Raw genomic sequence first — 136,545 nt, forward strand, 5'->3', positions numbered from 1 at the left:
CACCACCATCACCATCACCACCATCACCATCACCACCACCATCACCACCACCACCATCACCACCACCACCACCATTACCACCACCATCACCACCATCACCATCACCACCACCATCACCATCACCACCACCACCATCACCACCACCACCATCACCACCACCATCACCACCACCACCACCATCACCACCATCACCACCACCACCACCATCACCACCACCACCACATCACCACCACCACCACCACCATCACCATCACCACCACCATCACCATCACCATCACCACCATCACCATCACCATCACCACCACCACCACCACCACCATCACCATCACCACCATCATCATCACCATCACCACCATCACCACCACCATCACCACCACCACCACCATCACCACCACCACCACCATCACCATCACCACCATCACCACCATCACCACCACCACCACCATCACCATCACCACCACCACCATCACCATCACCACCATCATCATCACCATCACCACCATCACCACCACCACCACCACCATCACCACCACCACCACCACCACCATCACCACCATCACCACCACCACCACCACCACCATCACCACCACCACCATCACCACCATCACCACCACCACCATCACCACCATCACCATCACCACCACCACCACCATCACCACCACCACCATCACCACCATCACCATCACCATCACCACCACCATCACCACCATCACCACCACCACCACCACCACCATCACCACCACCACCATCACCACCATCACCACCACCACCATCACCACCATCACCATCACCACCACCATCACCATCACCACCACCACCACCATCACCACCACCACCACCATCACCATCACCACCATCAGCACCATCATCACCACCACCATCACCACCATCACCATCACCACCACCATCACCACCATCACCATCACCACCACCATCACCATCACCACCATCACCACCATCACCACCATCACCACCACCACCATCACCACCATCACCACCACCACCACCATCACCACACCACCACCACCACCACCACCACCACCACCATCACCACCACCACCACCACCACCACCATCACCACCACCACCACCATCACCATCACCACCACCATCACCATCACCATCATCATCACCAGCACCACCACCATCACGACCACCACCACCACCACCACCATCACCACCACACCACCACCACCACCACACCACCACCACCACCACCACCATCACCATCACCACCACCATTATCACCATCATCACCATCACCATCACTACCACCACCACTACCACCACCATCACCACTTTCACCACCACCATCGTCACCATCACCATCACCACCACCACCATCACTATCACCACCATCACCATCACTGTGATAATCACCAAAACCACCACCATCAGCATCACCACCACCATCACCACCACCATCAGCATCACCATCACTGTGATAATCACCATCACCACCATTACCATCACCATCATCACCATCATCATCGTCATCAATATGTCCGAGGTCAGATGGCTAGATTTGAATCCTGCCTGGGTTGGTGACTCTGGAAGTCATACTGTAAGTGCCCCAGCCTCACACAGGTCCCCATTCAGACTGCCTGGATGTCGGTGTGCAGCAGCCCCTGCCCCACTGCTAAGTCCCATCCCGTAGGTCCATCTCACACAGATACACTGAGGCAGTCTCTGGAGAACCTCTTTCCTCCTCCACAGAGCAGCTGCGTCTGGGCAAGGGGGGCCCAGGCCACCTCAAAACATATTGTATGCATAAGGGGATCAGCCCGGGCCTGGGTGGGGGGCAGGGTGAGTAGTAGGCCAGGGTCAGGAAGCAGGCCTTTCTCCTGGGTCGGTCCTCCCCCTGCCACCTCAGCAAGCCTGCCCTGAGTGAAGGCCCAAGCAGTCCCAGTCTTGGAGCCGGGACCCAGGGGTGAGGACAGAACTGTCAGTGACCATGGGCAGAGCTGGGGCCACTGCAGCCCTGCAGGGCAGGTCCCTGGCCTCTGACAGCAGGTCCCTCCCCAGGGTGGGAGAGCCCTGGCGAGGCCCCCTGGGAAGTGCCTAGGGAGGGTCAGGCCCCACTGGCTAGAGCTCAGGCACCAGCAGCAGCCTCAGACACGGTTGTGGGAGGCGGAGGGCCAGGCCGGCCCTCCCTTCCAGCCTTCCCTGTGACTTCATCTCGTTTTGTTATTTTATTGTCCTTTATTGGATCTGCTTCCCAGATCCCAGGGGAAGAGGATGGAGGGGGCTGCCCTGGGCGGCGGGACAGGTCCCAGTGCGTCCACCAGCACAGCTGGCCCAGCAGAAAGTCTGTGAGGTCAACACACCCGCCACGTCCTGTCCCCGCCCTTCCCTGGGGGCTGCCCACAGGCTCTGGGCCAGCATCATCGGAAAGGAAGGAGGCCTCCCTCCCAGCACCCTCAGGGCTCCCATGCTGGCCAGGGGCCAGGTGTTCCAGCCGACCCCATCCACAGGTCAGGTCTAGGGGAGAAGGTGGTGGGGCCACACCTCAGGCCAGGCCTGACCTCTGACCCCTGCAAGCTGACCCTCTCCCAGGGCAGAGCAGCACAGCAGAAGAGAAGGCACACAGGGGCCTGTGCCCACAGTGTCCCATCCCCAGACTCCTCCCGGGCCTCCGGTTCCCGTCAGGAGGTGGCCACTCTTCTCCATGACCCTGAGGGTAGAAGCAAGGCTTCACCAGGAAGGGGCCGGTGGGGCTTCATCAGGACACCTTAGCAAACTGTGCAAGGGCCACTCGGCGTCCACACTGGGAGCAGGGCAGACCACTTGTGTGTCCACCCTTTGCTGCTGCTCCCCAGGAACAGGTCTGGCTGTCCACCACCACCATCACCACCATCGGAGTCCCTCCCGGTGGCTTTGGTCTGGCTGTCCCTGTGGGCTCCCAGCGGGCTGTGCCCCCGAGGACAGGAGGAGGGGGTGAGGTGAAAACGAACACCCTCAGGAGCGGCACTGGCAGAGGGACACTGGCAGAGGGACACTGGCAGAGGCCACCAACGTCTTCCAAGCCTCCACGGCAGGTGTCCGCCTGCTGGCACCAGGGCGGGGCTCCGTTCTCAGCCTGAGATGAGAGAGGGCAGGGAGGCTGGACAGAGAAGCCGACTAAGGAGCAGGCCGGCAGGACCCGCAGGACGGGCGCTGGGACCAGGAAAAGCGGCTGAGGCTCCAGCATTCCTCAGGAACAGCCTCATGTGGCCTGGCTCTTCCTGCCCCCCAAGGAAGGTGCGGGGCACCCACGTCAGCAGCAGATGCGGGCCTGAGGAAGTGGGCCTGCCAGACCAGGCTGCAGGGCAGCGGTCCCGCAGCCCGAGGCTCCCTGGCCGCCGTGTGGGGAGGTCGAGTCTTTAGCCCTTTAGCAGAGCCGGAAGCGGAGGCTGCGGGAGGAAGTTGCTCCCCCAGGCAGGAATTAGGAGGCAGGGAGGCCCCAGCTGTGCGAGCCTAGAGGACGCCCATGGGAGGAGTCAGGACTTGGGGACCCCCACTGCCTCCCCAGAACACCCAGCGAGTAGGAAGGCACCCAGAGACGCTGGCTCGGCACCCCACCGCCCCCGGGGCCTGGCCCAGCTGGCGTCTGAGCACCGGGCCAGCCTGCAGCTGCCCAAACACCCCCGGGGGAAAGGCTTGTTATCCTGGAAAGCAGGGAGCCCGGTGACGCATCCAAATTCCTGCCCAGGTGATGGCCTGGGCTTGTCCTGCCCGCCTGCCGCCCGCCCGCCCCAGGCCCTGGGCTGGCCACCCTGCCGCTGCCTCCCACCAGCAGGACCAGAGGACTCTCCCCTGAGCGCCAGGCCTAGCCAGAGGGCACCTGGGCCCGCTGTGGGGTCAGAGGCCGCCCTGGGCCCTAGGCACAGTGCACTGAGCTTGAGGACCACGTGCCCCTGCCAGCACCTGTGCCAGCACCCTGCTGGGCCAGGCTGGGCAGCAGGGGAGGGAAAGCAGGGGCCGAGGGGACAGCCCAGCCACTGTCATGCCACCTGGCCGTGCCTGGGGGCCCAGGGGCCACACTGCAAGTCCATGAGCATACAGCCGAGCATGTCACCTTGCTCCAGCATCTCCACTGCTGGTGCCCTGAGCCAGCGCTTCCTGTGGTGGTGTGCCTACCCACATGGCAGCCTCAGTGACTATGTGACACCAAGGTCCCCCCCCCAAGAATTCCCCAGGCTTAGCCAGGAAGGGCCTGAGCTCAGCTTGGGTTGAGCCGAGGCCAGGCCCCTCCTGTGCCTCCACTGTCCCTGGGGCTTTGTGCGGCCCCTGCTGCCTGGCCACTGTGTCCCTCCAAGGAGCACTTCTCCAGGACTGGGACCCTCTAGATGTTCACTAGTGCTACCTGAGCGCCTCCTGGGTCCATCCCTGTATGGGCACAGACGCCCTGCAGCTGTAGGACAGACGGCATCTCTGGGGGCCTGGGGTGGGGTCTCATGGGGCAGGTTCCCCAGGATGTGGCCAGTCGGGTTGTCATAGCCAGGGGCAAGTGCTACTGGCCTCCAGCCAGTGGGGGCCAGGGCTGTCGCTCAACCCACAGGGTGCAGGCCGCCCGCTGCATTGCGGAGGTTGCGTGGGCCGAGGTGGTCAGCAGTGCCTGCTGGAAGGGTGTGGTCTGTGTATTACGCAGTCGTGCGGGTCAGGTGGTCACTCTGCCTCTGAGTTGCACCCAGCCCCGGGGGTTGAAGGGTCATGGCCACATGAAGGGCTGTGTGGGTGGGTGGTCAGGAAAGACCGCTCTGAGGAGGTAATGAGTAAGAGACCTGAGATGGCCCCATCGCTCCCCACAGGTCACCCCGCAGCTGTCAGAGACAGGAGGGCCCGAGCGCCCTAGACACAGCATGGCCCAGGCAGCGGAGCCTGATGCCAGGTCTGGGGAATTCCCGGAGCAGGCCGCCCACGGGCTGGGCTGCGTCCCTCCACCTGGATGGGCCAGGTGGGGGCTCCAAGCAGCCCGGGGAGGGGGAGACCCAGTCTGTGCCAGCCTCCTGGGGGACCCAGTAACCTGCCCAGCTCCTTCCAGAGCTCGATTTCATGGAGCTGGGGTTGGGACCTGGCTGAGGACCCAGGGTCAGTGCTGACTGGAGAGCGTGGGGCAGTGCCCTCCTGGATTGGGATGCAGGTCAGGGAATCCTCGGCCCTGTGAGGTGGCAGCAAGAGCTTTCCTGACCAGCGATGTCACCTGGCGGGGACAGGGCCATGTCACCCAGTGCAGCTGGCCTCTCTGATCCTCAACCTCTCGTCCCCGAAGCTGGGGTGGTTAAGAGCAGCTACTCCGAGGGGACTGACCATCACATCAGGAGATGCATGCAGAGGGCTCTGTTGCTCACCTGGGGGCTCCAGAGTCTGGTCACATCACACAGCAGGCCCAGATGGAGCTAGGAGCAGGGGCCAGCAGGTGACTAGGCATCCCAGCCCTGACCTCGCTGTGGGGGATACCTGATGCCCTGCAAGAAGGAGCCTGGGCTCCTAGTGGACCCCCTCACCCTCTGCAGCTGGCAGGAACATCCTAAGTCTCCCTGTGTTTACACTCCCTGGAAGTGTCTCCCCAGGAGAGCCACAGGACAAACACTTGGTTAATGTGGAAACTTGGGGCCAACAGAGGCCGGGAGCTGAGTCCCGCCCTTCACCTCGGGCAGGGCCCAGCTGAGCTCCAGGGGACCCCCTCACTCCCAGCTGCCGCAGCCTCGGAGCCTCGGGGCTGGCCAGAGGCAGGCCTTGTGGTCTGGAAGGCCCCACAAATCACTTGATCGTTTGGGGCCAAGGGGCAGCTCTGCCAGACAACAGTGCAGCTTGTCTCCAGATAGCTGACCACGACAGATATGGCCCTTAAGCAGAGACCAGGCCAGAAGGACCCCAGCTGGGGGCACAAGGCAGGTGACTCTCAGCCCCCGTCCATCACTGAGGTGGGAGGGGTCTGGGCCTGCCCGTGCCCCTGCCTCCTGTCTCCTGCTGCCCTGACTGGGGGCATCTGGCCATGCTCAAGGCCAGGGCAGGGGCACAGAACTGCATCTGCTGCCTGGCGGGTTGGCAGGGAGGCCAGTCTGGGGACATGCTGGTCTGAAGCACAGTAGCAGGCAGGGCCTGGGGGCCGGCTGCAGAGCGCCCAGGCAGCTGCAGCCCACCTTTCCCTCACCGCCAGAGCTCACCCGGGGAGCACACACCTCCCAGCCCTGGGGCCCGTGGCTCCCGGCTTCAGTGTCTTCCTCTGTAAAGAGGGAACGGGTTCCCTGCTGTCACCTGAGCCCACCTGCAAACTACAGGCAGGGACAGGGGCAGCACCCCAGCCTCCTCTGCTCAAGTCGGGGCTGAGGGCTCGGAAGCTCCTTGCTCAGGGCCACACGGGCAGCAGCTCAGCACAGCGCGTGAGGGACAGTGGGACACGTAACTCCTCATGGTGTCCCAGGGCCTGTGGCAGCGGTGCAGTTGGGGCCTGTCACTTTGGGGACCCAGCCCAACACTGCAGGGGCCACCCAGGACCCAGGACCCTGCCACTAAGCTTGGCAGCTCTGGGGCAGTAGGCAGAGGAACAGGGAAGGACAGAGACTGAGAGACAGACAGACAGGGGACAGAGAGCAGTCTGAGGGAGCCCCTGGAGAGTGAGTCAGGAGAGACAGCGTGGGGGGCCACCGGGGGACCCTGGCACTGAGCAGGGCTGCTGGGCCCAAGCAGAGGGTGACCCCCGTGGGGCGTCAGTGTGGCCTGGGAGCCACATGGCTGTGGCGCTGCTCTTGCAGGTGTGGGTAGGGGAGCTGCCCCTGTCCTCTTCCTTCCCTCCTAAAGTTGGGGAGGGGTTTAGGCCAGCTCTCAACCGTGACCATTGGCCCAGGAGGCCCGGTTTGTGGGACTTTGGAAGCCATCAGCTTACCAAGCCCTGGCCCTGCCCGCTGGGCCTTGCTGGGGGGTGACATTCCTCCTGGGCTCCAGGCCTCCTGGCCATATAAGGCTGCCTATGGGCACCTCTTGGAGAAGCAGAGCCCTCCCGCCACCCTGTGGGAACCAGATTTGGCCAGGCCCCCAGGATGGGGGAGGGGCCTGCTGGAGCCTGGGTCCTGGGGGGGAGGGCACAGGCCAGTGGGGGCCCCGGGGCTGGACACAGGGTCCCTGGGTGCCACTGGCCTCCCACTGTGCTGGGAGCCCCCCCCCCCCCAGGTCCTAATCTGGAGAAGGAAGGTGGGGAGGGGAGGGGGAGGACACAGGAGGGAGACCAAAGGTTAAATAGGATAAAACTGTCTGCGCTGCGCACGGGAGGGGGGTCGCTGTGTGTACTGGGGAGGGCTAACAGGGTGTTGCCCTTCCTGGGGGCCAGGAGGAACAGATCCCCCAACTAGCACCCTCTGGTTCCCTGACCTGGGCTGGGTCCCAGGAGTAGCCTCCTCCCTGGAAGGAACAGGCCCTTTCTCTCTTGGAGCTGGGGGGGTGCTGTCCCCAGGCCGCCTCCTTACTGGTGGGTGTGTCTCTCAGGCCAAAGGCTGGGGACAGGAGAGGAAGTGTCAGAATGGACCCATGGGGATCAGGGCCCCCTGGTGAGGGTCCTGCTGGAACCAGGCTTGCTCTGAAGCCCTCCCTAGCTGCAGGGCCCTCTGGTCAGGAGCAGGTGTGCCCAGCGGCCAGACCTCCATCCCAGCTCTCTGCCTGCTTGCTGCCAGACAGGTGGCTGATCTCCTCAGATCCCCAGGCTCCTCTGTTGTAAAAACTGAAACGGCAACTGAGCTGTGTGCAGTGTCTGGTGGAAGGTTCCAAAGAGCCACGGGGCCACTGAAGGGTCAGATGCCCTGTGAGCTGGACACACCCTGCAGGCAGAGGCAGAAGGATGGAGTGGAGTCTCTGAGAACCTGGCCCCAGGTCAAGTGGTGGGCAGGTCAAGTCCTCCATTCCTGATGACCCTCAGCCCAGAGCCCCAGCTCCCAGGGTCAGGCTGGCTCTCAGTGCAGGGGCCAGCTGAGAGCCGTGGCACACTGCTCAGGGCCAGAGAGGGCTACTGGAGGGCAGAAGCACTGATCTGCTGGGATGAAGACAACTGAGGAGACCTCCCAGCTCATCAGTCCTTCTCTTAGAGGCCACGCTGGACCATGCCCACAGCAGCCTCCTCCTGGCTTCTCTCCCCCAAAGACAGGGACAGAAGTCCCCACCGCTGGCTCCTGGAAGGGCATCAGGGCAGCCCTGAGGAAGGGGATGTGGCCTCTAACACCCCAAACTCCTGCTGCCCTGGAGCCAGAGAGGCGGAGAGTCCTTCTCTGCCCGGCTGGGGAGGTTTGCCTCTGGATCTGCAGTCTTCCTTTGCAGCTTGTGACACCTGGCCATGCTGTGGAGGGGTGTCCCCAGAGGTTAAGGGTGGAGTCACATGTCCTGTGCCCTGCCTGATACCCGACAGCTGTCCCAGGTGGGCCATGTGGGGCTGAGGCTCTTCCAGGCATGCCCTTAGAGGGTCAGCAGGGGCTCTAGTGAGGGGGCTGTCCCCAGAACAGAGTCACTTGGCTCAGGGGCCCCTGTCCTAGGGCTGGGAGATGATCTGCCAGACCTTTTCCCCTCCGGGTTGTCACTGATTTCTGCCTGCCCCCAGGTCCCTTGCCACCTGGGGCTGGTGGGGGCAAGGCCTGGCAGGACAGGGATGCGCTGCCTCCACACCTTTCCTGGCCCCTCTCCCTGCCCGCCTCAGACAGGGCGCTCACTCCTGTGGAGCTGGGACAGAAGGCACTGGGCACTGGCTGAGTGCGGGGAGGAAGGAGACCACACGGGGACTGACGGGGGAACAGGAGGGGCTGACCCACGTGCGCTCCTGACCACCCTGGTCCTTCTGGCTAGGTTCAAGGAGGAAGGTGGCAGGTGCCCATGAGTGGGGGGAAGGCAGGAGAGTCACGGGGGCCCCTTTGGTGATGATCAGGCAGCTGACCAGTCCGCAGGTGGGAGGCACGAGACCCACCCCTCCCCCTCTCTGCCTGGGCCTGTATGCTGCCCCTGGGACAGTGCCTCCACCTCCCCCAGCCCCTCCGAAGCCCTGGCACACCGGAGGGCCCAGTGTAGGGGCAGAGCATGCCACCCCACCAGCCCTCTTATCACACTGCCCTCAGCCCACTCATCTACCCCTGCCAGCCACCAGTTACTGGGCAGCTGTCTGCTGGGAAGCAGCAACTCAGGCTGACCCTCCAGGTGCCATTGGGGCAGGCTGACTCAGCGCATTCCCAGGCAGCCTGCGCTCCCTCTGGCCTGGCCAGTGCCCTGGGATGGCAGAGGCCTGGACTGGCCACTAGGAGGCTCAGGGGCCCTGAGCCCAACCTCTGCCTGTCCAAATCTCTGGCGATGACTGGGAAGAAGGCAAGTTCTCAGGAGCCTTGCCAGATCTTGGCCTGGGGAGTGGTCCTCAGCCTCTATTCCCCCAGGCTGTCAGAGCCCCAGCTGTCAAGAGGGGCCCTCAGGGCCAGAGAACACTGCCCAGTGTGTGTGTGATGGGGAGGACCCCTGGGCAGTACTCAGGGAGGGGCCAGCCAACCCCCCATCTGGGTACCAGCTACTGCCCCAGCTGTCCCTTGCTGGGGATCAGAAATCAGCTCCTGAGCCAGCCTGCCAGGACTCTGGATTCCTCCCGGTCTCCCGCCCACCCACCCTCCCTGCCCCTCCTCCACTCCCAGCTTTGGCAAGAGAATGGGCCTCAGCGCCCCACCCCCCAGGTGGGAGAACTAACAGGTTAGGGAGGAGCCAGTAGGGAAAGCGGAAGGCTCCCCGCAGCCTGTGTCCAAGCTGTGTCCACACAGCTCCTGGGGATTTGAGATTTGTAGGTGGCCAAGGGTGGCCAGGACACTGTGGATGGTGGTACAACCTTCTGATTGAGCTGCCAGCTCAGGATTCCCACCAGGACATGCTGGCCAGCACCCCACAAATTCAGCAGCGCCCCGAGATGGTCCAGGGAGCCTTCAGCCCAAGAGAGGCCAGGGCCAGCTGGCCTGGCTCAGAGACCGGGAGCTGCCAGCCCAGCAGCTGCATCCCCACCCCCACCCCCACCCCCTGAGGGCTTCCCTCAAGGCCAGTTTGGCCCAGGAACCCAAGGGGAGGAGACCCAGTAGCTGCAGCCACCCCAAAGCAGAAACCGGAACACAGCCCTGAGCTCTTTGCCTAGTGTCCTTCAGCTGCAGGCATGAGCAGGGGAGTGGCCCTGAGCATGGGTCCAGGGTCCCTCAGAGAACGGGAGTCCAGGGTGCCTGGAAGCACAGGTGCTCAGAGGCACCCAGCCACACTCAACAGAGAGCGGGGGTTAGCATCCCGGTCCACTTCCTCCCTCCCCACTCCCCTACTGGAGTATGGGACAGGCAGGGCCGCTGGCTTACTCTAGACTGGCTGCCCCAGGAAGCAAGGGGGTTTCCAACTGGACTCTCACTGTCCCCCTGCAGATGAGGATTCTTCCAGGGCACCCACCCTTGGCCCCTCACAGGTAGCAGAATGCACCTTCCCGGCACACACGCAGAATGGGGCGACACGGCAGGGCAAGGGAAGCACACAAGTTCTCAGGAGCCCCTCAGGTGCCTGAAGTTAGGGAAACAAAGTGGGGATGGAGAGGCAGGCCCCTGCGCGCTGGGGTTGGGGCACCCCAGGAGGGTCCCATCTGGGGTCCGGAACCACGGCCTCGGGGAGCAGGGAGGCGCTGCGGCACCAGATCCTAGGGCCTGGACCCCGGCCAGCAGGTGCCCCTTCCGGTAGGCCGGCAGGGCCGGGGTCTGAAGGGTTAAGGCCGCCCGGCGCCCCTCCCCCTGCCCCCTCTCCCCCTGCCCCCTCTCCCCCTGCCCTCTCCCGGGGGCACCGGGCTCGGGCTCCCGGGCGGGCCGGGGCGGGGCCTGACGTCTGCGGGCGGAGCGAGCCGGGCCGGCCACCGCGCTTCAGACCCGCCGGGCTCCCGCCGGGTGCGCTGTCCCTGGAGCACCGAGGCACTGTCCGGAGCCGGAAGATGGCTCCGCGGGACGCACGGCTCCGCACCCGGAGCGCACTGGGCGCAGGCGGCCCCCGGAGTCCCGCGCCACTGCTGCTGGCCGGATTGGTACTGCTGGGCGCGGCGCGGGCACGGGCCCCAGAGGACGGCGACTTCAGCCTGCACCCGCCCTACTTCAACCTGGCCGAGGGCGCCCGTATCTCCGCGTCCGCGACCTGCGGCGAGGAGGCCCCGGCGCGCGGCCCCCCGCGCCCCACCGAGGATCTCTACTGCAAGCTCGTGGGGGGCCCCGTGGCCGGCGGGGACCCCAACCAGACCATCCAAGTGAGCGCGGGGCGGGGGAGTAGGGGACACCGTCCCGAGGCTTTCGGGACCAGGGCGCACCGGGCTTGGATCCGGAACTCAGCCCGACTCCTTGGGGAGCGCCATGGGCGGGGAAGAGTCCAGGTATCGACTCTCCCGCCGACTCCCGGGCTTAGCATCTCGGGGGACCGAGAGAGACCCCAACCCGGCCACTCAGGCTCGGACGGGAAACCGCGTCCCTCCGGAAGGACCAATGAAGTGTCCCTGTGAACTTGGGGACTGCGGGGGACGTTCAGTTCGGTGGCGGTGAGCCGGGAGGGAGGGTGCTGGTGCCTAGTCCCTGGCAGCCCTAAGTCCGGGATCCCGGCGAGGGAGGGACTTGGCCTCGGCGCTGGCTGCCTGTGGGGAGGGGGCGGGCAGCTCCGCCTTCCCCCGGGACAGGCTGGAACCTGCTGGCCTCCGGATGGGGACGGGATGAAGGCGGGAGGGGCCAGGGGCCCTGCTCAAGTGTTGGGGCCCTCATTGCCATCATCCTAGGGTTGAAGCCTCCCCCCGCTGTGGGCAGAGGACCTGGGTGGGACATCACTGGGAGTGGAACACCTGTGGGCAGTGCTCAGAGCCTTGCTGCCCAGCAGGCGGTGGGCGAATCCCTGAAGAGCTCTGGAGGTTTCCCCAGGTGGTGAGCCTTTGGTGGGTTCAGTTTCTGGCCCTGGGGTTGGACCCCAGCCAGGACAGTAGGGTCGCACAGGTCTTCTGGATTTAGGTTGGAGCTGGGTCAGCCTAGGGGACAGGCAAAGTCTGCTCCAGGATCTCTTTGAGAGCACACCCTGAGTCAAATTCCAGGTGCAACCTTAGCCTCTTCCAGGGACCTTGGTCCACCCTTCTGGGAGGAGAGGCTGGGAAGGGGAGAGTAGCTGGGAGTGGATTAGATGAGGGGAAGAGGGCTGGAAAGTAGCTAGGCAAGTAGCCAGGCTGTCGGATGACCAGGGGTCCCACCCTTGGGGAGGAAGGCTCCGAGAGGTGGCCAGCCCCCTGTGCCCCTGGGCCCACATGCATTCTCTTCAAGCCCAGCACAGCTCTCGCCGTTGGAGGGTGGAGTCCACCCTTCAGGTGGGGAAACTGAGGCCTGGAAGGGTGTAGTCACCTGCCTGAAGCCCCAAAGCCAGACTGGGTCAGCTGCAGAGAGCCACAGTAAGCCTCCTGCCTGAGTTCCCATACTGCATCTGGTTGACATCAGGGGCAGGGTCTCAAGATAGAGAGCCTGCGGGTCCCTCCAGACCTGCCCCAGGGGCCTGGCCAAGCTCCCCAGGCCTCTCCTCTGCTCAGCTGGGAGTCTGCCACTGTACCAGGGAGGGCCCAGTCACTTCCAGATCCCAGACCACTGCCCTACTGCCAGCAGTGCTGCCTGGCTGGGGACCACTGCTTGTATGTGTCCCCCATGGCTGCTATCACCTCTGCCTAGTGCTTAGGCCTAGTCCTCTGGGGTCAAGGCCCCTCCCCCGCCTCTCCTTAGCTGTGTTTCCTCCAAGATTCAGTTCCTAGTTGGTGGGAGTAGTTGCCTGAGGCTGGGAGCCTGGCCTAGAGCCTGGAAGACAGGCGCACAGTGACCACTCGACAAACCTGGGTCTGGCTTTCTGTGATGGCATGGGCTGTGCCTCACCCATGCATGGCACGCAGAGGAGTCTGCAACACTGGGCCATTAGTGACCCTGCTCCAAGGTTACGTGGCTGACAGGACCACTATGACCTCGGATACCTTCTTTTCTGAGCTCAAAGGCCTCAGATTCCCTGCCTCTGATGGGTCAGTGATGGGGCCTTGCCCACAGCACCTGGCTGGGTGCTGTAAGCAGGTGGGCATAGGTGTGGAGGACAGGAAGCCACAGCTGCTCTTCCATCCTATGAGCAGAGCCTGCCCCAGTGTGGGGTGGCAGTCCCGTGGTGGCAGGGATGGTGGAGGAGATGGGACATACAGAGGCTTGGGGCATTTCACCTGAGAGCCTGGGTGCATCCTGCTGGGCCTCTGGACAAGGCAATGAGTGGGCAGCAGGGACTTCCACCTTCTCTCTCTCAGGTAGGCATCCCAGGAGTCCAGGCTGGCCTGGGGCCAGACTAAAGGTGACTCACTGGAAGGGGAAGTCCTTATCAGTGCCTTGCTGTTTCCGAGCTCTGTTCCCAGCAGGACCCTCTGCTGTGGCAGAGGGCTGAGGGAGCCTCTTTCCCAGCTCTGTCCACTGTGAGCCAACCCCACAAAGAGGCCATCAGGGAGGCCCTGGCTACCTGGAGCTCCTGCTGTGGACTGCTGCTGAGTGGCACCAGGGCCATCTCTCCCCGGCCCTCCAGACCACCTCTGCTGCTGGCAGGGCTGAGCATGTGCTTCCTGGGCTCCAGGACGACCCTAACCTTTGACCCTGGGCCCAGCCTCCCTGGGTCAGCCAGCTCGGCTGCATGGTGCTCCCAGGGAGGCCCTGGGCCCTTTGCTCAGCCCTGGCTCAGCAGGCCAGGGAGCCCTGGGCTCCAGTTTGGGGTCACCGTTTAAGCTTGGTGGTGTGGCTCATGCAGGCCCCCACTGCCCTAGCTCTTCCGTGTGGCTGCTCTGGGGGGTGGACTGGGCCGTGGCAAGGAGTGAGGTCCAGAACTCTGGGCCTCAAGGGAAGTAAGGCCTCCAGTGGGGACTAGCCAGAGAAGTCGCAGGGTGGAGTAAAGCAGTGAAGCCTGGCAGGGTGTGGGTCAGCACCTGGGTGGTCCGGAGTGCAGGCCCGTCTCCAGCAGGGTTAGTCTGCCCACCTCCCTCAGCCCCAGCCTGGAGCCTGGGAGGACAGCCACCCAGTTTCCCAGGCTGGGCCTCAGTCAGTGTGAGTCTCCAGGGCTGCCTTTGTGTGCCGAGGGACAGCAGGTCTGGTTTCCTTGTGGGGGTGGGTTCCACTGGCCTGCAGCCAGGGCCCTGCCCCTCCCCCACCAGAGACAGCAGGACAGGCTCCTAGTGGAGCTTCCTCCTCGTCCCCCAGCAGGTGGTTAGACCCTGACAGGAACAGTTGCCAGCCCTGAATGTGATCTGTTAATCCTTGTTCAGCCAGAGGCAGGTGCAGCGGCCTCCCCACTCTGCAGATGGGGACACTGAGGCTCCATGGTGTGGTCGCCATGACTTACTTGGACCTGTCCCAAGCTGGAGGCCCAGGCTTCACCTGCTGTGGCGTCCACACCTGCCCTCTGAGCCTGCCTCCCAGGCTGCCCCTGGCTGGAGGAGGACCCTAGTCCAGAGGGCTCTGTGTGAGAGTTGGGCAGGGGCGTGGGGGACAGGTTGGTGGAGCGAGCGCCTCTCTCCCACCCTCCTGGCCACCAGAGCCCTCCCCGACAGGTGGACTCTCTGTCTGTGGCTCTTCCCCCACTGACCCTGCCCAGGCCCTCTGGCCGGGTGCAGTGGGCAGGCCACCTGCTTGCAGCTCTCCCTGGAGGCCTTCTGTGGTGCTGCCTCCTCAGCCCCAGCCTCGCCTCCCCCCAGCCCTGCCCTGCCCCTGGTCTTCCTGTGACCATCTCCTGGGAACCGCAGCCTTGAACCGGAAAGGGGCCGCACTCCCTGGCCCTGGGGACAGGTCTGGAGGTTGGGGGTGGCGCTGCTGTGATGGGACCCCGGGACCCTCTCCTGGCCGTCTGACCCTCCTCTCCCTGTAGGGCCAGTACTGTGACATCTGCACAGCTGCCCAGAGCAACAAGGCACATCCTGTGAGCAATGCCATTGACGGCACTGAGCGCTGGTGGCAGAGCCCGCCGCTGTCCCGCGGCCTGGAGTACAACGAGGTCAACGTCACCCTGGACCTGGGCCAGGTAGGTCCCTCTGGGCCTGTGCAGCTCCCACGCTGCTCCTCTGCCACAGGCTTCCCCGGGCTACTGACAGTGAGGAAGTGGTCCCAGGCTGGTGGCCAGGCCCAGACAGGCCTACGGGGGAGGCCAGCACCTGTGAAGGCAGCAGCACACCTTTGTTTTCTCAGTGTCCCTGGACACAGGGAAGGAAGGGCCAGTGGGGGAGGTGTGTGGCAGGGGGCGGGCAGGGGCCTGGTCTCCTGGTGCTCTGGGCACCCTGGTGTTTACTCTGAGGAATTCCTGGCCGCCAGTGGGAGGGGCTGCAGGAATGCCAGAGGCCTGGCTGAGGTGGACATTCCTGGAATACCTGTACCCTGGCCTAGTGGCCTGAGGGTAGGTGGGAGCACACAGGCCTCTAGTTCCCATCCATCCTGGGCCCCAGGCCCCTGCAGGCAGGTGGGTGGGGCCTGGTGCTCCTTGGAGATGAGTCAGCCCCATAAGGGGGACAGGGCCTGGGACCTTGAGAGGCTCCCTGGCTGAGTCAGACGCACATTGTGTCCTCCCCTAGCCCTGGGGTCCTGGCCTGTGACATGGGCCAGCAGCACTGTTCTTCCCTGGGCGTAGGAGTGAGGAGGTGGTGCCACAGCCCGCCAGACCTACCCTGCATGCCCAGAGCCTGTGTCCTGGCCTGCTTTGCTGCCGTCCTGTGGTGTGACCCAGTGGGTCTTGCTCTTTTCCGAGTCTGTCCCCACCACAACCTAAGGGTGTTGGGAGGTGACGAAGTCTCCTGCATGCAGACTCCTGCAGGCCCCTGAAAGGACAAGCCCCAGGGCAGGTACCCGCTGCCCGCTTCTGGCAGCACACGGACCCAGCCCAGCAGGGCAAGTATGCTGGACTCCCAGTAGGTGGCTTGGGATTGCCAGAGGGACCTGGTTTTGCTGTTCTGTCCCTGCTGCCAAGGTGGGGAGGAGAATGGGGAGGGGCTGGCCTCAGGGTCCTGGCCATCAGTCATCTCACTGGTTTTCACTATCTGGTCTCCCTGTCACCTAGGGAGGCTTCGGCAGCCCCAGTAGGACCCTGGGGCACCCTAGTCTCTGGCACACGGTCGGGCAGTTCAGTGTGTGAAGTCTCACCTGATGGGGCCGAGGGGTCTTCCTTCCTCCCAGGGACCAGCCAGCCTGGGCTGGGGGAGGGGAGAGGGCCTGATCTCCATGGCAACCTGGGTGGACCAGGTGGGAGCACTGAGGGTGGGCTCTGAAGCCTGCTGGCCTCTCTTGTGTGAGTGGCACCTAGAGATCTGCCTTCAGAGTCCTCCTGGCAGGGAGAGGGTCCACTGCATGGGCATCTTCCTCTCTGGGCCTCGGTTTCGCCAAGTGTAGGGTGTAGGGAAGTGTTCAGGAAGAGGCCACTCCCTTCTCCCTCCCCCCTCCTCCCCCATCCAGCCATCTCCTGTCCACCCTTCTCTCTCTGGCTAGATGCGTCCACCAAAGCCTCTGTCTTGGCTGGCCCAGGGGCTACCAGTCTTAGTGGGGGCCTGGAGCCCTGCCTTGTCCCAGCCATTTCTGAGGTTGGGGGTGCTGTGGACCCAATTCCAGTTCTATTGCTGGGGGAAGTTCTTCCTGGGGTTCGGCACCATGGGGTTGGGCCCATCCTTGGAGATGCCGCTGGCCCTGGGCTGGGGCTGGGGCTGCGTCAGGAAGCTGGGCTCGGCCGCTGCCTTTGTTCTGGGATTGGAGCGGATGCCCTGGGAAGGGGCGGAGGCGGCTGGCACTGGCACAGGCCTACTTCCTGCACCTCACCGGCCTGGGAGGTGGGCTGGGCTGCCTGGACACTTCTGTCTCACACCCCTGTGGGCGGGGCCCAAGGGCTCTCACTTGGGGGAGTGGGGCAGTCCCTGTGGCCTCTGTCTGGGAACAGCCTGTGTCTCTGGACAGGACTTCTGGAGGGCCTGGGCCTGGTGACTCTTTGCAGGGGAGTAGCCCCAGGAAGAGACTCCCCAATGGTGCCTGGTGACTTAGGAGCAGTTTCCTGAGACGCAGCCTGACCTGCCTGGGGCTCAGTGGGGGTTCTTGTGCATCTCCTTGTTCTTCTGGAAGCTTCTAGGGCTGAGTGGTCAGATGCCTGGCCCAGATCCTCAGGTAGCCCTGAGTCCAGGCCATGGAAAGCTCCTGTCAGGGCTCGGGCCAAGAGGCAAAGGGTCCTGGCTTGAGTGTCCATCTCTGGGCTGTGCCACAGGGTCCCAGGTCCTTGTCCCCCACCCACACGCCAGCCCAGTAGGCCCAGTTCCTGCAGAGTGGGCAGAGGTGAGCTGGGCCGGCTCTGGCCTGTGCCCCTCCCTCTTCAGACGCCCCCCTGGGTGACCAGGCCAGCAGGGACTCTCCCCGGCAGCCCCTCCCTTTGCTCAGGTTGGGTCAGATAAGCAGTGGAAAGTACTTGGGCCCCTTCCTGGCAGGGTGGCCCTGGCTTTGACCCTGCTGCCTGCAGGTGGCTCAGGGGAAGTAGCAGGCTTGTCCCAGCCACAGCTGCAGAACAGGCTGGGGGCTAGGTGGCAGGTAGGGGTCAGCAGCAGAGGGGCTTGAGGGCTAGCCCTTGGGATGTGGGCGGGGCGGTTGGATGTGAGGCCAGGGTGCTGGTGGAGGGCTGGAAATGCCAGGGAGGCTTTGCCCCCAAGGTGGGACCTGCTGGCAGGAGGAGGAGGCAGGGTCGGGAGGGGTCAGCTGTGCCCCAACCAAACAGGGTCGCCGCAGGGCACAGCTCTGGCGAAGCTCCTGACCATGGCGTGAGAGTCCTCCCTAGGTACCTGGGGACGGAGGCACAGCACCAGTGTGGCGTGTTAAGGTCCCAGGCTGTTGTCGAGGGAGACCTTGGGCTTGGCAGTGGCTGGTCCCTGGACCCCTCCTCCCGGGCTGTCTTCCACAAGCCAGGGAGTGAGAACGCGGGGCTCGGTGGGGGCTGCCCTGGCTGTCGGGGTGTGCCCTTAGGCCCAGCCCGACCTCCCACCTTCAGGATGGTGGCTTGGGCTCCAGGTCCCAGTGCTGAAGGCCTGGTGGTTACAAGGTAGAGCCACTGGCATGTCCCTCAGCCGGGTGCTTGGCCACGTGGCCAGTGCCCTAAGACCATCAGTTGTCGGGAGGTGACAGGAAATGCAGCTGTGACTGGACTTCAGTTTCAGAGCGTGGCAGCATGGACAGTCGCGGCTGGGCTGACCCTGGCTCTTGCAGCTGGGTTCCTGTGGGGGTCCCTGGCTACCCTGAGGCAGCAGCCCCTCCCTCTGCCTCTTCCCTCAGGAGGGTTCCTGCCCCTTCCTGTCCCCTCCCTCTCCCTGTCACCCAAAGGAAGACCTGGCCCAAGGGGCTCTTGTGGCCTTTCTCCCCAGCCTGTGCCTCCTGCTGCTACCTCAGTGACCTTGGTAGCCCCAAGCAGCCATCCCCTGCAGCTGTCCCCATGTCACAATCCCAAACAGCCACCCCTGTCCAGCCACCCCGCCCAAGGGCGCCCTGCTGGATGCAGGCTCTGCAGACCCTGGAGGCTCCCAGGGCTTCCTGTTGTCTGCATTTTTAAACAAGCCCAGGGTGCCGGTGTCACCGCGGCGTCTCAGCACAGACTAAACTGTTTGGTTTCAGCTGCGGGGTCCCCTGGGGGTAGACTGCACTTCCTGTGGCCCTGGGCTGACCATCTGGCCTGACCTGGCTGGGCCACAGGAGGAGGGCAGGGACCTTCTCTGGCTGGTTGGTGGGTCACTGGTCCACCCCAGGTCCAGCTCTGTTGAGGTGCAGGGGCCACAGGGGCCATTTGCCTGGCTGGGATCCCCAGGTTTCCCTGTCCCTGCCAAGCCGTGTCACTTGACTTCTGTCCCTGTGACTAAATACCCAAAATGACCAAATGGAAAGGATGGAAAGTTTATGTGGGCTCATGGCTTGGCCCCGTGGCTTGGCCCATGGCTTGGGCCCGCGGCAGCACAGAGCTTCCCAGCAGGAGTACATGGTAGAGGAGGCTGTCACAGACGGTCACCCTAAGAGGTCCCCCACCTCCGGAGAGCCGGCTGGCAGCTGGGGTCTTCACCACCTGAGCCTTGGGCAACCTTCCAGATCCAAACTCCAGCAGGCCCTTGCAGCCCTGCCAGTTCCTCGACAGTCTGGCCACCTGCTTTGGACCCCCGTAGGGTGGGCTCCTGGCCTGCGCCTGCCCTCAGTGGGCTTTTCCTGCGTGGCGGTGGGCTGGCTGGGTGCACCCTGCTGTTTCGCTCCACTCTCTCTCGGGTGGGTTCAGCTGAAGCCTGTTCTGCGCTCCCTGCTCAGTTCAGGTGATGGCTGTGCTTCTTCGCCCAGTTGGGGACCTGAGTGGACCGCTGGCCTGCCTGCCTGGCCTGTCCACGTTCCTACCAGGTTTTCAGCAGTCTCTGCTGAGGGCGGGCAGCCATGGGGAGAGGAGGCACGGGCTGGAGGCTGGACCAGGCAGACTCCAAGGCCACCGCAGGTTCTGGAGCCGATGGGGTCCTGTGGGGGTCAGGGTGCCCTAGAGTTCAATCTGAGGGGAGTGGCCAGGGCGATGGGGACCCTAGAGGTCAGGGCTGGGGACCATGGAGGTCAGGGTGCCCTAGAGTTCAATCTGAGGGGAGTGGCCAGGGCGATGGGGACCCTGGAGGTCAGGGCTGGGGACCCTGGAGGTCAGGGTGCCCTAGAGTTCAATCTGAGGGGAGTGGCCAGGGCGATGGGGACCCTGGAGGTCAGGGTGCCCTAGAGTTCAATCTGAGGGGAGTGGCCAGGGCGTTAATTGGGAGAGGACAGGCTTCCTGCCTCCACCAGCCCTGCTTGGGACCGGACCTGGGAATCGGCATGGGGCCTTCTTCCTGTAGGCTGAGTCACCGGCTGCCTGCTGAGTCACACCGTGGGGGTGGACCAGGCCCCTCAGCTGGGATGTGTGCGTAGCCAGCACCTGTGCCCACCTTGGCCCCCAGCCCCCGGGGCCAGGCAAACTTAGACTGTGGAAGCAGATGGAGCCCCGTCCCCTTCCCCAGAGGTCCCAGCGTGACCTACCTGTTGGTGACATGTGGCTGAGCCCTGGAGACTACTGGCCCGCCCACCACCCCACATCCCCAGGGCCTGTGGAGAGACCCAGGCTGGCCACGCATCCCTGCCAGCTGGCTGCTGCTCACCCACCAGGGACGGGTGTCACCTCCCTCCGAGCACCTGAACCTTCACACCATCACGAAGATACCTCACCCTGATCCCTCCTCTCGGAACCTCTTCCCACTGCCCTGTGCCCAGAGAGGGGCAGTGCCTTCCCAAGGCCACACAGTCCTGGAGCCTTCCCTGGACTCCTGCCCCGGCTCTGACCCTGTGCTCTCACTGGCCTTGTCAGGTGGGGGTCACCAGGACAGAAGCCCTCCTCAGGGAGCCTGGACCCTCTGAGGTCAGGCTGGGGGTGGGGCAGGGGGCGTAGTGACAGGCTGCTGGCTGCTGCCCTGGAGATGTGCCTGCCCCAAAATAGCCAGATTTTTAAAAATAACCGGCAGCTTTTGTTTGGCTTTTGCTTTAAAAGACATTCTTTCCTTCTGCCCAGACTCTGTAGCAGCGGAAAGGTCAGCTGGCGCTGGCCGCTGAGTGGAGCAGGCTGGGAGCGGGGCTGCATCCAGGGAGGCCAGGGGTCTGTGCCCCTCCCAGGTCACAGCCAGGGTGCTGCCACGGCCCTGGGAGCAGGGACCAGGTTGGGGACAGACGGGCAACACTTAGGCACAGCCTTTCCTGCCTTCCGCCAGCCGGGAAGCAGGACAGCTGTCCGCGCCCTATCTGACAGCCGTGGGTGGGCGGACAGATGGCAGGCTGAGATCTTCAGTGCGTCCCAGCATGGGGGCAGAAGTTTCCGTGCCCCCCTTACCCTGCCCATCAGCGTCTTGGAGTCAATATTTGTGAAAGTGCTCTCAGCTTGGAAAAATGCAGGGCCAGCTGACCAGGACGGACGAGTGGCCCGCAAGGGTGCAGCCTGGGGCGCTGCTCAGGGAGAGGTGGGGGCGGACCGGCTCCCCTGGGGCTGTGACTGGGGCTGGGCTGTGGCTCCCTGGGAGCAGCCTCTGTCTGTTTCTGACACGCCCGCACGAGTGTCCACTCCTCCCCTCTCCCTGCAGACCCCTCCCTGCCCCCCCCAAAGTCTTCTCAGACACCAGGGAATGCATGTAGGGTGGGCCCCAGGGCACTGAGGCTGAGGTGTGCGTCTGGGCGCGGGGTCTCCCTTCCCCAGCTGGGCGGTCTGTCTCCTCTCAGGGAAGGGGAAGATGACCTCAGAGCTTGCAGGGGTGGACAGGCCTTGCCCCCACCCCCACCGGGAGGCTGCCCTTGGTTCCCACCTGCCACACTGGGCCTCGGGGCAAGGGCGGCACCCAGCACCACTCCTGGGGTCCTGGGGCCTTGCCCCACCTGAGCCATGCTGCCTGAGGGGTGACTGGTCCCCCACCCTGCCCTGTCCAGGGTCAACAGCAGCCCATCAGGTTACCCGCTGCAGTGAGAAGGGGGTGCCCGGGGGCACTGCCCCATACTGCTGGGTCTCCGTGGCGCTCAGACACCCCGAGCAGAGCGCGGCCTGGACAGTGGCCTTCCCTGTCTGCTCCAGTTCCCAGGCTGGCCCTGGAGGGAGAAGGTGGATAGGTCAGCTGCAGCCCTGGCGGGCTTCCCTGAGGCCCAGAGGTCTTGTGAGGGCTGGGCCAGCTGGGGCTGGGGCCTGGGGCCAGGACTTGCCAGGGTGCTGAGGAAGGCCCTACCAGGTGCTGGGTGTGTGCATGGACATTGGGACGCCCTGGGATGCTGTGCCCTGGCCAGGAAGACCAGCACCGAGGCTCTGGGCACCCTCCTCCCAACACTGGAAGAGCAGGGAGAGACGGGCTCCCTGGGCAGGGCCTGCGGGTGCGGGTGCCTCTGGAGAGGCAGCTCCCCTTGCGCTTGGCTGGGATCTACCCTGATGTGCCCAGGGCCACAGAGAAGCCATAACCCCCAGTTCCTGGCTGGGGAGGTCTCCCCTGTTCTGCTCAGCTCAGCTCTGGGGGTTCTTTTCCTATGTCCCTAAGGGGGCCCCCAAATGGTACAGTTGGGCCCCAACTTGCTCCATGGCCCCCTCTGCCCTGGGCCTCCATGGGCTGGTCAGAGAGTAGAGGGGTAGGTGCTGAGGGTGGTCAGGGTATAGCTGGGATGGTCAGGATACGGCTGGGGGTGGTCAGGTAGGGCTGGGACAGGGGCTCTGTCCGGAAGGCAGGCTGCTGTCAATGTGCCAGTCTCATTTGGGTGTTGGGGCACTGTCCAGCCGATATCCTGGCTAGATATCGGGCTTTGGGGGACCTTGGTATGCTTCTCTCTCTACCTTGGCCAGCCCCGCTGAAGGCAGGCTGCTCCCCCAGGGTGCCTTGTCCACAGCCCCCGAGCTCCTGGAAGACGGAAGGTGAGGGCTGGGGAGGGGGCTGCTGAGCCCTGGGCCACCCAGGATTAGGAGGGGAGCCCTTCAGAAGGGGCCGGTTCCCATCTGTTCACCCCTGTGGCCACGCAGGCCCTCCCACTGGGTCCCTCTACTCCCCCGGCAAGCCCACAGCCCCTGAGTGGTGAGGGGCTGTCGCCTGCGGTGGCGCCCAGCACCCACGCTGTCCCTCCTGCAGGTTTTCCACGTGGCCTACGTGCTCATCAAGTTCGCCAACTCCCCGCGGCCAGACCTCTGGGTGCTGGAGCGGTCCACGGACTTTGGCCACTCCTACCAGCCGTGGCAGTTCTTCGCCTGTGAGTGTCCCTGAGCTGTGGGGCCTGGGGGACCCTGGGGTGGGCCGCCATGCCATGCTGCCTCCGAGTCCGAGGGCTGTGGTGTCAACCCTGCCACCTGAGGCAGGTAGAGCGGCTGGGGCAGGGTGTCGGCGCCAGGAGGCTCCGGGGCACCTCGTGGCTCCTCTGGACTGGCCTTATGCTCAGGCAGCTCTCTGGTGACAAAGTGGCCCTGGCGGCTCTGGGCGTACTTCCTGCCAGCTTGGCTGCCTGTGTCAGGAGAACACTGGAGTCACTGGCTGTCCTGGCCATGTGCCACCCTGACCAGTCATGTTGGCAAGAACGCTGTGGTTGAACAGGCCTGGTCACATGTCCTCCAAACTCCTTGGCCTGTGAGCCGGGCAAGGGTAGTAGGGTACAGTCTTCAGAAAGGGGCTGGGTGGCATCCCAAGGGGCAGTGTTCTCCAGCGTGTTCCAGGGAGAGGGATGGGCACCCAGGAGTGGACTAGTGGGGCCTGTGGATGTCCAGCTTCACGGGCAGGGCCAGCGTTCCCTTATCAGCCAGAGTTCTCTCTTTAATAAATCCTGCTGGCTGGTGGAGCGTGGGCAGGTGCCCATCCGGGGAGAGCGCCCCACCTCAGAGAAGTAGGGGTGTGCCTCTGGGGCCAGGGTCTGCGGGTGTTTGGCGGCTCCTGCCCTCACTTCTGGCTCCTTAACCGCAGCCTCCAAGAGGGATTGCCTGGAGCGCTTTGGGCCTCGGACGCTGGAGCGCATTGCGCAGGACGACCATGTCATCTGTACCACAGAGTATTCGCGCATAGTGCCCCTGGAGAACGGCGAGGTGGGCTGCAGGGGCGGCCGCCCCAGGCCCCTTGGGCCTCACGTGTCGGCTGGTGGTGTCAGGGGCTTGTGGCCACCACGTGACTCTCAGCCCATGCTTGCTGCAGATTGTGGTGTCCCTGGTCAACGGGCGCCCGGGAGCCAGGAACTTCTCCTACTCCCCGCTGCTGCGGGATTTCACCAAAGCCACCAATATCCGGCTGCGCTTCCTGCGCACCAACACCCTGCTGGGCCACCTCATGGGCAAGGCGCTGCGGGACCCAACCGTCACCCGCCGGGTAAGCATGTGCCCTGGCCCCAGCACCAGGCTGGCCCTGCGGGAGGGGTGGGTGTGCTGGGGCCCTGCCCTGGGGACGGGGTGGCTGGCCCCACGCTCACAGGCCCTGTGCAGTACTACTACAGCATCAAGGATATCAGCATCGGAGGCCGCTGCGTCTGCCACGGCCACGCGGACGTCTGTGACGCCAAAGACCCCACAGACCCTTTCAGGTGAGGCCTGCTCCCTGCCGTCCTCATCAGCCCCTGCCCGCCTGGGGAGGAGCCTGGGTTCCATCGCCACCCCCGCTCCCCATCGGGTCTGCAGCCTGCTGCTCCGGGGGCCCTGGTGTCCCCTTCTGCACACAGAGGTGGAGGGGCCGAGCCGTGTGGGCCTCTCTGGTTGCTCTCCTGGGCAGGGGCAGGTTCTCCTCCTGGACTGGGGCTGCACACCTGTGTCCCCGGAGGTTCCTCCACTGACTTTGGGAGGGCCCACCCCACCCCAGCTCCGCCCCTCCCCCCCCAGCTCCCCAGGTCTTCCAGACACACTTTCTGCCACCCCCACTCCTGAAGTTCACCTCAACCAAGGGCGGGGGGCCAAGGCCCAGCGTGGGGAGTGGCCAGTGCCCCTGTGCCATCTGACGTGCCTTGCTGTCATGCCACTGAGGACAGCGGAGGCTCTGACCTCCTGCCTTGGAGGGTCCACTTCTTGGGAGCCCTTCAAGCTCTGACTGGCTTTGGCCCCCGCCCGGGCACAGGCGTGTTTCTGGGACACCCTCAGAGCCAGCCAGTTGGCAGGGCCCAGCGCCTGCATCTTCGCTAGCTGCCAGCAGATGGGTACCTGAGAGCAGATCCCTGGTGGCCCAAATGGCCAAGTGGAGCCTGGCACTGGGCTGGGGCAGCCGGGCCACGTCAGTTCCTTCCTTCCTGCCTTGGGTGCACTCGGGCAGCAGCTGTGTGTTGAGCTGCTGGCACCCAGAGGGCTGTCCTGGCACAGGCTCACCTGTGCTGGGAGGCAGCTCGTGTCGCACTGGCACAGCACTCCCCATGGGCGAGAGGGCCTGAGGGGAAGGCAGGGTGGCGTGGCCAGGCTGGGGCTAGGTAGGGCCATCGTGGAGCCTGGATGGGCACCCATGTCCCCACCCAACACGGGGCAGCCCAGCAGGGTACGGGCAGGCTCACCCTGACGTCTGCACGGCCTCCAAGTCCTTGGGCCGCTGCTTGTGCTCAGATGCAGGACCTCCCCATAGCCCTCACCTGGGTCCTGTTGCTCGGTCCACTCAGCCAGCCTGTGGGGAGGCAGGTGAAGCCCAGGCAGGAGGGACGTCCACCCCACACTGTGGCCATAGCTGAGCCCTTCTAGAGGTCTGCAGAAGGAGCACGGTCACCCCAGACCGAGGGCTCAGGCTGCTTTCCTGATGCTGTGGGCCCTGAGCACGCCCTGGGTATACTCTGGGAGCAGGTCCCTTCCAGTGCAGCTTCAGGGCTCCTGACAGCTGGGAGTGGAGGCTTCTGTGCAGCCAAACTGGCCTCTGAGGATAGAGGGCCTGGCGCCCCAGGAGCTGGGGCCTGCCCTCACCTGCTGGGACCCGGAGAGGCATTGCATGGTCCTGACTCACCTGCTCAGCCAGCCCTGAGCTCAGCCCAACGTGGGCCTGGGGGTGGTGCGGATTGGGCATCTGTCCCAGAACCCCCAGCCCTGGCACAACCCCCTCTCCACAGCCATCACTCAGCAGTGGCCCAAATAGCTCCCACCTCGTCCTCTCCTGCAGGGAACACAGCCCGTTACCCCAGCTGGCCTTGCCCCTCCCTCCACGCCTGCACCCTCCTCTGCCCCCTCCAGTCTTGGCCCTCACCTCACAGCCACCTGTGTCCCACCGTCTCGGGGCACATGTCCACCTGGCTGGAGCCCGTGTTTGGTTTCTGTTGGGGGCTCTGCTGGTCATGTGGCAGCCTGCACTTCTCACAGGCCGCTCGGCCCCCAGAGGGCAGCTCAGAGACCACTCCCTTCAGCTGCGCCTTATTCCTGCCCTCTGCTGCCCCGTTCTCTCTTCTCTGTGGTCCCAGCCTGCCCTCGGCCTCCTGGGACTCGCCCTTCCTCAGGTGCGTCCTAAGTGCTTCTACTGGGTGGCCGCCCGTCACTTGTCTGAAAATGGCCGTTTGTCCTCACTCTTGAAATGACAGTGTGGTGTGGAATTTGGGGTTGGTGAGTGGATCTCACACAGAGGAGGGACCCTGTCACCGTCTGGGCATCTCCCGATGTCACTCAAGTTGGGGTCTCCGGGTTGCTTTCTACCCTGAGATGTTTCTGTGGGCTCTGCTGCCCTCCGTCCTGCCAGTGACCTGAGTCAGGACCAGGCCTACTCTGTCAGCTGGGCCTCTGCGCCTGGAGGGTGCACCTTCGCCAATCAGCGGTCTCTGTCCACCGTCACAGCCTTGCTCTCTGACGGCTCTGCCTTCTGCCCCTTCTGGATCTCCACTGGAAACGGACAGGAGGGTCTCAGTTCCCTCCGCCTCAGCACTCTGAGTGCCGCCTCTGTCTCCCAGATGTCCTCGGTGCCCCCTCCACGACACCACGCCTCTGCTGAGCCGTCTCTGGCCTGCCTGGCCCCTTCATGGCATCTCGACTCTCTCCCTTTCTGGAAGTTCTGCCTCTTCCTCCTGCAGTGCTGGGTGGAACCCGAGGGCCTCGCAAGCATCTGCCCCAAGCCGCCCCTCACCCTGCCCTGCTTCCTTCTGCTTCTGATCCCTTTGCTCCTACCAGCTGCCACCCTGAGCAATGCTCTTGGGGTCTGGTCTGTTCTGGGTGCCACCGCAGCCTGTTGCCTTGGTGCTCTCAGTGTGTCTGGCAGGATGTCACCTGTATGCACGTCATTTGCCTGAATCAAGGAGAGCCCTCAGCGGCTCTGCAAGGGCTTTCACCAGACCCTGGGGTGCTGCCGCCTGGCACCGCTTACCACATGAGGGTCCCCTCTTGGTGCGGGGCTGCCTTGGATGGATGATTGACAACCAACACCCCAGCAGCAGGCTCCTGCCTCTGGGACCTTGGGGCTGCTTGTTGATTACTTGTGCTGATGGGCAGTTTATCTTAGTTCCTCCTCCATTGAGGATGTGGTCTTCCCAGACGTTTCTGGACTCCGAGGGGGAAGCAGTATTGACCCCTGATGCTCTGTGGACCCTGTGATGGATGGGACTAGAGCTAGATGGGTGATTTGAGGTTCTGGGTCTCAGATCTGCAAAGATGGGCTTCTGGGTCCTCCCCAGGAATGGTGCGGCCTCAGAGCAGAGTGGAGATGGGCTGAGGCCCCTGTACCTCTTGGCCGAGTGGCTGCAGGTGGGATCTGGGGCCAGCATGTGGCATGGACCTTCACTCCGAGCAGGAAATGGTTCCAATCTCAGTCTTCATCTCTGACCAGCTGTCCCCCTGCCCACCAGGACAGCAGGCAGGATTCCAGCCTTCCGACCTGGTGTTCACCCCCAGCTGCAAGAGGAAGCAGTTCTTGGCCTCTTCCCCCAGGGAGGTCCTTCCTGGACACATGGGGGTGTCTGGATAAGCTGCCTGCTAAGTGTGATCTAAGCCTGGACAGCAGACCTGTCCTTTCCCCTTGGAGCTGGCTCACGGAGCCCTGGGCTTGGGCTGGGCCAGGACTCTAGGCCCCGCCCACCTGCCAACATACCCCTTCCCAGTGTTCACCCTCCACAGAGGCCTCAGAGAGCTGCTGCCACTGGGAGGTGCCTGCCCTGTCTCCTCTCACCCTGTGCCCCTTCCCCGAGTTGGGTGACTGCAGAGCCACCAGGGCAGGTGGCATCTGGACGAGAGTTTGCAGGAGACCCTTGTCCACACAGCAAGCCACCAGTGGCCAGAGGAGAAACAAAGGCCACTCAGGGTAGAGGCTGAGAAGCTGCCACCATGTCTCCAGCCTTCTGCCCCTTGTCCCCGCAGGCTGCAGTGTGCATGCCGGCACAACACATGTGGGGGCTCCTGTGACCGCTGCTGCCCTGGCTTCAACCAGCAGCCATGGAGGCCGGCCACCTCTGACAGTGCCAACGAGTGCCAGTGTGAGTGTCCATGCACACGCGCTACCAACACTGTGATCCAAGGGACGTGTCCCTGGGACCTATCACCTTGGGGGCATGCTGACCACAGGTCCTCTCCTCTAGCCTGTAACTGCCACGGCCATGCCCATGACTGCTATTATGACCCTGAGGTGGACAGGCGCAATGCCAGCCAGAACCAGGACAACGCGTACCAGGGTGGGGGTGTCTGTATCGACTGCCAGGTAGGCCAGGGGAGAGGGCCGTGGGGGTCCCCGAGGTGGGGCGGGGCGGGGACAGGTGGGGCAGGGGGAGGGCCGTGGGGTTGCCCAAGGTGGGGCTGGGATGCCAGGTGGGCCAGGGGAGAGGGCTGTGGGGCTCCCCGAGGTGGGACGGGGACAGGTGGGCTGGGGGGAGGGCCGTGGGGCTGCCCGAGGTGGGGCTCCCTGAGGAGGGGTGTGGACAGGCCTGGACTCAGCAGCCCTGCACCCCCAGCACCACACCACCGGCATCAACTGTGAACGCTGCCTGCCCGGCTTTTACCGCTCCCCGGACCACCCTCTGGACTCGCCCCATGTCTGCCGCCGTGAGTGGGGTGTCTCAGGCCCTGGTTCTGCCCAGGAGGGGTCTCAGCTCTCTGTGTCCCTAGGCCCTCACCCCCGGAAGGCCTGTGCACAGCTCCCACCCCAGTGGCCAGGTTGGGGAGGGAGACTCCTGGAGTCTGGGCTGGACCTCACCCGCCCCTTGCCCTGCCCCTCCCAGGCTGCAACTGCGAGTCTGCCTTCACTGACGGGACCTGTGAGGACCTGACTGGCCGCTGCTACTGCCGGCCGAACTTCACAGGGGAGCAGTGTGATGCATGTGCCAAGGGCTTCACAGACTTCCCGCACTGCTACCGTGAGCTGGCCAGGGCCGTCCCACATGGCTGCCTGCAGGACCCTGGGGCGGGGTGGGGCCCCTGGGCTGCTGGGGCCAGAGGGTTCCTCCAGCCGGGGCTGACACCTGGTGCTTCTTCCCTCAGCCGTGCCCGCCTCCCCCAGTGACACAGGGGAGCAGGTGCTACCAGCTGGACAGATCGTGAGTAAGTGTCCCAAGGGCCTCAGGACCCCTCTTAGTGGGCAGGAAGGGGCCACGGGCCGGCACTCCCTCCACCTAGGCCCTGCAAGAAAGACGGGTTTTTATGTCTCCTCTCTTTTATTTCTTTCTGTGCAAATAACGTGAAATAATAATAATAATAATAAAACCTGCAGAAACTGGATAAGGTTGGAGGGACCCCCACTGACCTTGGCCTTGACCTTGTGCAGGGCGCTGGGTGTTTCCCACCCACAGACCCTGCTTTCCCAGTCTGTGCGGTGTGGACAGAGGGGCGCTTCCTCCACCAGTTCCGAGTTGTGGAAAGCGTGGGCTCTTGCCTTTCCTGTTTTTTTTTTTTTTTACATTTATTTCATTTTTATTTATTTGTTTATTTATGTTTGTATGGTGTTGGGGATCGAACCACTGAGCCCCAGCCCCAGCCCTCCTTTCCTGTTTTAATGCTGTGGATGAGCATCCGGGCGCCCAGAACTCAGCGCCATGTCTTGATGGGTCCGGTCCTGGGAGGGTGCTCTAGCTCACCAGGCTTATATGCTGTCCACTAGTGGCGCTGGCTGTGGGCACAGCTGCTGGCTGGAGCCCGCCGTGCCCCTGGCAGCCCTACTGCAAAAACACCTTCCCGAGCCCAGGGCTTCCTTCCTGCCTTGGTGTTGGTGAAGTCTAGGTTGATGGCGTGTCCTGGTCCAGTTTTTCTCTGGTGACAAGAGGTGGGGCCACGGTGTTTGATGGTGGGCGGGTCTGAGGTTTGCTCCTGTGGTGTCTCGGGGCTTTTTTTTTTTTTTTTTTGCTGTCCTGGGGACGGAGCCACGTCTTCAGCCCCTTAGGTGTCTTTATCTTGAGACAGGGTCAGTGGAATTGCCAGGCTTCCTGGATCTCGCCCCCTCCTGCCTCAGCCTCCCAGCAGCAGGGTCACAGGTGTGGCTGCACGCGTGCCCTGGGCTCCTGGCTGTCTCTGACTTGTCAGGTCCATGGCCGCCCCTGAGCCCTCGCCTTTCTCGGGGCCCTGGTTTTAATGGTTCGTTGGTACGGCTCCCCCTGCATGTTGCCGATCCTCCCGCCCCGTGTGTTTTTCTCCCAGATACCTGCCTCTTCTGAGTGTTGTGCTGAATCCCCACATTTTGGGTGCACCTGCCAATGTTGCTCTTGGTCTCTGGGTTGCTTGCTTTGGGATGCACCTGCTCCCCGAGTCCAGATACTCTCTCCTATCTTGGGGTTCTCGATAGCTTTCTTTTTTATATGGTGATGCTCAGAGTCTCATCAATAGCGTGAACCGGGGTCCACCAACTTTGAACGGCAGCGAGGTCTTGGACTTGGAGGGCCACCAGCCTCTGAAGGTTGCCCAGCTCTGCTTCTCTGGGTTGCTTCCAACCACAGATCTTTTGGGAACAAGTGGGCTGGGCTGCCTTCCAATGAAACTGTATTTACAAAAGCAGGCGAGGCCCCTGCACTGGGCTCTCCGGCCCCTGCTGGAACAGTCGAAAGCCCTCCTTGCGCCCAGGCCCGGGCGAGGCTCAGTAACTGCCGGTGGTGTCCAGCATCCCACTTCTCTTGTGTCCATTGTCCAGTGGATTACGTCAGGGTCTTTCCTGATGTGGACCCCAAGTGCATTTCTTGCCCACACCCACAATGAGACCTTCTGCTTTTGCCCATGTGCTGCCTTGTTCTGGTTTTGAGAACCACTTGGGAACACTCCACGCCTTTCAATGCTGCAAATCCATTTTCAAAACCACAGGAGTGGTCCATCCATTGAGAGGGGAGCTGGGCACAGCGGCACTGACCTGTCGCCCCAGCTCTGTGGAGGGGCGACAGGAAAGAGGGTCACCTGAGCCCGGGAGTTCAGGGCCAAGCTGGGCAACATGGTGAGACCCACATGTTAAAAAAAAATAGACAAACACGGAAAACTTGATAGAAATCACCCATAAAACTACCTAGTGCTGGCACCTGCTTCCCACTGAGATCTTAGAGCAGGTTTTAATTTTCCTGCAGTCGCTGTATGTATTAATTTAGTTTTCTACCTCGTCTCACATCTTTTGGTCACTTATAATTCCTTGGAAAACTGTTTATTTCATTTGGAATTTTAATTATGGTATAAAAGTTAGGCATAGCATTTTGTTGTGGTTTTAGAATTTCCTCTCAATCTTATTATTGTCTGTTCTTTCTTTGCCTTGTTGATCAGACCTAACCAAGGTCGCTTTCTAATAAAACTGGAAATAACTGACTTTTTTTTTTAAAGAGAGACAGAGAGAGAGAGAATTTTTAAAAAATATTTATTTTTAGTTCTCGGCGGACACAACATCTTTGTTGGTATGTGGTGCTGAGGATCGAACCCGGGCCGCACGTATGCCAGGCGAGCGCGCTACCGCTTGAGCCACATCCCCAGCCCAACTTAGACGTTTTTAATTAACTTTAAAATCCAGTTCCTTCTGTCTACTGTCTTTTGACTTGTTACTGTTTTGTATGTCTGTTTGCTTTGTGGCCCTGGGGGCTGGACCCAGGGTGCTCTACCACTGAGCCACATCTCCAGACCTCTGTGAATTTCGAGACAGAATCTCACTGAGTTGCCAGGCTGACCTCCAACTTGACCTCTTAAGCCTTCCAGGTAGCTGGGGTGACACAGGTGATGCATGGCCTCTGGTCCTGGCTTTGGTGGCTGTGCTGGCAGAGCCCCTGTCAGTGGGCTGGGACGCCCTGCCCCGCTGTCGAGCCATCCGGCCAGGACTGTTGGTAGAGCTGGGTGAGACCCTGGCTGAAGCTTGGTCTGCAGCCTTGGCTCGGTGGGTCTGCTGGGCCGTGTCCGTAAGCGCTGGCCATGACTCCTGGTGGTGAGATCTCCTGTCCCTTCTTGCTGTGGCTTCCTCCTGGTTTTCTGCATGATGGTCAGATCAGGCTCATGATGTCTTGGCACTGGAGAGTTCTCTGTGCCCACCTGGAATACGGCCCCCTCTGGGCTGTTCTGTGGACCTTGGTGGAGATGAGCCCCCGATGGGTGCTGGCTCCACGGGTTGGGCAGGCTGGCCAAGCTCACGTGAATCCACTGGCCCGACCCGGGTGGTCTCTTTGAGCTGGTTCGTTCTGATAGTGAACTCAGACTCTCTGTGGCTACGACTCCGCAGAACTCTCCTCACAGTCTCCGCTTATTTGCCACTTCATACCGCCCCTGGGAGCTTCTGCTTCTTTATCTCCTGGCTGCTGTGTGTGTTCTCATCACGTACCCACCCTCTCTGTCCCTGCCGGTCCCGTGGCCTTGCATCCTGCTGGGGCTGATGCTTGCCTTGATCCGGTCCTCACCTCCTCCGTGTCAGCGTCAGCCCATCCCCTTCCCACCTGGTCGGGTGTCCCACCTGCCCGAGTCCCTGGCTCTCTTGCTGTTCACCTAAGGAAGGGGACTCGCCTGGCACAGCGATGCCCTTAACAAAACGTGTTTTGGTTTTGGATTCTGTGATGCTGCTGTGTTGGGGCGCCCTGCTCCCCGCGGGTTTGCAGGTTCTCTATTCTGGTCCGACAAGTGGTCACCCTTAAGCCTTTATTTCTGTCAGCAACAAACACTAGATGGCATGCATACTGGACACGGTGGCCACGCCTGTCGTCCCAGCGACTAGGGAGGTGAGGCAGGAGGACCAAGTTCCAGGCCAGCCTCAGCAGCTTAGCTAGAGCCTCTCTTGAGGGGCTAGAAAGGGCCAGGGGTGCAGCTCAGTGGCAGAGTGCCCTGGCTCAGTCTCCGGTGGTGGAAGGAACAAGAAGCCCTGGTATCAAGGGCCACGGCTGCGTGGCTCAGAGCAGGGTGCTCTTGCCCTTCTCCCAGCTCCCAGAGTTGTTAACAACGAGGCCCCGCGTCCTCCGTGTGGGTCAGTTCTGTGTTCGCGGGCTCTGGGTCGAGGTGGCCCTGGGCTCTGTGCCGCGAGGCCAGCGTGGCGCCGTGAACTTGCCCTGATCCCCGCGCAGCTCCCCTGTTCAGGGTTCCCTCCTTGAGTTTCCGGTTCTGGTGGGGAGACTGGCCCTCTGGGGCCGCCTCTGAGCATCACGACTCCTCTAGACTGTGACTGCAGTGCCGCAGGGACCCAGGGCAACGCCTGCCGGAAGGACCCGCGGGTGGGACGCTGCGTGTGCAAGCCCAACTTCCAGGGAGCCCACTGTGAGCTCTGCGCCCCTGGGTTCTACGGCCCAGGCTGCCAGCGTGAGTCCCTGGGGGTCCCTCACTGAGCACTGAGCAGGGGTGGGTCATTTCCGGCTGCCCTTTCACGGCCACCCTTCCCTGCAGCCTGCCAGTGCTCCAGCCCTGGAGTGGCCGATGGCTTCTGCGACCCTGACTCAGGCCAGTGCAGGTGCCGTGTGGGTTTTGAGGGGGCCCGATGTGATCGCTGTGCCCCTGGCTACTCCCACTTCCCTCTGTGCCAATGTGAGTGACACTCTCCAGGGGGCAGGGGTGGGCAGGGCACACCTGGCCAGCTCAGGTTCCCCTGTGACACACCCTGCTCCGCAGTGTGTGGCTGCAGCGCTGTGGGGACCTTGCCTGAAGGCTGCGACGAGGCTGGTCACTGCCCTTGCCGGCCTGGGTTTGATGGCCCTCATTGTGACCGCTGTCAGCTGGGCCACCACAGTTACCCCGACTGCCATGGTGAGCAGAGGGCCTGGGCAGGAAGGGGCCAGGTTGCCACATAGTGCCAAGGCCTGACCCCACTGTACCCCTGCAGCTTGCACCTGTGACCCCCGGGGGGCCCTGGACCAGCACTGTGGGGCGAGTGGTCTGTGCCGCTGCCGCCCCGGCTACATGGGCGCCACTTGCCAGGAGTGCAGCCCCGGCTTCCATGGCTTCCCCGCCTGCACTCGTGAGTGTCTGGGGAATGAGCAGGGCGGGGCGGCAGGCTGTGCCATGCCTCCTCATGCCCATGCCTGCCCTGGTCCACAGCCTGCCACTGCTCGCCCGACGGCTCCCTGCACACAGCCTGCGACCCCCGGAGTGGGCAGTGCAGCTGCAGGCCCCGTGTGACTGGGCTGCAGTGTGACACGTGTGTGGCTGGCGCCTACAACTTCCCCTCCTGCGAAGGTAACTGGCAGTGGGCAGAGGCCTGTCTGTAGGTGTGTCTCAGTCACCGTCTGCGCCTCCCTGTGCTGTGTCCGTGGCGGTGCCCCGTGCACAGTGGGGGTGTGGGCACGGGGCCAGGTCTGTGCTGTGTGGGCGACTCCTTTGAGCTTTGTGTGGCCCGTGCATGTGTTCTGACGTGCACGCCCACACGTCCTCACGGGTCGCAGGTGAGTTCCAGTGTCCAAGTCCTGGGGAGGCTCTTACATGTGCTCACAGGCACATGCTGTGGGTGGGCACCACCCTCCCTGCTGACCCCGCCCACGTCTCCACGCCCCTGGTAGCCACAGAGGCATGCCTGCTGGCTCCTGTGAGGACATGGCTCTTGGCCGGGCCTGGGTGGCCTGTGGCTCAGTGTACACACTGAGCATTGACCAGGCTTGGGTTTTTCTTCCTAGCTGGCTCCTGTCACCCTGCTGGCCTGGCCCCTGCTGACCCCACCCTTCCTGAGGTGAGCCCAGGTCTGCCTGTGCTGGGAGAAGGTGGGGGGCCAGGCCAGGCTGAAAGTCCCAAACTCAGTGAGACCATAGCTCCCCACTCTCCTGCTGGTGCTTTGCACCCATTCCAGGTGCCTGTGGGCCTAGGCAAGGTCAAGGGAGGGGCCCAGCCCCCACCGTAGTCAGGGCTCCAGGACGGAGGGTGGGAAGAGGGTGGGCCTGTTCTGATCTGCGGGGTTGGTCTCTCCCAGGCACAGACCGCCTGCACGTGCCGGGCTCACGTGGAGGGACCCAGCTGTGACCGCTGCAAACCTGGGTTCTGGGGGCTGAGCCCTACCAACCCTGAGGGCTGCACCCGTGAGTCTGTCCTGGAGGGAGGAAGGGGGGCTGGGGATGGGGCGTGGAGCCTGGGCCCTCCTGTCCCCATGGCCCTCAGGCCCGCTCTGCCCTCCCCAGGCTGCAGCTGTGACCCCAGGGGCACCCTGGGTGGAGTTGTCGAGTGCCAGCTGGTAAGTCTGAAGACCAAGGTGTTGGGGTGCAGCAGGTGGGTTGGCACCTTCCCCAGCCTGGTCCCACTGTCTCTCGTGGCCCCAGGGCAGCGGTCAGTGCTCCTGCAAGCCCCACGTGTGCGGCCAGAGCTGTGCAGCCTGCAAGGACGGCTTCTTCAGGCTGGATCGGGCCGACTACTTTGGCTGCCGCAGTGAGTGCCCATTATTGGTCTCTCAGACCACATCCCTGTCCTCTCTCAGTTCACACTAAGGCCCAGGGAGGGGCAAAGGGGTCAGGGACCCTAGCTGGGGCCTGAACACAGTGAGGCCCCCATGTTGGACTAGCATTGCTGGCCAGGACCGTGCTGGGGGCAGACTCAAAGAGGAGCCCTTTCCCCCACATGTGGCCTATGCCCCGACCTGCAGCTTAGAAGGCGTTAATCCACCCAGGGACCCTGAGCCTGGCTTCAGGAGCCCCAGGCAGCACCTAAGTGGCTTCTCAGCCTGGTTGCTCGGTGCCGAGGGTATGAAGACCAGGGTTCTGCCTGTGGTGTCCAGAGTGGGTCCTGGGCTGGGGCTGTGGGGGACCCCAAAGCTGGGTGGAGACGGTGCCCTCTGACCCCACCTCTTGCTATCACAGGCTGCCGGTGTGACGTTGGTGGTGCACTGGGCCAGGGCTGTGAGCCGAGGACGGGCACCTGCCGGTGCCGCCCCAACACCCAGGGCCTTACCTGCAGCGAGTGGGTGCCCAGGCCACCTGGGCTGTGGGTGGGAGGCGGCTCGTCCCGGGCTCCTCTGTGTCCCTCACCCACACGACACAGGCCCCTGGGGTCAGCTGTCCCTGGGGATCTGGTTGGTTGTGCTGAGCCTGCACACTCAGATACCTGTGTCGTGGCCAGGCCAGCAAGGGACCACTACCTGCCCGACCTGCTCCACCTGCGGCAGGAACTGGAGGACGCAGCCACACCCGAGGGCCACGCTGTGCGTTTCGGCTTCAACCCCCTGGAGTTTGAGAGCTTCAGCTGGAGGGGCTACGCACACATGACGGCCATCCAGGTAGGGCCATGCTGTCCCTCCCGGGCTTGGCAGAGGAGCAGAGCCAGCCATGTGCCTGTGTGGCAGGCAGATGGGGCAGCCCCTCAGCCACAGGTGTGGCCAGGAGGTGATGCTGCTATTCCACACCCCCATAGCCCCAGGATCGTGGCCAGGCTGAACGTGACCTCCCCTGACCTCTTCCTTCGAGGCCCATGAGTGTGAGCGGGCGGGTCTCTGTGCATGGAGGGCATCCCACCCCCAGCCCCCCCAGCCCGCCTCCCCAGCCCCCCTCCTCCTCCATCTCCTCCTTCCCCTCCTCCTCCTCCCTTCCTCCTCCATCTCCTCCTCTTCCTCCTCCATCATCTTCCTCTCCTCCTTCCCCTCCTCCTCCTCCTCCCTCCATCTATCTTTTCCTCCTTCCCCTCCTCCTCCTCCTCTTCCTCCTCCTCCTCCTTCCTCCTCCTCCTCCATCTCTTCCTCCTCCTCCTCCTCCTCCATCTTCTCCTCCTCCTCCATCTCCTCCTCCTCCATCTCCTCCTCCTCCATCTCCTCCTCCTCCTCCATCTCCTCCTCCTCCTCCTCCTCCTCCTCCTCCATCTCCTCCTCCATCTCCTCCTCCTCCTCCATCTCCTCCTCCTCCTCCTCCTCCATCTCCTCCTCCTCCTCCTCCATCTCCTCCTCCATCTCCTCCTCCTCCTCCATCTCCTCCTCCTCCTCCATCTCCTCCTCCTCCATCTCCTCCTCCTCCTCCATCTCCTCCTCCTCCTCCATCTCCTCCTCCTCCTCCATCTCCTCCTCCTCCTCCATCTCCTCCTCCTCCTCCTCCTCCTCCTCCTCCATCTCCTCCTCCTCCTCCTCCTCCATCTCCTCCTCCTCCTCCATCTCCTCCTCCTCCTCCATCTCCTCCTCCTCCTCCTCCTCCATCTCCTCCTCCTCCTCCTCCTCCATCTCCTCCTCCTCCATCTCCTCCTCCTCCTCCATCTCCTCCTCCTCCTCCTCCTCCTCCTCCATCTCCTCCTCCTCCTCCTCCTCCTCCATCTCCTCCTCCTCCTCCTCCTCCTCCATCTCCTCCTCCTCCTCCTCCTCCTCCTCCTCCTCTGTCTACATGGGGGAGGGGTGGGCCCAGCTGCCCTGCACCATGGCGGGTACAACCTGGGTTGTCTTCTCCAGGCACAGAGCAGAGCCAGCTTGTGACCTTCTTGCCCAGCACTGAGCCCTCTTTCGTCACTGTGCCCCAAAGGGGGCTCGGGGAGCCCTTTGTGCTGAACCCTGGCATCTGGACCCTGCTGGTGGAGGCTGAAGGGGTGCTTCTGGTGAGGTGGGGGCTGTGGCAGGGAAAGGGGTGGGTCCTGGGCCAAGGAGCCTCTCGCCCACTCCTGCCTCCACCAGGACTACGTGGCCCTGCTGCCAAGCGCCTACTATGAGGCGGCCCTCCTGCAGCTGCGTGTGACCGAGGCCTGCACCCACCGCCCCTCTGCTCAGCACTCTGGCGAGAAGTGAGGGCCCCCATGGGACTGGGGTGGGGGCTGCCCAGACCCGCCTGGTGGACCTGGTGTAGACCTCAGCCTCTTCCCCTGCAGCTGCCTCCTTCATGCCTACCTCCCTCTGGACGGCTTCCCCTCGGCTGCTGGGCTGGACGCCCTGTGTCGTCTTGACAACAGCCTGCCCCGGCCCTGCCCCAGGGAGCAGCTCAGCCCTTCGCACCCGCCACTGGCCGCCTGCCTGGGCAGTGATGTGCGTGTCTGGGGCCCGCAGGGGGTGGGCACCAGAAGACCTTAGCCTCGGGTACAGGTCCTGTCTTAGTGGCAGGATGCAGGTGCAGGGCAGTGGAGCAGACATGCACAACCACTGCCTGGTCCGGGGAAGCCGTGGCTCCTGCTGAATGGGAGCTCCCCCAGCCTCCCCCCCCGCCAGGCCTGGGTCAGTGTCTGCCCCCAGCTGCCCCAGCACTGGCACCTGGCTATGATCAGCAGGCCCCCAAGACAGAAGTGGGAAACAGGGACTGTGAGCCTCTGGCCATGCTGTCCTCCCCCAGGTGGATGTCCAGCTTCAAATAGTGGTGCCGCGGCCAGGCCGCTATGTCCTGGTGGTGGAGTATGCCAATGAGGACGCCCGCCAGGAGGTGGGCGTGGCTGTGCACAGCCCCCAGCAGGCCCCCCAGCAGGGCACACTCACCGTCCACCCCTGCCCATACAGGTGGGCCGGGAGCAGGGTCGGGCTGGGCTGCGGGCTCTGCCAGATCTGCCCACCCGCTGACCACCCCTCTCCCCCAGCACCCTGTGCCGCGGCCCTGCTTTGGACACTCAGCACCACTTGGCGACCTTCCTGCTGGACTCAGAGGCCAGCGTCCGGCTCACAGCTGAGCAGGCACACTTCTTCCTGGTAAGGGCCCCCTTGGCCCCTGGGCACTAAGGAGCCCAAGATAAGGGGTGGGGGTGCCGCCAAGGAGCCAGAGGGCCTAAGGCACCAGGAGCCCTCCTTTCCTGTCCAGGGCGAGGTCCTGTGCAGGGCAGGGTGCACTCCTGCGGGGTGGGTGGGTGGTGGGCTTCACCAGCACCGGGCGCGGCCACCCTGCCTCCCTCCGCCCACAGCACAGCGTGAGCCTGGTGCCCCTGGGGGACTTCAGCATGGAGCTCGTGGAGCCGCGGGTGCGCTGCGTGAGCAGCCACGGCACCTTTGGCCCCGGCAGGTAGTGGGGTGACCAGGGATGGGAGGCCGGCAGGGACCCGTGGCTGGGACGCTGGACTCACCCATGGTGCCTCCCCAGTGCCGCCTGTCTGCCCTCCCGCTTCCCGAAGCCGCCGCAGCCCATTGTCCTCAGGGACTGCCAGGTGCTGCCCCTGCCTCCCGGCCTCCCCCTGACCCACTCCCAGGAGTTGACTCCCGGGGCGCCCCCAGCGGGACCCCAGCCTCGGCCCCCCACTGCTGTGGACCCCGACGCAGAACCCACCTGGCTGCGCCACCCCCAGGTGAGGGCCCAGGCTGGGCCGTGGCCCCTGAGGGACGGAGGTGAGGGTCAGGACTGCACGCCCGGCCCTGACTCGGGCCACCCAGGCTGTCCCCTCACTGGAGCTCCCCCGCAGGGCACTGTGGTCTTCACCACCCAGGTGCCCACCCTGGGCCGCTACGCCTTCCTGCTGCACAGCTACCAGCCGGCCCACCCCACCTTCCCCGTGGAGGTGCTCATCAACGGGGGCCGCCTCTGGCAGGGTGAGTGCCAAGGACAGCTCACGGGCGACATGGCCAGCCGGGCGCACCACGGGGCAGGTTGACACATCCATGTCCTGCTGTCAGTTCTCAAACCAGGTGCTCCAGGGCCTCTGGGTGGCAGCCCCACCTGTCACCTCTCCCCTGGAAGGTCTGGTTCCCATGTCAGATTCCCTGGCTGGCTCTGTCACACCTGGAGGGACCTGCTCCTCGGGTCCATGTGCCTCGTCCCGAGGGCTGTGAGGTGGAGCCCTCAATGTCACAGTGCACTCTCCAGCATTGGCCTTGTCCTGGCGTCTCCTCCCCTGGTGTCCCCATAGTGCCCAGGGCCCACGACAGGGGCGTCAGCACTGACACTGCCTTCCCACTGTAGGCCACGCCAACGCCAGCTTCTGCCCCCATGGTTACGGCTGCCGCACGCTGGTGCTGTGTGAGGGCCAGGCCGTGCTGGACGTGACTGACCCTGAGCTCACTGTGACCGTGCGTGTGCCCGAGGGCCGGTGGCTCTGGCTGGTGAGTCCCAGGACTAGTATCCTGCTCAGGGACTAGCCAGGGCTCAGCCCAGGTGTGTCTCCTACCTGCTGTAGCCCCCAACCCCAGGTGCCAGGTGGGGTAGCCCTTGTCTCTGGAGACCACCACATGAGGCCAGAGGGGCCCTGGGAGTTGAGACAGTGTCCGACTGTCCGTTGAGCTTCTGCTGGTCAGAGTGGCCTTCCCAGAGAAGCCCAGCCTAGACCATGGGGAAGGGAGAAGAAGAATGAGTGAAGAGCCAGGCACGAGACCCTCTGCCCTCTGCCTCTGTCTCTGCACACTCCCCAGAGGTGTGCAACCTGGCCACCTTCCTCCAGAGTGGCCAGGACAGACTGGGCTGCCCGCCTCAGGGGCGACCCCTTGCATACTTCGGCTGCAGGCTCGGCCACACTCCCCCAGCCCGACCCTCAGCTGGGCTCATGGGAGGGAAGGTGACCAGGCCTCTGCCCTAGGATTACATTCTGGTGGTCCCTGCGGAGGTCTACAGCTCCAGCTACCTCCGAGAGGAGCCCCTGGACAAGTCCTATGACTTCATCAGCCACTGTGCGGCCCACGGCTACCACATCAGGTGGGGCAGCACCACGGTCCAGGGTGGGGTCCGGGGTGGGGTCCAGGCTGGGAGCTGTCCTCACCACCTGTCCCCCAATTTAGCCCCAGCAGCTCATCCCTGTTCTGCCGAAATGCCGCCGCCTCCCTCTCCCTCTTCTACAATAACGGGGCCCGGCCTTGTGGCTGCCATGAGGTGGGAGCCACAGGCCCCTCGTGTGAGCGCTTTGGGGGCCAGTGTCCCTGCCGGGCCCATGTTATTGGCCGCGACTGCTCCCGCTGTGCCACTGGCTACTGGGGCTTCCCCAACTGCAGACGTGAGTACCATGGTGCTCAGGAGACCGGCCGCTGTGAGCACTGGACCCCGAGGGGCACTTGCTGGTGGAGTAGGGTGTGCTCGAGAACGTGGGCAGATGGTCAGCAAAGGTTCTGGGGCTGTCTGTGGGCCTCCGGCAGACAGCGTCCTGCCCACGGGTGCCCCTTGCAGGGTTGTCCAGAAGGCTCCAGGGACTGGCAGGTGGCCTGCAGCCCCCGGCCCTGGACGTGGACTCGAGGCAGTTCCTGTGTCAGAGAAGCTGTCCTGGGTACAGGGGCCCAGCAGGGCAGGACTGGCATGGTCCTGAGGACGGCAGGTGGGCCTGAGTAGGGCAGAGGGCTCAGCCACTTGTGTCCCCCTGCAGCCTGTGACTGTGGTACCCGCCTGTGTGATGAGCACACAGGCCAGTGCATCTGCCCCCCACGCACGGTGCCCCCCGACTGCCTGGTCTGCCAGCCCCAGACCTTCGGCTGCCACCCCCTGGTGGGCTGTGAGGAGTGCAACTGCTCAGGGCCCGGCGTCCAGGAGCTCACCGACCCCACCTGTGATGTGGACAGTGGACAGTGCAGGTGAGCTGGGAGGGCCCTGGCCTTGGGCAGTCCTGGGCCAGGAGTGACACTCACCCTTACCAGTGAGGCCGGCGTACCCTGCCCCCCCAGCTCTGGGGGACACTGTCCAGACGGGGACCCTATGAGCTCTTGCACATGGGCAGGGTGGAGGAGGCTCAGCTGCTTCTGCCCACCGGCAGGTGCAGACCCAACGTGGCCGGGCGCCGCTGTGACTCCTGTGCCCCCGGCTTCCACGGCTACCCCCGCTGCCTCCCCTGCCAGTGTCACGAGGCAGGCACGGCACCCAGCATCTGTGACCCCATCACAGGCCACTGCCACTGCAAGGTGAGCAGCCACCAGGCCCCTGTCCTGCACCTCTTGGCCGAGATGCTGTCCTCGGCAACATTCTTGGGTGCTTAGAGCTCCCTGGAAGTTTTGTGGGTGGGGGGGTGACGGTGACCCTGGGGCCAGGACGACTGTTGCCTCCTCCTCTTCCCCAGGAGAATGTGCAGGGCCCACGGTGTGACCAGTGTCGCCTCGGAACCTTCTCCCTGGAGGCTGCCAACCCCAAGGGCTGCACCCGCTGCTTCTGCTTTGGGGCCACAGAGAGCTGCAGGAGCTCCGTCCATGCCCGCCACGAGGTACCACCTGGGGACCAGGACCGAGGCTGCCACCTCCTTGGGGAGGGCATACGTCCCTCCCCAGGGGGACTGGAAAGCAGGGTGGGGCCACACAGTGGGCATCCACCTTGGGTGACCCACCGTGTGCCCACAGTTTGTGGACATGGAGGGCTGGACACTGCTGAGCAGTGACCGGCAGGTGGTGCCCCATGAGTGGCGGGCAGCGTCGGAGCTGCTCCATGCAGACCTGAGGCGTGTGGACGACACCTTCCCTGAGCTGTATTGGCAGGCGCCCCGCTCCTACCTGGGGGACCGGGTGAGCAGAGGCACTGGGCCAGGGGGAGGGCAAGTCAAGGGTGGCCGTTTCCTCTGGAGGCCTGGGAGGGGGTGGTGAGGTGTTGTCCAAGGATGCCCCCCCTTGGTGAGGGGCACCTGAATGCTGGCCTGCTGCAAGAGAGGAAGCCAGCAAGGGGCCAGCCCATGGCAGGGCTGCTGTGAGAGTGTACCTGGCCCAGCCTCAGGACCACTCGCCAGTCTGTGGCCAGGGTCTAGTCAGGCGGTCCCCTCTGTCCTGCCACCAGGTGTCGTCCTATGGTGGGACCCTCCGCTATGAACTGCACTCAGAGACCCAGCGCGGTGACGTCTTCATCCCCACAGAGAGCCGGCCAGATGTGGTGCTGCAGGTAATGACATGGTGGACATGCCAGGTGAGCAGGAGGGTGGGCACCAGCTGCTGGCCCTGACCCAGCCCATGTGTCTCCAGGGCAACCAGATGAGCATCATGTTCCTAGAGCCGGCGTACCCCGCACCGGGCCATGTTCATCGAGGGCAGCTGCAGCTGGTGGAGGTGGGTGGCGCTGGCCTGAGACCCAGCACGGCACAGCGGGCCCAGGGCCACTGCACCCACTCTCTAATGCAGAAGGCCCCAGAGCAGGTGGCTGGGCAGCCAGGCTTCTTTCCCGGTCACTCATGTGACACTGTCTTGCTGCTCCCTGGTTGTGACGGTGATGGGCTTCCCACCCTCAGTGGCCAGCCGGCTCCCTCCTTGTTTCCTCTAAGGCTCCATGTGATGGACAGCCCTCTTTAGTGCCCCAAGTGGACCCATTTTTCATGTGCAGTTGATGTTTTGGTGTCCTGTTGAAGGGGACAGAGGGAGGTCAGGAAGGCCTGGCCTGCGTCCTGTTCTAGAAGCGCAGCCCTTCCCTGCACCTGAGCGCCTGGTGTACCTGGAGTGGCCTGGTGTGTGCTGTGAGGGAGGGTCCAGTGTTGGTTCTGCAGAGTGCGTCCTGTGCAACCTCCTCCTTCCTGTCCCTGTAACTCGTGTGCGTCTATCCCGTCACGAGGGTCTACCCTAGGCTCTGCCCACTGGGTGTGGCCCACTGAGGTCCTTTCTCGGTGCTGCAGGGAAACTTTCGACACCTGGAGACCCACAGCGCTGTGTCCCGGGAAGAGCTCATGATGGTGCTGGCGGGCCTAGAGCAGCTACAGATCCGTGCCCTCTTCTCACAGACCTCCTCGGCCATCTCCCTGGGTAGGGTGGTGCTGGAGGTGGCCAGCGAGGCAGGCAGAGGGCCTCCGGCCAGCAGTGTAGAGCTGTGCATGTGCCCAGCCAACTACCGTGGGGACTCGTGCCAGGTAGGCTCTGGGGGTGGCTGCCCCTGCACACACCTCCCCCTGAGCATTCTCCCTGTCTGTCCCCACGCTGCCTGCTGGCCCCTGTGCCTGCCCGTGGTCAGCTGTTCTCCCCGCTGTCCACGCCCCTGCACACAGCTGCTGTTGATGTGTTCTCTGCACGCTGCCCCCGCCAGCCGTCCACCCTGCGTCACGTACCACCTGTCCTGCCCCATATCTTAGCCACTCCTCTCACCTGTCCTAAGTGGCACCTGCCCCTTCAGGGGCTGATGTCTGGACACTCCCTGGAAAGAGATACTCTGTGTGGAGGGGCTGGTCACCAGCCCCAGTGCCCCGCTATCCCTGAGCCGGTGCCTCTGCCTGGCTCTGGGGTGCTCATGGGTCTGGGGACCAGCGCCACACACTTGCCCTGCCTCTAGCTGCCCAGGCCAGCCTCTGACCCCGTGGTGCCCATGCTGTGCTGGCAGCCTCCCTGCCCGCCCTGCTCCCTCGCCCATTTCCAATGCCCCCTGCACTCCCCCAGGAATGTGCCCCCGGCTACTACCGGGACATCAAAGGCCTCTTTCTGGGCCGCTGTGTGCCCTGTCAGTGCCACGGCCATTCAGACCGCTGCCTCCCTGGCTCTGGCATCTGTGTGGTGAGTAGGCCAGGGAGAGGGGCTTCCACTGAGGGCCCAGAGGGCAGAGGGGAGGACCCTGAGCCTTTGGGACAAACAGTCCAGGGAGGAGGGCCTGGGGCCTCCACTGTGCCGACTGTCCCCTTTGCCCTAGGGCTGCCAGCACAACACCGAGGGGGACCGCTGTGAGCGCTGCCAGGCTGGCTTTGTGCGCAGCAGCTCAGGGGACCCCACAGCCCCCTGTGTCAGCTGCCCCTGCCCCCTGGCAGTACCTTCCAACAAGTAAGTGCCCAGCACTCCCCCTAAGACCCCCCGCCTGGCTCCTGCAGTCCCTCCAGAACCCCGTGTCTCCCTGGTGAGGCTCATGCTGCCTCCTGGAGGCCCAGGGCAGAGGGTGGGCCCCTGAGGTAGGGCTGCTCCCAGGGCGGAGGGGCAGGCACATGGTGAGCGACTGATATCCTTACAGCTTCGCGGAGGGCTGTGTCCTGCGAGGTGGCCGCACCCAGTGCCTCTGCAGACCTGGTTATGCTGGAGCCTCCTGCGAGCGGTGAGCTGGGGGTGGGCCACATGTAGACCAGGCTGCTCCTGGGGGGCCGCGGACACTGACCAGCCCCCCATCCCTAGATGCGCACCTGGCTTCTTCGGGAACCCTCTGGTGCTGGGCAGCGTGTGCCAGCCCTGTGATTGCAGTGGCAACGGTGACCCCAACGTGATTGTCAGCGACTGCGACCCCCTGACTGGGGCCTGCCGCGGCTGCCTGCACCACACCACAGGGCCCCGCTGCGAGCGCTGTGCCCCGGGATTCTACGGCAACGCCCTGCTGCCTGGCAACTGCACCCGTAGGCCCGGGGTGGGGACGCGGGGTGTACGGGGGGCAGGCTGCAGCTGGCACTGAGCCCCCTGGGCTGGCAGGGTCCCTTCCACCTCGTGGGCAGGCCCCTCTCACGGTCAGCTTCACGGTCAGTCCCCACAGTTCCCCTGCATCCAGGGAGGGCGGCCTGGGCAGGGCTCAAGGAGGAGGGCCAGGTCAGACAGCGAGCTGGTGGCCGTGGGTTCTGAGCAGCCTGGGCCGGTCGGCAGAGTGGCGATGGGCATAAGGCCTGGGGGTGGGGCCAGGGCAGCTGTCACAGCCACCCTTCCGCAGGGTGTGACTGCTCCCCCTGTGGGACCGAGACCTGTGATCCCCAGAGTGGGCGCTGCCTCTGCAAGACAGGTGTGGCTGGGCAGCGCTGTGACCGCTGTCAGGTACTGCTGCTGGGAGCCGGGAGCTCAGGGCTGGAGGCGGGTATTGAGGGCATGCAGGGCTGTGACCACAGCCTGTGCCCACAGGAAGGACACTTTGGCTTTGAGGGCTGTGGGGGCTGCCAGCCTTGTGCCTGTGGACCAGCTGCAGAGAGCTCCAAGTGTCACCCCCAGACAGGACAGTGCCAGTGCCAACCCGGGGCCGGGGGACTCCAGTGCCGCGAGTGTGCCCCTGGTCACTGGGGGCATCCAGAGCAGGGCTGCAGGCGTGAGTATGGCCAGGGGCCAGTGGAGGGCATATGAATGGCCAACACCCTGAAGTCAGGGAGCCCTGTTCACCTTGATCTCTCCACAGGCTGCCAGTGCCCAGAGGGACACTGTGACCTGCACACAGGCCGCTGCACCTGTCCCCCAGGGCTCAGTGGGGAGCGCTGTGACACCTGCGGCCAGCAGCACCAGGTGCCCGTGCCTGGCGGGCCCGGGGGCCATGGCGTCCACTGCGAAGGTGTGTCCCACCCTGCACCTCTGCCCTGTCTCTGTCCCACCCTGCAGTTCCGCCCAGCAGAGTGGGAGTCCCAACCTCATATGGACCTCGCCGTGCCAGGGACCCCATGCCCGTCCTTAGGTCTGCTGAGTCCTCCTGACCCCCAAGGTGGCCTTAATTGACCTGGGACCCCTACGACCTTGGATCCCTATTACCTGGACACCTCCTGCCCAGCTGAGACTCTCGTCCCAACTGACCCAAGGGGCACTGTCGTCACTGCCACTTCTCTGGCAGACCTTCTGGCTCCATGTTGACCTCTGACCCTGTCCCTAGCTCTGGTGCTGATCCCTTTCTCTGATGACCCCATGTCCTTGCCATAACCCCAGACCTCCCACCAATCCTGGGCCCCTGTATTGATCTTGTGACCCCTGGCTGACCCATGCACTCGTGCTGACCCCACGATCTCTGGCCCCTTGCTGCTACAGTGTGTGACCACTGCGTGGTCCTGCTCCTGGATGACTTGGAGCGGGCTGGCGCCCTCCTCCCCGCCCTCCGTGAGCAGCTCCAGGGTGTCAATGCCAGCTCAGTGGCCTGGGCCCGGCTGCACGGGCTGAACGCCTCCATCGTGGACCTACAGGTACCACACCACTCCAGAGCCCCTCCACGGCCCCTCCAGGGCCCCGCAGGGCAGGCACCCACTTCCTGCTCCCTACAGAGCCAGCTCCGGAGCCCACTGGGCCCCCGCCATGAGATGACACAGCAGCTGCAGGCCCTGGAGCAGCAGAGCACGCACCTTGGGCAGGATGTGCAGCAGCTGGGTGGCCAGGCAGGACCCCGGGAGACCCCTGGCCCAGTCCCCTGGGGGGCCCACCTCTTGGGGAGACTCTGGGAGCCTACAACACTTTGCCGCCCCAGGCCGTCCCCTGTGCCCCTGTCCAGCCCCGCCCCCTCCCCACAGCAGGGCTATGGGCTGAAGGACATGTCACCCACAGGCTGCAGGAGCCCGAGACTGGGCAGGCCAACTGCTGGGCACCACTGAGGCCACCCTCAGCCGGGTGCAGGTGCTGCTGGGGACCCTCCAGGCTGTGGACCACACCCTGAATGGTAGGCTGGAGCCCAGGCTGGCTGGCCAGGGCTGCCTCAGGGTGTGCGCCCTGGGTCTGCATCTGAGCCTGGCCTTGAAGTGCCGCGGGCAGACTGGAGGTGGGGAAATGGCACCTCTGGAGGGAACAGCGGAGTGTCAGGAGGTGGGCGAGGGGCTGACCTCACCCAGCCTCCCTGGAAGAACCTGGGTTGATAGTCACACTTGCAGACTGGTCACACGGGAGATCTGAGACTGGGAAGTAGCCCCTGAGCTCCCGACACAGGAGCTGCCCCAGCCAGAGGATGGAAAGGGGGTTTCAGCTGCAGCTGGTCAGTGACCAGGAGTCGGCTTTGACGAGGGGCAGCAAAGGCAGCTGAGGATGCAGGCTCAGCAGCTGTCGGGGTTACTGGGCAACAGGCCAGCCGCAGGACCTGACAGCCCCCTCCCTTGTAGAGTTGTCATCCCAGATGGGCCACCTGTCACCAGCCAATGCTTCAGTCCCGTCGGGTGAGCAGCTGCGCCAGACGCTGGCAGAGGTGGAACGGCTGCTCCAGGAGATGCGGGCACGTGACCTGGAGGCCCCCCGGGCAGTGGCAGAAACTGAGCTAGCTGAGGCCCAGAGGCGTAAGTGTGCTGGCCCCTGTCAGGCAGGACTGGGAAGGGGCAGGGACATGACCTGGGAGCCCGGCTGAGGTCAGTGGGGACTGGCACTAGGCAGGGACCAGGTGAGGACTAAGGGTCACGAAGGAAGCTGGCTTCCAGAGTGACCGTCCTCACACCCCTGTGTCGGCCAGTGCTGGCCCGCGTCCAGGATCAGCTGACCAGCCGCTGGGAGGAGAATCAGGCACTGGCTACACGCACCCGCAATCAGCTGGCCCAGCACGAGGCCAGCCTCATGGACCTGCGTGAGGCCCTGAACCGGGCAGTGGACACCACACGGGAGGCTGAAGAACTCAACAGCCACAACCTGGCACGCCTGGAGGAGGCCTTGGTGAGAATTTAGCCCTCTCCCCCTCCCCCCAGCAGCCCTCTCCCCCACACACGTCTTTTAATCCCATCCTCCCCCAACTTTTCCTTCAGCAACGGAAGCAGGAGCTGTCCCGGGACAATGCCACCCTGCAGGACACTCTGCAGGCTGCCAGGCACACCCTGGCCCGTGTCTCTGAGCTTCTGCACGGCATGGACCAGGCTGAGGAGGTTAGCACAGCTGTCCTCTTGGCCCTTCCTGCCCAGGCTCCTGTAGGGTTGCAGCCTGAGGCTAGTTTGGGGGCTCACTTGTATAGAGAGTGCGGCCCTTGGGCAGGTGGGCAGTGCATAGGTCTCAGGAGGGTCCCACTGAGCCCACCCCCACCCCTAGGACCTAGAGCACCTGGCTGCCAACCTGGATGGGGCCCGGACACCACTGTTGCAGAAGATACAGACTTTCTCCCCAGCGGGCAGCAAGGTGGACTTGGTGGAGGCTGCTGAGACCCACGCACAGCAGCTGGACCAGCTGGCCCACAACCTGTCCAGGTGCGTGGTCCCATGGGGAGAGCCCCAGTTTCACCTGGGGATGCAGCCAGATCTCCCTGGGGGAGCCAGGCCTCCCTCAGCCCACAGGAAATCAGGGTCCAGCCTGGCAGGAAGCAGCCGGAGAGGCAGAGGGTTCACTTAGATGCCCTTTGATCCCCCCTCCCCGACCAGCATCATCCTCGGTGTCAACCAGGACCGCTTCACCCAAAGGGCCGTGGAGGCCAGCAAGGCCTACAGCAGCATCCTGGAAGCTGTGCAGGCTGCGGAGGTGGCCGCGGGCCAGGCTCAACAGCAGGCGAGCCGTACGTGGGAGGTGCGTCCCCAGCCCTCCCCTCAGCTCAACCGGAGTCCCCGAGCCTGCCCACCTCCCCTGCAGTGTGGCCTGCACCTGTTCTTGTGCCTGCAGGTGGTGGTGCAGCAGGGCCTGGCAGCTCAAGCCCAACAGCTGCTGACCAACAGCAGTGCCCTGGAAGAGGCCGTCCGTGGGCAGCAGCAGAGGTTGGGCCTCAGTGAGTGCTGGGGTCTGATGCGGACCTCCAAACTCTTTAGAGCCCCTTGGCTTCTGGGCTGCGTCTATGTGGGGTTTGAGGTGGCTAGAGTGTGGCTCAGGGTGAGTGGGCTCTGCTCCACCTGTCCATGTCCACCTGAGGGCCCCACAAAGCCTGCTGTCCTCTGGGGTGTGCGTGGGCCAAGGAGGCGCAGCCAGAGAGGGTTGAAGCTGGGCCCCACGTCCGGGTGGCTGTCCACCTGGGTATGTGTGGCTTGGTCCTGGGGTCTTGGGGGAGGGCTCCCCAGTGCTGAGCTGCCTGTCCCACAGCACGGGTCACCCTGCAAGGTGCCAGGACCCAGCTCCACCATGTCCAGGCCAAGAAGGACCAGCTTGCAGCCCAGATCCAGGCCGCCCAGGCCATGTTGGCCGTGGACACAGGTACTGGGTCACTTGTCCTGCCGCTGCTCCCATCCCTTCATCGCCTTGGTGCCCAGGCAGGGGTGGATGCTGGGCATCGTGGGAAGGGCGTCCTGGGGGCTGGGAGCAGCCGGTCAGTCTATGAGCGCAGAGGCCAGAGTGGGGCCAGTGGGGCTGGAGCTGTGGGTCTGGCGAGGGCCTTGGAGGTGCAGTGGCCAGGTGGGATGGTGGAGGGCACGCGTCCTGGGTCGGGCGAGGCGGAGCCTGTTTTCAAGGGTACTGAGCTGCAGGGTGTGGGGACCAAGTCAAGCAGAGGGGCTTGGGAAAGCCGAGCCCAGAAAGTGCTCAGCCGGCTTCTGCCAAGCATGCCCTCTGCAGATGGGACTGCGGAGAAGATCAGCCATGCTAAGACTGTGGCCAGAGAAGCACAGGACACGGCTGCCCGTGTGCAGTCTCAGCTCAAGGACATGCAGAGGAACGTGGAACGGTGGCAGGGCCAGTTTGGGGGCCTGCAGGGCCAGGACCTGGGCCAGGTGGTGCTTGACACAGGCCGATCAGGTGAGCAGCAGTCCGTGGAGCTCCTGGGGTAGAGGGAGGAGAGCAAGACTCTCAGCCCTGCCCTTCCCCACAGTGTCCACCCTGGAGAAGACTCTGCCGCAGCTGCTGGCCAAGCTGGATGACCTGGAGAACCGTGGAGGGCACAACGCCAGCCTGGCTCTGTCTGCCAACATCGGCCGCGTGCGGGAGCTCATTGCCCAGGCCCGGGGTGCCGCCAGCAAGGTGGGTGGGAGTCCCAGGACCCGGCGGGTGGCCAGGAGACCAGGTGCTGACCACTGACTTTCCTGTTCCCACAGGTCAAGGTGCCCATGAAGTTCAATGGGCGCTCTTGGGTGCAACTGCGTGCCCCGCGGGACCTTGCTGACCTCGCCGCCTACACTGCGCTCAAGTTCTACCTGCAGGACTCGGAGCCAACACCGCCGCCCGGGCAGGATGCTGGGGACCACTTTGTGTTGTACATGGGCAGCCGCCAGGTACTGGGCAGGGGAGAGGGAGAGAGACTGGGCTGGGCATCAGGTTGGCAGTAGGCGGAGCATGGTCCCTGCCCCAACTGTCCTTCCACTGCCACCACAGGCCACTGGAGACTACATGGGCGTGTCCCTGCGCAACCAGAAGGTGCACTGGGTGTACCGGCTGGGGGAGGCCGGGCCTGCGACCCTCAGCGTGGAGCAGAGCATCGGGGAGCAGTTCGCAGCTGTCAGCATGGACAGGTGGGAGGCCCGCAGCGGGGCCAGGACCTCCACTGCCGTGCAGGCCCATTCTCACACTCACCTCTGTCCTCAGGACCCTCCAGTTTGGCCACATGTCTGTCACGGTGGAAAACCAGATGGTCCACGAGACCAAGGGGGACACCGAGGCCCCTGGGGCAGAAGGTCTGCTCAGCCTGCGGCCTGATGACTTTGTCTTCTATGTGGGAGGGTACCCCAGCAATTTCACGGTAAGCCCAGCCCAGGCTCAGGGAGCAAGCCAGCAGCTCTTGCTTTTCTTGCCCTGGGAAGTTCTTCTCAGTGTTTAGCCTCAATTCATCATACTATAGTCTGAGTTCCCATCAGTGTCTCCCAGTAGGGAGTTTCACTAACTGTGTGCTGTGCCTACAGCCCCCTGCACCTCTCCACTTCCCTGGTTACCGGGGCTGCATTGAGATGGACACTCTAAATGAGGAGGTGATCAGTCTCTATAACTTCGAGAGGACCTTTCTGCTCAACACAGCCGTGGACAAGCCGTGTGCCCGGTATGTGGGGCCTGGTCTCACCTGCCCCCACCCACCCACCCTCCACTGACCCCGACCCTCTGACCTGCAGCTCCAAGTCGACTGGGGACCCATGGCTCACAGACGGCTCCTACCTGGATGGCACGGGCTTCGCCCGCATCGGCTTCGAGAGGCAGCCAAGCAGCACAAAGCGCTTTGAACAGGAGCTTCGCCTCGTGTCCCACAGTGGGATCATCTTCTTCCTGGAGCACCAGGCATGGCCCAGCCCCAGCCCGGCCCCAGCCCGGCCCCCCTGCCTCTGTGCTGACCCTCCCTCTACCTCCAGGGCCAGTTCCTGTGCCTGGCCGTGCGCGAAGGCAGCCTTGTGCTCCTCTTCGACTTTGGCGCTGGGCTGAAGGAGGCCATCCCGCTGCAGCCCCCGCCCCCACTGACTGCGGCCAGCAAGGCGGTAAGGCCAGCTAGGCAGTAAGGCCAGCGCGGGGGGGACAGGTGGGCTGGTGAGGACCTGCTCACAGCCACTGCCCCTCCAGATCCAGGTGTTCCTGCTGGCCGGCAGCCGCAAGCGCGTGCTGGTGCGTGTGGAGAGGGCCACGGTGTTCAGCGTGGACCAGGACAACACCCTGGAGCTGGCCGACGCCTACTACCTGGGTGGGGTGCCTCCAGAGCAGCTGCCCCCGAGGTGACCATGGCACTGGGCTGGGGCTGGAGGGAGGGCGGCCCCCGGAGCCCGAGGTGCCTGACCCTGACGTCCCACAGCCTGCTCGGGCTCTTCCCCTCCGGAGGCTCCGTCCGCGGCTGCGTCAAGGGTATCAAGGCCCTGGGCAAGTACGTGGACCTCAAGAGGCTCAACACCTCGGGCATCAGCTTCGGCTGCACCGCGGACCTGCTGGTGAGCGCCTCCCCTGGGCGGGCAGCCTGGCTCCAGGCCTGGCGGGCACTCAGCAAGCCCTCCACAGGTGGGACGCGCGGTGACACTGCACGGCCACGGCTTCCTGCCCCTGGCCCTCCCCGCCGTGGTGCCCCTCACCAGCGACGACTTCTGCTCTGGCTTTGGCTTCCGCAGCACCCAGGACGACGGCCTGCTCTACTACCACACTTCCCCGGTGAGCTCGCCCGGGGCCCACTCCTGCTCCCACCTGCTGTGGGGACTGGCGGGTTGGGAGTGGCTGGGGGCAGTCTGGGCACGTGGCCTGCTGGCTCACCTGGCCACTGTCTGCAGGACGGGTCCTGCCAGGTATCCTTGAAGCAGGGCCACATGGTCCTTCAGCTTCTGAGAACAGAGGTGAAGACGGATGGGGTCTTTGCTGACGGAGTCAGCCACTACGTCACCTTCTACCGCAACGGCACAGAGTGAGCCCGCCTGCCGTGCCTCTGCCTCCGCGGGTCTGGGCCAGGCCAGGGGGGCAGACAGGCCTGGACACCCCACACTCTCTCCCAGGCTTATGGTCTACGTGGATGACCAGCTGCAGCCAACGATGATGCACCAGGGACCCAGGCTCCCCACGCCCGAGGGCCCCCCGCAGCTCTTCCTGGGAGGCCAGCCTGAGTCTGGTATCTTGCCCAACTTCAGTGGCTGCATCAGCAACGTTTTTGTTAAGCGGTGAGCACGTGGGGAGTGGTGAGCACGTGGGGCGTGTGGGGCGTGGGCCGTGGGGTGTGAGCCGCTGGGCTGCCTCCGCTGCTGACGCACCTGCCCCACAGGCTCCAGGGGCCGCAGCGCGTGCTCGACTTGCAGCAGAACCTGGGTGGTGTCAACGTGAGCACGGGCTGTGCGCCAGCCTCCCCACGCACCCAGACCCTGGGGCAGGGACCACGAGGACTGCGGGCCGCGGTGTGGAAGGTGGGGTGTCCAGGGTGGCATGCGGGCAGAGCTGGGGTGGGTGGGCTGGTGGCCCAGGCAGGTTGCCCTGCATCCCTGTCCATGTCCCCAGGCCTCCCACCCCAGCCGTCGGCCCAGCCAGGGATCTGCCTGCATGCCACCCCTGCGTCTCCAAACCATCCAAGATGCCTACCAGTTTGGGGGCCCCCTGCCTAGTCACCTGGAGTTTGCAGGTGTTCTGGTCCCCCAGAGGTAAGGGCTGGCCAGTCTGGGTGGGTGCGAGGGGCTGCCAAGGCAAGGCTGATACCGGGCTGGGCTTTTAGGTCCCACATCTCGATGCTCGTCCGCCCTGACGCCCCCCGAGGCCTCCTGCTCTTTGCTGCCCCCTTGACGGCTAGCAGCCCTTCCCTGGCGCTCTTCCTGAGCCACGGACACTTGGTCGCACAAACAGAAGGCCCTGGGCTCCAGCTCCACGTCCAAAGCCGCCAGCGTTTGCGGGCAGGCCGGTGGCACACGGTGAGGGAGTCTGAGAGGGGGGACCTGGGAGGGCCCAGGAGCACCCCTAACCAGCTCTGCCTCCCCAGGTGTCTGTGCGCTGGGAGGAGAGTCGGATCCGGTTGCTGGTGGACGGGACCCGGGCCAGGAGCCAGAAGGGACGCCCCCAGAGGGTGACAGCCCCCTGGTCACACACCCTCTTTGTGGGGGGCCTCCCAGTTGGCAGACACAGCCCCAAGCTCCCGGTGAGAACTTTTGCCCTCACCCTGTCCTGGCCTCACCCAACTACTGTCCCCTGCTCTCAGGAGCCTGCTGACCCCAGCCACCTCCTCTTCACAGGTGGCCACCGGGCTCAGTGGCTGTGTGAAAGGACTGCAGCTGAATGGGGAGCCCCTGGGGGAGCCCACACAGATAGTGGGGGTCACACCCTGCCCCTCAGGCCCCCTGCAGGACGGCCTCTTCTTCCCGGGTGGTGGAGTCCTCACTCTAGGTTGGTGGGGACGGAAGGCCCCCGGGGTGCTGGGAGGCTCGGGCGGGCCCTCCTCTCCCACTGTGGCCTTCCCTACAGACCTCCCGGAGGCCACCCTGCCCGACGTGAGACTGGAGCTGGAGGTGCGGCCCCTGGCAGCCACTGGCCTGGTCTTCCACCTGGGCCGCACCCAGGATGCCCCCTACCTGCAGCTACAGTTGTCCAAGGAGCAGGTGAGCAGGGCTGCTTTAGAGCTGCAGTGACACTCAGGGGGGCTGGGGTGGCAGCCCCTGACCTGTCCCTGACCCCAGGTCCTGCTGCGGGCAGACGACGGGGCAGGCGAGTTTGCCACGTGGGTGACACACCCCACTGTACTGTGTGACGGGAAGTGGCATCGACTGGCAGGTGAGTTGGCTCCTTCATGGCCAGGGAGCTGGGGTGGACTCAACAGGGGCAGCTGGAGAGCCTGTGCCTCAGCTGGCACTGGAGGGAGGGCAGGGCGGAATATGGCACTCAAAAGCTGGCCCTGCAGCCATCAAAGGCGGGAGCGTGATCCGGCTGGAGGTGGACACACACAGCAACCACACGGTGGGCCCCTCGCTGGGTACCCTGGCTGATGCCCCAGCACCCCTGCACCTTGGAGGCCTGCCTGGTGAGTGTGGCCTCAGCCAAGTGGGGGGACCTCCCTGCTGGGGCAGAGGTGAGTGGGCGGGCAACCACAGGACTTCCTGCCACCTCAACCAGCCCTCCTCGCCCTTCTGCACCTGCCCCAGAGCCCACAGCGACAGCGCCTGGACGCCCCACCTTTCAGGGCTGCATGAGGAAGCTGATGGTGAATGGGCTCCCCACTGCCGGAACTCGATCTGTGGGGGTCCAGGGGGCCGTGGGGGGCAGGGGCTGCCCCGCCTGGTAGTGCAGACCTCTCCCCAGGCTGTCCCTGCTGCCCAGCCCCCCTGCCCATGCCTAGCGGTGTGAGTCTGTGAACCACTGTCCTTCTTAAAAGCAAAAATTAAACGTTGTTAGCTCAAAACTGAAACTGGAGTGATGCATGTCCTGTAGGCAGAACATGGCGGGGTCTCCCCGGGCACAGAGACCAGAGATGGCAGGTAAAAGAAAGGACCTTTATTTATCAGTAAGTCTGAAGGGAGGAGCGGTGGTTGCGCAGGACCCCAACCGCCACCAAGGAGCAGGAGTGCGCGCGGCTGCACGCTGACCCTGCGCCCCACCCATAACTTAGTCTAGACTCATGTCCTCTTCCTCGTCCTTCTTGTCCTTGGCGTCGCCCTCCTTCGGCTCTGATTTGGCGCTGTTCTGCATGGCTTTGGCAAAGGCTTCCACATCTGAAACGCATTTCAACAGGCCACTGAACCTCCCCCAGGTCTGCCGCCCAAAGGGACAGAGGTGAAGGAGGAGAGGCACTCACCACCCTTGTTGGCGGCCTCCACGGCCTCCGCTGGAAGGCCGAACTGGCACATGAGGGGCCCCAGCTGCCCCGAGGCCAAGGCTGCGCTGAACATGCCCAGGGCCTGCAAGGAGAGTCCAAGCTGAGTGGGGGGTCGGGGCTGCGCCCCCAGCAAGGCCTCGGGGCCACCTCGCTGGCTGCCAGCTCTGTGGGTACCCTCCTCGGGGCCCAGGGCCTGGCCTGTCTACCTGCTGGAACTGGGGCGAGGTCAGTGTGTTCTGGATCTCCTCTGCAGTCTGGGGCAGCGACTCCCCCGAGGGCAGGTACGGCAGCAGGCGCTCCTGGACGTCCGCATTGGCGAGGATGGGTGCCATGATCTCTGGCGTCAGCACGCTGGCCAGGTCCACTAGGGCACAAACGCACAGCCCTCAGTGGCCTGGTGCTGGCTGGGGCACCCACGGCGGGCAGCAGGGGGCAGGAGAGCTGAGACTCCTCTCCAGGGCCCAGGCCTCAGCTCCGCCCCACAGTGTCCTAAGCCAGAGGGGCTCCTGTGGCCTTACCTTGCTGGCTGCCCCCTGGCCCGGCCGGCACGCTCATGGTAGCTAGGATACTCTGGAGGTCGCTCAACTGGATGGGTTGGGCAGGGCTGGCTGCCGCGCTGGTCCCAGTACCTGAGCTGGGTGCAGGGCTGGGGCTGGTCGCTGCGGCGGCGGCGGCGGCGGCGGCAGCGGCTGGGGCAGAAGGGGCTGGGGTGGCTCGGGCGGAAGAGGTGGTGGAGGACGGGGTGACCGCTGCCGACTGGCTCCGGGAGCTGGGAAGAGCGAGCGCTGTGCTGGAGCAGCGAAGCCTGCCCGGGGCCACCATCCTTGGCAGGAGGCTCCCCGCCATGCCCATCTGTCCACCCCATCATTACTGGTGGAAACTGCACAGCGGGCAGGGTGCTCCAGGCTCACCTGGACGAAGAGCTGCTCGCAGGAGGCCCACCGCTGCCCAGTAAGCTGGCCAGGCCCGGCCCAGTCAGAGCCCCAAGCCCACCTACAGGAGCAAGGAGACGTGTGCTCAGAACTCCCCTGACCCCAACCCACCTACAACAGAAAGGGAGGTCAGAGCCAGCACTTCCCCAAGTCTAGCAGGTCAGGCTCCCAAGTAGCCAGCTGGGGTCCTCCATGGTGGCCTGGAGGGCCTCGCCCCCCCAGCGTCCCCTGAGCCCAGCACCCCCCCACTCCCCAAGGTAAACAGGCCCGTCCCGGGAGGAGCTGGGCAGAGAGCCGGGGCCTCACCCAGTCCTCCGAGGCCGGCTGGTCCGATGAGCTGCATGAGCTGGCTGTGACTCATGTTCCCCAGCAGGCTCTGCAGGCCACCCTCACCTGGAAAACACAGGGCTCAGACGCGGGGCCTCCTGTGGCTTTGTCCTAGGCCCGCCTGGCACCGTGACGCCAGGGGAAGTCCCGAGCCCAGCTTCTCCCTGGAGACTTAAGAACAGCATGCTAACTCAGAACTCCCGGTCCACTTAAAACTACTGGCCTGCGCGGGTGGCGTGGCGCCCTTACCGCCCAGTGCGGAGAGCTCGTGGCCCCCACTCCCACTCGCGCCCAGCGCCCCGGGCATCGGGGGGTTGTTCAGGTACTCATTGACTTTCCGGCAGTGCTCCTCATCCTGGTCGGTCTTGGGCTCCTGTGGGGAGACCACGCAGCACAGCTGAGCCACCCAGGAGAAGCGTGCCCTGCTGCCTGCTGGACCCTGCACAGCAGTAGCCCTTGGCCCCAGCTTAGGAGACAGCACCCGCAGAGTGGCAGCAGGGTCTCAGCACTCTGCCACCTGCCACTGACTGCTGAGCTGGAGGTGCCCACTTCACAAGGGACACAACAGCTCGGACAGCACTTAGCACCAACACAGTCGCGCCCTCAGCTGAGACTCCTCATGGTCTCCTCCCCTCCAGCTGCTGGGCCTTCCCAGCCCCCAGCCTTGCCCACCAAGGGAGCTGGGAGAGGGGCCCAAGGTGTCTCCAAACACCTACTACAGACCTTGCCGGGCACCGGGGACCCAGGTACTGCCCCGGAGGGACAGGGCAAGATGCACTAAATGAGTCAAGTTCAAGAATAAAGGCAGTGATGGAGGGGCGGGGCAGGGCGGGGCTCCGGTGGAGCGCTCCCTGGCACCCGCGAGGCCCTGGGTTCCTGGGTTCCGTCCTCAGCACCAACCACAGGAAAATAAATGAATACAGACCTTGTGTCCAACCCACTAAAAAGGGACAGAAACCTGGCAGGATTCTGGGTCAGTCTGCACCAGCATGGGAGCCCCACTCACCGTCCCCCCTGGCCCCCAGGCACAGCTGAGCAGTGGAAGGCCCCTGTCAAATGCAGCCACAGCTGTTGCTCTCTGGACAGTGCTGGGAGGGCACAGCCCACAGTCTGCAAACGGACATGGCCACCTATGTCTGTCCAAAAAGGGGGCATGCAGGCCCTTCCCATGCCCCACCCAGGGAGCAGACCCGCAGGCCCACGACGACGCCAGGTCCAGGTCACCCTGTGCAACTCGGCCTGCAGGAGCTCAGGACAGAGCCAGCAGTGGCTCCCCGACTGGATGGACCCAACAGCTGTGGGCACAGGAGGCCGCAGAAGGATGCCCCTCTCCTCCAGCAGCAGCAGGGGGTTGCGTGTGGCCTGCTGGCCCTGCACCCCAGCCCAGCCTGGGCAAGCTGGCAAGATCCTGCCTCAAAATAAAAGCGAAAGGGTGGGCGTGGCCCTGAGACTGCAGAGTACAGCCTGTCAAGATGCCTCAGGGAGCCAAGGTCCTGCTGGTCTGCCCAGCCATGTGCCTCAGGGCTGAGAGACCCCTCACTGTCCCCACACGCTGAACTAAGCTTCACCCAGACTGCCAGCGCAGCACCAGGCAGATGCGGGCAGCGTCTAACCTGACCAGTGCCACCTGAGCACCACCACAGAGCAGGCAGGACACAAGCCCTCCCGAGTACCTGCATCCAGAAGAAGAGCCGCTTGGACCCAGCCTTAAACTTGAGCACGTAGACCCTCCCGCTGGGGCACTGAGGCACGCGCTTGAACTCACAGTCATCAGGGAAGATAATCAAGTCCTGGTGACCACAAGGAGGCCAGGGAGTCACACACCTGCCCTGCCAAGGCCCAGCCTCTCAAGAATCCCTGCACCCCAAGAGGGCAGGCCTCTCTAAGCCCCTCACCAGCAGGTCTCTGCGGGTGCATGAGCCAGGGTCAGGGTGAAGGGCAGGGTGCTAAGCGCCAGGCGGAACAAGGCCTCCAGATCCTGAAGGACACTGGGGAAGGCGCTCCGAGATGGGACAAGAGGTGACTGGCTTGCTCTGATTGTAACAAAGAGCAGCCTGGTGTGAAGACAAAGCTCCCTAGAGAGAGCCCTCCTGGCTGTCCACAGTGCCAGGCAGCTGACCTTAACGTTCAAAGCCAGGGAGTGGGTCTCGGGATGTGTCACCAGTGACCAGGGTTGCTGCGGCACATGACCCTACGTGATGTGGCTGGAAGCAGCACCAGACAGCAAACCCCAGCAGATCCCTCCAAACCCGTGTGTGCCCAGTGGACCCCCACTGCCATCCAACTGCCTCGGCCTCGGGCAGCTCAGGCTGGCCGCACTTACGTCTTCCACGGTCCCAGATGTCCTGTCCTTCCAGCAGAAGTGAATGAGAGAGTCGTCTGTCTGCTGGATGTACACGAGCCCTTTCCGCTTGTCTGGAGTGACAGTAGTGCCTTTCAATGACATTTTCCCTGCCCGAAACTCCACCAGATACTTATTGGAGGACCCCCGAGAGCCTGGCACCAGGCTTGGGAACAGCGCGCCTGAAGTCGTCATCCTGAAAAGCAAAGACAGGCACGAGGCCCAGCGAGCTGCGGGCGGGCACGGTCCCGGAAAGCTAGCCGCCGCCCCCCGCCCCAGTGTCGGCCAGCCCCACGGCGCCCCGCCAACGGGCCAAGACCCAGGCCCGGCCTGCGGCTTCTCGGCTTCTCAAGTGCACCCAAGCCGCGCCGCCCCTTCAGCCCGCGCGCCCCGCGATGTCACCGCCCGCACTCGCGGGCCTCGCCGCGTCAGGCCGGGCAGGGAGACCCGCTGGCCGTCTCCGCGGGGCACCGCCTCGGGGTGCCGCGCAGCTGCCCGCGTCCTGCCCTCTCGCCGGGCCGGGGCGCCCTCGCGGCGGCAGGCCCGTCCGGCCACCCTCGTCCGGCTTCGCGGAGGCCCACAGAGCCCTCGCCAGCCGGAGCCGAGCCCAGAGCGGTCGCGCGTTGAGCCCGCCGCCCGCCACCCGCGCCCGGCCCGCCCCGCACCTGGCTGCGCCCACCCTTAGCTAAGAGGCGCCGTCCGGGTTCGCTCTTCCTCTTCGGCGCCTGCCGGGCCCCGCCGGAAGCCCGCTCTCGGCCCGCCCCGTCCGCGTTCTAGCCGCCGATTGGGCCCCATCAGCCCCTCGGCCGGATCTATCCCGCCCACGATTGGTCCACTCGGCCGTCCGTTTTCCCGGCCCGCCCCCGCGCCGGCGGCTCCCTTCCGGCGGAAGCGCGGTCCCGGGGCGCACGGGCCAGAGAGGCCCCTATTGTTGCTGTGTCATAGGGGAGCGGCGGCGGCCCCTGGCGGCGGCGCCGGGAACGGCGGGCCGCGAACCCTGGGCACCGCGTCCTCACCCCGGGAGAGCCTCACCCCGGGAGCCGGTGGCTCTGCGCCGCTCTCCGGGCCGCCCGCGTGCGGGTGCGCCCAGCTGTGCGGGCCTGGGGCAGGTGTCGGCAGCGGCCACCAGCCGACCCTGCGGAGCCACCGCGCCAGGCCCGCAGGAAGCCAGCCCGACCCTCGTGCGTCCTCAGCTACGTTCCAGGGCCTTGGACCCAGGAGGCGCGGGTGTCACAACGGCCGCACGGTGGCCTGAGCCGTGGCGGCCGACGGCCCGGGTGCCCTGGAGGGGTTGGCGCGCCTTTCCGCGGCCCGAGCGCCCCGCCGTGCCGCCCTCCGCTCCTGCCATGGACAGCGGGCGCGGGGCCCTGCGAGGGAGACCTGAAAGCTGACCTGGCTCCAAAAAGAGCCCAAGCGGGACGTGGCCGTGCGGGGCAGCGCCCTGGTTCAGTCCCCGGCGCGGAAAGAAGGATCCCTACAGAGTGGGCCAGTGCCCTTCCCAGCCCGGCCTCCGCTTATCCTCGACACTGCCCCGAGTCGGTGGCGCCCGGTGCCATCTGTCATTTTCTGGGTGTGCCTGTGTGACACTTGTATGTTCTTCAGCTTTTCCTGAAAAGTACTGATCCACTCGACGTTGCTTCCGAGCTGTGTCCACCTCACATGGCCCTGGCGCCGGCGACTCAACCCCAGCTGTTCTGCTGCGAGAAGCGCACCTCCTTCTCCGCTCTTGGTGAACACAGGCATTTGCTTCGTTTTTTTACTACAGTGTTCCAATTTTAGATCAAAATTTAACTGATCTAAATATTCACTATTTTTTGTCTGAGAAAATAGCTGTTTTCGTTATTATGATTATTATTATTGTACTTGGGATTGAACCCAGGGGTGCTTTACCACTGAGCCACATCCCCTATGTTGAGACAGGATCTCCCTAAATTGCTGAGGCTGGCCTCAAATTTGTAATCCTTTTGCCACAGTCTCCTGCTTCCCTAGGATTCCATCCTGTGCTACCATGCCTGACTCCACTCAAGTTTAGCTTAGACTCACCAGAGGTGAGAGCTTTCTAACACTGAGCTACACCCCCAGCCCTACTTTAAATTAGTTAATATTCTTAATGTCTTCCTCTTAGTCTTTTAAAAATATTTTTAATTATAGATGGACACACAATACCTTTATTTTATTTAGTTTTTTTTTTTTTTTTAACAAGGTGCTAAGGATCAAACGCAGGGCCTCACATATTAGGCAAGTGCTCTACCACTGGGCCACAACCCCAGTCCCCTTCCTCACACAGAGCAAGAGTTCTTTGGGGGTCCTCCATAATCGTGTGTGCGGTGCTAGGGATGCAACTCAGGACCTCACACCTGCTGTGTGAACTGTCAGCCAGTAAGAAACACCTCCAGCCTCCGTGATTTTTAAGAATCTACAAGTGTCCAGAGACCAAAGTGGCTTGTGCCACATCACTGACCCAGTGTGTTCATGCAGAACAGGGAACAAAGTGAGGCGACCCCACCTGGCTCTCCAGGCATGTGGCCAGCAGGCAAGTACCACTTGTTCAAAGTCATAAAACTAAAATGTGCCACCAGCGGCCGTAGCCAATGCCACTCTGCAGGATCCAGAGTCCACCCTGCTTCCTCAGGGCCATGGGCACCAACAACCCTGGCCACCAAGGGCTCTGGAGTCAGGGTTTGCTCCAAAGGAGCAGGAAGCCTGTGGCCAGGGCTTCAGAAAGCAGAACGCATCATGCATGCTTCAAGAGGTGTTCCCCTTTCCTCCTGTGGACAAGGGTGGACAGGCATTGAGGAGGCTGTGCCAGGGTCCTGCCTCCAGGAGGGTGGCTGTCCCGACTGGCAGAGGGCCTGGGCACAGCTGTGGCTGGTAGGCTCTCAGCGCCCCCTGCTGACACAGTGCTGTCAGGACTCCTGCACCCTGGAGCACCGGGGGAGGCTGCCTGGGAGACAGGGATGATGGTGTCTGCAGGAGCAGCTCTGCCAAGTCACCCTTGAGCTGCAGGGTTCAGACTCACCCATCAGATTTTCCAAGGAAGTCTCTGTTAGTCCCGTTTGACAGCCCAGGGCTGAGGCAGAGCACTGCCCAGCATGTGCGTGCTCCTGGGTCTGATCCCCAGCACCTCAAAACAACAAAACCCAGCCCCCACTGCAGAGAGCAAGCCCCCCCCCCCCCCCCGCTCTGGGTACCCTTGGGGAAGGAGGGCAAGCAGCCACACACACAGGACGCAGCCTGCAGCTCACCAGAGCTTGTCCAGACTGCCAGGGCAGCATGGCGGGGGGGGGGGGGGGGCGGGGGACAGGGCTCCCCCACGCTCCTCCATGAGGGGAGTGCAAATTATGCCTCACCCTTTAGAATGGCTACAAGCAGGGGAGAAAGTGCAGGTGCTGGGGACCCCCGGCGGGACCTGGGAGACACCTTGGTAGGTGTGGGCTTTTTCTTAACACTTTTATTAGCAGACTTGAGTTCCTAGAGCAATTGTAGGCTCCCTGCAGAACTCAGCAGAAAGCGCAGATGTCCCCACTGCCCCTCCCCACACTGCCGCCTCCCCAGCTCAGCACTCTGTCACACGGACACCTCCATGGGACATGGGGCCATCGCCCACATCCATATTTACATCATGTTCACCTTTAGTTTATGCTACTGTAGCAATGCCCCAGACGGAGGTACACGGAACCGAAACTCACTTCCAGCAGTTCCGGAGGCTGGAAGTCCAAGGGTTCCATGTCTGGAGGCGGCTCTCTGCTTCCTAGATGACCCTGGTGGCAGAGTCCTCTGGAGGGGAGGAACACTGCACCTCCACATGGGGCAGGCACAAGAGCTGTCTAGAGACCACTGCAGGACATCTCCTCCGTCAGGGCCTTATTCCCTGCCACAAGGGAGGGGCCCTCTTCTCAATCCCATCACATTGGTCATTAAGCTCTAATACCTGAATTTTGGAGGGACACATGGAAGCCTGGCAGCTTGCACGTTCCAGGGGTTCTGACACTTTATAACAGCATGCTCTCACGGCTAAGTCTGGCACCGAGTCCACCGCCTCCTCAGTCCCTCCCCTGAGCACTCACTCTCGTACTTTTCACATACTGGTGGTACTAAGGGTTGAACCGGGCCTCAGGTGCGCTAGGCAAGCTGAGCTACATCCTCGGCCATTCTTATTACCAGCCAGGGCCTCGCTATGTTGCCCAGGCTGGCCTAGGACGTGCCTCCTCCTAGCTCGCCTCTCGGGTCCCTGGGATGACAGGAGTGGCCGCTGTGCCCAGTGCCCCAAGTTTCCATGGTTGTGTCTTTTCTGGAATGCCGCATAGTTGGAATCAGACAGTGTGGCCTTTTCTTGCTGGCTTCTCCCGATGACATGCGTATGGCTTCCTCCATGTTGCTCGTGGCTTGGAGGTGCGTCTCTTAGCACGGACTAGCACCCCGGCATCTGGGTCTCCTGCTGAGGGTGTCCTGGTTGCTCTGAGCTTTTGCAATGATCATGAAGCCCTGTAAGCATCTCTGCACAGGCGTCACATGTTTGTGGGTGACACCAGCCTGGATTCTGTGGGAGGAGCACGTCCGGTTTCCTAAGGAGCTGGCTGGGACCTTCCAAAGCTGCAGGACACTTTGCACACCCTCCACCTCCTGTCAGCGCTGGTGTGGTGGGTCTCACTGTGGCCTCAGCCAGGTGTGTGGAGTCCTTCCCTGAGGCCATCTGTGACTGGCTGTGACTGCTGCCTCCTGTGCAACTCTGACACGGCGGCAGTGCTGTGCTGTTCGTGGTGAAACACCCAAGGCCCACGTGTCCCAGCTCGTGCCGCCTAGGTATTTCCCCAGAGAAATGAAAACAGGGGTCTACACTAACACCTGCACACAAATGCCTTAGGTGACCTTTTCCACGACTGCCCCAAGTGCAAAACTCCCCACATATGCATCAAGGTGCGCGAGGCGTGGCAGGACACCCTGCCAGCCCACATGCTCACGGCAAGCCAGATGTGCCATCCCGCAGCTGGACTGTGGCAGGGAAGAACCCCTGGGACCAAAGCCATCCTGGGGGGCCAGGGCTGGCAAGGCCTGTGACCAAGGGCCCCCATGGGGCTCGCCACAGGTCAGACTGGGGGCAGCTGGGGCATGAAACCCTAATGGCCTGGTGAGGGCAGTGACATGCTCTGTGAGGACAGCAAGACACAGCAAGTGTGTCCTGAGAGCAGAGCCTCCAGAGCCCGGCCACCGGTGGACAGCTGCCCCACTTGGCTCACCTCCTGGAGCAGAGCCAGGCAGCAGAACTCTGCAGCCAGTGGACTCCACGTTCCAGGCGTCCACACAGCTAGCAGCAGCCTCTGGGCCCCAGAGGCACAATCAAGGCTGCTGCCCCCCAGAGCCTGGACCCTTCCTCGCCCAACAGGAGTGGCGAGTGCCCCCCACCCCTCCACGATAAGCAGCTTTGAGAGACAATCCACCTGCTGACACTCCCAAGGAGCACATGGTCCAAACACCTGACTCGGGCACGAGGACTTGCTGGTAGCCATCTGTAGCCCCCTTCAGAAAGGCCGGGGCGCAGAGACGGTGAGACGCGGTTCCCGTCAAGTAAATGTCAGCTGCGGCCCATTTTCAGACTAGCAGCTAACATTTCAGGACTGGAAGCTGACATTTATATTCACGGATCTGCCCAAAGTCCTCAAAAAACACACCAAGAATGACGGAGCCTGTTAACACAGGTGGGTATCCACGGCGCCACCGACCCCGTCAACGTGGGGGCCGGCAGCTACTGAAGACCATAAAGACAATCCGTTTCGCCACGTCCCCTCTGCCTGACATTTTCCTGCCCCGTGGGCAGGACGAGGTGTTGGTGAGGGCCAGCCATGCACAGCAGTGACGAGGACGCTGAGCACTTAACAGCCTGGGTGTCCTGCCTTCCCGAGCGTCTGCCGGGAGAGCTGGCCTGAGAGCAGTGCCTGGGCAGGACCGCTGTCCCCCAGCGTCCCACCAAGAGAGTGCCCAAATGCAGCGTCCCTCTCAGAGGTCTCAGCTGGCTTGCAGAAGCCTACCAGGAGCTGTGGATACGGCCCGACAGAACACGGTGGGGAGACCGCGGAGTGCCCTCCAGGCCCGGCTGCCTCCCACTCCACGTGGAGAGCCGTGGGAGCACACAGGCCCGCCGGGTGGCTTCCAGAGCACTGTGTCCGGCAGCGGCCAGATCTCGCTGATGCTGGTGGCAGAAGCGCTTACGCTCCCTCTAGGGAACAGCAGCATTCAGGAGGGGCCGGTCCTGGTGGCAACCTAAAGAGGCCAGATGCTGGGTGCCACCAGGGACCGGGCCTGCTCCTCTGAGCCTTCTCATGACCAGAGGACACCTGGCAGGAGGATGCAGGTGCTGGTGCCACCTGCTCCCGACTCCACCTGGAGACGTGCCAGAGTGGAGGTAGTGTGGCTGACACCTCAGACGCCACCCGTCAGTTAAAGATCTCTCCTGTCAGGCGGGGGCATGTACCTGGAAACCCACCTACCTGGGAGGCTGAGGCAGGAGGGTTGCAAGTTGGAGGCCAACTTAGCGAGACCCTAGGGGTGTAGGTCTGTGGTAAAGCACCCCTGGGTTCGATTCCCAGCATCACAAAAACAAAAACAGATCTCCATGTGCCTGAGCCTGTGCACTCGTCACTGAATTCCGGCTTTTCGGTCAGGAGCACCTCAGGCCTTGAGGGCTGCAGGGGGAGTCTGTCCCCTTTCCCCGAGGGCCTGAGACACCAGGGGCTCTCAGGGTGCCAGCTGCGGAAGGCTGCACTCCCAGGCAGAGGGGGACCAGAAACATCTCCTACGTCCTGAGGAGCTCGAGACCAGACAGGGGCATTCCACGGGTGTGCATGGGGGTTTTGAAGGTGCCACCAATGACTGATTGCCTTGGCACACAGTTGTCTCTGTCTTGTTTTGGGCAGTCCAAGGGGTTGGACCCAGGGGTGCTCTACCACTGAGCTACATCCCCAGCCCTTTTTAATTTTGTTTTTAAATTTCGAGACAGGGTCTAAGTTACCCAGGCTGGGGGACTCTGCTCAGCCTCGGAGCCACTGGGGTGACAGGCAGGGACCCCATCTACCTTTCCTATCGCCTTCCTACCTTTCCCTCTGGCCTTTGACCAAGGCACATGCTCAAAGGGACTGGGAGTGGGGTTGTCTGTGTGGCTGAGGAGCCCCTGCAGTGCCAAGAGCTGGCCTTGGAGGGGTTGGGAGACGCAGCCAGCTGCAGTGTTCTCTCAGGAAGAAAGAGATGGAGCCCTGGTAAGATACCGCGGGACTTCTCACAGCAGTCATCCAAACGTGCCTCAGAGCAGTACCCTTCCACCTTCTTGGCTTTCTGAGCCCAGGCATGACAATGGCCTGGAAAAGCAAGCAGCCTCCACCAGAGGCACCCAGCGTGCCCTGTTCTAGGCACCCAGCAATCTGGACTCCTCTCCTGGAATGTGGTCAAGGCCACTGTGCCCTGGATGCACCTGAAGTCACCAAGTAGCTCTGCTGGGCTCTGAAGGGGTGCTCTACAGACGGGGCCCAAGGCTGGAGCGTGGCCTTGTGTGCACAAGGCCCCAGAGGATGATGGGGAGGACACAACACCCTCACTCCCAGTTTCCAGAGCTACAAACCAAGCTTCCAAACCCACGCTGGCTTTTTAAAAGAGTTTTAATAGCAAAGGTGTCTCTGAAGCCTGGGCACACGGGGGCGCCACCTCTGCTCAGAGGGCCTGACTCCGTGACCTGCACTCATGCATGGCCAGGTGTGTACCGTGCAGGGGCGTGTGCACACACAGCAAAGAGCTCCTTGTGACCCATGGTGCCGACACTTCCACATGAAGGAACTGTCCCTGACAGAGGGATGTGGAGATGGACACACCTGCTGTGGTTAAAGGACTTTAATGACACAGGAAAGCAGGTCCTGCCTCTAACCCTCAGGCACAACCCAATGCGACTCACTTACACTGCAACATGCATGCTGGGAACACGGGGACACGAGACTGCTGTGGGCACGGGGAGGTGGTGAAGAACGAGCCCTCAGAGGTGTGGGTGAGGGCACGGAGCACTGTGGCCAGAGGAGCTCACCCTCACAGCAGCGCCCCTGGCCGCCTCGGCTCAGAGGCTCGTTGGGACGGTCCAAACGGGGAGAGGAGCGCGTTTCTGCTTTTCAGCAAAACACCATTCAAGTAGCTTTAACTTAAATATTTTAAAATTAATCTTTACGTCTCTCAAGATTGGTAAAAAATACAGACTCTGACAGCTTTCACGTCACTGGCCTGGCCACGCGGGGAGCCTCCACCCCCCCCTTGCTGTGATCCTGATGGCAGTCCCTGGCCTCCGGGTTGCTTTCAAGACCCACCTGCCCCCCTTTCCAGAGGAGCACACCCTCCCCCTTCAGCCCCCGATGTTGTGACCGAGCGAGCGCGGCAGGCCCAGCCAGCCTCACTCGTCCCCGATGGGAAGGCAGGGTTTCCTTCTGTGAGGAGCTGCCACAGCCAAGTGGGTCAGATCCTTGGTCAGGGATGAGGTCACCTGCACCACCTTGGCCAGAGAAGCTGGGCTCTGCCGGGGCAATACTCAGAGCGCCACTCGGGGTCCGGCGTGCAGGCCTCTGGGCTGGTCCTCCGGGCCCTCAGTAGATGTCGGGGCAGTCCGAGAAGTTCCGCTCGAAGTAGTCCCCTGCGTAGAGCCAGTCAGGAGTGCCCGTGTGGGGGTTGTCGCCCGGGCGGAACCACCTGTGGAGCACAGCGAGGTGGTCGCAGGTCCCGGCCGCCACCTCTGCCCCGGACAGCAGCCCAGGGGACTTGAGAAACGCGGCTCAGGGAAGCACCTGCCACTGAGTTCCCCATGTAACCCTAGTTCCCCAACAAAACCACCAGGATCTACCTCACTTAAAGCCCTCCCCAGCAGGCCATCCTCAGAGAGTGGCCCTGGAGCAGAGAGGTGGTGCTCCGCAGTCACAGTGCCCTGGCCTTGGGCTAGCGTGTCTGCCACAGGGGGCAGGGTGAGCTCTGAGCTCACGGAATACAGGGTGCTGTGTTCCAAGGACAAAGTCACCATTATTCTCACAACAAAGGTTTTTATATTCTTAAAAACAAGAAAGGAGGGCTACTTCAACTGTTCTTTCCTGGAGCAAGGCAAATTCAAAAATAAAGACAGTAAACAAAATTGGATGCCTCAGCATCAAGAATGGGCTTCAAAAACCCCAACCTCATTGTTAAGGGGCCTTGAAAACAAAGACCACAAAGAATGAAGCCTGTGGCTCAGTGGCCACACCCCTCACCCCTGCTACCAGAGGCCTGAGGCAGGAAGATGCAAGTTCCAGGCCAGGCTCAGCAACTTAGGGAAACCCTGTCTTAAAATTTTAAAAATTAACGTCTAGGGATACAGCTCAGTAGTAGAACTCCCAGGCCCCCATATTGAAAAGAAAGGAAAAAAGAATGGCACCCAGTGGTGGTGCCTGTGGCCGAGGTCCTGGGGAGGTGGAGGCTGGCCACCCAGGGAGACCCTGTCCCAGAAAACAAGAAGCCTGGTGAGAAGTACCTGCTCCCAAGTCCAAGGGTGTCTGCAAGGACTGAGACTTCCACACGTGCTGTGCTTAGTCTCCCTGTGCTCAGTCACCATGCACCTGAGTCCTCAGGGGACAGGCCCATTCATGCCAGGACCACCACAGGAGGAAGCAAGGTGACAGCTCTCTGTACCCTGTGCACAAGATCCCTGGGCTCCACCCAGTCAGCACAGCAGAGGGGCCACGGCAGGCTGCGTGCCTCATGTCCACAGCTCTCCAAAGGACCTGGGCTTTGGTCTGCAGCTGAGCTGCAGGCCACAGTGGGGCGTGGCCTCTGCCAGCCTTGCCACGGGTGCCAATGTAGAGCGTCACCAACCCTCACGGACCCTTTTGCTTCAGTGAGTGGCCGAGTTTGAACTACGTTTTATCCTTAAATTGGCCACGTTTGACAAGAGTGCTGTGTGAGGCTATGAAGCAGGTCAGCCAGGCCCAGGTCTGAGGTGACCTGGCCTTCGTGCACAGCCTGCCCCAGTGGGTGACGACAGGTTGGTGCGCCACCCAGGGGCTCAGGCCCTCACCTACGTGTCGACACCAGCACAGTCAGGGGGTGGGGTCACTGCCTTTATGCGCCATGGAATCACTACAGCTCACCACCAGGCGTACAGGGCCGAGGGCCCCAGGAGTGTGCAGGCCCTCCTCCGGCCCCTCACCTGGTCCGCCACTCGGCCTCTTCTTTGGCACGCTCCTTGCGGGCCTCCCTCTGCTTCTCTTCCAGCCGCTCCTTCTCCTGGCTGGCCAGATCTAGTCCAAGCAAACGGATCTGGCTAAGGGTTAGGCTGGCTCAAACCTTCCTGAAGATGCCAGAACCTTCTGCCCGGCCTTGGGAGGACCCCTCCCAGGTGGCTGCCTCCGCCCGCCTGTTACAGTGTGTGGGGAACGGAACACAGAGCCACCCAAGCCCAAGCAGGAGAGCAGGTGCTGGCGGCCATCAGCCCTCACAAAGCGTGCACATCCTGAGCCCAGGGCATGGCTGCCTGCTCTAGACAGGGATGGAAGTGGCCCCTGCAACACCCTCATGGGGTGGGTTCTCTGCTGAAGCACCAGGATTACAGCAAAGCCCGGGAGCCCGCTGGACAGGTGTCCCCCTGGGGGTCCTGCTGTCACCTGGCCTGCACTGGGGGGCAGGGAGCAAGCGTGGGGTCAGGTGGAAATCTGAGGCCTGCCCGGCACAGCGAGGGGGTGGCAGGGGCCGCTTGGGGGCTCCCCGTCAAGGCTCAGCTGAGGGAAGAGCACAGACTGACCATGCGGGCGGCCTGCGTGGACATGGAATGAACTCAGACAACCCCGCATCCACCCACACCAGCACTGTGAGCCCAGCCAGCACATACCCATGTTGCCGTTCTCCATGCCACGGATGTCGGGGCGCAGGCGGCAATCTGTGGGTGGCAGGATCTTCTCCATGCCGGACTGCAGCTCGTTGAGGCTCACAGTGAAGCTGGTGAAGTTGTACATCTGTGGGAGCGCGGCGGCACGCGGTCAGTGCCACAGTCGGTCAGAGCCACAGGCACTCTGGACCCGCTGCCAGCAGCCACACAGCACCCGCTCTCTAAAATGTCCTGCCAGCCCGCACCCCGAGGCCCGCCACCCTGTGACCCCATGCCCAGGGCCGCAGGCTGACTCCCAGCATGGGCAACAGTGTGTCGACAACCACAAGCTCTGTTCAGCAGAGGCCAGACCGCCGTCCGCTGCACGCACTGAACCCCTGCACTCGACCCTCCGGGTTGGCTCCTGGCTCCCTCCTGGCCTCCTCTTCTCTTCCTGTCACATCCAGCAAATGGCTCGAGGGCCACAGGAATGCGAATCCCCTCTGAAACAACTCCCAGGGTGCCCACGTCACTCAGCAAAAGCTAGGGTGGTCAGAATCTCCTGCATCCTGCCCACATGGGCCCCGGGCCTGTGGCCCTCTTGCACACTCTGCTCCTGGCCATCCCCTCTGCCTCCCTCCTGGACCCCTCCACTGCAGCCTCTCTGCTGTGTCCTGTGTTTCCCTGGTACTTCTAATGGGCCACGTGGTTCCCAGCCAAGTGCCCACTGCCTGCCACCAGACTCTTCTTCTTAAGTCTGCTTCCAGAACCCTGAGCCCACTGGCAGGCAGGAGGCACCCGACCAGCACCACTGAACAAAGGATGAGGGAGTGAGTGTGGTTCTTGGGGCTGGGGATATAGCTCAGTGGTAGAGGGCCTGCTTTGCATGCATGAGGCCCTGGTGCGATCCACAATACCAAACAAACAAAAAAGAGGCTGGCCTGGAACTTGTGATCCTCCTGCCTCAGCCTCCCAATTGCTGAGATCACAGGTGCACCAATCATCATTCTTAAAGAACCTCCCTCTGAAACAACTGTTTCCCTAAAACCTCACTGAAAACAGTGCTGCCGAGCTAGCCGTCCCCCAGCCCAGCAGCGCTGCTTGTGGAGAGGGGCTGTGCTCCCCATCCTCTCTACAGAGCTGCAGGTTGCACTGGGGCCTGCCACCAGGCTACGGCCCTGGTCTCCCTTTTCTTATTTTACACACCGTTATGTGTGCAGGCCACAACACCCCCACAGAAGTCGCTTAACAGCACACGGACTTCATGCCTATATGATTTATAGTAGATATGAAGTAACATAGTGTGCTACGTGTTTTTTGGCTTGTTCTATGTAGCAGTATGGTTTATTACGGAATGAATCCTAAGTGAGGTTTTCAAGGGTAAACGCCACAGTGCCCTGAGCATCTGCACAGGTGAGGGACTGCACCTGGTGCTGCACACCTGCACTGCAGCTGCCAGGAGCTGGGGCAGAGGTCCCTGCACCCAGGAATTCAAGGCCAGCCTAAGCAACACAGCGAGACTCTTGTCTCAAAGACGGGTCAGCGGCTGGGGATGTGGCTCAAGCGGTAGCGCGCTCGCCTGGCGTGCGTGCGGCCCGGGTTCGATCCTCAGCACCACATACCAACAAAGATGTTGTGTCCGCCGAGAACTAAAAATAAATATTAAAAATTCTCTCTCTCTCTCTCTCTCTCCTCTATCACTCTCTCTTAAAAAAAAAAAAAAAAAAAGACGGGTCAGCAAAACAGACTCTACAGAGAAGCTTGGATCCCTGCCCTCCGTGTGTGTGGGGGAGGGGTGCTAGGGACAGAACCCAGGGCCTTGTGCATGTGAGGCCAGCACTCTACCAACTGAGCTCTATCCCCGGCCCGGGAGCCCCCATTTTTCTCTTAGCTGTAGGTGGACACAGTACCTTTGTTTTATTCGTTTACTTTTATGTGGTGCTGAGGAGGGGACCCAGGGCCTCACACTTGCTCGGCAAGCTCTGTACCACTGAGCCCCAGCCCCAGCCCTGGAGCCCCTTTTTGATGAAAGGCAGTCACTTTGGACCTCAGAGGGCAGGTGGGGCATCTGCTTGGTGGAGGAACTGGCCTGGGCAGCTGGAACCGCCGAACTGTGAGCTGTTGGGAAGACGCAGCGCTGCCAGGCGGCCAGATACCAGGTCTCTCGGGAGCTCTGCAGTGGGGAGGCCCTGTGGCTGCATCATGGGCACCTGCTAGGGTGGCCGCTGGGAAGGCCAGCTGTGGAAATGGTGCAGTGGTGTGATGGGGCTCCCTGACCCAGGGACAGCCAGCTGAAGCTCCAGGCAGGAAGGCACGGACGCTGGGCAAGGGAGGATGAGGCAGCAGCTGACTAGGCAGTGGGCAGGCTGGACCTAGAGGAGGCTGCAAGGCACAAGGCACAGACCTGGGCTGAGTTGGGGGGCCGACTGTTGACCCTCCAGAGCAGCCTGCTGCCGGGAATGACTGGCACGGTCTCCTGGGCCATGGGCACGTCATCAGCTGCGTCCCCAGCCACCTCGCTGGCGATCTCAGGTCCGACGTCCTGCAACACAGGACCCCTCAGAAGAGCCTCCTAGACACTTGAGACCTGTTCCCAAGTCCCCAGGAAAAACAAGGGTCAATTTTTTTCTTTTCTTTTTTAACTAAGAAGAAAATCAAGCTGGGCATCATGATGCATGTCTATAATCCCAACTACTAAGGAGGCTGAGGCAGGAGGATCACAAGTTTGAGACCAGCCCCAGCAACTCAGCAAGACCCTATTTCAAAATAAAATGAAAACAGGGTTGGAGGTGTAGCTCAATGATAGAGCACCCCTGGATTCAATTTCCAGTTTAAAAAAAATATATATATATATATATAATTTATAATATATATATATATATATATATATAATTTATATAATATATATATAAATGATTTAAATCTTTTTTAGTTGTAAATGGACACAATACCTTTATTTTGTTTACTTATTTTTATGTGGTGCTGAGGATCAAACCCAGTGCCTCACATGTGCGAGGCAAGTGCTCTACGGCTGAGCCACCCCAGCCCCTATATTTTTAAGTCAAATTGTCTCCATAGTTGGTGACACCACCCACCCTCCAGCTTATGAAGAGGACTCGGGCTCCTGCTCTCTGCAGGGCCAGCACACTGGGCTTTTCCTCCTCCTGCAGAGAAGACAGGCAGGGTGGCAGCAGGTGTGCCGTGCCCTCCTCTGCGTGTGAGCTAGACCCTGTGGGGGCCACCTGCCTAGCAGGGGACTTGCCACACCAGGGCCAGGGGCTTCCCTGGGTGCTGCTACTGCCCTCAGGCAGAAAGCTTCCCCAAGGCTGAGCTCATGGTGGCTGGGCAGCTCGAGGTTGAGCCCCAGGGCCCATCCCTCCTTGGGAGAGACACTGCTACGCTGTCTTCAGAGCCCATGGGTCCTAGGTGGAGAGGACAGTGGTCACTGGATGCAGCTGTGGACCCACTTACACCCAGCGGTCAGCACTCGGGAGACTCCCATTCCAGGTCACCCAGAGCAAATGCAAAGCTGGTGAGAGCACCCCATGACCCCACCAAGAAGACGTCCCACTCCAAGTCTACACAGCCGGCTGAACCAAGGTGCTCTACACCAAGCTACATCCCAGCCCTTTTTCGGAGACTGGGTCTCAGTTGCTGAGGCTGGCCTGGAACTTGCAATCCTGTTTCAGCTTCACAAGTTGCTAGGACTACAGATGTGCACCACCGTGCTCAGCCCAAACCTATGTGAACTTTTCTTTTCTTTTCTTTTCTTTTTTTTTAAATGAAAGAGAGTTATTAGGGGAGCTGGGATTGTGGCTCAGAGGTAGAGTGCTTGCCTAACATGCGTGAGGCACTGGGTTCGATCCTCAGCACCACATAAATATAAAATAAAGATATTGTGTGCACCTATTACTAAAAAATAAATATTAAAAAAAGAATTCGGGAGATATTAAAAAAAAAGAAAGAAAGAGAGTTATTAGAAAAGATGCATGAATATCATAACATGAAAACACTGGGACTCCTGGAAGGGGCTGAGGAGGCTCAACATTTTTGTGAAATAAATACTGAAGATCTTGAGTTGGGCACATGGGTTCACATCTAGGAAACACACCATCCCTTCTGTACTATCATGTCTGGTTTTTTTTTTTAAGCATTTATTTTTTGTTGTTGTTGCAGCTGGACACAACACCTTTATTTTATTTATTTATTTCTATGTGGTGCTGAGCCCAGTGTGGCTGGCCCTGCAGAGATAAACCCAGCGCCTCGCACATGCTAGGTGAGCGCTCAGGTCTGGTTTGAAGCTCAGGAGTAACCTGTCTTAAGATCACTGAATTCCCAAGCTCTGGGAAATCCTTGGCAATACTCTGACTGCTGAACAGATCACCTGGTTCCCAGGATGGGAGAAGCAGACACGTGGCTCATTTGGCTTTTCACACAGGCCTAGGGGATGTACTTGAGCAGGACCCTAAACCCAGAGCTCCCAAAGACACAGGCTTGCGTGAGGTTCCAGAGGCTGCTCCAGCCAGGGAGGCAACTGCAAGCCATGACACCACGGGACACAGGAGACCCCACTGCCCAGAGCCCAGACAGACAAGCATCTCAACAGATTCCACACTTCCTGGCTGCGGCCAGGAAGGCACCACAACCCCCTCAGGCAAGCGGAGGGCGAGGCTGACCCCAGAGCTCTAGGGAACAGCACGGCCCTTGCCACAGGCTCCACCCGCCCAGAGTCTGCCCAGAGAGCCACTCACCAGCCTGGCCTTCCTGTGGTGGTCCCCTCTCCTCTCCTGCTTCTTGAAGGACTCATAGGAACAGGGGTCGATGCCCCACAAGCACTCGGTCCACTTGCCGTAGATCATGAAGAGCTTCTTTTTGCTGTAGCAAAGGGTTGGGCGCTTGGTCAGGGCAGCCAGCAGCCACTCTGCGAACACAGCTCCCTGCCTTTGCCCGTGGGGACGTCCCCTTCTGGCATGTGCTCTAAACTGGGGGACACCACTGGGTATAAATGCAAAGACGAAGACGGACTTTTAGGACACCGCTCATGTCACTTGAGAAGGGCTCCTCCTAACCCTGCACCAAAGCAGAAAAGAGGGGAAGCCACAGAAGGCTAAAGGAGGCCTCAGGCTGTAGGAGGCAGCAGACGCACACTTCTCCAAGGGCAGAGCTGTAGGTACCTGTCTCTTTCTTTTTGCTGTGGGGATGGAACCTAGGACCTCACACACGTCAGATAAGTGCTCTACCGCTGAGCCACATTCCCGAGCCCTAGAGTCATTTTCCAAACACACTGGACGTTCGCATGCTTGTAGACCTTCCATTGACCACACCAACAGCACTTGCTTCCTCCGTGGCCACTGCCCGTCAGTCTCACCTCATGACAACCCTGGGGGCTCTCTGATGCTGGACCCTTCCCGTTTTCCTCTGCCTGGGAGGAGCATGTGGTGGCTGTGCTGAGTCCATGCCCTAGTAGAGCAGGCCAGTCTCAGGGGCACCCTGCAGAGCCAGCCTCAGACAGCTTCCCATCTCTAGAGGAATTGTCCTCAGGTTTAGGATGGCTTTCTCATTTGGATCCTAAAGGTCTCCAAAAAGCTCATGTGTCAAAGGCTTGGTCCCCAGTGCAGAGGTAGAGCCTTTAGGAGGTCACTGGATCATGAGAGCGCTCACCCCATCAAGGGATTAACCCACCAATGACTTCATGGTTTCATGGGCTGTTGGCCAGTGTGGAGACTGTCAGAGGTGAGGAAGCAGGTCACTGGGGGCATGTCCTTGAAGGGTGTGTCTGTCTCCTCTCCCCTCTCCCACCTCCTGGCCACCAGGAACTACGCAGCTTTTCTCTGCTGGGCCCTTCCACCACAATGTGCTGCCCCACAGGCCCAGAAGCAACTGGGTCAAGCAACCATGGACTAAAACCTGGAATCAGTAGCCACATCGTCTCCTGTTCAAGTGGTTTCCTCAAGTATTTCACCACAGCAACAGGAAGCCAGCCCACAGATGGAAAGCCTAGGGCCAGGCCCACTGTACACGCTCAGCGCCACAGGTGCCAGCCCCAGCCTGGCAGCCCAGGCCCCACAGACACAGCAGCCTCAGGCAACTCCACAGGAGACTGCCCGCAGTGCTGGCCACTAAGATCCCACCCGCGGGGCGCTGTCCTCTAAGGTCCACATGCTGGGTCCTGCCATGCGCCAGGGGAGACACTGTCCGTCTCAAGTGTGACGGCGTTTTACAGGCAGGTTAAACAGGTACATTGTGGTACTCGGGAAAAGGTGGAGCAAAACTACTGTTTTAAGTTGGAAACTAGAGTTTAGGAGCTAGAAGTAATCTCTTGACATTATATGGCCCTAATTCCTTGCTAAAAAAAAAAAAAAAAAAAAAACTGATAAATTTGAAATCCAACACCTAAAGAAATTAACACAGAGTGGGTTAAAAAATCATGAAAAATCTGTCATAACACCACCAACCATTTGTCTGCTTGCAAAAACTTGTTGAAGTCCCTGGTGTAGAGTGGAATGAACCAGGCCTTGCCAACAGCACCACACAGGCTACCGCCCATCCGCCTGGGGCCTGGCACAGCTGCAGCAGGGAAGGGACACTGGGTCAAAGTCTGAACTGCAGCTCTGCTCGTAAAACTGCACTTCTCTCCTGAGAAAAAGCTCTCATTTCTCAGGCCAACTGGATATTTTTTCCTTCTGGAAGGGAATGGGCTCCACTCTCCAGTCACCAGAAGCTGCTCCCAAGATGGTCTTGATATGGGCTGGGTGGGGCTCAGTGGTGGAGCACCTGCCTGGCACGCGGGAGGCACTGGGTTTGAGTTTCAGCATCGCATATGAATAAATAAATGAAATAAAGGTCCGTGGACAACTAAAAAAAAGACTGTCTTTATTTTCTCTTCCTGAACAAAGCGTCTGCTGTGACAGGCACCTGGGTGGGGCACGTGCGGCCACTGGCGCCCACTCACGTCACAGCGCCAGCCTCGCAGGCTCACTGTTTTTTCTGAGGAGCTGGACTGAGCCCAGGGCCTGTGCGTGCCAGGCAAGCGCTCTACCAACGAGCTGCGTCCCAGCCCCCAGACCTACTTTTTGTCTTGAATGTGCCCTTCCACTCTGTGAAGCTCCTTCCCAAACAGTCCGCATGGCCTGAAGTTCAGCACACACTTGTCGCCGGTCCTGTGGGAAACAAGCACGGGCAGGCGTTCACGACGTGGGAAGTCCCGAAAGGGCAGCCTGCGACACAGCAGGGCCGGAGGCCTGGCCGCGAGGACGATCAGTGCCACAGGAGCCCCAGGCACAGAAAGAGATACCACAACTTTGGGGAGAGGACTGTGTGATCCGATAAATCTACTAAAATGTCACTTAAGTGCTCATTTCAACTTAGTAAATTTTATGATTATTAAAAATTATATCTCTGGGCTGGGGATGTGGCTCAAGCGGTAGCGCGCTCGCCTGGCATGCATGCGGCCAGGGTTCGATCCTCAGCACCACATACCAACAAAGATATTGTGTCCGCCGAGAACTAAAAAATAAATATTAAAAAAAAATTCTCTCTCTCTCTCTCTCTCTCTCTCTCTCTCTCTCTCCTCTCTCTTTAAAAAAAAAAAAAGAAATTATATCTCATACTTAAAAAAACGAGTCAGGAGTTCCCAGCATAAGGTATTACGCCTGGATACTGGGTGATGCCAGGTGGTCACTTGTTTTTCCCAATAATGACACCACTCTTCAGTTTAAAATCTCAAATAAATGAGCCACTCAACCAATGTGGCACACTCGCCCTGACCTCAGCACTGGCCGGGACTGACCCAGCCAGCCAGGGCAGGCCCCCTGAGATGAGTGGCGGGAAGGTGGCTGGGCAGGGCCTGGGAGTCACCTGTGGTTCAGGATCTCCACTGTCCCGTACTGCTCTATCCACAGCTTCCCGATGATGACATTGTGCACACAGCAGGTGGGATTGGTCCAGGTATAGGCTTCGCCATGTCTGAAACACAGAAGAGAACGTCAGCGATGCACGGGCCTGTGTGATCCGAACGCCAGACCAGACATCCAGAGCGTGACGCCAAGCCTGCCAAGAGCCGCCCAGGGCTTTGAAGTCTCTGCAGTGCGGCCCGTAAGCTCAGTGTGCTGGTGGCATTTATTTCTTCTTTCCTTTGTAGCATCAACAAAGCTTTCTACTTAAATGTCAAGACAAGTTAATAAGCAATAAAAGAAGACTGAGACAAGAGAAATGGCTTTCCTGTGAAGTTGTCAACAGAAAACCATTTCACACACACACCATGGTAATGCAGTCCTGAGGAGCCCCCCGCTTTCGGGGGGGTGCACCCAGCCAGGCAGGGACACAGGGAGCGGGCATGCTGTCCACGCTCTCCACTCCTTCTCTTTGACTCTTCCTCCTCCCAAGCAGCCCTTCCCAGGAGAGACCCCCACGTGTGATGCGGCTGATGGCTGCAGCACAGAGCGGCAACAAAGAGCTGACGGGGCAAGACCAGCTCAGGGCAGGACAGTGCACCACACCTGCCCAGAGCTCCTAGGAAATCCCAGGGAAATTCCAGCCCCTAGAAAATTCCAGACCTGAACACACTGACCCAAAGGGCCTGCCACTTTTCAATTCTGTGCACCTCACCCCCAAAAGAAAACAACACATTCTGGCAGCCGAAATTTACAACAGGGACTGCCTGCAGGGCCTGGTGGCCACATTCTGGGGGCGGCAGTGGGTGTCAGTCCCCTCCAGGTCCTCAGTGCACGATATGGAAAGCAGCTAGGTGGGCCAATGGCAGGAACTGCACTGGGCGCGTGCTTGGAGCAGCTGCGGTCAGCAAGACCATCTCAGAGGACTGGCCGCCAAGGAGGGCCTGTCTGCAGTGGGCCTCGAGCTCCAGGGTGAGCTGGAGGCTTGCTGTCCTCTGGCACCTTTGGTGGGCGCTGGACTAGAGGAGGGCAGCTGCTTTGCGCTGTGACTTCCTTCCAGGGAGGGCCTTTCCCGGGTCCTTTCCAGATGGAGGCAGGAGACCTCTCAGAGGCCCTCCAGCAGTCCTCACCACCACACTCGCCCCTGTGCGCACAGGCAGTGGCTGCCGCAGTCTATGTTGAGACGCATGGCACATGGGGGCTGGGGCTACAGGGGCCTTGCCTTTCATGGCTGCTGTCTCCCCAGGACCCCCTGATAGAGGCCAGCACCACGCCTAGGCAGCCCTGGGAGGAGTTCCTGACCAGGAACAAAGTCCCTGCCAACTTGGGAGCAGGCGCTGGCCAGGCTGGCTCAGGTGCAGCCTGGTGGGTGCTACAGGTGAGGTAAGGAGCTGTGCTGGTCCAGGCTGCCAGGCTGGACGAGAGGACCAAGACAAGGAGAGAAGCACACTGGTGTGGAAAAGGGCAGTGGACTCCATCGTCCTGGGACGCAGCACAGTCCTGACAAACACTGCTGAAGCATCTCCCGTGGGCAGGCTGCCCATCCTGGGAAAGGACCTCCCTGGAAGGAAGTCCCAGTGCGAAGCAGCCGCCTGCTCCTGTTACTCACTTGAGAAGCTCCAGGGTGATGGTCCCCCGGGGCTCCGCCTCCACACTCTTGCCCCAGAACTTCAGCTTCGGGTAGATGGAGCCATGGAACACGAAGTCCTGGCTGAGGCCTTCTGAATAGAAAGCGCTGACGGGAGGGTGGTGACTGACTTGTTCAGATATAAATCTGAACCCTAAATCTTCCCTGGGTTCAGAAATAAGGAGAGGAAGGAAAGGAAGAGAGAGGGAAAGAGTCACATTAGTGACAACAAACCCAACGGAAGGACAGCTCGCCTGTCGGGCTCAGGGCCCTGCAATCCCACTGCCCAGCGGGTCCAGCCCTGCTACCTCCAGTCTGGTCTGGCGGAGGTGCTGGGCACTAGGAGCCCCCAGGCTGTGTGTGACAGGCAGCAGAAACACAAAACAGGTGTTTCTCAGAAGGCACAGTTTGCCTGACAGCCACGGAGTGTCACTCCTGAGCACACCTGGCCAGTTTGCAGAGCAAGCGCTGGTTGGAGGCCTGCCACCAGCCTGCTGCTCATCCTCGGGGGACGCCTGCACCTCACAGCTGCTCCCACTGCAGGCCAGCATGGTCCAGAATACTCGCTTCAGCCCTGCAGACCCCACTGCAGCAAAGCCAGGGCTGACTGTGGCCCCCGGAGGGGCATCCTGCCCGGTCTTGTTACGAAGTTCCTGGAACTTCAGTGATGAAATGTCTTGCACCCCAAAATGTTCTTGGCCAGGAAGCAGGGCTTTGAGCAGACTCTCTTATTCAATAAAAATGTCAGTGTTTAATTGTTCCGGAACTGTGGATACACCTACAGTTGTAGTCATTAAAAATTATAAAAGCTAAACCACATAATTACTAAGTTATCTGGAATCAGAATTCCCAATCATTACAGAGGAAGGAAAGGTGAAAAATTAGGTTTTAAAAGGTTGCCTACCAAAGTCTGTAATTTACAAGATGAATACTTGTCTAAGAAAAGAAGGTGTATTTTTAGCCTCACTGAGGGATCTGCGGGATGTGAGCACGGGTGCAGGACGGGGTCTGCACTGCTGCCGAGCGGGGCTGCTCGGCCCGCTCGGCCCTCTCGGCCAGCAGAGGCATGGGGGAGACGCTGCCCAGTGGGGCACGTGTGCCGGGACCTGGAAGAGCTGGTGCTTTCAAGATGTGAAACTCCGGCTCCACCCAGACGGCACCCGGAAGGCTGGACCCCGTGCGCTGCATCTCGCCTGTCCCTGTTCTTCTCACCCAGAGCTTCTTTCCTACTCTGGCTCCCCTGCCCGAGGCATTTTAATGACTCCAGCGACCACACCGCCAGCATCTGGAACACAGCCCTGAGCACGTGAGTGGGGGCTTGCAGGCCCAGCGACGAGCCGTGGCTGCTCAGGAGGGTCTAGAAAGGGAGTTGCTCTCCATGACTTCAGGAAGGAAAGGTGCCATACCCACACGTGCACCCGGCGGGCGGCCCTTCCCTCCCCCCTGCAGCCCCTCTTGCTAGGACCTGGACAGCCTCTGGGGACAGTCCTGCCTCTCCCTGCGGGCCTCTGCATCACCATGCTCTCTGACCAGCTCCGCTCTCTTGGAGGCAGTGTGGCCTGGACAGCAGCAGCTCCAGCACTCAGTACTGGCCAACAGCTGATCAAGCCACAAGCTCCTGGGGCGAGGGCTGGGCTGGGGCTCAGTGTGGAGCGTTCGCCTGGCACGTGTGAGACGCTGGGTGTCACCCTCAGCACCACATAAAAATACATACCTAAATAAAGATATTGCGTCCACCTACAACTAAAAGAATATTAAAAACAAACAAACAAAAACCAAAAAAAACCCACAAACTTCCGACAGTCCCCACAGCAGCAGAGCAAGGGGAAGGCCGAAGCTGAACCCTCCTGAATGGGGTGGGAGCAGAGCGGAGCCTCAACCACTGGCTCCGACACGCCTTCCCAACTATAGCTGCTGCATCTCAGCAGACGCTCGGGAGGGCCTGGGTTGACAGTCGGCCGGCCCCCCAGATGGTCGAGGCCAGTGCTGGCACAGACAGGCAGCTGGCCCCAGCCTGAGCAAAGCTCTTCACAAACAAAAGGAAACCTACCAAAATGGTTTCAGCAATGGTTTTTCATGGAGTTATATCTGACTTACATTTTCTACTTTTTTTCAAAGTTGCACATTTTCTAGGAAGAGTATGCTCTTATAGTTAAAAAACAGACTCAATAAAATATCCCAAAGGGTCATCAATTAACTCACACCCCAAATAGGAGGCTAACTGCTTTAGCAGGTTCCGCTTTCCATGGGAAAGAGAACTAAAGCAGGACACAGGGGCCCCCCACTAGCACTGGGGCTCTGGGCAGCACCACCTGCACACAGCCTGGCACCCTGCGGCCAACAGCTACAATGCTCGTGGCAGGAACGGCCTGACTGACTGACACCCCGTCCTCCACGTCCTCCCCCACCAGGGTAGTCTCACTTGCTAAGCGCACCAAACTCAGAAAAGAGGTCAGTCTCCCTTCCCTCTTTCAGCCTCCCCCTCAGCATCTGGCAGGCACTCACCCGCTCACCCACAGTGCCTGAGGGCAGCAGACTAAGAAGGTCCCTGGACACACAAACAGCCCCACGTCTCGGCTGGGCTGAGGGCACAGTGCTCTGGCACGGCCTCGCACCTGGGTAGTGCCCCGGAGTGGGCATTCTCAGAGGGCACAGGACGGTTTCTCATAGCCCGAGGCTGCACAGTGTGGAGAGCTGCCCGGCCAGCCAGCCTCTGGGCTGGAGTCCAGGACCTGTGCCCGGTCTTGGTCTGCACTAGGCACAAGGGCAAGAATGAAAGGGAGCACGACCTGGAGGGTCCCAGGAGGGCAGGGACTCTGCCTAGAAGGAGCTCCCCAGGCAGGAGTCTCAGCCCACACAGACGAAGCCTTATCTGCACCCCTCCTGGCCAGGATGCCCAGCCACTCCAGGGCCCGTGTGGCCGGTGGTGGTCAGTGGGGGCTGCATCGTGAACAGCGCCTCTGCAGTTACCCTTCTTTTTGGATTCACCTCTCTCTCTTTTTCCCCTGAGTCGTGGGATTGAACCGGGGTGCAGTACCCACGAACTACACCCCAGCCCTTTCCTTTTGATTTGAGACAGTATCTTACTACGTGGTCCAGGCTGGCTTCGAACTTGTGGTCCTCCTGCCTCAGCCTCCCAAGTCACCGAATTACATGTGTGTGCCACTGTGTCTGGCTTGGATTTTTCTCTCTTCTAACAGTGTCCCCAAAGTGCTGCTGTAAAATGGCCTGGTTTGCTCATTAGTACCTGGTTTTGCCAAGGTTGAAAGCTAGCACTCATCCACGCTTCTCCACAAGCACGCACATCAGGACCAGGCAGCACAGGCTTTCTCCTACAACCCACCGCACACGACTCTCTGGTTCGCCCTGGTCTTGCCTCACTAGGGCAGGGCCTTGCCTTGCCACCATAGCACTCCGGGTGTGAAACAGCTTGCCCATAGCATCCCAAACCCTCCAACAGCTCCTCATGGGCCCAGACACCAATGCTGGAGAGAACCAGGCTCGCCTGTCACCCAAGAGCCCAACTTGAGTATTCACGACAGTCCCCCCACACACACACTTTTTTAAATATTTTTTTTAGTTGTCATTGGACCTTTATTTAATTTATTTATATGTGGTGCTGAGAATCGAACCCAAAGCCTCACACAGGCTGGGCGAGCGCTCTACCACTGAGCCATGACCCCAGCCTCTACAGCCCCCTCTTACCTGACCAATTCATATGTCTCTCCCAGGAGCGGGTTGAATGGCTTGCCAGTCCTCTCCCACTGGGAAGCCACGGCCGAGACGGCAAAGGCAGCCACACACTGCGGACAACACATGGCAGGTCAGAGTGACTCAGCTGGAGGGCAGGACTCTTTCAGCCCGCAGCTGCTCACCTTCTGCTAGAAACACTCTTCACGGTTACAAAACTTGCAGGGAAGTGCCATTGTCACCCCTCACTTCCTCAAAGTCACGTCAAGGACCGTGCTGCTCTCCACCCCCACAGCTGGGCTCCCTGCAGACACTGGCACAGTCTGCCTCTCACATGATGTACCTGCAAGCGCTCAAGCACACACACCTGCGCCCACGCACACACACATAAAACACACGTGCACAGACACACACGTCCACACAGTCGCGTGCGTGTGCACACATAGGGCAGTGGTGCTATAAGGACCCATGAGCGTCACCTCCACCAGAAGGTGGCACCAGGAAGCTCTCAGGGCCAAAGGGCCACTGGAGACACGCTATACAACAAATGCCTTGGCCTCCATGGACCTCCCACCCGTGGACGCCCAGGACTCTGACTCCACGGTGTCATGCGCACCAAGACTGCTGTGGTGCCCACCATACACAACTGCCCACCTGCATCCTCTCCAGGGGCTGGGGCTGGAGGGCGGCCTTGTGAATAAGGTACACGTGCTCCATGTACTCCGTGATCCGCTGGAGGAAACTCAGGGGCTCGTTGAAGGCTATTGGCATTGTGATCTTGGACAGCTCCTGCAAGGGTTAGGGAAGACTGCACGGTTAGCTTCCTGCATGACTTGCCACCTGTGCCGTGAGCCTTGGCTTCCATCAGACCCCAGGTGGAACCTATTGCAACTTGGAGGTCTTCCTATGCAGTGGCCCTGAATCCCCTCCACTCCCCAGGCCCACAGACCCGCTCCCATCCCACACCACAGTGGTGATGGCAGAGCTGCTCCCAGACTGCTGCCCTCCATGGTCCCTCCCGCCTCTACTTCCAGATGAATGGCGCCAGTGCTGAGCTTCCCACATCATCAAAGATCACTCCTGCTGGGCTGGGATGGAGGACTGCCTGAGCCTGGGAGGTCAAGACCCGAACAAGCAGCTCAGAAATGAGACCCTGTCTCAGAAAAAGAATCACCCCTAGCTTCCATCACCACCAGGAGGCTGGAGAAAGGCCTTGCTGCCTGCCAGGCCCTTCCACAGTGTGGTCCACCCACACCTTTCAGAGGTGGCGAGGTGTCCCTCGTGTTCCCGGACAGCCCATGCAGAAGTGGGGCTAGGGATGCTGGGGGACAGGGTGCCCACAGGGGCCACACATGAGCCAGGATTCTAGGAAGGAGGTCCTGACAGTGAGGGCTTTCAGGACCTGCACACAGCAGGACAGGCCCCTCAGGGGACAACCAGGGTCTGGGTTGGGCAGAGCATGGGCAGGCTGAGGCCTGCAGAGGTTCCAGGGACAAGGAGGGGCTGTGGCTCACAAGTGGCCCAAGTGCTCAGAACACCTGGGGCAGGCATCGTGCTTGGCACAGTGCCACCAAGACAGGCCTGTCAGGCGACACCTGGGACATGACATCCTGGTAAAGGGCAGGGCTCTGCTTGCAGCCTGGTCCAGGAAGACCCTGCAGGCCAAGCCTAAGCACACAGGGCAGGGACAGCCCCAGAGCCAGGACATCGAGGATGCTCCTCAGACTGTGGACACTCGTAAACACTGGGAACTTGGGGACACTCAGGAGGGTTGGGCTGGAGTTATGGCAGAGGCCACTCTGGCACACAGGTTAGCTGAGACCACACGAGGGAGCTGCCTGCACACGAAGGCAGGAAGAATAGCAGCTAGCGATGCTGTACTCACCCCCTTAGGAGCAAGTGGAAGAGACCTGAGAGAGCAGGTGAGAAGGGGGAGGACGGAAAGGGGAGGAAACACTGAAGGTCTGCACCCGGCCAGGCTCACGTCCCTGCTACACACCTCAGAACCCGCCACAGCCAGACCCCAAGGTGCAGGCCAGGGAGGCTGACAGTGACAGGAGAAGGGCAGAGGGCCTAGGCAGGAGAAGGCTGGTCTTGCTCAGGTGGAGGGCGGGGTCATAATCAGGTGGTATCCAGCAAAATCCCACAGGCAGTGTCCTGTGGCCAGCAACCCCATTCATTCCTGGGAATCCGTCCAGTGCCTCAGCAGACCCATGTTCAGGGCCAGTCGCCGAGACCTGCTCGATCAACCGAAGACCAGAAGTGCCAGGTATTCAAGAGCAGAGCCACATTCCTTGTGGGGCACGAGGCAGGCACTAGACACCTGGTAGGGCCTTCTGCCGAGCGAGGGCGAGGTGAGGGCGCAGGGCAGAGGTGCTGTCTCTCTTCCGTCACCACCAGGAGGCTAGAGAGAGGCCTTGTCTGCCTGCCAGGGGCAGAGGTGGGGGCCTGGGGCATGTGAAGCCCACCGGGGTATGCAGCATGGGGCACCTTGTGGGCAGGGCCAGCCTACCTGCAGGAATGTGGTCAGAGTCCCCTAGGCTTCATGTGATATGGGGACTGTCACGTGTGTCACTATGGTGTCTCTGGGCAGGGTGTTGGGGTGGAGCCCCTGACTAAATCTGGGCAGCCATGCAGGAACAGGGGCCAGGCAACTTGGAGACTGAGATAAAGGGTTACAAGTTCCAGGCCAGCCTCAGCACCTTAGGGAGGCCTTCTCAGAATTAAAAATAAAAAGAACCGGGGCGTGGCTCAGTGGCAGAGCACTGCTGGGTTCCACCCACAGAACCAAAAAAAAAAAAACCAAACCAAACCCAGGAAGAGAGACCACAAGGGGTACAAATGCTCATTCACATATACACACAAGTGTGTGTGTGCACACTCTCTGTCTTCCACCAAGTGATGCCTGCACGGGACTTGGGACTCCATCACCAGACGCCCTCAACCTTGAAACTTCAGAAGTTTGAGCAAAAATAAACCTCTTTTCTTTATAACTTTTCTAGTCTGTGTTGTTATGTCACTGACAACACAAAACAGACTACTTTGTATATCTCATTAAGTATATCTGACTTTGGACCCATATTTTAAAACTAAATTAAATGCATAAAAGCAATCTCTAAACATTAAAATGAAACAAATGAACCTATCTGATTCCCTCAGGGCATGATCACCCAGGGGAGAACCAGATACCCTCGCAGCAATTGTGCAGTAGACTCTAGGATCCAGTGTTCAAGGTTAACATCCCCAGTAAGAGGAGTGGACAACGCACAGCCTCAGACAAGGGACTGAGGGCCCCTGGCCTCTGTGTGTTCCTGCAGAAAGTGCAGAACCTCAGTCTCATCACAGGAAAATGCCAGACAAACCTAAATTGAGGAACACTCTGCCAAACAGTGGGCCAGTAGCCTGCAAGGCGTCAAAGGCATTCATTCTGTAGTGAAGGGCACAAAGGAGATGTGATGGCCAAATGTACCAGGGACCCCAGAGAGGGTCCAGAAGTGGGACCTCATAAAAAGCAGGAAGTCCGCAGAGCGGGCAGTCTGGCAGGGCTTCACCACCACAGAGCCTCGTTCTCATCTCCGAGCCAGCGCCAGGGGCTGCCAGGGATGGGAGGGTGCTCTGCACCATCCTGTAACTTTCTATGAGCCTCACATCACTTCCAAGTAGAAAACTGAGTACAAAGATGAAGCTTCCTCTGGAGGAAAAAGGACTAAAGTGGACAGCGGTGAAAGGAACTGGCGTGTCTCAGGAACCGAGTGCACGGGAGCTGAGGAAGGCGTGCGCCTGTGGCCTCAGCCCCAGGCTCCCATCGCGGGCGCTGCCAACGCAGGGCAGGCCAGAGCCCCAGGACACGCCAGACTCCGACAGGCAGCCAAGGTCACAGCAAAGTCCACAGCATATGGACGCTCTGACCGTCCCACCAATTTTCAGTTTTCCTGTTACAAATCCTGAGACCCTGACAAAGGCTGTCTGCAACCTGGAAGAACCTCCTCTGTGATGGGAAGAGCCCACAGCAGCCCCTGCCCTGCCCCACAGAGGCGGCCAACCACAGGGACCCGCACGCCCAGGCTTCCTGCTCCAACCCAGGCTCACCAGGCCGATGCACTTCTTCAGTATGCTCCACACGCTGAAGTCACTTCTGGTGAACATGGGGGCAGGCAGTGCTGTCCTGTGAGAAGCAAATGACGGATGGCACTTGTTATTCGTGGGAGGGCCCTTTCCCAGGACAGCTGCTCCGCGACCACCCCTGCACCTTCAGACCTGATGTGAGCCTCGTGTTCTGGCAGACCCAGGGGAGGAGCCCAGCTGCTGCCCCAGCCTCAGGGAGGTTCCTGCCTTGCTGTGCTGGAGGCCTCCGGAGGGTGGTTATGTCACCTTTAGAGTCCAGACCCTGACCCTGCAGTGGCAGGCTATGGCTTCCTTCTCAAGGCAGGGAGCGAGTGACAACTAGGGACCCCGTCGGCAGCTCTGCTGCCCACTCAGGGTCTCCAGCCCATCCTCAAGAGGTGGCTGCAGGATAAGGAACAGAAGTGAGGCCACTGGGCGTGGAAGGCATTGAGGAAACCTCTCCAGAAGCCAGCCGTGTCCCCGCCTTCAGCAACCGCCAAGGTGCCTGCCTCCCAATGTCCCCCAGCCAGATGGGCCAGCTGTCACACCTACACCCCCATCTTTAACCCAGCTCTTACTCACGGGTGGCCCTCTCAGGATGCGAGCTGATGCACCCGTCTCCACCTGTGGGAACTGCCTTTGAATGCTGGGTAGCTGCATGCCTCAGGCAGGGTGCCGCACAGTACTGGCACAAAGAGGTGCCAGGGAGCACACCTGGGGACCCTGCCACCACCCTCAGCCCCAAGGGGCCACCCCAGCATTCTTTCGTGAAGTTCCCATTTCATGGTGGCTGCTCTGAAGGAGCAGAGGAATCCCAACGAGGGCCCCAGCCCTCAGGCAAGGACTCCACTGGAAGGGACCACTGGTCAACCACTGTTGTCCTCTGGTCTCCAGGACCCAGTCCTCGCCCACGGTGGCCTGGGGAAGGCACATTGGGCAGCTCTTTTAGGGCACACTGCTTATTTCAAGTGGCAAGAGGAAGAAGGGAATGGGTTGGGGTAGTGGCTCAGGGGGAGAGCACTCGTCTGGCTCGCGTGAGGCCCTGGGTTCCTCAGCACCACATACACATAAATAAAATAGGGTTGGGGTTTGGCTCAGTGGTAGAGCACTTGCCTAGCAGTGTGAGGCCCTGCGTTGGATTCCCAGCACCACATATAAATAAATAAACAAAATAAAGGCTCATGGACATCTAAAAAAAATTTTTTTAAGTAAATAAATAAACAAACAAATAAATAAAGGTATCATGTCCAACTACATCTAAAAAATAAATATTAAAAAAAAAAAGAGGAAGAAGGGGGAGCAACTGTGAGGCAAAAAGGAAATGGAAACCAAGGCCGACTGGGCACGGTGGCCAGGCCGCTGGAAGCTGGCCCCTCATCGCCCCTCTGAGCTCATGACCAGCAGCCGCGGCACGGCACGGCACGCAGTGAGGCCCCACAGGAAGGGCACATGCTGCACGGTCAGAGCATGCCCAGGGACAGGAGCCCTTGTGAGATGGGGATGAAGAACGGGAACTGAGACGTGCAGGGGAGGGGAGGGCCTAAGCCAGGAGCAGAGTGGACACCCGTCGGGCAAGGCCAGGGCTAGATGGACCCAAGACCACAAAAAAGGACCCTGTGTGTGGGGCCCGAGGAGCAGAGCTGGAGCAGCGTACAGCCAGCCTGAGGACAGGAGGTGGGAGGATGCTGGCCTCATGCTGAGAGCACCAGTGTCCAGAGAAGACAGTCCACAGGCAAAGGGCTGCTGTTCTGAGCCACTCAGGACCATGTGGCGTGAGCTGAAGGAAGGCAGAAGGCGGAGGTGGTGCCTTTAGGTCTGACTTTGAGAAGTGCCGCTGCACATGGCAGGAAGAGATGAGAGGTGTAAGAGGTGCACCAAGTGGACTGGCACAGCAGAGGCAGGCGAACTGAGGGGCCAGGATGCATCTAAAGAGGCCAAGGTATCAGCACAGGGTGTCTGAGGCAGGGAGCAAGAGCATCGGGCTAACTGCTGGAGAATGGCCACAGGGTGCGGTGCAGAGGGAAGGGCGGGGTCCAGAGGGTATGGCTGCTCTGACACCCAGCGCAGCAGAGGCACCCTACTAACAGCTGAGCACACAAATGAAGGGTGAAGAGAGGGAGGCACCTGGGCACGCTCAGAAAAGAGGCCAGGGTGAGGCTGGAGGCCCTGTAGTCAGCACGCCTCAGGACCCACTGCCACCTGAGGGCTGCTATCTACCCAGGGTCTCGCCTTTCCTGAGGCACTGAAGCCTGCTGGTGAGGGCCGCTGGCCCCAGAACCACTGTGCAAACATGAATATGTGGGCAGGAGGGTGAAATATGGTCCTGTCACAGCCAGCTGACCAAGCCCCTGCTGTCCCCATGGGGATACCAGCCAATGTAGCTCAGTAGGACACAGACAAGAGGAAGTCAGCAAGGCCCAAGTCACGCCAGGCCACGTGGATCCTGGGCAAGGACTCCACTGGAAGGGACCACTGGTCAAACACTGCTGTCTTCTGGTCTCCAGGACCAAGCAGAGAGGTGTCATGCCTCTGTGGCACAGGCTGGCCAGTCAGCAGCAGCTATTGGAGGAAGGCCTAGAGCCTGCAGGTGGGCTGCCCCTCTAGCTGGACCCCCATGACACCCATGGGGGCACTGTGGCGAGTTCTGGGAAGGACAAGACACACTGTGGACAACTCTGAAACATTGCACGGAGACCACGTACCTGTGCTTCTGAACCCCATTCTCTCGAGGGGGCCTGTCCCCACTTTTCCCAGTCCTTGAGCTGTTGCTGGAGTCCAAGTCGATCCTCCCAGTGACCTTCTGATTTGCCTCTGAAAATTCCCCAGAAGAGTTATCAGAATCAAAGCCTGTGCAAGACAAGCAGAAGGGTCATTTGGATGGATGTGGATGTGGAGGATGGGAAAGCCACGCCCCAGATCCCGCCCCCACTAGCACACCACCAGCGGCTTACAGGTTTTGTGTTTTGTTTTCCCAGAGCTGGGGGTTAACCCAGGGCCTTGCACCTGCTACACAAGTGCTCTGCCGCTGAGCTGTAACCCAGCCACCCAGAGGGGCTTTTATGGGTCTTCCTTTTTCCTTTGGTACTGGGGATTGAACCCATGGGCTCTACCATGAGCCACATCGCAGCCCTTTTTACTTTTTCTTTTGAGACAGGATCTCATTAAGTTGCTGAGGCTGGCCTCGAACATGAGACCCTCCTGCCTCAGCCTCCTGAGTTGCTGGGATGAGGTGTGAGCCACCATGCCTAGCTCACCATGCCCAGCTCCTCTTATACAGCTTTTAAGTGACACATTTGGAATAATGAAGTCTACCTCTCAAGCAATCAAGGTCATGGGCCACTCAACGTGGGGACACACAGAGAAACACTGCTGTGGAGCAGCCCCTGAGCTGCTGTGCCACAGGGAGGGAGGAACCATTCAGCCTCACATGGGACTGACGCTGTTTCTGGGGAAGTGAGGCAGACTATAGAAGAGCTCAGAAGCATTCAGAGGACGTTGGCTAGATGTGTCCTAAGGTGTGGGGACTTCCCAAGAGACTCCCGGGTGAGGAGGGACACCAAGTCAGCCTCTCTGTGACAGGCACAGCTTCCCAGGGGAGGGCCAGGTAGCGAGCGGGTGTGACAGCCCAGTGACCCCTCTGCAGAGAGGGACTTTGCCCCGGAGGACGGCGGAAGGGAGTGCAGGCCGAAGGGCCTGGAGCACATCTCCAGGAGCACACGCAACAGGCAATTTCAGCCACAAAATTAAGAAAAATGACCACAGTTTCACCTTGGAAGCTGTTAAGAAGCTCAGTGTCCCTTTCTCCAAAGGTTTTAGATGAGAGCAAGCCAAGCCCAGCTTGGTGGCCACGCCTGTAATCCCAGAGACTCGGAAGGCTGAGGCAGGAGGATTGCAAGTTCAAGGCCAGCCTCAGCATAGGCTCAGTGAGGCCCTAAACAGCTGGCTGCCAGATGCAGGAGCACAGCATGGTCGGCTGCCACCTCCACAGAGCCCAGGGTGCACGAGGACGAGGCACGGCAGAGGCCTCAGCCAGGCTGGGGTAGTTGCTTCCACCAGGGTGACCCCTGTAGGTGGTAGCCTCACAGAGCTTCTAGGGACTACAGCCACAACCTGACCTGCTCAGTCCTCCCGCCATTGTGTTTGTGTTCTTAGCTGAGGTCCAAGTCCCTCCCCATTGGCAGTAGACCTTCACAGAAAGGATGGGGTGACATTCCCGCTGACCCAAGGGACAAAGGAAGGGGATGAACAGAAGGCTGTCACTCCACGCGCAGCTGACCTGAGAGGCCAGGAGAGCCTCTGGAGAGCAGGGGGCTGCTCTGTGGCACACTCCCAGCAGCTCAAAGCCAGACGTGCTCGTGAGGCCAGCAGTGTTCGACCATTCAGCATAAATAACATTAAAAGACTGGCCGCCGCATTCCAGTTCCAAAGAAAACCACTGGCACCAGGAAGCTCGTCCAGAGACTTCACACCCACTGCACTGCCATGCTGTCTCCCAAGACTCAAGGTCCAAGTTTCCCACGTCTGAGACAGAATACCACGTGTTTCCTGAGAGCGGGTCTCCGGCCTCCGGAACATGCCAGACCACCTCCCAAAGGCCAGACCCACCCTCTGGACCCCACAGACGCCCGCACACCCTGTGCTTTCTGAGCCATTTTTTCTTTCGACTCACCTGTGACGGCGTCAAAGAACTCTTCCTCCCCGTTCATCCTTCAGTGGCCAGGCTCCGTCACTGCTGGGGTGTGGTCTTCCTACTGGATCATCTCAGCTGAGCTACATCCACAGCACAAGCAACTCTGCGCTACAGACTTCTTGGTAAAAACCCAGCAGACACAGGAGATCTGAGGGGAGAAACACTTTGGCATACTTAGCTTCTAGAAAGATGTAGTTTCAAAACAAATTTAAATAGTATTCAGCGCTCTACAAATCAATCTCAACCACATGTGAGGAAAGACACAAAGCATGCGATCCCACAACAGACACACAACTCTTCCAACAGTATCAGGGAGAGGAAGCACTCCCTGCCGGAAGACGGAAGGTGACAGGTCAATAGGTGACTGCTACTTTAAGGGGTACATTTGAAAATCGTCATCCACGTGTACAGGCAGACATAAAACACTGCTCTGGGAAGACGCAGAGAGCTCGAGAGGACGAGCTACGTGAGGCCATCAGACTCCAGCACATCTCAGGAAGTTCTGCTCAAAGTCATCAGAAGCTAGAACCAAGTGGCTATAAATAAATGGAAAACTGTGTCAAAATAACCCAGTAATAGCTTTGGGGACTTTGCTCTTTAGAAGGACATCAGTGAGTCAATGAGGACGTTCAGACAATGCCGGCTGGGAAAGCCCCAGGCCCACAGGGCCCGCCACCTTGCCCTCAAACCTGGGGGTTCCCTGCCGCCCTACCAAGAGTGCCAGCTCTGGGTTTGGACCCTTTGCCTACCAACACATGGAAGTGAGAACAGGATCCTGTCAAGCACACCAGGAAACACAATCGGCAGCACCCACTCCTCAGCCTTAGAGCACACAGCGGGTCTTCCAGCAAACAAGCCGTGAAGGAAAGAGCGCAGAACACTAGGGAGAGCGCCACTGTCCTGGCTGAGCCTGGCTTCTCCAGCTTGCACACAGGACCACGTGCATGTGAAGCCGTTACGCAATCATGGGGTGCATGACGTCTGACTGTGTGCCTCAAACGTGCAGCTTGTTTACATGCAACTACACCTTCAAAAAGCTACCTAAAAAAGACATCAACAATCAGGATTCAAACCAGGAAATGCACATTGTCGGGGCGGCAGCCACACCTGTCATCCCAGGGTCTCAGGAAGCCAAGGCAGGAGGATGGCAAGTTCCAGACCAGCCTGGGCAACTTAGCAAGATCCTATGTGAAAAACTGAAAGAAAAAAAAAAAAGAAACTAGGATGTAACTCAGTGATAAAACTTCTGCTTAGCCTGGGTGAGGCCTAGGGATCAAACCCCAGAACCAAAAAAGTCCTAATGTTAGAGGTAAATCAATCGAAACTTACGGAAAGTTTTTGAATGAAGGTGGGAGATGCTACTCTGCTACCCATACCATGGCGACACTGGTATTGCTGCGGCACGTGGACCACAGGGTTCAACAGTGACCATGGGCCTCGGAGGCCTTCCCCTACAGGCTTCCCAGGCAGTCCAGATGCTCTGCCTGTGGCTGCCAGCAAAAGATGCACCTACCAGCAGGTGTTCCCTGCCTTCTTCACGTCACCAGGCCCCATGAGGGGCACAGACCACCAACTGCCACAGGCCAGGCCCCTGTAGCTTCCTCACCCTCAGGAGATGGAAGCCCATGGGCCCTGGGCAGGAGCATGGCACATTCCTGGGAAGCCTCTACTGGTTGGGCCCTGAGAAACGACAGAGAGTCCATAGAGGCCCTGGGCCAGCCAAGTAGACTACCCACCCTGGCTGGTCCTCAGTCCTTCTTCACAGCTACCTACCCCTGGACTTCTCAGAGGCCTGGTTCAGCACACAGGCCTCAGCTGCCCAGAAGCTCACAGCTCTGGGGTATCTCTGATTCCTGACCCCCTGAGTCTGGCCAGAACACCATAGGTGGCTGGGGGCTGTGGCTCAATGGTTCAGCACCCAGAGTCGAGGCTCTGCAGCTGGGGAAGGAAAGACTGGCCCCAGGGCTCACCCTCTGCAAAGCTGAGGATGTGGGGTGAGCAGCTGGGAAGCCAGCCAACGGCTCTGGAGTGCGCCATGAGCTCCAGCTCCCTTTCAGAAACAACCCGCAGGACAGCGCCTCGGGAAAGGGCTGCAGGGTTGTGTTTTTCTTTAGTCAGCTCTTTCTGGTCAGCATTATCCTCTTCTAGGTCCACAGAAAAAACAGGAAACTTGCAAGGGTGTCCTCCTATCCTTGTCCCTCCCCAGGGGCCACTCTAGCCAGGAAAGGGGGCTTCTTCCTTCCACATGGTCCCCAAGCCCATCCTCACTGCAGCCACACCACCACTGTTCCCACTCTCTCCCACAAAATGCCCACCCCCTTGCAAATTGCCACCACTGTACCCTCTTGAAGGTGCCCGCTCTGCTGTCCGTCTCCTACCAGTATGTGGCCCAACCAAGCCCCAAATGTCCCAGCACCTTATGAATGCTCATACTGCAACCTGACAGAGGCATCCTCACACTGTCCTTACAGAAGCAAATCCAGCAGTTGGGCAGTGAGTGAGCAAGAGCCAGGGGCCAGCCAGGCATTGTGGCCATGCCTGTAATCCCAGTGACCCGGGAGGCTGAGGCAGGAGAACTGAAGTTCAAAGCCAGCCTCACCAACTCGGTGAGACCCAGTCTCAAAATAAAAAATAAAAAGGACTGGGGGTGTGGCTCAGTGGTTAAACCCCTGGTTTCAATCCCCAGTACGAAAATAAAAAAGAGCCAGGGACCAGTGACCACCATTGTCAATCACTAAGAAGCCCAATCCTGTGAGGATTCTACTCTATCAAAAGCAGGCAAGTAAGGCAACCTGGAAGAATTCTCATGCCAGACAAGAATACAAACAATGTAAATGTGTGAAAGTCACGTTTGAGGCTAAATATTAGTTCTAAATTTAAATTATTCCAAATAGCACACATTCTATTCCATAACTTTAAAGTACACGAGCAGTACAACAAGACACTCTGTGCAGACACATCCACACCTGTGCTCGCCTTGGGCACCATCCTGCATCAGGATGCCAACAGCCTTGCCGCAGCACGGCCCACCACCACAGTGTCTCCTCCTGGGTGCTGAGCTCAGCCACAGATGGTTCAGTGGCCCCAAAAGGCAGGAGGAAAAAAGCCAGGCAAAAACTGGAGCAGGGGACTTCCCATACCCACTTACATACAGGCCTGTGCCAGGAGGTGGCAGCAGGGCTGCTCAACATGCCACCCACACTGACGGCCTCAAGACCAGTGCGTGTGACAGGATGTGACAGAGGACAGTCAGGCCAGCGGCCTTCATCCTCACTCCAAACCTGCCTAGGCTCCTGCCCCTCGGCTCACTGTAGCACTCTGGGGCCTGGGAAGGAGGGGGCCTGGGAAGTCCATTGCTGGGAAAGCTTAGTGATGATTTTTACAGAAATTGTATAAATGGAGGATCCCATAAACGATCCCTGCTCGGTCACAACACAATCTTTTTTCAAAGGGCGTGTGTGTGGTTGGCAACAGATCACCACTGCTGAGACCGCACGTGGCACCACTCTGCCGAGCACACTGAGTCCTGGAGTCAGGCGGGTGAGCGGGGTGAAGAACTGAGTGAACTTTTCTGAACACCTGTCCCTTATCCATAGGCTAAACATAATTAAGTCCAAATGCGTGAGAAGTGCCATGATACTGCTCTTTACTCGGGGTAGGACAAATACAAGCCAGGCTCTCTGGCTCTGCCCGGCCATGTCTAGGGTGGTCTTCCCAGTCAGGAGCTGTATTGGCTCCTCACCGAGTGGGCTGCCTGACTGCAGGCCAGACGTCAGCTCTCCACACTAAGAAACAGGTGCGGACACAAAAGTGGCCGCCTGCTAACTGAAGGCACCAGCCAGGCAAGTTGATCAGCCACCAACAGGGACTTGGATTCTCACAAGAAACAGGAAAAGAAACACTGCACCACTCGCCCGCGGCCCACCGTGCTCCACATTTGCAGTGTGGCCTTGCCGAGGCAGGCAAAGGGCCAGCCCAGCAGGGTTCCCGGGCAGCAGCTGGCCCTGAGGGGAGTCTTAAGACCACTGTCCATGCCAGAGTCCCTCGATTGCTGTCCCCAACTTGATCAAACTGCTCAGCACTGAAGAGCAGGTGCCAGAGCGTGTCCCCGCTTCCGATCCAGCACAGGTCATCCACACACAGGTGAGCACAGCTCTTCCTCCACACGTCTGCTTTAGTCAACCTCATCATCGTGCAACAGGGAAAGCCATCCAAACGTGCCCGAGGGGGTGGCTGCATGGCTCTGGAGGGCACCCGCAGCCCTCCCTCACTGAGGCGCAGCAGGCAGACTCAGTCAGTCTGCCCCTCACAGGACTGTTCATGTGCAGCTCTGCCCCAGCAGCCACTGCACACCTCCAAGCCCGTGACCAGGTGAAAGGCTGCTGTCCTGCAGGGCTCCTGGACACCCTTGCCCTCTCGTCAGCTTCTCTCTCTATGGCCTCCATCCAGGCCCTTCTTGTTATCTTGCCCAACTCCACACTGCTGGTCCCCTGACCGGTTTTACTGTGTTAGAAACTTATCATCCTAACATCAGCCCTGCCCACGTCTCGCCCAGCTGTACTTCCTGAGCACTTCAGGGGTGGTGTTCAGACCAAGGTCAGGGAAACCCACAAATCTCCCCACCACCGCACGCCTCCAATCAAGAAAAAAGAGGGCTGGGGATGTGGCTCAAGCGGTGGCGCACTCGCCTGGCATGCATGCGGCCCGGGTTCGATCCTCAACACCACATACCAACAAAGATGTTGTGTCCGCCAATAACTAACTAACTAAATAAATAAATATTAATTCTCTCTCTCTCTCTCTAAAATAAATAAATAAATAAATCCTGTTTACCTTAAAAAAAGAAAAAAACTGCTAAATTCTGTCGGTGATTTTTTTCTCCCCCCGAAAGATGACTCAGACTATTCATTAATTTATCAAAGGGGCCTTGATCCAAAAAGGGTTCTGACCCAACCAGAGGTCCCAGGACTGTGCACCCAGAGGTCCCAGGACTGCCTGGAACTCTCTGCAGACAAGCCACGGCCACATAACCACAGGAAGCCTGGGCTTGCAGGCCGCCTAGCTGGGCACCTACACTTGCTACACAGTTCCTCGGTTTCCTGACGAGAAGCCAGATGACAGCCTCCCACACTGACTCAGGAGCTGTCCACCAAGGCCCAGCCAGCCTGCTGCAGAGCTAGAGCCAGTACCACAGCCCCAGGGCCCCTCTCCCTCCTTCCTGTCTCCCCGACCTGCCTGACACCTCTCAGGGAGACAGTAACTATTAACCCTACTGGTTCTGCCACAGGTCACTGGCAAAGGCTGCTGTGCCAGCGCACACTCAGGAGTGAGGACACCCACCGTTTCTGGGATGACTCCATGCCCCAGCTCACGTCTGACACCTGCTGCCATCAATGCTGTCCTTTCCCTTCTCCAGGGTTTTCTGGCCTGGCCACCAGATCAGACATTCACTTCAGTTTTAAACGGCAATAGACATCATTTCTGGTCGAGCACAGTGGCACCAGCTGGCCCTGTCGCACAAGCAGCCCTTGACCCGGCTTTCCTTGATTCAGTGAACCCAGCCAGCTGTGTACCTGCACGCCAGCACTGCCATTCCTCCCACAGCTGCCTCTGCATATTACGGAACAGCCTCCCCAAGACCCTCCTCCTCCCTGTCACATTCCCCAAGAGCACCCCATGCCACCTGGAACAACTGCTGTCTGAGCACCACCCATGGGGAGGTCTGAGCTCAGGGCCTGTGTTCAGAGACCAACCAAGAGCCCCTGGGACCCTCCCAGACATGCCTCAGCATCAGGGACAGAGCCCCAGACCCCAATACCAGGCCAGCAGGCCCAGGCCGGGGCCAGGCATTATCAGTCCACAACAGGTGGGCACCCTTCCCAGCTACACCAGAATTTCTCAGGCTTGGGCTACGAAGCCCAGAGTATGTTTCTCAAAATTAACCAAACAGGTATGCTGCTTAAAAAAAGAAAAGAAAAAGAAAAAGAGAGAAGGTAAGCAAAGAGAAAAGACGCACAAAACACCAGGCAACCCAGGAGACTGTGCAGGAGGATGCAAGTTCCAGGCCAGCTTGGGCAAGACCCTGTCCCAAAATAAACAATAAAAAGGACTGGGGGTGTGGCTCAGTGGTAGAGTACCCCTGGGTTCAATCCTATACCCCACACACACACACACACACACCGAGCACAGTCCATACACATGCATTCTTGAATCTGGTCCCTTCTGGAGGTCATCTCCACTACTGAGCCCAACTCAGAGACAGTAGTGTTTGTGCTACCAAATGCTCTGACCTGCATGCTTTGAAATTCTATCAAGTTATCCCATGTTCTTTTCTGAAGGAAAGGGAAGTGTCGTAAAGTTCACGAAAGCACAATGAACCATTTAATCACGTTTATTAATAAGAGCCAAGTAGGGGCCTATGGGAGACTCACTCCCACATTGGGACTTGAGCCCAACCAGCAGGGACATCCAGAGATGAAACTTCCTCACAAAAAAATCACAGCAACAAATTACTTACTGTAGGAAACTGCATTTATGTCAAATTAGAACCTAAAATACTCTTAGGATTTAAGCATTTTTAGTAGTCACATTCAAATACTTTCAGTCTTGATAAGGTTATAAATCAGCCATAAAATACACTAAGTTTTGGAACTAAACTTTACCCTTCACAGTGCTGCAAACTAAATCAGAAGTCTCAGGGCTGGGGATGTGGCTCAAGCAGTAACGCGCTTGCCTGGCATGCGTGGGGCGCTGGGTTCGATCCTCCGCACCACATAAAATAAAAATATAGATATTGTGTCCACCGAAAACTGAAAAATAAATATTAAAAAACTTCTCTCTCTCTCTCTCTCTTTAAAAAAAAAAAGGAGTCTGCACCCAACAAACAGAAGTACAGTAATGACTGGGACAGCCTCGGTATTCAGGGATCTTTTCCTACTTCGGACCTCACTTGATGGTTCCTGATGCCATGGTAACTTGTTTCAAACAGAACACAATAACCTATTTCACAAGCAAAGACTAGAGGCCAGAGCAAATGGTGGCCTAGAGGCCCAGTGTGAGCTTCCCCAGGTCCCCCCACAACTCTAAGATGCTGCAACTCACGAACACAATGTCAGCTCCATCCTAGCAAAGTCACCAATGCATCTACCCCAGGCACCCTTCCACTGCCACAGCAAGATGACTGACACCAGCTTCTCTCCCTCTTTACAGAGAGCACAAAAACATCCTTATCGAAATAAAGAACACCATAATTTCAATTAGCCAAATGCAAGGAGACTTGAAAGTCAATCAAGTTGTTTTGTTTTGTTTTGTTTTTTGGTACCCAGGATTGAACCCAAGGGCACTTTACCACTGAGCCACATCCCCAATCCTTTTTATTTTGAGACAGGGCCTTGCTAAGTTGCTGAGGCTGGCTTTGAACCAGTGATCCTCCTGCCTCAGCCTCCTGAGCCGCTGGGAAGTTTTAAGAACTATCTAAGACTCATTTGCTAGCACTGCCAGAATTGTGGAGAAGACAAGCTGAGAGTCAAGTGGCACTCTCTAAACATTAAAGAACATTGCTTGTTATGATGGAAAACCCAAGTCTCTGCATGCACTTGGAAGGAGGAAAGAAAATGTAACACTGACTGCCTGAAGCTCATGCAGACCTACCTGAAAGCAAACCCTCACTCTTCAAACTGCATCCACACCTGCCCTCCCTTCCAGGACTAACATCGACAACTTCACTAGTAACAAAGGCACTGTGCAGCAGGTGGGCATTGCAGCAAGATCCTGGATGGCCAAATGTAGAATGACTTTATTTAACAAGAAACAAAATGATTTTATAAACACTCAGGCTCACAAAAAAATGAAAACCTGTTACATGTGCTACAGGAGACAAAGTCTGACACAGTAACAGTAAGACTGGAATGTCTTCAGTGAGTCTGTCAAACAGATCAGTCTGAAACAGCAGCACCGGCTCTGTGTGAGAATGGGAACTCAGGGCTAGAGATGTAGCTCAGTGACAGAGCAGTTGCCTAATATGCACAAGGCCAGGGCTTGATCCCAGTACCACAAGGGGAAAAAATGAACCCCAGAGCCACAGTGCCTGGGCTCAAACCCCTGCTCTATACTTTACTGCTGTGTGGGCTAGAGTAAGCTATGTTCCTCAGCTTCCTCACCAGTGGACTAAGGATGATGTCAGTGCCTGTCTAGCAGATCGCTGTGAGACACAGAGCCTCACAATGATTGTTAAATACCATCATCCTCCCAGATAAGAGCCGTTCCTAACAGAAGAACCTGCAAGGCAAACAAGGTGAATTCTGAGCAGATCCGGCCACCTTGTCTAGTCATGTTCTAAGTGACAACACCATGGGAGGCACTGTGCTGCAAGGGAGGAAGTACCATCTTCAGGTTCTCTAGGTTCCTGTCCCAGCAAGGGAAAGGGAACTGACACTTTGGAGCACTTATGTGCCTGAGGCTGAAGCAGCCAGCAGAGCAGACGTCACCTGCCTCAGAGGGAACTGAGGCCCAGAGGGAGATGCCCCCTTGCAGTTAGGAAGGCCTCTCCTCTGTCCAGGCATCAAGGGCCATGAGAACCCTTGACCCTTAACATATGGTACTGCACAGGGCATCTGCACTTTTGAGCTGACCCCTCAACAGGATGCCAGGCCACACACAGCACCCACCCAGGTCTGCAACTGGCCTTTAATAAGTATCTGCCAAACCCCACTCAAGAAGACCACATCTCCAGTGTGCAAAGGAGGTCCCTGAAAAGAGTGTAACCCAACAGCTGCTGGTCCCCAGCCCAGTGCCTGTCCTCTCTCCGGCATAACAAAACCCTGAAGGGGGTGACATCCCCTTGTGCACCACCACCACGCGCCTGCTGGCCAGGTACACTCTGCAAGGCTGACTTCAGGAGTACCCGCAGGTCTTGGTCCGGCTCACCTGGGACCACCTGCCAGTCTTGGTCTGAACTCAGAACTCACTCAGTCTAAGGACACGTCCCTGCGTCCCAAACTCCGCTGCGGAGGGAAGGACCTCAGAAACCAGACTGCCGAGGCCCGCGCGGTACAAAGTTCTCAGCGGCCCGCGCGGCCAGCTCGGCCCCCGCCCGGCGGAAACAAAGCGGCGGCCCGGCGGCGCCTCGGGAGGCCGGGCCGGGACCGCGGGGCCGCCCAGCCGCTCCACCGGGCCCGGCCGGACCCCCGGACCCCTGGCTGCGGCGGGCGGGCCGGGCGGATGCGGCCCGGCGCCCGCAGGAGGCGGAGGCCGCAGCACCGTTCGAGGCCGCCGCCCAACTCGCGCGTCTCGGCGCCCGCGGCCCAGCCTGGGTCCACGGCGACCGCACTCACCCCGGCCCCGGCCCGGCCCGGCCCGGCCCGGCCCGCCGCACTCACCCCGGCGCCGTGCCCGCCCGCCGCCGAGCCGCGCCGCCGCCCCGCCCCCGCCTGCGGCCGCTGACACCGAGGCGGAAGTGAGGCCCGCCGCCCCGCGACAGGCAGCCCGCGCCGCCACTCGCCGCGCCCCGCGCCGCCGCGTCGGCCGCCGCCGGCCCAATCAGCGCCCGGCCCGAAGGCCGCGCCGGGGCCGAACCACACTGATCACGTCGCCGGGGCGGCCTCTCCCTCCGCCCCGCGAAGTCCCGCCCCCAGAAAGATTGACGGCATGAACAGCCAATAAGCGCATGGTCTAGGCGGGGTTATGCAAATATGGCCCCGAGAAGGGCGGGGGAGAAGGAGGGAGGGGCGTGGCCTCGGGAGAGGCGGGTTTGCAAACAGTGAGTAGGGTGGTCTTGGCATGGGCGCTGGGGCGACCGGAGGCCCCACCCCGGTTACAGACCCAGGGGATATTTCCCAGAGATGCTAGGCACCCAGAGAGTGCTGAATATCGTCCTTCTGCCTTTGCATGACGCTCCTCGCTCAATAAAATTCGACGCCTGTTTACCTCTCCATCTGCCACCCTAGCCATCTCACTCCCCTTAAAAAGCCTCCAGGCGCCCACTGGCCTGCGGCCCTTAGTTTCGCCCAGAAGCTCTGGATACACACCTGGAGCTTGTAGTCTTTCCAAAGCCTCTGAGCACCCAGTTTCCTTGGCAAACAGGGTCCCTGTACTTGAGTCATGGGTCTGGTTTGATGAGTAGAGTGAGGTTGACTAGGCTGGCTATGAACTGCTTAGGGGTGGGCATGTGGCCTTGTTCTGGCCCAGGAGGCTCAGTGGCAGAGAATTCAGACCAGAGGGGGACTGAAGCCAAGTGGCTCTCATCTGCCTACAGACCTCTGCAGAACCCAGTTATGTGAAAGAAAGATTTGCGTCTGGGGCGACTGATGGAGGTGTGTGCCGGAGGAGCATGGCACTTGAGATGCATGGGCCAACAGCACCCAGTGCCTGGAGCAGCACAGGAGTGTGTACCATTCAGTGACCTGAAAAACTGCATGTGATTTTCTGCTACAGCCACTTTGAGGTGGAGCCAAAAGGGTACTGGGCCCCTGCAACCACAAGACCCTGGATGAGTCAACCATGGTCCCACAGCTCATTCTGAAGGCCCTGCTCAGTGCTGCCTCTTTCACTGCCTCTGGCAAGGGGGGTTCTCACACAGGTCTCCCCTAGCAGGACTGAGGAGCTCAAGGCAGGGCAGATCTTGCAGACTGTGGCCCTGTGGCAGACACACACCCTTGTAAATACTGGGGCCTCGATGGGCGGCAGGGCCCAGGCCGCCTCTCTGGCTCTACATCCCAGGGGCTGTCCCAGTGCACTGGTGGGTCCATTGTCAGCTAGGCTGCTAGGGACTAGGAAGGAGCCCCCTGCGTCCCTTCTGAAAAGAGAGATGGGAGGGCCTCTGAAACAAAGGCGTTGCCATGGTTACCCCTGAAGAGAGAAAGAAAGAGAGACAGAGAGAGAGAGAGAGAGAGAGAGAGAGAGACTGCAGCCTGCAGAGGGAAGGGTGCAGGCACAGCCCCCAAGCCAGGACAAGGACAGGCTGGTTGCTAAGGAGATGGCCAGGCTGACCAGGCTCCAGCTTCCCCACCAGCCTCCAAGCCCCTTCCCCTAAATCTCTAAGACTGACCCTTGCATAAGGACATGCTCCTAAAGGGCTCACCTGCCTGCCCACCCCTCCACCAGGAGTTCTAGTCGCCTCAGACAAATGTCTACGCAGCTGAGCCTGATCATCTCACCCCAGCTGTGGGGAAGGGTGGGCTCCGACCTCAGATGGCTTGGTGCAGGGATGGGTTCCCCCACTTTAACAGATCCATAGCTGGACCCCAAGGACTGGCTGCTGTGTAGCCAGGTTTGGGCGGGGGCAGCCCAGGTGAACACCCTCAGTCTGTGATGGGGGTGCTGGGAGCCAACTTTGGAGGGTGTTTTAGGGTCTTCACTGGTTCAAAGGCCAATTCCAGAAGCAAAATTCTCTAGGAATAGATGGAGGGAGTGGAAAGGACAGAGATGGCTGGGGATAATGCCAAGCAAGGGTGAAGGTAACAGAGGACAATGACAGCTGAATGCCCCGTGATTTATGTGCTTCATCTGGTTTCCCCTCGCAGCAGCCAGTTTGGTGGGCACTGCACTGTCACTGGGACCTCCTGGACCCACAATGAGGAAATGCCCTGCAGGCCCCAGGCATAGCACCCCCTGTGGGCCAGTTCCCATCCCCAGGCTGCTGGAGAGGCAGAGCCCTGCCCAGACCACACACCAGAGCCTGCACTTGAAGGAGATGCCCAGGCGTTCCCGCTGGGTTGGGGCTGCCTGGCCCACAGCAGGCCCACTGGCAGCCACTGGAAGGGCCTGGGAGTTGCTGGTCGGGGGGTCATTTGGAGCTTCTGTGCATGTAGTGGTCTGCTTAGGGGGTGTGCTCTCACCTGAAATGCTCTGAGACTAAGCCGAGTCTCAGAGCCCCATGCCCCACCCCCACACAGCATGGATGATCATCCAGTCAACATCAGTGTCCCAGCTTCTGAATTTGACCGTGACCATATGAGCAGACCTCTGCGGTCTTGAGAGGACACCGGGAGCCAAGCCAGGCCTGAGTGCTTAGCATGGAGTGTGGGGCTCTCTCACCCAATTCCCAGGATCCTCCCTCTGTCCTCTTAGCTAAGGAGGGGGGACCTGTCCCTTTTCCCTATCGTCAGTGGACACCATGCTTTACCCAGGGCCTGCTCCTGGCCTGCCCTTGGGTGCCCACTGTCCCTGTGGGCAGCCATAGCCTCTTAGGCACACAAGCCTGCGTCACCCTGCCTCCTGCCCTCTCCTGTGGGCAGGCAGAGAAGGTATGACAGCCCCCATTCTGGATGGGCAAACTGAGCCTCTGAAGGCTGAAGCAGCTTTCCAGAGTCAGGCTCCCAGCGGGCAGCAGAGCAGTCCTGCCCACAACCTGCTGCCCTCTGCCCCACATTCTCTTTCCTCCTCTCAGGCCTCTGGCCTGGATTCATCACCTTGTTTGGGCCTGGGCCCAGAGCAGCCCCATTAGACCCACTGGGGCTTAGTGATCAGGAAGGTGCTGCCCCCGTTGCGGCCCCACCCAGCCAGCTCCGCAGCCTGGCCCCAGCTCTGGCTCAGATCTTGGCAGAGCACTCTTCGCCACGCCCTTCTGGGGCATGCCCTAGAATATTCTCTATGGACACAGCCAGAGGAGGCCTGGCCGCGGGGGCCTGGCCTCAGCCTCACGTGGCTGGGGCAGATCCCTCCCACCCAGCTCTCAAGTCTGCGGCGTGACAGCTCAGCTCCCCTGTTGTCGGGAGGAGGGTATTTTTAGGCTTGAACCCGCCTCGTGAAGAGACAAGTTATCAATAGCAGCAGCAAAGGGCTTCTTCTTGTTCTTTTTCCCCCCATGTATTTGGGACCTGAACAATCTGCACCCATTAAATTCTGCCAAAAGAAAAAAAAAATGGTGTTCCTCTTATAAACTTTTTACCCCACAGCTTCCTCCCTGCTTCGGCTTTGAGAGCCAACTCTTTCTGGGGTCACTCCCACCCTGCTCCCCTCTCTGCAGGTGACGTTGAGGTCAGTCTGCTCCGTGATGCCAGCCGTCCCCACAGAGAGTGAGGGAGGCGAGCAGCCAGGCCCCAGATTACACTTTCATAGTGGACGTGGGCCATCACTTCTGAGCTCCATGGTGGCCCTTGCATTTGTTTGGGGCTGGCTCTGTGCCAGCCCTGTTGCCCATGGTGAGGAAGCCCTTCGCAGTCCCAGGGGCTCGCTGGTCGCTCTTCAGGTTTCTAGAGGAAAGGGCTCCACAGTCAAGGGGTGGAAAACTGGAAACAGAGCTCCCAGGCCCCTTCCCGCCCTGGCAGGTGGGATGCCTGGGCGCCCGGTGCAGACCCTGGAACTGGGAGCCTTTCCCAGGAGTCTCTTGCAAGAGCTGGAGGGAGTGGCCTCTGGCTTTCTGGATGGCAGTTTGGGGCCAAATGTCTCCTCGCCCTTCAGGGTTAGAGCTCCGTTTCTGAGAAAGCCCAGAATAACAGGCTCCCGTGAAATAGAAATGCGCTCTCTCCTGTGACCAGGGCCCGAGGCGACCCGGCCAGCGGGTGCTGTGAGTCCTCAGAGGCCAGGTCCCACCTGACAGCTCTCTCCCAGGGCTTCCTTTCATCTTGGGTGTCACCTCCTGCCATCTGGCCAGAGGAGGAAGGAAAAGATGAGTCAGCTTCCTCTGAGGACCCATCCCCAAAGGTGCACCAGGCACTTCTCCTCGCATGTCGCAGGCCACAGCCTAGTCCCAGGCCCTCTGGGCAGGACGGCCACGTTTTAGCTGCATGTGTTGTGCCCTGTCTGAAACAAGCTCAGAGGAGATTACGGATGGCTACTGGTCACAGGGCCTGCCTGCTGGCCTCACCCAAGAGAGACTGCTGGCACCCCCAGGGCCCAGCAGCCAGGCCTGTGGACAGCTCCCAGCATTCCTCAGACCCAGAAACGTGGACCCCTCTGGGGTGAGTGACCACACTGTCAGGCCACGCTGGATGCAACGTCCCTGGTATGTTGTCCATCTTGGCCTGTGCCCTGAGCCCCAGTGGGCTGCTAGGCCAGCAGACTTTCCTCTCTTTCTGGCCCCCCTAACTGATGGAAAGCGTTCCCTGCTTCTTCCCTCGGTACCTACTGAGCACCAGCCACATGCTGGCCCTGTAGTGGGCTCTGTGTGCCACCATGAGCGCAGCATGGGCCCCAGAGGACAGTGGCCGCTCTGGTCCCCCTCTCTGCTCCCTTCCTGGGGCCCACGTGGGGCAGGAAGGGTGTGCACACACCCATGTGCGGGGGACCGGTAGCGGGAGGAGAGACAGCTGGGCTGGGTTACATTTAGCTTGCTGAGAGCCAAGTGCGTTGGCCAGAGCCACTGGCTAGACCTGGGTGCCAGGGAAGCTGCGGCAGGGGGTAGGAGGGAAAGGTTTAAACAAGCCTGGGGAGCCCAGATGGGGAGCGAGGTGGTGTCTGGGACAAAGAGCAGCACTTTTTTCTCTTCCCGGGAGCAGCCCGGGCCAGCAGAGAGGGCTGGTTTGTCACAGCCACCCGACTTCTGTTCCTGGCCCCAGCACAACAGGTGGAGCTGAGGCCCAGGTATGACACAGCCAGGTACTGGGGGGCCTCCTGGGAGCCCACCCCCAGGAGGAGGCCAGGGGAGGGGAGTGAAAACAGCAGGGCACAGTATGCCAGGCCACTCACAGCACAGGGCAGGGAGCCCCACCCTGCCCTATGGCTCACAGAGGAGAGGGCGGGGTGACCCTTGGGCACTGTCCCTGATGGGAGGCTCCCGTGGGCACAGGACCTGCACCACCCTTGAGGCCCAAGCTCAATTGACTGCTCTGCTGTTGCCATCTGGAAATGCCTCACCATCTGGGACAAGAGACCACACTCTCCTTCCCCAGTGGGCCCAGCAGGGTCCATGGGTGTCCCGAGGAAGGAGGATGTGGTGTGGGAAGCAGGCCCACGGGCGCTGCCCGTCCAGAGTCATGTGCAGCCGACCAGGTGACTCCATCCCCTCCAGGGGTGATGACAGCCCAGGCCAGCCGGCTGGTCTGCTCTGAGAAAGAGATGAAGGCTTGATAAAGGTCTTGGTGTTGGGCACGTTGCTGGCACGGCCCAAGCCGGGGAAGACAGCCAGCCAGGAGCCCCAGGCCCAGCGCTGCAGAGACCTTCAGGGCCAGTCCTTCTAAGGCCCTCTGGGGCCCGAAGCTAGCCCAGTGCCTCCCCTGCTCACTAGCCTTAGGAGAGAGATGGGAGGGCTTCTGAGCACCCACCTGAGTTACACATAGTAGGTGCTCAATAAGTATGCCCGGTGTCTGCAGGAGGGTGTGCAAGCCAGTTGGCAGAGGCTGGGGGTCATGCGTAGAGCCCCCGTGGGTCAAGGCCCTGCTGGTTGCTCATGGAGGGCTGGGCAGGCCCCCAGCTCCTGTGCCTCCGTTTCCTTGGGCTTTGAGAGGAGTCGAAGCCTCAGAGCACCACATGCCCCTGCCACGAGCACCTAGTGCTGGGCCCAGCGCCCACCCCATACTCCAGGAGCCACCTGAGTCCTCCCCATATGCAGGTGACCCCCCTCTGCTCCAGACAGGGCGACACAGGCTCTGAGGCCAGCAGTGGGCTCCTGGACCAGCCTGCCTGGAGGGGAAGCCTCGGCCAGTGGCCTGGCAGATGCACACCAAGGCGTCCATACACGGGGAGGCTGGCCAGCCATCAGGCCACCACAGGGCACCCAAGCCGGGCTCACCCTACAGGATGGCATCCAGGCGAGTCACTCAAGATTTCGTCCCTGGTTCATCCAGGGTCACCAGTGCACAGACGGAAATGGAGCCTGGGAGCAGCCGCCTCCTACGGAAGCGCATTCTCACTGTGGCCCCCCAGCTCTGCTGTCCAGCTGGGCACACCCAGGAAGGGATAGTCGGGACATGCCGGAGAGGTGGGCCCAGGCGGCGCTCGGAAAGGAGTGTGAGGGGAGGTCGGGGGCTGGAGGGGCAGGCTGTGGCAAGGTGGGCAGGGGACACACTGTGGCAGTAAGCACTCTGGTGGCACAGATGCCCTCCCTGGGGACATGGGGATGGTGCCCCTGAAGAAGGTGGGCTCGGCCTGGGCAGGAGCCTGGGCTGCCTCGTCCTCAGTCAAGACCCAGCACTGCTGGTTTGTGCCGGAGACCACTGTGGCCAGAGGGTCCCACTGGAAGTGGGCAGCACAAACCTAAAGACCCTGGGCCATGTGGGGCCAGAGGCGCTGCTCCCAGCTGCCCTTTCCATCCTGCTGCCCGCACCCCAGGGCAGCCCTGGAAGAGACCTGCGGCCTGGATCCCTGCTGTCCAGCTGTGTGTTCAGGTGAGTGCTGTGTGAGTGGCGTACGTGTATGTCCAGCAGGGACCAGACTCCTGCCCGGACCCAGGCTCGGCTTTGGCCGTCTCCTGAATCTAGAGAGCGGGGCCTGTCCCTGCAGGGTCATGGGACAGTGAACTCCTCCACGTGTCCTCCCATCCTGGTGTCATCGGACACTCACAGACACACTTGCGTGAGCACACTCACATGCACGATACGTAGACACGCCCAGAGACACGCAGACAAAACCCAGCGACACCAGACCTGTGCACGACGTGCACACCTTGCCCGCCCCTGTGAGCTGCCCAGGCCCTTCCTCCTGAGGACCCTGTGGCCTCAGTCTCATTAGCCGGGTTCAGCAGACCCAGAACTGAGCGCAGGTGGGCTCACTCCCCATTCCCCAATGCTGGGTGTAAACAGAGGGCCACTGCCCATGAGGGACCCAGCTGCCCCTCGCCAGAGGCGGCTCTGAGCCCGCTTGACTGGGCTCACCCTGCTGCAGCCCCCGCACACCACTGAAGGCTGGTGCCCCAGGTTTGCCCAGGTGGGATGGACAGACCTGGAGGAACCCCAAGCTTCAGGGAGGGGCTGAGAGGCAGGTGCTGGGTGGTGCTGAACCTGGGGAGCGTGTGTCTGGGATGGGGTGTGAGGGCACAGGGTGCGAGGAAGGAGGTGGGCACCCAGATCCCACCAGCCCTCAGGTGCCAGGCCCAGGCAGGAGCTGTTGGCCCCAGGTTCACCCCACAGCCACCAGAGGCAGCAGCCAGACAAGGGAGCCAGCAACACAGCAGTCACAGTCCCCTAGGGTGGCCCCAGAGAGTCACACAGGGCCCTGCCCTAAACAGACCACCCTCTGGGGAAGAGGGTCAGCAGGGTGTGGCTGCCCTGCCCAGAACCTCAGCTGCCTGAGAGGGCCTCGCCTGCCCATGAGTGGAGCAGCCTGGCCCACATGGACCCCTGCCTAGCCTGCCCAGCCTGCCCAACCTGCCCAAGCTGCCCAGCCTGCCCAGCCTTGCACCCCTGGCCGGGGTCAGCAGAATGGACCAAGGCCGACAGGCCCTGTCCACGTCATGCATTGTCATCGGTGCTGGCCCAGCTGGTCACTGCAGGAAGGCCAAGCAGGCAGCAGGGGACAGAACACAGAAAACCAGAAGGAGGCCAGGTGAAACCTGGTGCAGTGGTCACTCCTGTCATCCGGCTCGGGCGGCTGAGGCTGGAGGACGCAAGCTCGAGGCCAGCCTGGGCAACTCAGCCAGACCCTATCTCAAAATAAACATAAAGAGAACTGAGGACACAGCTTGGTAACAGGGGCCTGGGTTCCATCCCCAGCACCAGGAGGGGAGAAAGGAGGCCGGGAGGGGCTGGGGAAGGCCAGCCGGGCTGTGGTCAGGCCGGTGCACTGTGAAGAGGCTCTGGTGGAGGATGGTGCACAGAGGGACACCCTCTGGAGAGCTGGAACCTCCGGAGCCATCCCCCAGCCAGGAGTCCAGACTAAGGAGTGACCCAGGCCCCACCTGCCAGGGCCCAGGCCCAGGGCAGGGAGGGACTCCTCACAGATGCCAGCCAGGGTATGGGGTGGACAGAGCTGGGCACCCAGCACTGAGACCGTAACTCCCCCTCCCCAGGGCTAGGCCTTTGATCAGAGTAGAATGTCCCCACCTCTGGCCGGGCCTACTGCCCCCCCAGAGGTTTGACATCTGCCACCAGGGCCCAGCAGGGGCAAGCCCTAGTCCAAAGACCCCAGAGAGGGCCCCCGGCAGAGCCGGCCTGCATCTCGGTAGGAAGGCCCCGCCGCCCCCAGGGCGATGGACTCCTGGGCTGAGGCCGGAGCCCCGACAACGGGGATGGGGGCTCCTCCAGTCCCAGTCAGCCCACAGGCAACAGCCCCCCACCCAGCTGCCCGGTCTAGAGCGGCGTGGGCTGGGCAGGAGCCGCCGTCCCTTTCCCGTTTCTCCAGAGCGAGCCTGAACGAGGCTGTCCACTCATTCCTCCAGCAAATACCCACTGGCCATCCCTGGAGGTGCGTGCCCCAGGCCAGAGGACATCAGGGAGCAGGTGCCGTCCCTCTGGCTCCTCCAGCAGCTTCTCGGGAGCTGTCCACCCACCCCCTGGACAGACCTGGGTCCTCAGGTCCTCCTCCAGGGAGCCCTCCTGGCATCGCCTCCTGTGTACTGGCCATAGGAGGCTTCAGGCCTGCTCAGTCCACTTCTCTAGGTGCTCCAAGCTCTCCAGACACTCTGCCTGGGCAGTGCGGTTCCCCGACCCTCCGCCTCTTCTCCCCTGAGTGGAGACCCATCCCCCAGGACCAGGCGGAGAAGCCAAGCATGACCTGGGCCCCATTTTCTGAGGACCACTGACACAGCCTGTGGGCTGGGGTGATCCTGCCTCTTAGGCTGGCCACGTTGGGAGCAGGGAGCAGACTCAAAGGAAACTGTGAGCTTGCTTCCTGGAGTGGTCAGGGCCTCCGGGGCCAGGCTCAGCGGCTCTGGGGTGAGCGAGCTGCTCCCCGCCTCGCTCTCGTCTTCCTTGTCCCCCAGGTCTCCTCTGTGCTGTGCGCACGGCAGTCAGGCGAAGAGACGCGCACAGGTAAGGCCACTCTGCAGGGCAGCTACCACCACGCCCCGTGGAGCCTGAGCAGCATGGGCCCAGACCACATCCTGCAGGCCAGGACACAGCTCCTCAGGGGCCACCAGTGAAAGGCCCTGGGGGACAGGAACCCGCTAGTGTTTGGAGGGCCATGGCTGCCCCTGGACCACCCCTCCCACCACTCCTCCAACCCCGCAGTGGGCATGGGATTCCAGGACGCCCTCCCACACTGCTGCAAGTCCAGCCGTCAAGACCGCCACAGCCAGGCCAGTGCAAGGGCTCACGTCCCTGCTGGGTGTGGAGAAAGGGACAGGGAGCAGCCTGGAGCTTCAGGAAGAGATCTCAGGGACAAGTTCCCTGAGAAGGAAGCAAACACGGAGAAAGATGGCCTGGGGGGAACTCATCTGTGAGCACCTGGATACAACTGTGTCTGAAGCTCATCTCCCCGAGGCTTCTCAGTCCTGGGCCACAGTAAAAGCTTCTTTTCACCAGGTGAGGTAATCCTAGCAGCTTGGGAGGTTGAGACAGGAGGATCGTGAGTTCAAAGCCAGCCCCAGCAACTTAGCAAGGTGCTAAGCAACTTAAATAAAATACAAAAAAGGGCTGGGGATGTGGCTCAGTGGTTGAGTGCCCCTGAGTTCAATCCCTGGTACCAAAAAAAAAAAAAAAAAAAAAAAAAAGAAAAGGAAAGAAAGAAAGAAGAAAAATCTTCTTTTCCTCAAGGCTTTCTTGAGTTGGTTTCTGTCACCTACAGAAACAAACAACAGCCACGCCACCCTGGACTGTCAGTCCCTGCTCCTTCCCGACACCTGGGTCCTGGGCCTGATGTACATGGCCTCCAAGGCCAGGAGAGTCAGACCCAGTTTCATTCCAAATCAGTGGCCTCAGACACCATTTTTATCACACTGGGCCCTGAGCTCATCGGGATGCACCCAGAGCTGGCTCAGAATGTCACGGGGCGGGGGGTGGGGTGGGGAGAAGACAAGGAACAAAAAAAGAAAAAATCTGCATTCCCATATTCAAATGAGCTTCTGCAGGAGAGGGAGCAGACAGCAGTCCCTCTGCAACCGCGGCAGGCCCTGGACCCAGACCTGACGCCGGCCTGGCCCTCCCTGGCAGGCCGCTGGCTCTCGGCGGGCCCTGCTCCCTCATTATTTCCCATTAGTGAGCCATGTCCTCCACAGTGGGGCAGAGCTCCATGGGGCCAGGGCACTAGCTGGCCCTCCCTGAAGGCAGCAAGGTCTTTGCTGATGTCTCTAGAGAAGCTGGGGGCAGAGCCGTCACCGTGGGAGGGCACCAGGGCCTGGGTCCACCCAGCTGGGCTCCACCGCGGCCCTTGCAGCCTCTCCCCTCATGTGCAGCTCCAGTTCAGCCTCCACACACTCAAAGCACAGCGTCCTGTTGCCCACATGCTTCGGGTCATTCACCCCAACCATCTTGGTAGGGTTTCAGCCTAAAGCCATGGAGTGGGGACCCCTCTTCTCTCAGCTCCTGCAGATCACATGCCAGGTGTGGCAGGTCCTCAGCTGCACTGCCCACTCCTCCGCCTGGTTCGGGCCCTCTGTCCCACAGCAGCCAGGGGTCCTGTGAAAAGCCTCGCAAACCCTCCAGAGTCCCCACCCCACCCCGGGGGAGAGCCTCACCATGGCATGAGCTGCCCCTCGCCCCCCGCTCTCTGCTCCACTCACGCGGCCTCCCTGTGTGTAGAAGAGCCAGACACCCTCCGACCTTGTCCCTCCCACCTGCTGCCCCCTCTCTCCCTCCCTGTCCAGCTCTCTGCCCAGGGGTCTCTTTCTCAGTGGAGGCTCCCTGACCCCTTAACTCTCAGAACCGGACCCAGGTCAATGTGGGCCTCCCAGAGGCAGGTGCAAGATGGGCCTGGAAGCGCAGAGCTTGCTGAGGATGCCTGGGAAGGGAGGGGGCAGGGAGCAGGACAGTGACCCAGGCCTCCCCTGCCCCCTCCCTGCTGCCACCCTGCAGGTGGGGTGATGCTCCTAGCTAGGGTCTAAGCCCTGGCCCTGTGCCTCTGCAGGCTCTACCGTCCATTCTCAGAAACGGCCAGGCAGGAGCGTACCTCAGAGCCCAAGTGGGCCCTGGATCCCACTCTTACCCTGCCATGCCCACTGGGAGGCAGCAGCCCTTCTCCTCGTGCTGGTCATGGCCACTTACCCCCATCTTCTTGTCTGCTGGTCCCTGGGCCCAAAGAACTCAACCTGCTTGCAAGGTGGACTCCTGTCTCCCCACCCCACCCCTGAGTGTATGGTCCCTCGGGGGACAAGGGCCTCTAACCCTGCAGAGCCCATAGCTTCAGAACAAATTCCCAGTAGGTCATGAGAGGGACGCTGCTGGGGCTCTCCTGCCATGGCTCCTGGATCCCAGGCACTTACGCCAAAGCTCTTGTCAGAGAAAGGTCTCTGATGGCCACATGTGTCATCCCAGCAATGAGGGGCAGAGGCAGGAGAATCAAAGTTCCAGGCCAGCCGGGCAACTGAGGAGGACCTTGCCTCAAGATAAATCATGAAAAGTAGCTCAGTGACAGAGCCCCCGGGCTCAGTCCCCAGGACCAGACAGGAAAAGAAGGCTCTGGGATTCATGGTCCGTGTCCTCTCAGGCAGTGTCCACCCTCACAGGTGTTGTCTGTGGGGGGCTCTCCCTGCATCCTATGAGGCCAACTGCTCAAGGTGCTGGGGCCAGTGCTGGGGGGGGAGGCACGTGACCACTGAGCCACGTCCCCAGCCCTATTTTGTACTTTATTTACAGACAGGGCCTCACTGAGTTGCTCAGCACCTCGCTGTTGCTGAGGCTGGCTTTGAACTCACGATCCTCCTGCCTCAGCCTCCCGAGCTGCTGGGATTAAGAGTGTGCACCCAGCACCTGGCTCCTGCCCTTCTTTCACTAGGAAGTGGGCCCCTGGCTGGGTGCTGTTGTGTGTGGAATCTCTGGCCTCTGGACCAGAGCTCTCTATGCCTCAGCATCGTGGGGCAGGCACCGTGGCACAGGGCAGACCCACACCTGGAGCCAGCACTAGCCTTGTGAGAATCAGGCCAGCGCAGCCCATGTAGACAGGCTGTGTCAGGTGTTCTCCTGGAGGAGGTGCCCTTTGGAAGCTCAGGGTGATGGTCAGACTGATGGTCCGACACTCAGGGGCAGCAGAAGTAGTGGGACTCAGCAGGTGGGACTCTGGACTCCTGGCCCCCTAAAGCCTTTGGGGTGGCACTACAGCCAGGCCATCGTGTTTTCTGGACTGGCTGATGGCACCCCTTGGTGCATTCTGATGGGTGTTTGCACATGACACAAAATCATATGCTTGTGCCCACAGCCACATGACAGCCCCACGGCTGTGACCCAGAGCCCTCGGTCTCTGTATCCAGGACTTTTCCTCCCAGGCCTCTGACCCTCCTGCCAGGACACTGGCCACTGGCCCTAAATTCCCAGTTGCAGGGGGCCATTTTTTCTCTTCACCAAGTGCAAGGCTGGGCCGGCCTCTCCCTGGGAGAGTCCTTCAGAGCAGGATGCCACATGGGAGCTGCGCTACTGGCTGCAGCCTCTCTGGTGCACTTGTTGGCCTCGGGGCTCCACTGCATGGCTGGGCCAGGAGGATGTCTGTTGGAGTGTGTCTGTTGGGCATGCTTCTCTCCCGGCTGGGGCCACTCGGGCTCGTCTTCAGAGTCAGTGGGCCCAGGTCTGTGTGCTCCCAGCCAGGCGGCCTGCAGGCCTGGCTTAGGGGCAAAGGGCCCTGCGCACCACTGGGGCTTCTGGGCCTCCTAAGGTTGTGCACATGGGTGCTGACAAAGAGCCTGGCTGACAGGGGCGCTCAGCACTGCCAGCCACTACCATTACCAAACCCCTAGCCAGCCTCAGCCTTCCCTGCTCCTGTTGAACTCCATTTAGAGGAAGATGTCCAGCTCACAGAAATTTGGTAACTCACCCCGAGGTCACCCAGTGGGGTCCTCAGCACCAGCATCTGAGACAAGTCCACCCTAGCAGTGGGCCCTTTGGAGAGGACCTTGGTCCCGGAGCTCAGCCTCCTTCTCAGACTTCCTGTGAACATGACATGCAGGATGTGGGCACCCTGTCTACCCTCAGTGTGGAAAGGGCATTCCCCAGAACTACCATGGGGTGGTAGAGCCGAATTGTCCTTGCCCAGCTGCTGACATAGAGGCCACTAGGGAAATGCCCTCTGCCCCAGGGGTCTGGCCCAGTTGGCTCTTGGGATGGACAGAAGGCAGGGAAGTTGTGGACAAAAGGTGGAGGAGGGGGGATGGCAGGTAGGACTTCAGAGCCCTGTTCTTGTTCTGCTTTGGGTCCCAGCCTCCACTTGTCACAGGCTTGGTTAGCCTCCTTTGAGCCTCCACAATAATGGCAATCCCCGGGACAGATACAGCTGGAGCGAGGCTTTACAAGGAATTTACAGACTCCTGTTGACTCTGCCTCTCAATACTGGGCAGTCAGCCATTTATATTCCCCATCTTGACAAGGGACACTCAGGCTCCAGCCTGTAAGGGACCCCTCCTAAACCCCACCCACCTCCATCTCCTGTGGTCTCATGGCACCTCTGCTAAAGTTAGCCTCCTTCCCCAGTGGTGGGAGGAGCTGGACCTGGGGGAGCGTGGCTGGGGTGAGACAGGGAGCCTGCCAGCACCCCACCCGCAGCAGGCTTCAACAGTGGGTCTGATGGGGTCCACCTGGTCCAGGCACACCTCCTGCCCACAAGCCAGTGGGAGTGGGGCAAGGGAACACTGGGAGCCTGCCAGGGGAGCAGGTCTGTGAGACATCCGGAAGGGGTGAGCTGGAATTCCACCCCAAGCAGGCTCCTGGGAGCCATGAAGCAGTGGGCGTGCTGGGGCCATGGACCTGGGGGGTCCCCTCTGCAACCAGCCAAGGGGGAGCAGAGAGAATCCCTGCCCCCACTCCCCAAAGTTTCAGAATCACCACTTGGGGCTGGAAGAGAGGGCAGATCTCCACATGGCCAAGAAGCTACTGTGAGCATTGGGGGGCTCAGATGCAGCGCCTGGGGTCCTTCTGCAGCCCCTGCCCCCAGCAGTCTCCCCCACCCCCCCACCCCCCACCACTGCATTTCCGTCCTCTTTGAGACGTCCACTGATGTGAGCTGCTGGTGACAGAGCAGTCCAGGCTTCCCTCTCCCTCGGGCACTGTTCCCTGTCTGCTGTCTGATGTCTGACTGTTGGCGGGTCCCTGCCTGATGCTGGGTGACTGTTTCCCTGACTGTGGGAGTCTGTGTGTCTGAGCGTGGGCGTGTCTGTCTGTCTGCGGTAAGCCTCTGCCGCTGACTGCCCTTGACCCGCAGGATCTGAGCACGTGTGTGGATGAAGGGGGCGCTGCCTCTCGCGCCGGCTCTCCTCCTCCACCCCTCCCGCGGGCGCTAACGCACGCAGCCTCCGCTGCCCTGGCTGCGCTGGGAGCGCAGTGACCTCGCCTGTCCGCTGCAGCCGTAACCGGCCCACCGCGATGTCTGCCGGGGCATCAGTGGTCCAGCTCCGAGTGGCTTGCCGCTGCCCCCTCCCTCTCCTGAGGGAACTCCTGAGCTCTGGGTGGGCATGCTTCTCTCCCGGCTGGGGCCACTCGGGCTCATCTTCCCTTTCCCTTATGTAACTCCACATCTGTGCGCGCCTTGCAGGTCACCCTGGACCCTGCTCTGCGCCCTGTCACAGGGAGACTGACACCAGGGTCCGGTGCATATAGGGGGTGGTGGAACAAAATCCTGGTGAGGACACTGGTCTGGAAGACCCCCTACCCCACCCACCCTTTCTCCTCCGGAGTTTCATCCCCCAGAAACCCACTTGCCCAAAACATGAAACGAGGAGGAGGGGCCCTGAGGGGCAAGTTCCTCAGAGAGGGGCGTAGGCCTTTCTCCACCCCCACCTCAGGTCCCCGCAGGGGCCCCGGCTCCCAAGAAGATCTGGGCAAGGGTCGCCAGTGCCGAGAGCATCTGGAGGGCCTAGGAGCCCAGATAACGATCCCCAAATGTGACCGCATGCTGGCCCCCAGCCCCCCCCCCCCCCCCACTCCCCGGGCCGGGCTGCCTGCCAGCCACCGTGCGCACTCAGGCTGGGGCTACAGCCGACCGGGCGGGCACGCGGCGCTGTCCGTGGTGCTGCCCGCGCCGGGCGGGGCGGGGGCGGGGCGAGGGCGCCAGCCAATGGCGGGGGCTCTGCGCGGGGCGCGGGGGGCGGCGGGCTGGGCGCCGGGCGCACTCTGCTGCGCGCTGCGCTCTGGGTGCACCGACGCTCCGGCGGCTGCTGGGGTTCCAGCTCCGCTCCCGCTGCAGCTGCCTCCCTCGCCGCCCGCTCTGCTTGGCTCCGATTTCGGCCCCAGCCACTTCGGCGCTGCTTGCCCCGGCCTGGACCCCGGCCCCGCAGAACATGCCCCGGGCACTCCCCGGGGAATCCACCTGGGCAGAGAGCCCGCAAAGACGAAGACCCCGGGCCGGGGCCCCACCCTGCCGCCCTACTCTCAGCCGGTGCACTACCCCGCGTCCCCGCGCCGCGTGAGCCTGCGGGGTCATGGAGCGCTCGCCGCCCGACGGGCTGCTGAACGCGTCGGGGGCGCTGGCGGGCGAGGCGGCAGCAGCGGGCGGGGCGCGCGGCTTCTCTGCCGCCTGGACCGCGGTGCTCGCCGCGCTCATGGCGCTGCTTATTGTGGCCACGGTGCTGGGCAACGCGCTGGTTATGCTTGCCTTCGTGGCCGACTCAAGCCTCCGCACCCAGAACAACTTCTTTCTGCTCAACCTCGCCATCTCCGACTTCCTCGTGGGTAAAGCCCCCAGACCCCGCCGGTTGCAGGAGTCCAGAAGCGCCTAGCTCTGCTGGGCCAGCGGGGCTAGGGGAGCAGACCTGGGGTGGCTCCCGCAGGCGCACGCTCCTCCCGGGAGCCTGGTCTGGGGAAGGGGCGTCCAGAATCTGTGGGGTGGTGGGAGGGGCGAAGTTCCTGGCTTCCTGGGCCGTGGGACGCAGTTGGGGAGGGACGTCACCGGGGAAAGGACCCCGGAGCCGGAGGGCGCTCTGCAAGGCGCCAGGCGCAGCAGCCGTGGGTGCAGCGCTGTCTCCTGCGCCGTTGCCAAACAAAGGCTGCGGCGGACTCAGGACGCGCGGAGGGCGCTGGAGGGAGGCTGGGGGAGGGGACATGGAAGGGGGATTTTTAGAGCAGTGTTGGGGAAGGGGGCCGTGGGAAAGGCGGGGGTTGGGTGGAGAAGATGCTCGCAGGAGCGCTCTCACGTGTCCATGCTCTGCTGCCGGCTGGGGGGCGGGGCGCGCGGAGGGGGCCGGAGCGCCAGACACCTGTTGGGGCTGAGATGCATCTCCCAGACGCTGGGAGCCGGGTTTGGCGGTGGCAGCGACTGGCAGGGACGCAGCCAAGCGCTCTTTAAGCTAGGAGAAAGGATTTCTGGGCTTTTAAGCTGAGGAGGGAGGCTGACTAACAGCCAAGGCCAGGGCTGGGGTCCAGCCTGGTGGAGGGTGGGGAAGAAATGCTCTTCCTTCTTCTCTTTGGAGGCTGAGAGAGCCAAGCGGAAGCCCGAGTCTGGGTTCAGAGGTGCCATGCCTGGATCCTCCCTCCTGCCCACAAGTCCAGGGGACAACAGTGGAGCTAGGACTGAAAGCTAACTGCCACACTGAGATGGTGCCCAGTGGAGGGATGGCAACAGAAGAATAGCTGTTCCCAGACAAGCGGCTGCCCTGTCATCATCTCCCCCCTCCTGCCAGGGCCCTGTGTCACTCTGGTGGGTCTGACCCAAGGCCCTGTCCACCACACTCCATTCTCCCACAGGTGCCTTCTGCATCCCGCTGTATGTGCCCTATGTGCTGACTGGCCGCTGGAGCTTCGGCCGAGGCCTTTGCAAGCTGTGGCTGGTGGTCGATTACCTGCTGTGCACCTCCTCAGTCTTCAACATCGTGCTCATCAGCTATGACCGCTTCTTGTCAGTCACCAGAGCTGTGAGTCCTGTGACATGGGGGGGCAGCAAGTGATGGCCTCAGGCAGTCCTGAGCAGGTGGGCACGTGGAGGTGGGTGCGCGGTGCCTGGTGGGCAGGCCCCCACTGGACTTGTGGGCACTCTTTGGCCAGGTGCCCATTCCGTCGCCATTTGCTGCCAGTAGGACTGGTCCTGGCACAGGCAGGAAGCAGGGAGTCTGATCTGGAATCATATATTCCTGCAGGAAGAGGTGTCACTGCCTAGCCTCTGCCCCAGGGCAGGTCCAGAGTGTCTGGAGGTGAGGGAGATCTGTTCCCTCTCACATGTGGGCACACGTGAGTGTGCACTCACGTGGCCCCAGGAAGTCAGGCTGCGCTCCATACGCACAAGACCCCTGGTGTCAGTGGGGCCACACAGACTCCAAGGCAGGGTGGGGCCCTGGCAGTCTCTTTTATCTCCTCATCTTCTTGATGGCTCACCGATCCCAGGTCTTAGCAGGTACCCCTTGCTGGAGGACCACACTTCTTTCAAGTCTAAAAAGCTGAGGGACAAATGCAAAGAGTGCAAGCCTGGGTCCTCTTGACCACCACTTGTGGTCCTTCTCTCCAGTCACCAAGGAAGTGGGGCAGCAGGAGTTAAGTGGAGTGACGTCCAGAGCCTGCATGGTAGTCGCCCCGTGTGCTGCAGACCTGGGTGTAGCATGAGCTCTGCTCACCCTCCTGTTCCCACCAGGATAAAAGCCACCATGCTGTTGCGGGGGCGGGGGAGGGGGCTGTCAGGTCACTTCCCCCTGGGCTGTGCCTTAGGACCCTTCAGCAGGACCCTTGGCCCTCCTGTCACCCTTCCCCCTGCTGGCTAGCTGCTTTCTGCACTAGGAGTCTTGGGGAGGGCTTGCTGCCTCCGCCCTCTCTACTCCTCCTTCCAGGGATTCCTGGAATGGGGATCAGGGAGGTTTGGTGTCTTCCAGCAGTGGGCCAGCATGTGGCTTCATTCCTGTATCTCCAGCTCCCAGGGGGTAAGCACCTGAACAGGGGCCAGGCTGGGACCACCCCCTTTGGCACAGTCAGCCTCTGAAGATGGCTCAGGCCTCCTCAAGATGTTTCACATCAGAAACAGGGTGGCCCCAGGTGTTGGCCTATGCGAAGTCTGCTGCTGGGGATATACTGAAACACTGGGCCAATAACAGGACACCAGGGGGGTACACGGCTGATGCAGCGGGACAGTAAAGGAGCAGGACTCTGTGGACTGCAGGAGACACTGAGACAGGGCACCAGCCAGCCAGGGGTGTTGGTGGGCATGGGGGTGGAGGGAAGGGAGGAGAAGAGGAACATTGCTGCTAGCAAGGGAATGTGCAGAGGCCAAAGCTGGCCTGGGTTTAGTCCCTCCCGACCACGTGCCCCTCTGCAGGTCTCATACCGGGCCCAGCAGGGCGACACCCGGCGGGCAGTGCGGAAGATGGCACTGGTGTGGGTGCTGGCCTTTCTGCTGTATGGGCCGGCCATCTTGAGCTGGGAGTACCTATCTGGTGGCAGCTCCATCCCTGAGGGCCACTGCTATGCTGAGTTCTTCTACAACTGGTACTTCCTCATCACAGCCTCCACACTCGAGTTCTTCACGCCGTTCCTCAGCGTCACTTTCTTCAACCTCAGCATCTACCTGAACATCCAGAGGCGCACCCGCCTCCGGCTGGATGGTACCCGAGAAGCAGGCCCCGAGCCCCCGCCTGAGGCTCAGTCCTCGCCACCTCCCCCACCGCCTGGCTGCTGGGGCTGCTGGCCCAAGGGGCATGGGGAGGCTGTGCCCCTGCACAGGTATGGGGTGGGTGAGGCTGGCCCTGGTGGAGAGGCTGGGGAGGCCACCCTTGGAGGAGGCAGTGGTGGTGCTGCAGCCTCCCCCACCTCCAGCTCTGGCAGCTCCTCGAGGGGCAATGAGAGACCACGCTCACTCAAGAGGGGCTCTAAGCCCTCTGCGTCCTCAGCATCTCTGGAGAAGCGCATGAAGATGGTGTCCCAGAGCATCACCCAGCGCTTCCGGCTGTCACGGGACAAGAAGGTAGCCAAATCCTTGGCCATCATAGTGAGCATCTTCGGGCTCTGCTGGGCCCCATACACACTTCTGATGATCATCCGAGCCGCCTGCCATGGTCACTGCATCCCCGACTACTGGTACGAGACTTCCTTCTGGCTCCTGTGGGCCAACTCGGCTGTGAACCCTGTGCTGTACCCGCTGTGCCACTACAGCTTCCGCCGAGCCTTCACCAAGCTGCTCTGCCCCCAGAAGCTCAAGGTGCAGCCTCACGGCTCCCTGGAGCAGTGCTGGAAGTGAGCCAGCCCACCCGGGCCCCCAGCCGCTCCCCTCGCAGACCCTGTCTCCTGGGCAGCTGGGCCACACATACCTGCCTGGCTCACTCCCAAGGATGAGCCACGGCCTGCGGCCCACCCTAAACACCATGGCAGCCTCTTTTAGACTGTCTGCCCTGGGGGAAAGCTGGTGGGCTGGTCAGGGGCCCTCAAGGGCTGAACTGCCACCTCCTTTTGCTTCACTCCAGGAAGGTTCCAGACTTGCTGTTCAACCCCACCGACAGTGCAGTGCCTGTGGTGTCCACCATTTGCACACTCAGTAGTTACTGGGTGTGTGCTCCAGCCCCCTGCCAGCAGTGTGCCCCTGCACGTGCGCACGCCTGCACACACCTGCACACACCTGCACACCTGCACTCCTCCCAGGCACGCTGGGCCTGCCTTGGCCGCTGTCTGTCTCACTCAAGCCCAGAGCCTGGCCCCTTTAGCCTTTCCTCCCAGATCCCTGCCCACCACGTGTCAGGTGCCCCAGGAACCTCGAAGCCGTTCTCTACTTTTTCTTTCTGGGTGTTTTCAGGAAGATGAAGAAAACACGTCTGTGAACTTGATGTTCCTTGGATGTTTAATCAAGAGAGACAAAATTGCCGAGGAGCTCAGGGCTGGATTGGCAGGTGTGGGCTCCCACGCCCTCCTCCCTCTGCTGCGGCTTCCGGCTGAGCTGCGCCAGCTGCTTCTGCCCGCCCCGCCCCTGGGCTCGGGAGCTGGTCGGACCGCTGGCTCTGAGAGTGGTCAGAGTCCTTGTGCCTGCTGGGTGGGCCAGAGCCTGCCCCGCCACCCCATCTACTCAACCAGAATGTCTTGGGGACTGTTGGGTAGGGGGTCCCAAGGCTGGCAGCAGTAGTCAGAGAAGACCAGGGCCAGGATGCCCAGGGAGGGGCCACCTTGCCACATCCTGCGCACCTGCTTCAGGTGCTCTGCATGCTCCGCTCACTCTCTGTGTGCCACTGCACTGTCCTTGCCACCGTGAAGTCACAATAAAGCGTATTTTTTTATTGGTGCTGATTCCTGAGGACTTGGTGGAGTGGTCAGAGTCCGTGAACTCCAATCAGAGGCTCCAGGAAGACCCCCCCCCCAAAGGACATAGACACAGACCTTGGCATTCTGGATGAAGGACTTGGTAGGAGGAGATCGGTCTGCCACTTCCAGTTTAATGCCCCTGTGGAAGAAGAGGCCCAGCCATGCATGTGTGTGGGAGGGTGGCTGGGAGGGAGTCACACCAGTCTCGAGGATGCAGACCTGTGCCCCCACCCTGACAGAGCATCCCGCCCCCAGGACAGGGGTGCTTGGCCTTCTTTGCAGCTGGGTGTCCTCACAGCCATGACCTTCCCTTAGGGAGCAGGGCAGCGAGACCCAGGACACAGGGCCATGCCTGTGCACTGAGTTAGGGTCGGGGAGGGCCCTGGGCAGGCCCTTGTGCTGGGTTGGGGTAAAGGGATGGGCATAGTGGCCATGAAAGGCTCCTGGGGACATGGGGACATGGGGGCTAGAGCTGAGTTGCTGGGGCTGCCCTGAGGGGATGAGCCAGGGGAGGGGATAAGAAGCTTCTTTGGTAGAGGCACTGTCCTGGGCAAAGGCCTGGAGGTGGGGGGGTAGTGAGGTGCGTGGGTGGAGCAAGGGTAGTCTCCTCCTTGGGGAGCAAATGGCCTAAAGGGCTGCCCTCCCCTAGGAACCCAGAGGCCACTTGGAAAGCAGGAGAGCTGGGGCCCTGGCTCTCACCTGTCCTGCTGCCTTGCTCTGCAGGGTTCACCTCTCCTTCCCTGGGCAGGAGTGAACCCAGCATCTCACAGAAGCTGCCTCTGGACCAGGCACCATGCAGTCCAGATGTGTGAGTGCACTCCACGCAGTGCCGGGCTCCATAGCAGCTCAGTCTCAGCACTGCAGAAGGGACCCAGCCTCCAGCAGCTCCCTCCCCAGACACCCCCTACCCACCTTCTACACCCACACTTTGTTTTCCAAACTCTCTAGAAACCTCCTGCCACGCGCCCCTTTCTAAGCCTGGGACCTGCCCTCTCCAACACCCTTTTCCTGCTTCAGAATTTTAATCCTGCCAATCTCTGATTCAGGCAGGACCCTCCTCTTGGGCAAAAGCATTACAGGCTCTTCTTAGTGACCAGAGGGAGGGTGACCCCGGGATGCTGGCCTTCATTCACTGTGCTTGTCTAGGCCTGCACCTCCTGCCCCATGCCTCCTGGCTGGGTGCTGTTCTGAGAGCCAAGAACACTGAGCACTGAGGCCACCTTCAGCATCAGGCAGCCCGCCCCGCCTCCTGGAGGCCCTGCACCTCCCCAGCAGGCTAGCCATTGGCCTCCAAACCCCTGCACCACCTGGCCTGCCCCCTGGCGGGTGTCTGTCCAGAGGCCTAAAGCTGTCTGAGAAAGGACAAAGGACTGTGCTCTGCTGCTGTGGGTGCTTCCTTGCGACAGCACAGCCAGAGCCTGGCCGCCCCTCCGCCCGGCCCTGCTAAATGGCTACAAATTGGAGGATAAAAGCACAGGCTTTCAAGCAATTTTGCCTTCAATCTCTGGAAACTGCTGCTCCTGGAGCTCCTGTGCAGGGACGGAGGAGGAGAGAAGAAAGGCACCGAGCCTATTGGGCCCTCTGCAGAAACAAACACGCCCGGGGCCTTCTTCTGCAATCTGAGCCCCGGAGGAAACAAAGCCCTGGGCCCAGGGCCCAGTAGCACAGCTGTTGTTTACTGAGCACCTACTGTGTACCAGGCATAGAGTGGGGGCAACACAGATGTATTCCCTGAGCTGTGGGGAGGTGACAGATGACTTAAGGGGCAAGGTGTGCCACAAGACAGGTAGCTGCCAAGGGCACATGAGGTCAGCTTGGTTGCCCACCAGTAGCCACTAGGAGCCACCTAGAGCAGGAGGCAGGATCACAGCCTGGCTGGGTAAGCCCCCCAAAAGAAAGCTTAGGGACATCAGGGACCAGCCAGGTAGGTGTTGCCACGGTTCCTGCCCTGCACTGGCTCTGAAGGTGCCCCCTGGGGACAGGTTCTGGGCACATGCTGTGTGGGGGTCCTTCTCTGCCTGGCATGAAGACCCTGAGCTCTCAAGGTGCTCACCAGGCAGTCCACTGTCCTCCTTATGCAAAAGGCCAAGGTACTGCAGGGCCAGGAGGGATGGCTGGGTCTCCCTGGCAAGGCTTCCAGAGTCATAAAGCTACTGGTTATCACCTCTCTGCACCCCAGTGCACCCCAGCACTCACGTGAGGAACATTGCACCAATAATTATTGGTGCATCTCTGCAGCCCAGGGGGCAATGTGTTCTCCTCTCTGCCTAGGAGAAAGCCAACGGGCACAGGGGACTTGGCCCACGTCGGCAGGGAGGTGGCATCTGGAGCCAAGCCTGACACTAAAGCCCACACGTTTTCCATTTCCCCACCTTCTCCCTAAGAACCTGCTGTGTGCGGGGCACTGCAGGAGAGTGGAGTATGAAATAATCCCCATAGGGCCACATCCTCCTGAGAGACAGGATCTATGCCTCTATTCCCTGCATGCATGGTGGCAAGCAGTGGTGTCCCCAGGAGGGGACAGGATGGGGCACCCAGGGAGAACTCTAAACCTCAGAATTGAGTCCTAGCTCTGTTGCTCCTAACATGAAACATTGGGTGCTCACTGTATGTCTCCATTGTGCACAGGAAGGAGCTGAGAAAGCAGCTGACCTCCATCAGCCCCTCTTGGGCCAGGACTATGGGGGAGGACAAAAGAGGGGCAGTAGAGTGGCTATAGAGCTTCAGATCCCAACATCTAATTGCCCAGGTTGCAAGAGGTGTGTGCTTTGAAGGGAAACTGAGGCTTCATCCCAGCCCAGCCCCAGGTCTGCCTAGAGGTCAGAAGTGAAATGCAGGGCTGGGGATGTGGCTCAAGCGGTAGCGCGCTCGCCTGGCACGCATGCAGCCCGGATTCGATCCTCAGCACCACATACCAACAAAGATGTTGTGTCCAACGAAAACTGAGAAATAAATATTAAAAATTTTAAAAAAAAGTGAAATGCAGGCTGAAGGGGACACCAGCCCTTTCACACCTCATCCCCACAGGGTTCCAAGGCCAGGTAGGGGCAGGGGTTGCTGGAACAGATGCTGCTGCTGCTGCTTCTTTCAAAGTTTTTTCCTTCCTTCCTTCCTCAGCTTCTTCCTCCTTTGAAGGGCTCAGCCATGCCCAAGACAGCAGCCAGGTGCCTGGCACGACTCTCTTGTCTGGAGTGGCTCAGCAGACCCCTGGTCCTGCGTGCAGGCAGCAGCTCATTAATGAAACTGCCTCCAGGGACAGGGTACAGTGCTGTGCTAACCTGTCGTAGGTGCCTGGGTCCCACCTGCCAGCCTGTGGACTACAAAGGGCTGGGGGCTGAAGATAGCCCCTGCTGCCCTGGACCTGGAGGGGTCACCTTCCCCACATGCTTCTCTCTTCCTTCCCCAATGTGCCAGTGGATATGGCATCTGGAGTTGGCTGGACGGGAAGTTTGGTCAGGGACCAGATAGCCCTTCCCTCCCTGAGACCTGGTGAGGGCAGGGGGACGTCTTCTTGCTCTGAATGTCCAGGCCTTATGGCTCATCCAGTGGCCAGGGCTGAGGTGGGAACATCCAAAGGTTGGGGATCTTAGAGGAGAAGTCAGGGTCAAGGGTCAGGGCCAAGCTCCAGAGGTTGCTAAGTTTCTCTTAGAGGACAGACAGAGAGCAAGGAAGGGGCGGAGTTGAGGCTGGGGACTCCCTCCCTGGGGCCCACCTGGGAAGGGCCTGGCATGAGTGTTCACTGCTGTGCTTAACATGGCGTCCTGCACACTGTTCTGAGCCCTTTCCTTCAACTCTTCTAGCCCTTGAGCAGGTTAAGTTTATAGATGAGGAAACTGAGGCACAGAAGGGGTTAGTGACCTGCTCATATCACAGAGCTAATGAGAGAGGCTAATCTAGGGCTGCTTTCCTTCTGGAACCCTGAGCTCTCTGGGCAACCTTCTTGTCCTCTTCCAGGAACAGGACGCTGGGCACCTTCCTGGGAGAAGCACTTTGGGGAACCCTGCCTTCCTCACTCCAGCAGTGCCACCCAACCCTGGGCTTAGGATGAGTGGGGGTCCCAGGCATGGCCAGCCAGAATCACCAGGATGGCCTCAAGGTGGCCCACAGCCACAGCCTGGTAAGCCAGAAGCAATGCTGGTACTTTGGCCGGAGCCTTGGAAGGATGGGCCTTCTCCAAATGCTGTTGCTGGCCTGGCAGCCTCCAAGGCTGAGGTCACCTGAGCGGGGTAGCCAGTGCGGAGACAAGCCAAGCTGAGAGGTGGAAGGAGAGCCTCCTGAGGCCATCGTCTGAGCACCTGGATGCAGCTTTGCCTAAAGTGAGGCCTAGTGCTTCAGGTTTCACAAGTCATCCACACGCTTTCCTTCCTAAAGCCATCATGATGAGAAAGATCCTGTTCAGCAAGACACAGCCCAGGTGGCATCCTGACCATGATGCATCGGTTCTTTGATGAATAAAAATGTGGAGTTAAGTATCCAGTGGCTCAAATGAACTGTGTGCAACTGGCAGGAAAACATTTTTCAACACAGCGGGCTATAGAAGCTGAGAGGTGACATCCTACCTGTCAACAGGCTGCCACAAGGGTGTCGGACCAGTAAGCAGGTGCCCTGAGAGCACCCGGTCCCTTCCCTCCTGCGAGGTCTCTTGCTGGAATGCCAGACACAGACCCCCAAGAGGCATGCAAATGCCCTTCAAAGGAGCAAGAGAGGGGGAGGTAGGGAAGAACCAGCTTCTGACCGTGAGACGACTGGGTGGTCTGCCCCTCTGAGCCACTGGTCCGCCATGCTCAGACAGCACACACTTGACAGCCTCCACAGGTCTCTGCTGTCCATGCTGGGTCTCTTTAAAGACCCCAGCAGACCCGGTTCCAAGCTGGGGTCAGAGTGGGGCAGCTCTGCAGTGAGAAGCCTGCCTGCAGCCCTCCCTCCTGGGCTCCTGGCCATCATGATCTGAGGGTCCATCATGGCAGACCCACAGACTCTGACAAGCCAGGACAGTGGGTGGCCAGTGGGCCACTTCCTCAGTGATGCCTCCCTGGTGGGCTTAGTCCTTCAGGACACACAGCTTCCTTTATCAGCTCTGGGTCTCACCTGGTCCATTATCAGCTCTAAGCCAGAAAACATGTCCCTTGTCCCATTCCCTCCAAGCCATTTTTTTTATGCTAGAATGATGAACTGAGTACCCAAGGAGAGGTGGAGCTTCACATTCTGGGCTGATGTTAAACCCAGTGAGTCAAATTCTAATGCAGGTATTTCAGAAAGATGCACCCAGGGAAAGGATGAGGTCCACAACCCCCCCCCACCCACTGTATGCTTTATGCTAGACCCTGCACCAGGCTTCTCCTTCTCCAGGAATGGCAGGGTTTGTCCATCTGGGTGGCAGGAACCACTGGGCCTGAGCCCCCAATGGACTCTGAGGGCTGTTGGGCCATGGAAACCTGTAGGGCCACCCAGATGCTGCCTGGGGCCAGGACTGGGCCCTTCAGTATGCCCCTTTGACCAATAAGCTCTAGCTTTTCCTCAATGGTCCCTGTGGGCCACACAGCTAGTGGACACAGGGCATAGGACCCATCTCAGGGAGAGAGCAACCACTGCTGGGGCCATGCCAGCGAACACAGGGGCAGCTGGTTGGAAGGCACTCGCTGGGGCCTACCTGGGGTGGTCCAGGCACAGGAAGATACTTAGAGCACTATTGGCTAAGTTTCCCAACACCCACTACCTCAGGGCTTCCTTCAGTCTGTCCAGCTGCCAGTCTATCCCAGGGCCCAAGGGGCCTGAGGGTCATTCCAGGCAGACGTACACAGGACAGTGCCTTCCTGGCAAAAGAGCTGGATGGCAGATTGACTTGGCAGGGCTGGGGCCAGGGTGGCAGAATGGAGGCAGGGCTGTGAGGGGATCCAGGAAGAGCTCTGGCCACCCTGGCAGGAGACCTCTTGCTCTGTCCTGAGCCTCCCAGATTGTTCCCAGCAGGCAAGCTTCTGCCTCTGCCCCTGGAGTCACAGTCCTGACCAACCCTGAGGGGACTAGCCACCAGAACCACGAGGCTTTGCTCTGTCCTTGGCCATGTAGCCCAGTGACCCCAGAGGACCCTGACCCAGGACAGGGTCCCACACATCCAGGATAGCTGAAGTGAGTGTGCTTGACAAGTTAGGCCAGCCTCAGTACACAGGTCCATGTGGAGCTGACACCCTGCCCCAGGTCCTAGCCGAGCTCGCCCCTCACCATATCCCACCACCCAGCCCAGTGGCTGAGCAGAGCAATTTTCTGGGCCAAGGCCAGTCCTGTCCCCAGGGGCCACAGCAGAGTATCGGGTGATTTCCTGGATTTGGGGAAAGACACTGGCTTTTGTTAAGAAAACTCTCTTCAGCAACAAAATGATGGCTAGAAAGAATGACCAGGCAGCGCTGTCTGCCACACAGCCTGTCCCCAGTAGCCACCGCAGTGCCCCAGGTAGCCCTGGCTCCCACCCCCAGGTTCAGTGGGTATGGGCTGGGGGCCACTGGCCTGCGTGAGAGGTCACCCATTCTGCATGCTGGGATGGGAGTCAGGGCCTAACTTGTTTCAGAAGGGTCACATGCTGACCATGGGTGGGGCTGGCGACACGAACGTGAACATATCCACCATGTGTGGGTTCTTTTACCCTTGTGGGGCTGATGGCCACACCCACAGGAGTCCCCATAGAGGAAGAGGGAGGGAGGGACATTCACTGGGAGGCCTCATGCCAAGGAAGTTCAGGCCTCAATGGACTCCTCTATGTGTCCCCTCAACTGCAGGTACCCATTCCCTCATCAAACGGTGTTCCAGACAGACTGCCAGCTGGGGACAGCCAGAGGCTTGCTGGACAGTGACACTCTGGCTAAGGTGTCCTGCCTTTCCTTTGAGTTTGCCATAGACTCACATGCTGGGGGTGAGGGGCATGATGGTGCAGAGACCCTGAGCACCCACTGCCGGATGTTCGCTAGCGGAACCACAGGGCCATAGCAGGAGACGACACCCAGTATCCACACGCTGCCCATCCTACCTGCACCCACATGAACGTGTGCTCATGTGTGAGGTTCTGGCAATTTTTGTCTTCGTGGCATAAAGCATATGTCACATGAATCTGCCATCCACCCTCCTGTAAGTGCACACCTCAGCAGCCTCAAGCACATTCACGCAGCTCTGCAGTTGCCACCACTGTCCACCTTGGGACTGCTCCTCTTCCCTCTGGAGCCATTGCCCATGAGACTCCAGGGTCCTTTATGGGGTGCTGAGGGCGAAGCAGGGCCTCAGGCAGGCCAGGCAGGCACCCTACCTCTGCGCGCCTTCCAACCCCACACACAGCACTGTGTGGATTTAGGACCCCCACCTCTGTTGACCCTCCTACTGCCCTTGCCTGGCAGCGGCACCTCCCTGTCCCCCATCTCCCACCCCTGCAGCCCCTGCCTCTGTGCAATCTGCTGCAACACAGACAGTCACAGCGGTCCACCCTGGGGACATGGCCTCTGCACCTGCCTGGCCTCCAGGCAGCTGGTCAGGGCAGGCGGCTTCCCACTCCATGTCCTTTAACTGTGTCCCCTACTGGTGAACACCTTCACATACCCTAACACGAGTACACTCAGTATGCCTGTCCTTCACATCTGGCCCTGGTGCCAGTGTTGTCTCAGGTGTTGGGGACACTGCACACAAAACCATGTCACCTTCTCAGGCAATGTGTGAGGGTAGCAGCAGGTGCTGAGGGCCTAGATGGTGGGCTGTCTTTGCTTCCTGAATGGGGGGCATTTGGTCACAGGGGTCAGTAGGAGGCTGTAGTCTAGGTTGTGCCCTCAGCGTGGCCAGGGAATGGCTGGCAGGGCAGCAGGAACCCTGTCCTGTGAGTGGGCAGAGGAATTTGTCACGCTCAGGGTCCTGCACCTGCCAAATGGAAAAGGCACGGGGTCGGGGGGGGGGCATTAGAAGGTTGCAGTGATAATCCCAAGGGAGGAGCTGAGGCTGATGCATTGACGTGGATGAAGACAGGGAGAAGGGAGGGACTCACAGACGCCCCAGCCCATGGCACGACACCCCTCCTAAGGCACATGTGGCATCAGAGAAGGGGTGTCACATGGGGCTGATAGGCCAGCACTCATGTCCATCCAGAGTTTCAGGATACACCTTGGTCAGAAAGAGAAGCTCTGTCAATGTAGTCAGAGGAGGGCATCCTGAATTTAGAGAGCACCTTATGTCCAATAATGGGTTCCTAAGAAGAGGACAAAGGAATACAGGAAGATGCCACATGAAGATGGCAGCAGAGGTCTGAGGATAGCAGTAGCCACTGGGAGCTGAAACAGGACACAAGGACGCTCCCTAGGGATTCTGACACTTGGATCCTAGGCTTCTGGTCTCCAGAACTGGGAGGGAATGCCTCTGTTGTCCCACATCTGGACTTGTCCTGGCTCCCTGGGGAGTATCAGGTAGCTCTGCCTCAGCTGGGCCTCTGGTTGCCAGGCTAGGCAGGCGGGACCATACTATGGACCCAGGGCAGAGTAGGAGTGGCAGGGCCCTTGGAGTTCTGGCTGGGGCTGCCCCATTGGTCAGGGCAGGTTGGGACACCTAGGCAGAAGCTGTGAGGCGGGCTCCACTTGCACTCTCTCTGCCACTAAAGCAACCAACTGCCTATGGCTTCCATCTTCTGGGGCTAAGGGAAACCTGCCCTGCTGGAAAGCAGGCCAGCCCCCTTGGCCTTCCCAGGCTTTTTATGTCCCTGCTGGCTTCTATTTCCCACCATCGATAGGAAGGCAATGTGGCAGGTGGGAACCTCTGTGCACAAAGGAAGTGTGGGCTAGACACATCCACAAATCTTGAAGCAGACCTGGGGCAGTAGATGGGAGGACAGGCTGAGAGCACACCCCCAAAGCCCTCCTGGAACTGGAGGCTTGGTCTCTGGACCAAGTGGATAGAAGCTCTAGAGCAAAGGTGCCAGGCTAAGGGTGGAGTACAGGACTCAAAACTGGGGAATTTAGGGACATTTTATATCCTGAAGCTTGGATCCCCATTTTCAGGCCTGCTTCCAGAAAAATCATGGAGTAGCCAGATTGCAGCTCATGGCAGATACCCATGCAGAACCATTGGGGGTGACTATCCACAGGAGGCAGGCTCCCAAGCAAGACAGACTGAGGACTGCCTCAGGGGAGGCCAGACCCATCTTGGAGGGCCTCTGGCCACTGTTTGTAGGTGGCTGACCCACATCCAAGAGAAAACCTCCAGCAACAAAAAGCTGGCTTACTGAAGTGTCTGAGAAATGTCACCAGTGAGTGAGGACAGATAATGGAAGACAGAAAACAACACAGAGCAGATATATACAGCCTGCCCTGGTACAGGGCTCCTTAGGTACAGTAAGCACTGGAGCCTGGTGTGAGGTCACTGAATAAGGGCACTGGGATGGAGTGGGAGGGGGCAAGCAATTGGGATGGCAGGGCAGGGAGTTGTGATGCAGGAGGGGGCAGAAAGTTGGGATGAACAACGGGGACAGGGCAAGGCTGCCTGAGTCTTCTAGCACCACCTTCCCGTTTGAATTAAGTAAATGTACCCAGTACTGGTGCCCACTCACTTGTTCATTCCACAGATACTTGCCCACAGCCTTTTTGGGGTCAGCTCCTTTAAGGCTGCTAGGGCAGAATGAGAACAAAAGGCCCTGTGTGGGAGGACTGGTGCTCCCTTCTGCCTTGGAAGGCAGAACCTGCCTCATGACTGGTGCAGGGGAATGCACCTGCCACTAAAGGCTGGGGCAGACGGCCACCTGAGGCTGGCCTCCAGCTGCAGGAAGAGGGGAGAAGGCAAGGTCAGAGGTGGGTCGCGGGGACACTCAACTAGTATCTGGAACCAGGGAAAAGGGGTGATGTCTGATAGGGACAGGGTTTCTTTGGGGACTGGAAACCTCTGGATGCAGTGACAGGCACACAACCCTGAGTGTCTACTAACCACCACAAGGCAGGCTTTAAGAGGGTGAGTTGAGGGGCTGGGGCTCAGTGGCTCAGTGCTTGCCTAGTATGTGTGAGGCATTGGGTTCCATCCTCAGCACCACAAAAATAAATAATGAAGGTTTAAAAAAAATTAGGGGCTGGGGTTGTGGCTCAGTGATAGAATGCTCGCCTAGTATGCATGAGGCACTGGGTTCGATCCTCAGCACCAAATAAAAATAAAGATATTGTGTCCACCGAACACTAAAGAAAAAAAATTAAAAAACCAGAATGGCAAAAAGAAAACTGTCTGTAAAAGCAAACAGGAACTTGGCAGGTAGACTGAGTCCAACTTTTCCTTCCTAAAGGAGAATAGTGTTAGGAAGCCACAGGGCTTCCTGTTGTCAGGAAAGCTCAGGCAACACCAGCGATGGTGTGGCAATGGTCTCAGCCAAGGACTGATAGCCAAGGACTGGCTCTTGAGGAGCCAGCCCAGACCAAGGCCTCTGAACCACAGGGAGGCTGGGCGGGGGCTCTGACGGGGTCAGGGAAGGGAGGCCCTGCACAAAGATGAAAGCTATGGATAATTAACGCTCTCAGGCCAGGCTTGACTACAAAACCCTTTGTGGTGGCCTGAAAGAGAAAGCAAACAGATGCAAGACCCATCCCTGGTTTCTAGAGCACGAGGACCTTTGAAATTACAAGACATTAAAATAAAGCTTTGGGTAAAGGACCTCATGTTCTAGTTGCAGATTTGATGTTAGATCAAAACGGAATTGCTCCTGAAAGCCTAGGCACAGGCCTATTATTCAAGGCAGCTCAACCCCAATGCACAGAAAGGACCTCTGCACAGAGCATTCCTGGCTGGCCTAAGATCCCGTGGCAAACCTCACCGTGACAGGTATCTCCCCAAATGCTGAGGGCCCCTTCTCTGTCTTCTGTTGTCCCCGCCATTCTGATGGTCATCAGGGACATGTCAGAGAGACACTGGGGTCTTAGGGGCAGCCTTCTGAAGGGTAGGCCACCTTCATCCTGCCCCACTTGTACTCAGTGAGGTGCCTGGGGCAAACTCAAGCCTCCCATGGGAAAGAGACTGCTTTCTAGAGCACAGCACCTGGAAGAGAGAGCATAGCTCTTTTTTTTTTTATCCCCCCACCCCGAGAGCATAGCTCTTGTCGGCAGTTCAGCCTTAGGAAGAAGGCCCATAATGTCCCTACAGCACCTGCTGAGTCTTGGTGACTGCCTGGCCCAAAGCAAGGGTTCTCTTCAAACCCCAGCAAGCAGAGCACTGCTTTGGCCGCCTGCTGAGAGTGATGCTGGCCTTTCAGGCTCCTGTTGCCTGCAGTTAGCAACCCGCTGTGCACACTGAGCAGAGCCAGAGGCAGGGCGTGCCTGTGCCGGATATTGGGTGCACTCAGTCGCGAAGCCAGGTCTGTCTTGGTGTTTGGGAATAGCAGACAGCACCACTGAGAAGCTGTGCCCAGGCCCTGCTGCACCACAAGGCTGTGGGTCACAGGCAGTAGACACCAAAGGCTGCCTCTGCCACATGTGCTAACATGCGCGAGCCCCAGGCTCTGGCTGCGCTCTTCTGCTGAGCTCCCCGAGCAGCCTGTGAGTGCACAGCAGCAGCAGCAGCATTTGCTAACATCAGCCAGTGGCATGGTCCTCCTCCTAATTAGGGGTGTTAATTAGCACAAATGAGTCAAGTTAGGAAATCAGTCAGCAAGGCACTTGGGAGCAGGTGGTGTCAGGCAGCAGAGAATGCTCCACCACCTGAGGGAGCACTAGGTTGGCAGAGAAAACAGAAGCACCAACACTCTCCAATATTTACAAGCACTTTCTCTTATGTGTTCAAAACCACCCACATTTTATAATCAGGTTTGCTTGTGTGGTGGCCTGGAGGCCCCTGTGTCCACTGCCTGTGCAGTACCCTGCCCTGGGACACGGGTGCCACTGTGCACTGCTACCACCTGAGAGGCTGGCTGCCTCGCTTTAGCTCGGCCTCCACGTAGGCCCTGTGTAGCACCTGCAGGTGCAGCAGCAGCTGTTCCAGGTTCTCCCCAGTCACTGCCGACAGGGCGATGACCTGTCCCAGGTGGTCCTGGAGCTGGGGCAGATGGGCTCTGGCCTGGGGGAGATCAATCTTGTTTGCAACAACCACATGGGGCCTCTCAGACAGGCCTTCTTCGTACTTTTCCAGTTCGTACTTTAAATCCTCCACTTGAGTCCATGGCTCTGGTAGGGAAAGGTCCACTATGAACAAGAGGAAGCGGCAGCGCTCAATGTGCCTGAGGAAGCTGAGTCCCAGACCCTTGTCCTGGTGGGCGCCTCGGATGATGCCCGGGATGTCTGCCACTGTAGGAAACAAGAGCATAGGGTCATGGTGGGCCCCACAGGCTGGACTGACTTTCAACCTCAGGGATGGGAGTGGGGCCTGAAGCCAGGGCTCCTTCAAGGATCCTGGGAGGTGCAGCGTTTTACCCGGTGGCTGGGGGGCCAGGCCCTGGGGTTGCCTCGGCCTTCAGATCTGCAGAATGCAAGATGATGCTGACCTGATGAGGAGTGCTTAACTCGTTCCTGTCCTTCCTGGCTTCAAACATGATCCAAAAAGGAAAAACAGCTTCCTGCACTCTATTAATAATTTGATTACTGAGGGAAACCATTATGGAGCACTTTGCAAACATAAAGTGCTATACAAACCACCTTTCCAGCAGGCTATTTTTAATGGGTACATTATCTTCTGGAAAAAGTTTTCTTCTCTCAAAATGGTACAGGGAAAGCTTTTTAAATCACACGTCGTCTACATCAGGGCAGAGTTCACAATGGAAGAATGAAGCCGTGGCAGAACTCCTCAGGTTGGAAACTTGTACTCACAGATCTGACCTGAAACTTGGATTCCAGGGGGTGGTGCTGATTTTAGGACAGAACAGACTCACTAAAATTGTTTCAGTTAGGAAAAACAGTAAGCTAAACTTGGGAGTTGGTTATTTTCCTGAATTGCTCAGATCACCTCAACTCCCCTGGGGGCAGATTCTGGATGCTATACCTGCTACCTGTTGGTGACCTTCATAGTGAACAATCCCCACGTGGGGCTTCAAGGTGGTGAACGGGTAGGAAGCCACAGCAGGTTTTGCATTTGAAATGGCCCGGAGGAGCGAGGACTTCCCAGCATTGGGAAAGCCGACCTGGAAGACAGAGAAGATAGCCCGTGACTCTGGGAAGGCCCTTCATGCTGCAGTTGGCAGCTGGCTGAGATGGGACCAATGAGCTGAGAAGCTGTTATGTCTCCTAAGCCAGTAGCTCGTCTTGGCACCAGGGACCCACCATCCCAGCATGGGCCACCGTCTTGAGCTCCAGGTGGAGAACGCGTTCCTGGCCCGGCTCCCCAGGGGTGCAAGTCACAGGGGCTCGGTTGTCATTGGCCAGGAAGAAGCGGTTGCCTTTCCCGCCTGCCCCGCCCAGTGCAGCGATGTACTCCTGGCCCCGCTGGGACAAGTCGGCCACGACCTCACTGCCTTCCTTCACCAAGGTGCCCACGGGAACCTGAAAGCAGCATGGTATTCATGAGTTACAGTGCACAATCAGGGAGGGGGCTGCAAGGTGACCTTTCCTCTCACAGCCACCAAGCATAAGCCTGGCCACCAAGAGTTCCATGGGGCTGTTCACAGTCAATCAGACTGCTCAGTGGCTTTAGCAGTGTTTTTAAGTGTTTCTAAAATGAGAGGGCTGCCTTGGCCAGAGACGGGCACAGGTGTGCTCTGTGGGTTGCCCCCTTTGAGGCCTCTTCAGCTGCACAGGGCCCACACTAGTGCACAAAGACCTGTGCGGCATGTACTCCCCCTGCCTTGTCACCCGTGCCTTGAGCAGTTGATGCCAATGACAGGAGAGGTGGATACAACAGTTGGGCTTACCCGGACGAAGAGCATGGCGCCACTCCGGCCAAAGCAGTTCTTCCTGCCACCATCTTCTCCACTGAAACCCTGATACTGGGATAGGACCGACGACAGCGACTTGACTTGTTGGTCAGCTAGAGGCAGAGCAAGAACGAAGACGTCCCTTTAGGTTGAGAAAGAACAAGTGCCTGCGGCTAATGTTCTGTCTTGCGCAGGAGCCTTAAGATGCACACGAGATAAGGAATAGAGCTGGGGCAGGCATTACTCACGAGCAACACAATTAAAAATCAAGCTCTTACTTTCCTTCAAAGAAACTTCCATTCCTGAAAATTCTGAAGTTACTCATGATGCCATCAATGTAAAAAAAGCTCTATTTTACTATGCTGTAGATGCTCTGCTCCTAGCTTCTGCAGCACTTGGGCTTATGTGTGCTGACTAAGACTGAGGCTCTGACATCTACTATCATGCTAAGATTCCTAAACGCAAACTACGTTTGTGTCCCGGACAAAAAAAGAAAGCACTCGAGGCTGATTTCTTTCTTTAGCGCACTGTTCTTTTGTTTGGCAATATTGGACACTGAGCCCAGGGCTTGCACATGCTAGGCAGCACCCTACCAATAAGCCACACCTCATCTCTCTCTCTCTTTTTTTTTTTTGTGGTGCTGGGAATTGAACCCAGGGCCTTGTGCATGTGAGGCAAGCACTCTATCAACTAAGCCCTGTCCCCAGCCCCCTGCTCTCTCTTATTTTTGAGACAGCATCTCACTAAGGTGCAGAGCCTGGACTTAAAGTTGCAAGTCTCCTGCCTCAGCCTCTCAAGTGGCTGGAATCAGGGGCTGCACTACCATGCCTGGCTTTCAGTGCACCATTTGTGAACATCCACATGCTT

At 60.5% G+C, this 136,545-nt stretch overlaps 5 protein-coding genes across 25 annotated transcripts in view; 2 read left to right on the forward strand and 3 right to left on the reverse strand.

Annotated features, from left to right (window-relative positions):
* Positions 1-10,527: 10,527 nt before the first annotated feature.
* LAMA5 (laminin subunit alpha 5) lies at positions 10,528-54,838 on the forward strand. Its single transcript, XM_081289208.1, is given in 81 exon segments — positions 10,528-11,241; positions 14,889-15,041; positions 22,654-22,771; positions 23,473-23,591; positions 23,698-23,868; positions 23,982-24,079; positions 27,789-27,904; positions 28,007-28,125; positions 28,376-28,466; positions 28,643-28,777; positions 28,902-28,961; positions 33,006-33,146; positions 33,231-33,368; positions 33,453-33,587; positions 33,664-33,798; positions 33,879-34,016; positions 34,451-34,503; positions 34,741-34,846; positions 34,946-34,998; positions 35,084-35,189; positions 35,618-35,717; positions 35,877-36,033; positions 36,169-36,223; positions 36,226-36,279; positions 37,183-37,325; positions 37,402-37,508; positions 37,593-37,746; positions 38,048-38,208; positions 38,286-38,394; positions 38,604-38,701; positions 38,780-38,981; positions 39,096-39,222; positions 39,593-39,732; positions 40,203-40,318; positions 40,402-40,613; positions 40,977-41,181; positions 41,361-41,505; positions 41,661-41,801; positions 41,935-42,096; positions 42,362-42,463; positions 42,544-42,627; positions 43,185-43,415; positions 43,936-44,049; positions 44,183-44,310; positions 44,495-44,575; positions 44,653-44,867; positions 45,173-45,273; positions 45,358-45,538; positions 45,626-45,775; positions 46,240-46,391; positions 46,470-46,580; positions 46,747-46,858; positions 47,292-47,462; positions 47,633-47,829; positions 47,919-48,035; positions 48,196-48,350; positions 48,522-48,663; positions 48,757-48,859; positions 49,168-49,278; positions 49,636-49,815; positions 49,889-50,037; positions 50,112-50,288; positions 50,389-50,525; positions 50,599-50,752; positions 50,913-51,046; positions 51,117-51,279; positions 51,351-51,473; positions 51,556-51,704; positions 51,782-51,914; positions 51,982-52,128; positions 52,245-52,375; positions 52,464-52,625; positions 52,727-52,865; positions 52,957-53,096; positions 53,168-53,360; positions 53,429-53,584; positions 53,679-53,829; positions 53,908-54,041; positions 54,120-54,213; positions 54,341-54,460; positions 54,582-54,838. Coding segments are annotated over 81 exon segments (11,436 nt in total). The 5' UTR covers positions 10,528-10,542; the 3' UTR covers positions 54,722-54,838.
* Positions 54,839-54,915: 77 nt separating this feature from the next.
* ADRM1 (ADRM1 26S proteasome ubiquitin receptor) lies at positions 54,916-59,680 on the reverse strand. 2 transcript variants are annotated; one of them, XM_081289203.1, is made up of 10 exons: positions 59,532-59,680; positions 58,835-59,048; positions 58,185-58,301; positions 56,761-56,884; positions 56,491-56,577; positions 56,164-56,245; positions 55,771-56,021; positions 55,459-55,616; positions 55,232-55,334; positions 54,916-55,148 (listed from the first exon to the last, which is right to left on the reverse strand). In XM_081289203.1, the coding sequence occupies exons 2-10, from the start codon at positions 59,045-59,047 to the stop codon at positions 55,042-55,044; spliced, it is 1,242 nt and encodes a 413-aa protein (XP_081145329.1). In that variant the 5' UTR covers position 59,048; positions 59,532-59,680; the 3' UTR covers positions 54,916-55,041. The 2 variants fall into 2 exon arrangements, with proteins under 2 accessions (XP_081145329.1, XP_081145328.1); XM_081289202.1 differs by having other exon boundaries at positions 59,518-59,658.
* A 6,800-nt stretch (positions 59,681-66,480) lies between these two features.
* On the reverse strand, positions 66,481-101,237 carry OSBPL2 (oxysterol binding protein like 2). Of its 5 annotated transcripts, none has more exons than XM_081289196.1 (15): positions 101,082-101,205; positions 92,812-92,900; positions 91,684-91,852; positions 89,717-89,861; positions 87,000-87,075; positions 83,565-83,699; positions 82,926-83,023; positions 79,203-79,385; positions 77,559-77,666; positions 76,772-76,861; positions 74,453-74,576; positions 72,106-72,243; positions 69,726-69,849; positions 69,048-69,138; positions 66,481-67,564 (listed from the first exon to the last, which is right to left on the reverse strand). In XM_081289196.1, exons 3-15 carry the CDS (start codon positions 91,718-91,720, stop codon positions 67,462-67,464), a joined length of 1,452 nt encoding a protein of 483 aa, XP_081145322.1. In that variant the 5' UTR covers positions 91,721-91,852; positions 92,812-92,900; positions 101,082-101,205; the 3' UTR covers positions 66,481-67,461. The 5 variants fall into 5 exon arrangements, with proteins under 5 accessions (XP_081145322.1, XP_081145324.1, XP_081145323.1 ...); XM_081289198.1 differs by lacking the exon at positions 101,082-101,205 and adding an exon at positions 100,671-101,047; XM_081289197.1 differs by lacking the exon at positions 101,082-101,205 and adding an exon at positions 100,630-100,651.
* Positions 101,238-116,930: 15,693 nt separating this feature from the next.
* HRH3 (histamine receptor H3) lies at positions 116,931-121,476 on the forward strand. Of its 3 annotated transcripts, XM_081289194.1 has the most exons (5): positions 116,931-117,320; positions 118,332-118,498; positions 119,884-120,641; positions 121,025-121,095; positions 121,351-121,455. In XM_081289194.1, the coding sequence occupies exons 1-5, from the start codon at positions 117,071-117,073 to the stop codon at positions 121,356-121,358; spliced, it is 1,254 nt and encodes a 417-aa protein (XP_081145320.1). In that variant the 5' UTR covers positions 116,931-117,070; the 3' UTR covers positions 121,359-121,455. The 3 variants fall into 3 exon arrangements, with proteins under 3 accessions (XP_081145320.1, XP_081145318.1, XP_081145319.1); XM_081289192.1 differs by having other exon boundaries at positions 121,025-121,476; XM_081289193.1 differs by lacking the exon at positions 121,351-121,455 and having other exon boundaries at positions 119,884-121,161.
* A 12,112-nt stretch (positions 121,477-133,588) lies between these two features.
* MTG2 (mitochondrial ribosome associated GTPase 2) overlaps positions 133,589-136,545 on the reverse strand; it is a 9,601-nt gene continuing 6,644 nt past the window's right edge. For 12 of the 14 annotated variants that reach the window (XM_081289773.1, XM_081289779.1, XM_081289776.1 and 9 more), the window contains 4 exons: positions 135,676-135,791; positions 135,089-135,307; positions 134,811-134,949; positions 133,589-134,119 (listed from right to left, as the gene is read on the reverse strand). In XM_081289773.1, the coding sequence (XP_081145899.1) occupies positions 133,728-134,119; positions 134,811-134,949; positions 135,089-135,307; positions 135,676-135,791 (866 nt within the window). In that variant the 3' untranslated portion in view covers positions 133,589-133,727. The remainder of the gene's footprint in view (positions 134,120-134,810; positions 134,950-135,088; positions 135,308-135,675; positions 135,792-136,545) is intronic. The other 2 variants (XM_081289778.1, XM_081289777.1) reach the window with 1 other exon arrangement.

Source organism: Spermophilus citellus, assembly GCF_964194105.1.
Source record: "Spermophilus citellus genome assembly, chromosome: 4".
Taxonomy (NCBI): Eukaryota; Metazoa; Chordata; class Mammalia; order Rodentia; family Sciuridae; genus Spermophilus; species Spermophilus citellus.

Coding starts and splice junctions, on each gene's coding strand:
- ADRM1 (XM_081289203.1), bottom strand. CDS start 59,047: ATGACGACTTCAGGCGCGCTGTTCCCAAGCCTGGTGCCAGGCTCTCGG. Junction 55,617..55,770: donor GCCAGGGGGCAGCCAGCAAG/GTAAGGCCACAG, acceptor TTTGTGCCCTAG/TGGACCTGGCCAGCGTGCTG. Junction 55,335..55,458: donor CCTCGCCCCAGTTCCAGCAG/GTAGACAGGCCA, acceptor CTCTCCTTGCAG/GCCCTGGGCATGTTCAGCGC.
- OSBPL2 (XM_081289195.1), bottom strand. CDS start 91,720: ATGAACGGGGAGGAAGAGTTCTTTGACGCCGTCACAG. Junction 79,386..82,925: donor GAGACATATGAATTGGTCAG/GTAAGAGGGGGC, acceptor TTCTGAACCCAG/GGAAGATTTAGGGTTCAGAT. Junction 74,577..76,771: donor GGGCACATTCAAGACAAAAA/GTAGGTCTGGGG, acceptor CCTTTGCTACAG/CAAAAAGAAGCTCTTCATGA.
- HRH3 (XM_081289192.1), top strand. CDS start 117,071: ATGGAGCGCTCGCCGCCCGACGGGCTGCTGAACGCGTCGGGGGCGCTG. Junction 117,321..118,331: donor CATCTCCGACTTCCTCGTGG/GTAAAGCCCCCA, acceptor ATTCTCCCACAG/GTGCCTTCTGCATCCCGCTG. Junction 120,642..121,024: donor CACTGCATCCCCGACTACTG/GTACGAGACTTC, acceptor GCTTCACTCCAG/GAAGGTTCCAGACTTGCTGT.